This window comes from Marmota monax, unplaced genomic scaffold (assembly GCF_021218885.2).
Source record: "Marmota monax isolate L192 unplaced genomic scaffold, Marmota_monax_Labrador192_F-V1.1 WCK01_AAM20220418_F8-fsc00068, whole genome shotgun sequence".
NCBI classification, from domain to species: Eukaryota; Metazoa; Chordata; class Mammalia; order Rodentia; family Sciuridae; genus Marmota; species Marmota monax.
The window spans coordinates 329,373-443,957 of NW_026692352.1; the positions used below are offsets into that span (position 1 = coordinate 329,373).

Below are 114,585 nucleotides of genomic sequence, written 5' to 3' on the forward strand. Positions count from 1 at the left end.
TTCCTATGAGAAAAAAATTTTTCAATGTTGTTATCTCTGAATATTAAACATTATTTTTATCTCTCTGCGTATAGATTGGGGCTATAATAAAATGACTGTTGTTGTCTATCTCTTATAGTAATTTAAGATGAATTACAAGAAAGTTCCAGGATTTTAGCAGCAGAAGGTAATTTTAAAATTCACAATGGTTGAACTGGGGGTACAGATCAGTGGGACAGAACACTTGCCTAGCATGCATGAGGCACTGAGTCCGATCCTTAACACTATCAAAAAATTTTTAAAAAGTTAATTATAGTATTGAATATCCATGGAAATTTCAACATAAATCTTAAATCTCTATTTGTATTATTCTCAATTCCAATTATCTCAGGGTGAACCACCATATAAATATGAACTTAGTTTTTCTCTTTTTTCAAAAAAAATTTTGGAATACAGTGGATGTTCTTGTTTCCTTTTTATTTCTCCCAATTTTGCTTGACTCAGATGTTTTAACTAATAATAATTAGATTTTTTAGTGTGCAATTATGACCAACTGATCTTTTTAGCTATTCCATTTCAATTTGATATAGATATCTATTGATATTTTATATAGTCTGACAAGAATTTGTTATAGCGAACTTCAAAAGATTTATAATAAGTAAACTATGTTGTAGATTGTGGATAAAAATATTTCCTTTTGTACTTTTTTGCATGCACATCTGAGAAGGTAGAAAAATAATACCTTTACAGGAAAATAAATAATAAATGGCCAGATATTTCAGATATAGACCTTAGCACTTTTCTTTTCCTGATTGAGTCTTAGACAATTTTACAAACAGAATTTAGTACAAGTAATATGATTTTGAAAAGTCATGCTGGTAAGACACTGAATACAATTTGTACCCTCTTAAAAATTTAAATGCATGATACAGTATTGTTAATAATATGTACAGTGTTGTACAGAAGATATCTAGAACTCAATTTGTTATAACTGAAACTTCACAACCACTAAGTATGAATTCTATCCTATCTAGTAAGCAAGAATGACTTATCCATCATATTTAAAGAACTCTAAGGAGATGCTCAGAATTTTGTTTAAAATTGGACTTATTATCTTTCCTTAAAAGATAATATCTTATAATATTATAAATTATAATAATAATTGGTTTTCAGGTTCTTCTTATCTTGTATGATCACCAAACCAGTCAAGCCTGAAAACTGCAAAACAGCCTGCTCTTTCCATATTCAATTGCTCCCTTATCCTGTGCATTTCTTTACTTTGATTCACTCATTTGTACCCTTATTCTTCAGGACTACTGCTTCTGTAACCTGCCTCATTGCAATTGCTTCTCATTTCTTCACAGTTCTCCCAACAATATGCTCTAAAATTGATATTCCCTTGGTTAAAATCATTTAGGCCTATACTCTTTCATTCAAATGATCCCCCAAACACTTTCATTGTGCAGAGGGCACTCTGAGCTGTGATGCAAACACAACTGAGCATCATATCTTGGTTTGCAATTCCTTGTATCCTGACTTCAGAGGTACATAATACTTGAATAGATCCAGCATATGTTCTCTTTACAACAACTATTGATTCTACAAGGCATTTCATTGTCAGTTTTTTTTTTTTTTTGCCATAATGAATGCTATTGTATGTTTGTGAGCAAGAAAAAAAAAAGAAATATTAGGTCTTCTTAGTAATGAAATTTTAAGATGATATCTTTAAATAGGATGTAGGCAATTACATTAGTTATAGGTCTATTTTTGACATAATTACTATTAAGTGCAGAGAAAACGGAAAGAAAACACAATTCTCTTGTAGTATCAAAAGAAGAGATTATTCCTCACAACTAGGTGTATTTCCTTTCAGATATTTCTCACAGATTTCATGTTTAAAAAATACATTCTCTAATGAGATAAAAATCATTATGTTTCTGATGAATGTAATTTGATGAAGAATAAAATCATCTAAACCTATCTGTAACACAATTTAATGAATCAAAGGCACAGTCAGGTGTAAAGATAATACTACCTTTTTCTCTGAGCTTTCATATAATGGCTCCAAAAGACAACTGGCATGGGAGCCATTTGATTGTATAAAACCTTGTACTTTGTGAAACCCTCATATATTATTCACACTCTTATATCATATAGCCTTTTATCTTTCATATACTCCATTTCCTTCTTTGTAAAGTGCATGTTTTATTTATTTACTTATTTTATTACACACATTGATAAATCATGGTTGTATATATTGGTAGGACACAATGTGTTATTCTAATGTTAATATAATACTAAATGTTTAAATTAATTAATGTACCGATCACCTGAAATATTAAATATTTTCATTAGAATATTACAAATTTATTTTGAGTGATATTGAAATGTACAGACTCAATCATTACCTATATTCCAGATTCTGTGCAATTGACCTAAAAATTAGACTTATTCCTCTTAACTGAGGCTTTGTCCCCTCTGAGGACCAGCTGCCCATTTCCCCACCCTGCAGACTCTGGTAGCAACAATTCTATTCTCTGATTTTAGGAGTTCAATTGTTTTAGATTCCACATGTAAGTGAGAGCATGCAATATTGTCTCTGTGTTTGGATTATTTCACTAAGCACAATGTTATCTAATTCCCTTAATGTTTAAAAAGAGATTTTCTTTAGGGTTGAGTACTATTTATTCATATGTATCATCTCTTCTTTATCCATCCATCTCTTGAGGGGCACTTAGGTTGATTCCATAACTTGGCAATTGTGAATCATGTTGCAATGTTTCAGGCATCTCTTTGTCATAATGATTTAAAATCTTTTGTGAACATATACTGAATCATATAGTAATTCTATGTTTGGTTTTCCTTATTTTCTTCTTTATGCTTCTCCCTAGTTGACATTTGTTGGAAACAATTAACAAAGGATTTGAGCTCACAGAAGAAGAGTTGCCTTTGCCATTTTTTTTAACAATTAGATTCTAATGTGAAATAAAACATGATTCTGTTACAAAAACAGTTAATATACTATTAATACTGAAGACAATATGGAAGTTCTTTACAGACAAGTATCTTCTCTTGTACCATATTGTCCTCATATTTTCTCATACTATCTATAACTCCTTTTGCAAACACTTTACAAGCCTGTGTATCCTACTAGGGTATAAGGCAAGGTCAATTTCTTTTGCCAGGTGTTACCAAAACACAATTCTGTTTAGAATGATGCAACAAATGATCTGAGGTTCAGCCAGTGTGCCCTTAATATGGTTTTAGAACTTACTGTGGTTATGAGCAGAGACTCACAGTCTGATATCTTCACAGTGGAAGGAGTTTCCTACTGGACAAACATAGAGCATTTTGAGAAAGAAGCTTTGTCAAGAGATGAAGATGTATTCTCGTCTGAGATATGACACACAAATTATGAAAGTCAAGAATTTATGGGAAATAGTAAACAGCTAAATGATCTAAGGGTAATAGGCCTCCTTTGGAGGCATGAGGAGAGAAAGGCCCACAGAGAAAGTGAATTCCTAAGATGTTAAATCCCAAAAGTGCAACAAGGTATTTAATGCAGGGATAAGGTTTTTTTTAAAAAAATTAGTATTAATACAACTTCAGAACCTGCATAAATAGAAAAATAGTTGCACTCATGAAACCAAGGTGTTTCTATGATAGATGGGAAGACTTGATTTGTTCTTAGGCACAAAAATACAGAGAAATTTAAATTCTGTGGTTAGGCAGTTTCTTTAAATATATCAAAAGAAGAAAACATTTATTTATTCAAAAACAGAGTTTCTACTGTCTTTGGAAAATATGATAGACTTTATTAAAATGATCGATGAGGTCATTTTCTCTATTCTCATGGAAACTCTGGTCTACAAGGGGTGAAGGAATAGAATACTAAATAAGAAAGCAAGCAAATATAGAATTGTAGACTGAGATAAATGTTTTAAACAAAAGCACTCTGTAATATAAAAGCATGTATTGAAGGGAATAATCTCCTTGTCAGGATTTCCTGAAGTAATACCATCTTGATCTAAGGTCAAAGGATTGAGAAGCATTTCAATATGGTATAGGTGTGAGGGTGGGAAATGAAAGAATTCTGGGAACTTAAAAATGTTTAATTAGAGGTACCATGGCACATTTAATGTAACACAAAATAATAAATGTTACTGGAATACTCGAGATGTGTGTGGTGGGTTGTTTATGATGTGAGATGTTGTTCTTGAGGTAATAGGATAAGTTGGATTAGCAGCTCCAAGGTCCTGGAACAGGCAGTGGGAAAGGAGATGTTATTCATATGCCTAGGTATGGTTAGAGTGGGACTAGGTGTAGAAGACTAAATTCAGATTAGGTTACAATGAACATGAAGTGTGTGACTTAAGTCATCCAAGTGAACAATGGGAACAAGCAGAAAGATAGTTTTAGAGAGTCAGGAGCAAGCTGACAAAAAAATGAAGTGATCAGGATATTAATTCAAAATTATGGAGTTGATGCTATTTTTTTCTATTTTTTTTTTAATTTGTTCTAATTAGTTAAACATGACAGTAGAATGCATTTTGACACAGATGGAGCACGAATTCTCATTCCTCTGGCTGTGCATGGTGTAGAGTCACACTAGTCACGTAATCATACATTTATATAGGGTAATAATGTCTGTCTCATTCTATCATTCTTCCCATCCCCACAGCCCCACTCCTCTGCTCACTGCCCTCTACACAATCCAAAGTTCCTGCATACTTCCCTACCCTCCCCCTACTCCACTATGGATCAGTATCTGCTTATCAGAGAAAACATTCAGCCTTTAGTTTGGGGGATTGGCTTATTTCACTTAGCATGGTGTTCTCTAGTTTTAGCCATTTACCTGCAAATGCCATAATTTCATTTGATATAGTAATATTCCTTTGTGCATAGGTACCACATTTTCTTCATCCATTCATCTGTTGAAGAGCATCTGGGTTGGTTCCAAAGTTTAGTTAATGTGAATTGAGCTGCTAAACATTGATGTGGCTGTGTCACTGTAGTGTGCTGACTTTGGGTATATACTAGGAGTGGGATAGCTGGGTCAAATGGTGATTCCATTTCAGGTTTTTTTAAGGAATCTCCATACTTCTTTCCAGACTAATTGCACCAATTTGCAGTCCTACCAGCAATGTTTGAGTGTACCTTCCCCCCACATCCTCACCAACACTTATGATTGCTTGTATTCTTGATAATTGCCATTCTGACTGGAGTGAGAAGAAATCTTAAAAGTAGTTTTGATTTGTATTTCTCCAATTGCTACAGATGATGAACATTTTCCCCTGTTTGTTGATCGATTGAATTTCTTCTTCTAAGAAGTGTCTGTTCAATTCCTTAGCCTATTTATTGATTGGGTTATTTGTGGGGTTTTTTTGGTGTTAAGTTTTTTGAATTCTTTATGTATCCTGTAGATTAGTACTCTATCTGAGGTGCATGTGGTAAAGTTTGGTTTCCAACTCTATAGGCTTTCTCTTCATGTTATTGATTGTTTCTTTTGCTGAGAAAATACGTTTTAGTTTGAATCCATCCCATTTATTGATTCTGAATTTTACTTCTTGTGCTTTAGGAGTCTTTTTAAGGAAGTTGAGTCCTAATCTGACATGATGAAGATTTGGACTACTTTTTCTTTTTTGTCTTTTTTTTTAATTTGGATTATTTTTTTCTTCTATTAGGTGTAAGGTCTCTGTTCTAATGCCTAAGCCTTTAATCCACTTTGAGTTGATTTTTTTTTTTGCATTGTGAGAGAAAGAGGTTTAATTTCATTTCATGACATAAGGATTTCCAGTTTTCCCAGTAACATTTGTTGAAGAGGCTATTTTTTCTTCAATGTATGTTTTTGTGCCCTTTTCTAGTATACAATAACTGAATTTATATTGGTTTGTCTCTGTGTCTTCTATTTTGTACCATTGGTCTACATGTCTATTTAGGTGCCAGTACCATGCCAATTTTGTTGCTATTGCTCTGAAGTATAATTTAAGATCTTGTATTTTGATGCCTCCTGCCTCACTTTTCTCACTAAGGATTACTTTGGCTACTCTGGATCTCTTGTTTTTCCAAATAAATTTCATGACTGCTTTTTCTATTTTTATGAAGAACATCATTGGAATTTTAATAGGATTTGCATTAAATTGGTATAACACTTTTGGTAGTGTGGCCATTTTGACAATATTAATTCTGCCTATTCAAAAACATTGGAGGTCTTTCCATCTTCTGAGGTCTTCTTTAACTTCTTTCTTAAGTGTTCTATAGTGATGTCTTTCACCTCTTTTGTTAGATTGATTCCCAAGTTCCTTCCTTTCTTTATTTCCTTTTTTTTTTTTTTTTGACTATTGTGAATGAGGTAGTTTTTCTAATTTCTCTTTCAGCTGATTCATCACTGGTGTATAGGAATATAATTGATTTATGTGTGTTAATTTTGTATCCTGGTACTTTGAATTAATTTATGAGTTCTGTATGTTTTCTGGTGGAGTAGTTTAGGTCTTCTAAATATAGGATCATGTTGTTAGAAAACAGTTTGAACTCTTCTTTTTCTATTCATATTCCTTTAATTTTTTATTTTCCTAATTGCTCTGGCTAGAGTTTTCAGGCCCTTTTTGAATAGAAATGATAAAAGAGGGCATTCCTGTCTTGTTCCAGTTTTTAAAGGAAATGCTTTCAGTTTTTCTTCATGTAGAATGATGTTGGCTTTGGGTTTAGCATAGATAGCTTTTACAATGTTGAGATAAAGTTCCTATTAACCCTAGTGTTTCTGGTGTTTTGAACATGAATGGATACTGTATTTTGTCAAATGCTTTTTATACATCTATTGAGATAATCAAACTACAGAACTTTAGGAACAAAAACTGCATGGTATTGACACCAAAACCATAATGAAGATCAAAGAAGTAGAAAAGAAGACACAGAGACAAACCCACATAGAGTTATCTTATACTAGACAAAGGCACCAAAAATATACCTTGGAGAAAAGATAGCTTCTTCAAAAAATGGTGCTTGGAAATCTGAAAATCCATACATAGTAGTATGAAATTTAACCCCTAACTCTCACCCTCCACAAAAATCAACTCAAAGTGGATCAAAGACTTAGGCACTAAAACAAAGACCTTATGCCTAGAAGAAAAAGTAGGCCCAAATCATCATGGACCTGACTTCCTTAACAAGACTCTTAAAGTACAAAAAATAAAATCAAAAATCCATAAATGGGATGGTATCAAACAATTTTTCACAGCAAAATAAACAACCAAGAGCTTGAAGAAAGAGCCTACAGAATGGGATAAAATTTTTGTTACCCACCCCTCAGATAAAGCATTAATTTCCAGGATATACAAAGAAGTCAAAACTTTACACTCAAGCAAACAAATTCTAACTCCAGTCAGAACAACAATTATATAAAATACAAGAAACAGGCCAAGTGCTGTGGCATATGCTTGTAATCCCAGCAGCTCAGAAGGCTGAGGCAGCAGATGGTGAGTTCAAAGCCAGCCTCAGCAAAAGTGAGGTGCTAAGCAATGCAGCGAGACCCTGTATCTAATAGAAATACCAAACAGGGCTCAGGATGTGGCTCAGTAGTTGAGTATCCATGAATCCTTCAATTACTGGTACAAAAAAAAAATACAAGAAATAATAAATGTTGGCAAGGATGTGGGGAAAATGGTACACTCATACATTGTTGGTAGTACTTCAAATTGGTACAACCAGTCTGGAAAACAGTATGGACATTACTCAAAAAACTAAGAATGGTACCACCATTTTACCCAGTTCTCTCATTCTTAGGTATATATTTAAAGAACTTAAAATCAGCGTACTACAGTGATGCAGCCAATCAAAGTTTATAGCAGCACAATTCATAATATATAAGCTATGGAGCCAATCTAAGTGCTCTTCAACAGATGAATGAATAAAGAAATATTAGCCATAAAGAAGAATAACTTTATGACATTTGCCAGTAAAAGACGGATCTGAAGACTATCATACCAGGTGAAATTAGCCAATTCCAAAAGACCAAAGGTTGAATGTTTCTCTGGGTGGATGATAACCCACAACAAGGTGGGTTATCAATAGTAGACATATTAGACAAAGGGAAATGAAGGGAAAGGAGAGGGGATAGGAATAGAAAAGACAGTGGAATGAATCTGACAATGCTTTCCTATGTATATATATGATGAACACACCAAAGTAATTCTCAACATCATGTATATTCACAAGACTGGGACCTTAATTAGAATAAGATATCTTCCATGCTTGTATAAATATATCAAAATAGATTCTACTGTCATGTGTAACTAAAAAGATAAAAAAACAATGACTATGAGGCTTACTTGTGGGAATATTGCAACCAACTCCTTTGTCTCAGAGTAGCCAGAGTAGTGGGAATATGTGTGAGAGGACTGTTGGTGGAAGTTGGGGATGAACCAGGATGGACATAACTTTGGTACTTTTGCAATGACTATTTAACATAGATTTTTATCAAGTCTCATACCCCTAAAAAAATAGATAAGCCACTAGGCTAGCACACCCATATTTCCTGCCATCAGATTCCCTCCCATATTGCAGGTGTTCTATCTCTTCTCTTCTCATTTATATAAATTCTACTTTGTTTACTCTTCCTTTCCACTATTGTCTGTGAATTTTATTCTTCAAATTTGTGAGACAAGAATCCAGAAAGGAATTAGTGAACCAGAGAACTGAATTTCATCTTTAAACTCGGGTTTCATTTTGATGGGATTAATTCAAGTTCAGTTCTCATCAAATTTGAAAAAGGAATAGTTCTTAACAGAGATAGGGGAGAGTAGGGGGCAGAAGTAGTGGATAAGTATTATCCACTTATAAGTATATTGAACTCATGGTACAATGTTACAGTTAGATATGAAGAATAAATTTTGGTCTTCTGTGGCACAGTAGAGTGACTATAGTTAACAATAATTCATTGCATATGTTAAGAAATGATGTAAGTTTAAGTTGATGGATATATTGATTACCTGATTTGCCCAGTATATACATGAATCAAAACATCATATCAAACCTCATAAATATGTAAAATTACAATGTATCAATCCAAAAATCAAAATAGTACAAATAAGCTCCTCAAGTTCCTTGCCCACAATTCTGGAAATGTTTCCCCATCTGTGAAAGGATAATAATAAATTGAAAATGCTTATTTAAAAGACAGCCTCAGAGGATTAAGTGGGTTAACAATTATCATCAATAAGATGATGGAAAAAAATGTTTCTTTATGATTCTAGAATTTTCTTTCTGTTTAGGTTAAGTTATAAATCCAGGGATATTTACATCATTGCAAAATAGGGATTTTATACATCAACTGAAACTAATTTGCATTAATACATTTATTTGGCAAGTTTTTTGAATGCCTGTTTGGTGCTAAGAACACTGTACACAACAGGAACCCAGCAGCAAAGAAGGCAGATGCTAACCTGGTCCTCAGTGAGTGAAGGAAATCATTGATCATTCAAAGAATGAATTTACAGGTGATTATCCTATTAAGGTTGCAATAAATCCTAAAATCAAAAATATGTGTCCCATTAGAAGTATACAACTAATCTAGTATATAGAATTATGGAATATCTAAGGAAGGTTTAATCGAAGCCTAAAAAGGAATTGCTAAGCAAAGGACAGTAAACAGAAATTTCTGTATTTGAAAAGCTGAAACTAAGCAAGTAATTATATGGTGGGATTTTGTTTTAACTCATAAACAGTTATATGGGTCTGGCCTGTGGCATCATTTTCCCAACTTCCCCAAACTATAGAGCTAATTTCACCAAGATCTCAGAAATTCTTTTTCAACCGAGTGTGTCGGAGAGACAATGAGTTTAGGACATAAACAAGACCACCACTGAAATAATGTACTCTGAAAACTAAGCTGGTTAATAAAGGAAGATAAAAAATCTTGGGGCTTAGAGAAGAGGTTTTAGATGAAGTTTGAATATGTATGAAACACATTTTGAGAAGCATGGTGTGTTAGGTATTTTCATTAGACAATGTAAAAATGTAAAGTGAGTTTCAGCCTTCACGGAGCATATATAATAGGTGTTAGAAAGATATATAAGCAAATAAATAATGATGGTGGTTACTATTGGCACAAATAAATGAGCCCTTGCATAAAGTTTTTCTGAGCTGACTTATGGGCATTTCAGAAAGAAAAAAAATAGTGAACACACAAACATGAATACACATACATAAGATTGCAGTTACAATATCAACTTTACAGTTAACTTCTTACTTCCAAGGAATTAAATGTGTTCATCACAATGAAATGCACTGAATTTTCTGTGGAGATTTAGGAAATAGGCAGGTATCCTAGGACAGTTTCCTAAGAGGAATAGCAATGGTTCACATCTGTCTACTTCTAATTACATGCTATACACCCACACCAAGATTTATTTAATATAAGATAGGTAGCAGAATACAACAGTCACTAGTATGGCAATATGTAAAAACGAGGATGTGCAACCGATGTGATTCTGCAATCTGTATACGGGGTAAAAATGGGAGTTCATAACCCACTTGAATCAAATGTATGAAATATGATATGTCAAGAGCTTTTTAATGTTTTGAACAACCAATAATAATAAAAAAAGAACATACAAAAAAAGATAGTAAATATGACACATAAAAGAAAAAACATCCTCACTGGAATTATTTGCTTGAAGATTCAGGGAGCCACAGACGAATTGTGAATAGACATCAATTAAATGTAAATAAATGGAGATTCATGGGAGGCAGCTCTGTGCATTTAAGTCTGCTATTCACTAAAATAACCCTAAAACAGGAAATTGTTTATGCATAACCTTGAAGACCTCGAATCACTTAAAAATGTCAATGAAAAAGTGACACAATAACATATTGTGAGAAACACGCTCACCAGTCTAAGCCCAAAGAATAGACTAAGATACACAAGGTTCAGGGAAAAGCAAGACTTGACTTTTGTGTGTGTGTGTGTGTGTGTGTGCTGCAGATTAAACCTAGGGCTATGTACATGCGAGACAAGCACTCTGAGCTATATCCCCAGTTCTAAGGCTTTACTTTAATAATGCTTTTGCAAGATTGGGTGCCTGGTGGTTAGGGACACACAGATTGGATCCAACTAGCATTTTATCCCCTCTCTATGCAAGATCCCTTCCTGGCTCCTCATTGTCTGAGTACTGGTGTGTGTGTGTGTGTGTGTGTGTGTGTACAATCTTTCTGGATGCTACATAGCTTTTATTGTCACCTTGATTATTTACAGAAACATACTTTTAGTTGTCCCCACTGCCCTTTGTATTTTGTGGCAGCACAGTCCCCTTGAGTTGAGTGTCCTTTGGCATAAACATAATATACCTCCATTAATCATGTCCTCTTTATTCTCACCTCCTGTCTGTGAAAGGGCTGTGAGTTTTTACACTCTGGTGTTAACTGTTTGTAACTTTTCATTCTGCTCTCCTCTCAAGCTGCCTTTCTTACATCCCAAGTCATGTTACATGTGAAGCTAAATATTGTATTCTCAAAAGGGACCACCAGACTTTATATTTCTCACTATATGACTTGTAAAATGCCCATTCTGGCTTCAATAGGGTGCGTTTGAAGGAACAAAGACTTTGAAATGCTCTGAGAGAGACAGAAGTTACATTAGAGCTCAGTCAAACCCAATGCCATGATAAAGGTCAGACAGTGATGTTTATATCCAGCTGGATGACTAATAAACACCTTAGACTTAAATGTTCAATTTAAGTGTTGAGTTAATTTTCTTGGAGGATGTTATCCTAGGAGAAATAAAGACAAGTCACGTGTCTTAGGTGTTAGCATTTCTATTTTTTTGATAGTACCATATAACACAAAGGAAGCCAGGAAAGAACCCTTTTTACAGAGGCAAGTAGTGAGTTTCCAGGTCAATTTTTGAGAGAAACTAATTTTGAGAAGTTTGAAAGATATTTGTGTGAGTATAATCCCAGGAAGTAATCAGACTAAGACTGTCTGTTTTGAGGATTGGGGTACCCTACAGCTTCATGACTATGGCATGCTTGGTGGCTAAGGAAGTTTCTGCACAAAGGCACAGAATGCCTGACTGCTAGAAAATACCTTTCTTCTAGGAAATGCCTGTCTGCTTTGGCAATGCCCTTCAGGAGAAGGCTCTGTATTAGAGTCTTATCAGCCTCCAACTTGATCTCAGGCACACAGCTCCTGAAAATAAGTAACCCTCTTGTTAGACAACTACAATATTTCACCAAGCTCTAGTGCTTCTGGACCTGCCTGTTAACAGTAACTTTAAACAATGGACTTTCTTGAGAACTACAAAGGGCTCCTAACATTGCACATTGCAACTATGGTATGTAACTAAGGAATAAGCTGCATAATGTTGATAACTCTGTAACCTGCCTAATGACAGGATGAACAATAATGTACTACTGATGTCAATGACCTAATATAACCTATTGATATAAATAAATCTGGCAGCTTGGCTACTCTGCCATTCTGCCATCTTTCCTGCCTCTACATCTTGTCTCTGTGACTCTTTTTATTTTCCCTATATAAGACTTCAGAGAATCAGACTTGTGTTTGGATCCTATATTCATTAATTATATTTATATTAACATTGAAAGTCTCAGTCTTCTCATCTGTAAACCAAATTAAGTGATATAATCATAATTTATTTAATTTAAAATGTTAATGTTTAAACAATATAATCAAATAGTTTTAAAATAAAGAAGAACTTTTCTTGGACCATGCAATTAAAGAAAGCAAGTATAAAAGATACACAATTCTATGCAAACTAAGATGCGCAAGGAAAAACTAAATCAAGTGAAGGAAATACCAAGACGTAATAATAACATATACTTCCTGGAACAATGAAGTTTGAGGCATCACATTGATAACTATGGTGGAAAGAATTCATAGCCACTTGATAAAGGAAGATTTTTGAGTTTAATTCAAAATCTGAGAAATGATAGGATGAGTTGTGTGTGGGGAAATATCTATCTTTCAAATATCTTCAAAGTCAGCAACAAGAATAATGTGAACCTTAGTTTTGGTGTTTTTCCACATCTATCATCAGCTTTTCCACAAAAATGAAATGTAATTAATTTTAAAAAGTACATGATTTTCCAGAAGTTTATGTGATTTTTTTTTCCTCCACTTTCTACTTCCCTGTGTTTTTCACACAGGTAGAATGCTTACATTTCAAACTAGTAAAAAATATATCTTCAGTTTGTATATTTCTAAGTTATGAAAAATTTTAAAAAACTAAAGTAACCTAAATTTCTCCTTTGGTGTCCACTCACTGTGGCCTCTTCCAAGTGAAGAGAAGAATAAATTTCTCCTGGATCTGCTTGGTCTTCACACCATAAACAACAGGATTTAGGGCAGGAGGGATGGCCACATAGAAGTTGGCAAATAGGATAAGGACATTCCGAGGGACACCGTGCCCAAAGCGATGAGCAAGGATGGAGAAGAAGGCAGGTGTGTAAAACATGAGGATAACACAGACATGGGAGCCACAGGTGCTCAGGGCCTTTTGGCGAGCACCCAGGGATGAGAGTTGAAAGACAGCACGGAGGATGAAGACATAGGACACAGCAATAAGGATGACATCTGAGATGACAGTCATGAGAGGTACAGAAAATCCATACCAAATGTTGACAGAGATGTCAGCAGAGGAAAGCCGAGCAACACCTATGTGCTCACAGTATGTATGTGGGATGATGCGGGTCCTGCAAAATGGTAACCGTTTTAAAAGAAACACATCTGGCAGGATGACGGAAAAGCTCCTCACAACAATGCTCATCATAAGCTTGATGATCACCTGTGGAGTCAAGACGGTGTTGTATCTCAAGGGCAAGCAGATGGCCACATAGCGATCAAATGCCATGGCCAATAGAATGGCTGAGTCCACTACAAAGCTGAAGTGCAGGAAAAACATCTGTGTGAGACAACCAGAGAAGGTTATTTCTTGGGAGCCAAGCCAGAGGTTACTGAGCAGTTTGGGCACTGTGGCAGTGGACAAGCTGAGATCCGTGCTGGCCAGCATGGACAGGAAGAAGAACATGGGCTCATGGAGGCTGCGCTCAACTGCAATGAGGTAGAGCAGGATGCAGTTGCCCACAATGGCCACAAGGTAGATGACACAGAAGGGAATCCCAATCCAGAGGTGGAAGTGCTCCAGGCCAGGTATTCCAAGAAGGATGAAGGAACTTGGGTTGTAGCAGCTTGAGTTATACATGGTCTCTTCAGTCTGGGATCCACTGGTTCTTGAGCCTAAGGACAAACCAGCTGTCAGTGTGAATTATGAAATCTGCCAATTCTACTGTGGAGCTGAAAATAGTTGGTTACTGCAATTGTCACATTCAGGGTTCCTACATTAAAAGAATGGCTATCCCTGGTGAGCTGGCACATGTGGAATTAAGTAGCCACAGCACTTTCCCCTTTCCATTAGCCCTGGTTCATTTCTTTATATACTTATGGAATATGGATTTTTATACACTTATGGAACCATATAAAATGATTATTTTTGTAAGTTAGAAATTTTAATTTATTCCACTTAATGATTTTCTTTCTCAATGCAGATTGTTTAGAATAAGCCTAGTTCAAATGGTGTGTGGGGGCGTGCATGAATGAAAGAGGGCTGAGGAGAGACAGGACTGGGTATTTGAGGGATAAAAATATTTAAAATATTATACTAAATAAATATGAACTGGCTGGAGTGGGGAGCATTCTATAGAGGTAATATGATATTTGTAAAATAAATACAAATTTTATAGAGGAAATATGATGTTTCAGGCAATGAATTTGGCAAAATAAACTGAAGAGTTTGAATAATGCAGGATAAAAATAATAAAAAGTGAAAGAAAATGAGTATTTTAGTGCCAGGGTGGTGTGGGAACATTTATTGCACAGTGATGGAAGTATGGTTTATATTAGGAATTATCCTTACTGAGATGTGAATATTATTGAATGCATCCAATAGAGAATGCACAAGGATAATTGAACATTCCCCTCCTTAGAGAGCAGTGAGTTCAGAAGATAATTTAGGACTTCAGAGGCACTATCCAAAACCTTAGAGGCTGCTCCCCCTTATCGATAGGGAAGACAGCTCAAGCTATCAGTGAGTCTGACAGTGCCTCCAAAACTGAAAACAGCCAGCGCAATCTGTCACAGGCAAAACTGAACACAGCAGACTTTCCCCTGCTGGAGATGAATTAAAGAATAAAAAAGAAGTTTTGCCCCAAAGTTCTCCTTTCTGGACTAACAGAGCTTGAGCATCATCTTTGGGTATCTACAACTTTGCATTAAATAGCGTCAAGCCTGCAGGAGTGGCTTTTGCATTGAAAATCCCCATCAACCTTTAACTCCATTTCTGTGATGTATTTGATAGAGTTCTTCATATGAACTATATACCAATCACTGTAAGGGAAGGAATGGAAATTGGGCACAGTGATACACCAGAACCAAACAGAACATGAGCCACACTTAGAATAAGTTTTGAAGAGGTTGGGCTTTTACCGTCCCTGACAAATTTGTAGTCATTAAAACAGCTTTTTAGGATAGGAAGTGGACCTTGCAAGCAAGTCACAACAGCTGCATTTTCATGTGTTTGGCAGGGATCTCTTGTCATCTCTTCTAGGTCCCAGTCAAAGCTTTACAGAAGGAGGACTCTCTCTTAGTTTTGATTTATTTGAGTCCTCAGTCAGCCCAAGCAAACATACTACATCTACCTAGGAGAAATGTTACTAGTTCCCATTGCCCAAGGCAGCCAGCACCCTATATGAATGCCTGCTCTAAGTTCCATTTTCAGGCTGATGCAGACTGAACTCCTATAGGGACTGAGCTTCTATAGAGACTGTATAGTAACAAGGTCCCCATGAAATTCTACTTAAAATGATGAAGACCACATGGTCTTCTGTGGCTCAAAAGCAGATTATCCAAGATAGTCTCCAAATGTCTCTGGAATTTTGTAGAGGACAGAGTTCATCTACATGTAGTAGATTTGTTCCCCTTCCCGAAACAGGAAGCATATTTCCTCAGTGTCACAAGGAAATCATTTCAGAAAGAGAAAACCCAACCATCATTACAACTAAAAAGTGAGGCAAAACAACACATCCAAACCAAGGTCTTCTGCTTCAATCAAAACCTATTCTGATCTCACTTATTTTGCCCAAAGAGCCCTTTCCTTCTGTATTCCTGGCTTCATCTCCAGCTATATTTGCCAGTCTGCACTTGAAGTCAATAGTCTCCTCAGGCTCTATCTGCTTTTCATAGAATCATTGGTGCCAAAAGAACCGCTTTCTCCCAGGGCCAGATCCTTCAGGGCTCAGCCCATACTTGGACTCTGAGTAAAGGGAGTCTGCATTGCCTAATGAAATGACAGAGCCATTGAAGGCCTTTCTCTTCACTAAGTAACTGAAGTTTTTAACTCACCAGACTCTGAATTCTGTCTCTGAATGAACAGGGTTAGTAGGAAGTATCTATTTAGAATAAACTGAGTATAATTTCAAACTGGGAAAGATTGTAGTAAGAGGTAAATGAAACATTTATACATTTTTGCTCATATTCCCAGAGGGTCTTCAGATTAGATGGGCCACTCCACTCCCATTTCCTCATAAGAGACAAAAGCCATCATATTAAGTAATTATTTTGAAATGGAGTGTCACGAGAGGTTATAATAGCCTCTGGATATTGACCCCCTAGGAGATTCAGCTCTAGATAAATCAGACAACATCAGTTGAGGCAAAATTCTCAGAAGTCTAGAATATTCTTGTTATTATTCAGTATTCTTTCAGTTGTCTTTTTCTGTAAATTTACATCAATACTATTCCAATACAACTAAGGCTTTCTAAATTATTGATATGATCTGCAATTTTGTCTTCAAAATTTTCTTACCCATTCTCAGTACTTTGCCTAATTGGAAACTAAATATTTTAAACCTATAAACCACAATAACCTTTTTTCTCTTTATAAGTTAATTATTTCAGACATTTTGTTATAGTGATATAAGTTAACTAAACCACATCTAATTACAAATAAAAGTACTGGAATTACAAATCTTAAAAAAAAGAAAAAGAAAAATATGTATTAGTCCACAACCCTGTAAATATTTTCTATGCACTGGGTGTGGTGGTTCATGTAATCCTAGCAACTCCAGAGGCTGAGGAAATGAGGATTGCAAGTTTAAGGCTGGCCTCAGCAATGTAGTGAGACCTTAAGCAACTTAATGAGATCCTGTCTCAAGTTAAAAATTTAAAAACTTAAAATAAAAAGGACTATTGATGTGGCTCAATGATTAAATGCCCCGAGTTCAATCTTTGGTACCAAAAACAGTCACACAAACAAACAAAAATCTAGGAATAGAACCACTGCATGATCTAGCCATCCGACTCCTCAGTATATATCCAAAATAACTAAAATAAGAATACTATAGGGATATAGCTACATCAATGTTTGTCTCTGCATAATTCTCAATAGCCAAGCTAAGGAATAAAACTAGGTACACTTTAAAAAATGAATGGATAAAGAAAATGTAATATATATATATAAATGTAATATATATATATATATATATATATATATATATATACACACACACACACACACACACACACACACAATGAGGTATTACTCAGCCATAAAGAAGAACGGCATTGTGTGATTTGCTGGTAAATGGATAGAACTGTATACTATCATGCTGGGTAAAATAAGCCAGAATCAAAAAGTCAAAGGTTGAATGTTTTCTCTGATATCAGAATCTAGTACAAAATAAGTGGGAGAGAGAGAGAAACAAGAGGGGGAAGGGAAACATCGTGTTCCATCAAAACAGAAGAAAGATTATTGGACAAGATGAAAGGGTTCACAGGGGAGGAAAGTGGACAGGATAAGGAAAGAACAGTGGAATGGATCTGACCTAACTTTCCTATGAATATATATAAATATACCACGGTGGGTCTGTTACCATCATGTATGTCTAAAACAAAACAAAAATTTAAATACCCCATTTGATTCAAATGTATGACATGTCAAGATCATTGTATTGTCATGTGCAACTAATAAAAAAATTTAAATAGCAGAAAGAACAGTAGAGTAGAGGAAAAGGACAAGGGACAGGGAGGAGGGGAAGGAAAGGAGAAGTACAGGGGGCTGAATTAGAGCAAATTATATTTCATGTTCTCATAATTCTGTCAAGATGAATCCTAATGGCACGAAAAAATAATAACACCCAATAAACAAAAATATAAGTATCAGGTCTTTAGACCAAAGTAACTCCATTTTGAAAATCAGCACCCGCCATCTTAAGAAGCCCACCCAGGCATGACCTTCTAGATAAGCCTGCCCCACAGAGTCCCTAACTACTAAAACCACCATAAAGATGTCATGCAGCCATCACAGGACCAGACGGGTTATTTTTTAACTACGTCATTGTATGTGACTGTAGTGTAAGAACTTCATTCAGCAGGCGGCTGCACCTTACAAAAGGGCAACCTGGCAGATATTCTCTGTCAATAAATCTTTGCTTGAGTCATGGATACTTGCGACAGCTACCATAACAAAAAGTTTTTAAAAAAATATAATAAAGGCTAAAGCGTAAGGAAATACCACTTCCCTATTTTGCTTTCCTCAGGAGAGGTGCACTAGTTGCTGGATGGATCAGCACTCACTGGGCTCCTGAACAAAGGCTCCTGCCAATTTATGGATCTGGAGAGGAAGAGGAAGGTCAAGGGAAAGAGCTAGAAAGCTGAGAAGCACTGAGTACTGAGACCTACTAGAGAAGTGTCTTCAAACTTTCCCAGAAGAGAGACCTTCAAACTCACATGGCTAGGAGGACCTCCTAGCATGAGAATGTGTCCTATCAAGGAGGGCAAGGCACAGGCAGGGGCAGAGGGAACAGCACCCAGGTGAGTCACGTGAGCTGCCTATTAGGACCTGGACACGTTTTCAGAGGTGAAGGGAGAGATTGAAAAGTTGGGCAGAGCAGTGTCCAAGGTTGTCCTCAGCCAGGACTTCTGGAGGCTGCGCAGGGCAAGCTGTTTGAGCTGAGCAGGGCCTTCCCAGGTGTTCCTCCCCATGTTTTCCTGGAAGTGCCCAGAGACATGTGGATGCTGCTGTTGCTACTGTTGCTTTTGATCCTGGCTTGGCTGCTGTGTTCTGTCTTCAGGGCAGTGGCCTAGTGGCAGGGCAATCCAGAGGTTTCTTGTAACAGACCCTACACTGTGACACTCATGCTTACTGGGGAGATTTCCTCTGCAGGGGATCTAAATAAAATTCTAGGGTCATTATTAGGCTTTATATTATAAACTGATCTCAAAAGGGATCCACATACTCCCCCGCCCCTGAAGTTTCAATAACTTATTGCTCTGAAAGTATTTATCAGGGTCAGAGACCTGAGCACAATCTTCAATCCATTCCCATTGGCAAATGGAACTAAGCTGTGGCTATGGAACTATTTTCTCATCTATCTCCAAATCCCTCTGTGTTGAAGTACCCCTCTTTCCCCAGGGATTCCTGCCTCCTGATGTTCATACCTTCATGCATTTCTCTTCACCCCCAAGGGTGGACAGAACTTCTGAATTCCTCATAACTAACAGTATGTGCCAAGGTGAAGAGATGCCAGCACTGTGACTGTGCCCTATGATCTAACACCGTCTTACTGGAGCAGTAGCTCCCTTTCTCCTGCTGGCCTTCAAGAAGCAGCAGCCATCCTGTGAACTACCCATGGAGAAGTGCATGGACCAGGAAATTTGGACAGTCTTCAGAAGCTGAGGGCCTCTGTTCTATAAGCACAAGGCACTGTATTCTACCACTAACCTGAGTTATCTTGGAACCAGACCCTTTTCTCCTTTAACCTCCAGATGAAAATACGACCCAGTGGACACCTTCACTACACACTGCTGAGGTTCTGAAAGAGAGAACCCTTCTAAACTGCTGCCAACACTTCTAAGGGACAGACTCTGTGAGCTAACCAAAGCCTCCTATGTCCTTCAATTTGGGGTAGTGTTTCATACAGCAATAGCAAACTAATATAGTTTTCATCTACCATATTGAGTGATATTGAGGATATTATTACAATTATAAAATCAGATTATATGGCTATGAATATGATAAGAAAAAAGATATTTTACAGTGATGTAGGATTTATTTTATAACTTGGTAACAAATGTTAAAAAGACTGTATCTCTTTACATGAATTACTCTATTTTGCCGCAGTCTGGCTGGGCACAAATCACAAGCCACTGAAGCAGGAACAAACTTTATTTCTGAACTCCACCAGCACACTCAACACACGCTCCCGGGAACTGCTCTGAATGCCACGCGGCTCCTCCCAGCAACCAGCAACCAGAAATATCCCTCCTCCGGCACTTCCCCAACCAATGGGAACTCTCCAGGAATCCCCACGAGAGCTCAAGTGGAACTCAACGGGAACTCTGCCAGAACTCAAAAGTCATCATCTTAATGGCTCTAGCACCACCTCTCAACCACTACTTCTGGCAAAAATGCCATGCGTCTTCCCGACTCGGCTGTGGCCCTCAACACTATTTCCTTAAACAAAGTTAGTGACTTTAAAGGTAAGTATGTGAAACAAACAAACAAATAAATAAATAAATTCATTTTTAAATATTTATTTCATATCAGAGAAACCAAGAAAAAAATAATAGGCACAACTCTGAATCAGTGTTATTTGCTAGGAAAATAGCAGAAATGATTACAAATGTTCTATTATTTAATTCCTACAATATCACTTCAGGTAAGTTGTGTTGTTTTTATTTATGTTACGCATAAGAAATTGAATCCCATAGAAATTGGTTCATTTGATAAGAGCCACTATGTGGTGATATTCTCATCATGCACAATTCTGTTTTCCAAGTGCAAGCATTCAACAATCTAATTACAATATTCACCCTCTACACTAAAAATATTTTCTTCATGTTCTCTGCAGTAGCATGCTGGGCATGAAGTGGTTCAGCGTATTATCCATCATCATGACCCTCTCCTGCCTCATTTTTGGATGCATGGATTCAGAATGTCAAATTATATTTCATGGTCTCCAGAGTTTAGCTTAAGATGCCTCAGGCTCCTGCTGCAGCTCAGCACTTCCTGGGCTGCCCCTTCTTCCCCCAGCACCTTCAGAATCAGGCTGCTGCCTCTTCCATGGTAGTTGGTGCAGAGAAATGAGCAGTGATGTTGGAGTAACATGGACCTAAAACTAATCTGCCTCTCTTGCTCCTTAGCATTAGGAGCATAAGGAGAAACTCTGTTTATAAATTCCTTTAACCTTTTTTATATAAATGTGTCTTTCTTCTGATGCTTTTAACAGAATATCTGGGGAACTGCATATTTACATTTAATTATATTCACTATTACATGTATATGTAATATGCATATAATATGTATATATACGTGTATGTGTGTGTGTCTATGTGACTATTGCCAAATGTAATCTGGAAATACAACCCCAAATGCCATAATTTCAAACATCATAATCCCCAAAGTGGAAATCCCAAAGATGAAAATCTCTGAAGTCTAAAATCCTTCAATCACAATCTCAAAAGATTAAAATCCTGAATACTGAATCCTGAAAGCTGAAATTCTGAAAACTGCAATTCCCACTGTACGCAGTTGGGGGAGGCTATACAAAAAGAATGGAAAAATCAAACTCTTAACTCTGGGGAAACGATTAGGATTTAGGTTCTATGCAGGATCCTTGCATCAATTTAGTTGGAATGAAAACCCAGAAACAAGATAAAGCATTATTTTTGAGTCTGTGAGGGTGTTTCTAGAGATGATAGCATATGAATCTGAGTGGCTTGGGTGAGGAAGTTGCACCACCATTAGAGAAGGCTTGATCCAGCACAGGTAGCACATTTCTTGCACCCAAGGTCTGCTTCTATGTGGGGTCCACAGTGGCTGAAGTTGGCTCAGAGCACCAATGGTCCCAGCTGCTAAACATAGGGATGAGTTTTTAGGTAAGATCCCTAGCAAGACACACCAAGAGTCATGTCAGGACCACTTTTAAATGCTAGGCATAATGATTTACAGGAGAAGGAGTCACCATCAACCTATACTAAAGCACTAATAGTTCCCAACCTTGAGATAAAAAAAAAAAATCTAACCAACTGTACCAGAATTTGGGGAAAAGCAACTCAGGAAAAAGGGAGGAGTCTTGGAATAAAGACAGAATTGAAGTAATGCAGCTCATGTCAGAATTTGCATTTTCTTTTTGTTGCCAAATCTAGTATCACATACTAGCTACTTTCAAGACCATGATCACTTGTCTAATTTGCATTTCTCTATGGGGAACTTGAACTTGATTCTTTATTTCCATTTCATGTGTTTGTATGTTTACTAGGGTAATTTCTTGTATTCTCTTCCTGATCAAATTATACAAGGTGATTAATACTTAATCAGAGTTCCTGCTACTTATGGCTCAATGTGAAGGTGCTGACTTTCCCCATAATTTGCAAAGGAAATGACATGGAGGCAATTGTTGAAGTACAAGAAGGAGCTCAGAGAAAATGTCCATGTGGGAATATAGGCTCTCAGATCATCAGCAGCAGAAGCATGGCAGTAATTTAAAGCCTTGAGGCCAAATGAGATGAAGAGATAGGGAATGAACATAAAGAGCACCGAGGATCAAACCCTAATGTTTATTTGACTCAAAACAAAGGAACAGTGAAGAAGACAAATAAAAGGTAGATATAAAGAAGTGGAGGGAAAAAACTCACTGGAGCTAAGGGAAGAACATAATTTTAAAAGGAAGAAATGTGCATATAATAATATAAAAAGCATATAAAACACTGCTAATAGTTCAAAAAATAAGAGGAATAGGACGCCTTGTAGCAACAATTTATTTAGCAACAAATTAAAACAGAATAATGCAGTGGTAATTAATATAAAATTTGGGTAGGAATGTGTTAAGGAGAAAGTTCAAGAGATGAATTGAAAGCAGTGGATATAGACAATTCTTTCAAGGAGCTGTACTGCAAAGGAAAATATAAAATTGAAGGCAATAGCTAGAAAGAATCTGGAGTCAAGAAACATATTAAGTCGGATACAAAAACACATCAAAAAAATTGTGCACCATGATCAAGTAGGATTCATCCCTGGGATGCAAGGATAGTTCAATATACGGAAATCAATAAATGTTATTCACCACATCAATAGACTTAAAGATAAGAACCATATGATCATCTCAATAGACGCAGAAAAAGCATTCGACAAAGTACAGCATCCCTTTATGTTCAAAACTCTAGAAAAACTAGGGATAACAGGAACTTACCTCAACATTGTAAAAGCTATCTATGCTAAGCCTCAGGCTAGCATCATTCTGAATGGAGAAAAATTGAAGGCATTCCCTCTAAAATCTGGAACAAGACAGGGATGCCCTCTATCACCACTTCTATTCAATATAGTTCTCGAAACAGTGGCCAAAGCAATTAGACAGACGAAAGAAATTAAAGGCATAAAAATAGGAAAAGAAGAACTTAAATTATCACTATTTGCAGGGAAATGGATGGCACTAGAGCAGATTATGTTAAGTGATGCTAGCCAATCCCTAAAAAAACAAATGCCAAATGCCTTCTTTGATATAATGAGAGCAACTAAGAACAGAGCAGGGAGGAAGAGCAGTAGGAAAAGATTAACATTAAACAGAGACATGAGGTGGGAGGGAAAGGGAGAGAAAAGGGATATTGCATGGACATGGAAGGAGACCCTCATTGTTATACAAAATTACATATAAGAGGTTGTGAGGGGAATGGGAGAATAAACAAGGAGAGAAATGAATTACAGTAGATGGGGTAGAGAGAGAAGATGGGAGGGGAGGGGGGATAGTTGAGGATAGGAAAGGTAGCAGAATACAACAGTCACTAATATGGCATTATGTAAAATTGTGGATGTGTAACCGATATGATTCTGCAATCTGTATTTGGGGTAAAAATGGGAGTTCATAACCTACTTGAATCTAATGTATGAAATATGATATGTCAAGAGCTTTGTAATGTTTTGTAAAAAAACTTTAAAAAAAGAAACATATTAAGGTGGAAGACATGTTATCAGGTATTTATCTTGATGGGGACAGATGCAACTGAGTGAAAATCAATAATTCATGAATGTGAAGGAAATTGCTGAACCCATTTCTGTGGCACAGCACATAGTAGCTGCAAAGTTAGGTTTAGGTATGGAGGCTGCATTGCTACAAGAAAGTGCTTATAAGTATGTGTGAGAGAGACAGGGAAGAAATGAGACAGGTGGACAGAGAGAGAGAGAGAATGCTTGTATTATAGATTAATTTTAAGAATGGATCATAATATTAATGCTGGCAAGTATGAGAATTAGGAAAAGAGAATAAAGCAAAAATGTATAACTGTAAAAGCCAGTAAGTTCAATGTATTATTAATGCTTGAAGTTCAAAGACTGGATTGTGATTCAAGAAAAAGTAAGTGGACAATAGTAGGTGATGTGCTCAAGACTAAATATGCTCAATTTATATTAATAATGATTTGAATGTATTTGAATCAATACAAATTGTGAGATTTTTTGAGATGTTTAAATAGCTGAGGTAGATAGTTCAAGATTTTTGGAAAAAGATCACAGTCCTAAGAATCCAATTTTCCCAGTTATCTCTTATTCATACAATTACCTCCAAATGTAGTGGTTTTAAAAGAATTTGTCATCATCCCCTTTGATTTTGTGAATTTTCTAGCATCCATTGGGTACTTCTCACTTGGTTTCTCTTTCTCAGCTGGCTAATCAGATTTTTGATAGAGTCCTAATCATCTCTAAGCTTGACCAGAATTGATGCTGGTTGTCAACTGGAAGCTCAGCCAGGACTGTCCACCACATGGCCTCTCCCTGTGATTTGAAATTCTCACCACACAGTGGTTGTGTTCTTGAAAGTGTCAAAAATGTAAATATTCAAAGATTCCAATGAAGATGTTATAAGTTTTCTTACAACACTGCCTCAAATATCTCAGTATATCATATTCATTTTCAAGGAAATCAGTTAAGTCAACCCAGAAGAAGGGATGGGAATTAGACTGTACCTCCTGGGAAGGCAGATACTATTACAGGAAAGTATATGGGATGCAAGATACTGTTTTGGACATGCTTGGAAGATGTAACCTGTGAAAGTGCATCCTCTGGCAATAATAATACATATCTCCTCCAATGTCCAATATCCATGGATATATCTCTTCCGTAAGACGTACACTCTCATTCCCATTATGAGATTAATTTAAGCACACATTTCATATGATTTGAGAAATGAACAGTTATCACTTGAAACTGGATGAGGAAGGGAAAGAAGGAGTGGGCAAACACAAGTCTCTGGTTACAATGTTCCAGACAAATAGAAGATATAAATTCTGGTATTCTAAGGCACAGCAGGGTGAATTTAGTAACAACAATGTCTTATTTTAGAATATCTAGAAGAAAAAATTTTGAATATCCTCATCATAAAGAAGTGAAAAAAGTTTACCTTGATGAATAAATTAATTACCCAGATTTGATCATTGCCCAGTATACACATGAATCAAAATATCACCTTGTATCTTGTAAATTTGTACAATTGATATATGTCAATCAAGAAATTTAAAAAGTAAGTTCTTGTTTTCAGTTCCCTGTACAGTTCTTTGAATGCAGTTCTTCTCAAACTGAAGTCCTGTAAGGTAAATAATTGAGTATTCTGACCTTTATATAGCCATATAGGATAGTGATACTGAGATAGGATGCCTGCAATAGATACTTATAGGTCAAAGAACAGGCGAGGTATTAAATCACTTGTCATTATAATTTTAAAATTCAGTCCAAAATGTAACAATATTCTATGAATAAATGTTACAGAGCAAGGCCACCTACAGAGACAAAGCAACCAAGGATGTCATCTGTCACTGGTTCTTGCTACTGTGCCAGAAAAATTTCAGACACATCACACATAGTAGCAAGAGTTTATTAGAAGGGATAGGTAAAGGGAAAAGGGGACACTCTCAAGGGAAAAAGTGGTTCCCCTGGGAAAGGAGAGGGACAGTGTATATTTCCTGCTCCCCAATTTTGTTGGGCATCTCAGAGAAGTTTCCAGAAAAGTTCTGCCTATGTCCACCAGTTGACCTTTGATAACAGGATTGCATCAGACTTCCACGTCCTCACTGCACATGGTCTTACCCCATGGAGGGGAGATTTTACTATTATAATGACATGTGAAAGATCCAGGCAACTCTGAGTCATTTGGGTGCATGTTGAGGGGCTCTAATTGGGAACACGTTCTTACAAATTTTATGGTTAAGAGTGTTGCCTCTTATCATCTTATCTCCCTGAGTTCTGCAATGTGGTCGGTCTGTGGAAAGATCATAAAATCCTCCACTTCAGGGTAGCTTGTGTTCTTCTTAACAGCAAGGAGGATCATTTAGGGCCTGCATCTCTCCTGCAGATGACATGTTGTTTACTAAATAATGTGACATATCCAATTGACCTCATTCTGGCAGGGGTGAAGTAAATTGCTTATCTGAAAGAAACCATGTGGGGTCAGCACAGTAGGTCAAGTTTGTGGCATTATCTCCTTAACCTCACTGTATCCACTTCTCTCTCATGTCTGTCTCTTACCTACCAATAAGGACCCAAGCCCCCTTCCTGGAAAGGATTATGGACAATTGCCTCAGTAGACTATGTCTTTTTTTTTTTTTTTCAATGAGAAATGACCTGAGTAACTTTCTCAGCATGTTGTCTACCTGAAGAAGTTGAAGATTCAAAAACTTCTTTTCAAAAGACTATGCCCCTTTAAGTAGAAACTGATGGTGGTTTCATCTGTGGATTTCTCTTTTTAAAAATCTATGAATATTTTATAGTTTTAATCCTTAGACAAAAGCCACACCCACAAATATCTCCCTAATTGTCCACTGCCTAATTGTGGCTGAGAGTTATCATGTCAGGGGAGAATAATGCTAAGATTCATAGAAGTTCTTTGTCTAGTAGAAAATATTTATAAGGCACACCCTTAAATATTTCTGTATTCCTAGTAAACAATATTCTTACAAACTTGATCTATAGATGATACAACTCCCTAAAGCATTTTTTACTTGGAGAATTTTTCCTCCTGTGAAGATGCTGTGGGTGGAAAAAGCCACATTTATTACAACATAGCTAAGCTTGACTCTTTAGTATCTACCCTAAATTCTGCTTCAACACTGAACAATTTGATTATTATCTCATATCCCTTTATTTGTACCTTATCATATGTGGCATAAAATCAGTGTTAGCACTTTCAAAACTCTACTTCCAAATCTCCTTAGCCAAATACAACAGAGCATTAGGCATATTTTATACATTCCATATTTAGTTACAAGCAATCTGAAGGCTCAATTAGACTGGATGTGCAAGATGACTTAATGATATGCTGGTAGTTGTTGTTGTCTGCTGTCTGGGATTTCAACTGGGGACATTTATTCGAATATTTATTAATGGCTCCTCCATGTGACCTGGGATGTGCACAGCCTAGTAACTAGGGCTAAGAAGGAGTCTACTAATATCAAGCCTTTGAATAAACCATGGTGGATTATGTGAAGACTTTTATTAAACTAACATATGAAGCCCCAAATATCACTTTTGTGGATATCATTTGTCAAAGATATACTAAGTTCAGCCCAGATTCAAGAAGAAAGATCAGAATCCATTGACATGGGATGGCAAGATGTACACCTTGCAGAAAAGCACAGAAGCTAGAAAATATCATTGTGGTCATTATACAAAACACAATCTGCCCTATCAAGTTACTATAGGGTTATCTATTATATACACTACATTCACCAGAAATATTGACAAGATTGTTTAGTTTTGTGAGAGGAAAAAAAAACATTCTGCCAAAGGAGAAAAATCTTCAAGAAAGAATGACCCAAGCTAAAAAGATAATGCAACAAATACAGAAAATAAATATTTTAATGATATAAGATTTTATGAAGTTTTATGATTTTATGAGATTATATGAAGTCTTAGGATGCATGAATAATGTTAGACAAGAAGCAATTATGGGGAATATACAGGAGTGCTGTCTTTCCTTTAAGCCCCCCACAAATTATTACAAGAATCAAGTTTATAGGTTTTTCGAAAGACTGACTTTTCTGACATGAAAGGAGCCAGGATCTTGGTATCAGAATCACCTGGAGGATTATTAAAGAATGCAAAAGTCCATGGCCGGAGAATAGAGCCTGGAGTTGGCATTTTCACCTAGATGTTCAGGTGATTCAGGTATCCAGTAACTGTTTGGAAACAGTTGCTTTAGCGGATTAATTTTCCCAGAGGATGGTTTAGAAAGTGTAATGATCCCATGTTATGTTTACCAACTTTCAGCTTCAATGTGCTCTACAAAGATAACCCAAATTATGAGGCTTTTCATTACTTTTAACTTGTTTATAAAAATCTTCTATTTTATATATAATCAATATGCTATCCTACATGTCTTGGATATTTTATCTGAATACGAGACAAAGATCTCCCTCTAATCTATCTGTGCATGAAAACATCTTCAATTTTTAGCTTCTCTTCACATACAAATCTTTTCTTACTGCTTTCTCTTACCCATAGTGGATTTCTAGGATTTTATATAAATTGAAGTCAATATTATGGAAATATCAGCTTTTTTAAAAAAATGGAAAAAACCCTCAAATCACTAGTATTACTTTTTGTCTTTGCCACGCCCTCAATCTCATGTCATTGATTCCCTTTAGGGGACAGGAGGAGGTTGATTCTGTCCCGAATCTGCTTGGTCTTCACCCCATAGATGATTGGATTGATGGCAGGAGGGAAAGTCACATAGAGGTTGGCAAAAAGTATGTGGAAGGAGTGAGGAATATTGTGACCAAAACGGTGGGCAAGGACGGAGAATATGGCTGGGGCGTAGAATGTAAGAATGACACCAATGTGGGAAGCACACGTACTGAGTGCTTTTTGGCGGGCATTCCAGGACGGAAGGTTAAAGACAGCATGAAGTATGAGAGTGTAGGAGATACCAATGAGGATCAGATCTGACATGACCGTCATCACAGGCACAGCAAATCCATACCATATATTGATGGAGATGTCTGCACAAGCGAGCTGGGCAACACCTATGTGCTCACAGTACGTGTGGGGAATGATGAGTGTTCGGCAGAAAGGTAGTCGCTTTAATAGGAAGATGCATGGGAAGATGATACAAAAGCTCCTGCTGATAATACCCATCACAATCTTAGTAATAAGCTGATGGGTAAGAATCGCAGAGTATCTTAGGGGGAAGCAAATAGCAACATAGCGATCAAATGCCATGGCCAGCAGGATAGCAGAATCCATGGCAAAGCTGAAGTGGAGGAAAAACATCTGAGTAAGACATCCATGGAAGGTGATCTCCTGAGGACCCAGCCAGAAGATGCTCAATGTTTTAGGTACACACGTATTAGACAGGATGAGATCTGTAGCAACCAGCATGGAGAGGAAAAAGAACATGGGCTCATGGAGGCTGCGATCCGTGAAAATAAGGTAGAGGAGGACGCTGTTTCCTGCCAGGGCCACAAGGTAGATAATAAAGAAGGGAATCCCGATGCAGTGGTGGAAGGGCTCCAGCCCTGGAATTCCAAGCAGAATGAACACGCCTGGATTGAAGCTGCTCATGTTGAATGCCACCATTATGATCGTAGGTTGGAGGAATCTCAGAAACTGAAAATAAAAATTTTATGATATTTGGTTATCATCTTCAATAGAAATTAACCTCTGAGGTTTCTCCAATAGTATCCATTCACTTTCATTTCTCGGAAATGATTAATTATCTTCTTCTCTTTGCTAGTAAATGTCTGCCACATTTTCAGACACAATTTTAAGTCATAAAGAAGTGATGTTTAAACATTGTCCCAGAGACATAAGTCACAAAACTAAATAGTCTTGCCTCTATATCAACAACTCAGAAAATTCTCTAAGAAAATGTGTGCATAGGATAATATTAGGCAGAGACCCACTTAATTGCTAGTTAGGAATTGGAGCAAAGTTCAAGGTGAATTCCCAGCCCTAGACAAATGCCATAACTAATATGTAGGATCACAAGGTGCTTAACAAAGGCAGGATCAATGTCTAAATCCTTAGGTAAAACAGGGGGTCTCTTTTCTTTCTTGCTTCTCCCTCACACTAAGCCATCTTCCCTGGTTCTCATTACTGTTAAAGAAAAGTTCACCAACATAAAGAGGAAAAAAACACTCTTCCCTAAAATTTAACTTTTCAATGACTTAATCTGCCCTTCAGACATTCCTAGTCCAGAATAATGTTCAAGAAAAGGCAGACTATGTTTAGCCAGGCTTAGTAATCCTAGCAACTCAGGAGGCATGTGGATTTTGAGTTCAAATGCAGCCTCAGCAACTTAGTGAGGCTCTAAACAACTTATGACATCCTATATCAAAATATCAAAATAATAATTTTTAAAAAGGTTAGAATGTGGTTCTGTGGTTTAATGCCCCTGGCTTCAATACTTGTTTTTAGAAGAAGAAGAAGAAGAAGGAGAAGGAGGAGGAGGAGGAGGAGGAGGAGGAGGAGGAGGAGGAGGGAGGGAGGGAAGGCAGATTAGCTGGGCAGGGTGGTGCATACCTGTAATCTTTGCAACTTGTAAAGCTGAGCAGGAGGATCACAAGTTCGAAGCAAGCATCAGCAATTTAAAGAGAGAACCTGTCTCAAAATAAAACGTAAACAGGATGTGTGGCACAGTGATTAAGCATTCCTCCATTTAATCCTTGGTACCAAAAGAAAAGATAAAAATAAAAGAGTATAGTCTGATGACTTATTATGTTAGATTTGCCTCATGAAAAGATGATCAAGTCCTTCTCCCAACCCTCCAAGAAGAAAAACAGGAGATGGGTAGCCTGGACTCCAGGCAAAGTTGCCCAGTGGCATTCTTCCCAGTCTAGTCCACTTAATGACTCATTCTGGAAAAACTTTCTTAAAACAGTTGAGTCTTTTTCCAAAACTCTTTTGTACCATGATAGAAACTCTTTTTCTCTAAACTTGGTGTCAATCTTTTTTTTTTTTCTCTCTCTCTCTCTCTGTGTCCCCTGAGTGTTGAAATTCTTCAGTGTTCTGTGTATATCTAACTGCTTTCTTGGTGAGAAACTTCATCTGGGAGATCTTCACAAATCCTGTGACTTATCACTGAGACCCCTATGTTGAACATTTTGAAGTCTATGGTCTTAAACGCAGTACTCTCTCCTCAGTCACACAATTGTTATCCTATGCCTGCCATCTTCACTTAAAAGTCCCACAGGTACACCCCACTCAGAATATTCCAAATTACCCCACTTGTCTGTCTCTTGCACCAACCCTGATTCTACTACATTGTTATATAATTCAACAAATGACAGCACATCACAGTGTTTTTGTCTAGAAACTTTGACTCTATCTTAATCACATCTTCTTCACAAACACCCTCCCCATCTTCTAAACAATTATCCTATCACAAGTATTCACCCTCTAAGTATCTCTGTGTTACATCCACTCATTGCTATCCCTTCAGTGACTGCTCTAGCCTATGTATCATTAGGTGGCACCAAGACCTCTGCATCGGGCTCCTAATTCAAATGCATTTTCCTTTAACAAGTTGGGGAGGGGTTGAAAAAAAAGCCAGAATATATAGAGAGAAAATTAAAAGAGTATTTAAAATATATCTCCTGGTGTACTCCTTTTGGCTTACCTGCCACTAAGAAAGAGTAGAATAAATCAGACATAACTTTCCTCTGTGCATATATGAATACATGACCAGTGTAACACACATCTTGTACAACTACAAGAATGGAAAGTTGTACTTTCCATTCAAGTGTCCCTGGCTTCAATCCTGGTGTCAAAAAAAAGAAAGAAAGAAAGAAAAAGAAGGAGGAGGAGGAGGAAAATAAGAAGGAAAAAAAGAAGGAAGGAAGGAAGGAAGGAAGGAAGGAAGGAAGGAAGGAAGGAAGGAAGGAAGGAAGGAAGGAAAGGCAGACTAGCTTGGCAGGGTGGTGCATACCTGTAATCTTAGCAACTTGGAAAGCCGAGCAGAAGGATCATAAGTTTTAAATACAGTGAACTTGAAAGTATATTCTTACTATTCCAAGAGAAATGGAAATGTGGTCTAAGGTCTATTGCAACTAGAGAGAAAAGGAAAATGGAAAACCTATCACTTCCAGATGGGAAGAAATGGCAAGGATGAAGTCAGCAGTGGATTTCACCTGTGTGTTACTCAAAGAAAGCTCCCCCTCATTAACAAAAGCTTTAGTTACAGGAGAGGCCAATATACCAATATACCGAGAAGCTTCATCAAGAGCCCATAACACAGGATCCAGGGTTCCCACTTAGTACCACAAAATTGTGTGGAATTTCCCTTTCTCACACCCTACCACACATGCACCCCATGCTATCTAAGGAGAGGAAAAGGGACAATATAGAAACTGAAAGGAAAAAATAAAAATTAACAGTTATGCTTATTGAATAACCAGAAACAAATACACTAATCTACATGAAATAAGTAGAAGTTGTCAGAAATTTAAACAAGACAATCGAAGCATATATCTTTGTGTATGTGGGTTTACAGGGCTGAGTGTTGAACTCAGGGCTTCCCACATACAAGAACAGTGGTAAGTTATATCACTAGCCCTATCTTCTTATTTATAAAAAGCAAATAATTTATTTAGAATATGGTTGATTTCCAAACATACAGAAAGCTTAAAAGTCCTCTATGCTTGCTTCTTTTTCTTTCTTTCTTCCTTTCTTCCTTCCTTCCCTTATTTCTTTCTTTTTCCCTTTCTTCTCTTTAGTTTTACATGACAATAGAATGTATTTTGACATATCAAACATACATGGAGTATAACTTTCCATTTTTGTAGTTGTACAAGATGTGTGGTTACACTGGTCAGGTATTCATATATGCACATAAGAAAATTATGTCTGATTCATTCTACTCTTTCTTATTTCCTTTCCCTTCCCTTCTATCATTTCCCTTTGTCTAATCAAGTGAATTTATATTCTTCCTGCTGCTTATTGTGAGTTAGCATCCGAATATCAGGGAGAACATTCTTTGGTTTTTTTGGGGATTGGCTTATTTCACTTACCATGATCGTCTCCAGTTCCATCCATTTACCAACAAATGTCATAATTTCTTCTACTTTAATGGTATATGCACCACGTTTTCTTATCCATTCATCTCTTGAAGGGCCCCTACTTTGTTTCCATAGCTTAGCTATTGTGAATTGAGCTGTTATAAATAATGATGTAGTCACATCACTGTAGTATGCTGATTTTTAAATCCTTAAAAACATGGAATGTTTCACAAATTTGTATGTCATCTTTGCATAGGGACCACGATAATCTTCTCTGTATTGTTCCAATTTTAGTATATGTGCTGCTAAAGTGAGCATTCTCTACTTATTTTTAAAATTTTATTGTAACTATTTTGTAAAAGCCTAAATACTTCATTCACTCAAATGATATATTTAACTCTTAATTTGTACTCATCACACAATTTATAAGCAGTTAATTATAGAATGTTGTAGAGAAGTAGATACTCGAAGTCTGAATTAAGGTAACAATAGAGATTGAACTTCTGACATATAAAAAGATGGAATTGGTAGATCTTGCCTATTGTTAGAAGGATGATAGAAATAACAAACAAAGGTGTTGAAAATTTGGAAAGCTCTTTCATCTCCATGAACTTCCTAATAAGTTTTTTTTTATTCGTTTATTTGCTCATTTGTTTATTTTTTCTTTGATTCTGCTTTGTCTCACAATTTTAGAAAATAATTTAAGAGTTATCAAAATACGCCCACCTGTCAGCTATCCACCAAGGGCAGCAAATTATGGAAACACATTAACTGGCTGGGTGAATAGCATCCACTTTTTTACATCTCCAATACTTAACTCATACCTGAAGAATTTGCATAAAACTCTTCTAGACCTAACCAGGACCTGTGGCATTATTGACATCATGGTAGGATAGAGTTCCTACATGACACTCTAAAGGACTTCAGTTATTTTCTTTGCTTGGTCTTAAGCATCATGTTAACACCCCACCTCAAGTAAGAGTATTAATTGGAAGAGCTCACAGAATCCTCTCCCACGTCAAAAGTGAGATAACTTTGGTCCATCAACTATGTCAGCCCCAATTTAACCTTCACATTTTGGAAATACTTCTGTCTGAAATCCTGCACTTGTGTTTGATCTTGATATTCAGCTAAATTAATTGTCTCTTTTTTACTGGCTAACTCCCACTCACCTACCATCCTCAACAAGCTTTACTGACAAATATTCAAACTAGAAATGTTCCTAAGAACTCATGAGGCCTTTTGCCTTCTTGAATCAGAATGCTTACTGCACTATTTTAGTTTTGCTTTATTAGCTTTCTCATGTAATAAACAGTAAACTTTAATAGGACAGAAGTAAGTTCTCTTAGAATAGTTTTCAATAAGTATAGGGCGAAGAAATTAGCATAGGAGTGTCCTTGGGACTCCACACTAATTCATTTCATCATTCAATTAATACAGTTCATTCAGGTTCACTACCCTGCCATTCACCTAGGTCTCTTTCCCAAATGTCCCTGCATAGCCTACCATAAAATAACACAGAGCAGTGTCCAGTGCTGTTAAACGTTTCTGGGAAACGAAAAGATCTCAAAGAGCATGGGAACTTGCTTCCCTTATTCATGTATCTTCAACTTGATGAAGACTTTCACCAAAGGAATCCATTGTCACTACACCCCACTGAAAGATGGTCTGGAAGTAAGGACACAGGAAGATGTGAGAAATTATTATCTTCCCCACCCACCTTCAAAGTTCTAAATAAAACAAAAGATCTGTAGCTTTGCATTTCCATGATTTACTCAATCTTCCTGGATATCACAAACTGTATATTTTCTTTAATGTATTAATAAGTCTTTGTCTTAGATCACAATCTCTTTGATCACACAATCCTGGTTTTTGTCGTTAGCAAATATTCTACTCATTATTACTTATTGATCGATCTCTGATTAATGAGTGTTGTTCTCTTCTCACCCAAGACTAAAAGTATGTCATGACACATTCTATATTCTAGCTCAGTCCCACTCAACACTAAACACAAGACACATTTTTCAGTAATATCTTTAACGTAAAGTACCATAACTTATGGCTGGTTTTTATTTTAGATGCACTGATACGATGATCTTACTTCTACCTCCTTAAAAATAATGGGCACCCGTGGTTGGTCTATAAATTGCAGAGAACTGCCTTTAAGACTCATCCCAGAAGACAAGTCCTCACCCCATTTTGTATGTTTGCTGCTCCATGGCGTGAATGGGGAAATAAGCTTGTTGGTGCTTGCCCTCATCTTCCCAAGAAACAACAGACACTCCCTCACATACGTGTTCACAAATATAAGCACATGCTTATACTTAGGAGTTAAATGAAAAGTCTCTGAGCTGGACTTTCAGATGTCAATCATCAGATGGCTAGTCCCAGTCTGGAATGGGCCATCCTAAATATATCATGACTACTTATTGTCTTAAACATTTCTCATATTATTAGCATTAGAACTTTTGACCTCCAGAAAAATCTAAAAATAGTTTAGGTAATTTAGTGTAAAGGACTCAGAATTAAGCTCCTCCTAGTTCCAGTGACACATGCCTGTAATCCATCTACTCAGAAGGCTGAACAGGAGGATCACAAGTTTTAACCAGCCTGGAGTCTTCACTTGACCCTGTCTCAAAATAAAAAGCCCAAATGGGCTGGAAGTATAGATTAAGGGTGGAGCACTTTCCTAGTAAATAGGAGGTCCTGAGTTCAATTCCTAGTACAAAATTTATTTTGAAAAGGAAGAAAGAATGAATATCTTACTAGGCATTCCTCTTTGATTCTACTCTCTTCAGTAAGCATAAGCTCTAGAACTATGTTCACGTTTTAACCTAGGCCTTTCTTACTTCTTGGAGTCTCCCCTTTCCCCACCTCCTTTGCTCTTCTTCCTCAGGCCCCCTCTGCACCAGCTTTTACTTCCTCCAAGTGTTCTCCCCTACTCCCCACAAAGTCATACCTCGGAAGTCCTGGTCCTGGAATTGTTTTTGCAAAGGCAGGATTAGGAACAGAGGGTATAAAATAAAGTAGGTCAAAGGCAGTCCACAGACAGAAGTGGCAAGGTCAGGAAGGACAGACAGAGGGACAAAAGGAACAGATGTGGGATCCACGTCACAGTGGGGACGAACAAAAACAGAGCCTAGAGGGTTTAGCACAAAAATACCTCCCTTGTCTTCTCCTGGGATGAAAGACAAATTAGAAGAGAGGGCTTCTGAGCCAGAGAGACCTATGAGCCCCAGTGATTCAAACAAATTAACACTCCCTATACTAGAAACTTATTCCTCTGCTAATATTAGTGAAAGCTTGTATCTTAGAATCCAAAATCATAGTGTAAAGATGTAAATGTGTAGGTTCTTTCTCTTATCCATTCCAATGTTGATGGCCAACACCGATAAAACAAAAGGCAGATTGTTAAGAGAAAACATATCATATTCATTCAATCTGATTTTTAGTTGTCACGGGAGATTTCAGAAATAAAGATCCAAAGACTCAGTGAAAACTGCATTTTTAAATTCAGGTTCAATGAAGAAGGGACAGCTGGGCAGAAATGTGATTGGACAAAAAAGGTAGGATCTCATGGTAACTAGCTGGGGAATCTTAATGACACCTGTTGATTTGGATTCTTCTTAGTCTGTGTAACATTCCTTTCCCTCCAAGTAAGTCCTCAGAAATTAAGGTCTTAGATCCTCCTTTCAGGTGAGGTAGATGAGCAACCTCTCCAGGTTTTATGTCTTTCCTCCAGGGAGAGTTTTAGTTTCTACGCTTTCCTTGAGAAAGAAGAATTTTAGTTTCTATGACATTTTTTCTGGGGATAAACAGGAAATAAAGAGAGATGGACAAGAGCAGAGGAGACTTCTTTCTGAGGCCCTTCTGATTTCTGGTATTTCAAAGTATTCAAAATGCCACAGACCACACTTTAGGGTAACATGTTGTAATACCGCTGGTAGCATAATAGAATCAAAATCTTAGTGAGTTGAAATACATCCCCTTGTATCCTTAGATGACAATGCCCTGGAAACATTTTTCAGTGCCTGGCATTTCTGCAGTTGTGAAGAGGCCTCTCTTTCTGATGGTTTCTTCACTGGCCAATCTTGGTTGGCATTCTTCATCTTGCCTCTGTGGTGAATCAGCCTGATGCTGTGGAATTTTATTTTTCTTTATGTTGAATTATAAATCCAGGCTAAAACTCATTTGTTTTAATCCATTTATTGAGCAGCTATTATGTGCTATCACAATTGCATTCAATAGGAATACATTAGTGAACAAGGCAGGTGCTAACTTGGTCCTCAGGACTAATGGAGATCAGACATTAAAAACTAAATACAACAGTAATCATCTCATCAGGACTTTGATAGTCCTAAAATTAAAAATGCATGTGCGATGGGAATGTATATAAGAGATCGTATTATAGTATACAGTATTCAAGGAAAGATTTTTCTCTCTCTTTTTTTTTTTTTTTTTGTACAGGATATTGAACTCAGGGGCACTCAACCGCTGAGCCACATGCCCTGCCCTATATTGGATTGTATTTAGAGACAGGGTCTCACTGAGTTGCTTAGCACCTCACTTTTGCTGAGGCTGGCTTTGAACTCGCAATCCTCCTGCCTCAGCCTCCCAAGCCACTGGGATTACAGACGTGAGCCACCATGCCCGGCGAGGAAGGACTTTTAATTGAAGCCTAAATAAGAGGCACCAAGCCAATAACAGTGACTAGAAATTGTACATATTTGTGAAGCTGAAACTAGGCAAGTAATGGTGGGTATGTGGTCTTAATTCAATTATCAACAGTTGTATCATTCTAGCCTTTTGGGACATTTTCAGCAACTTCTTCAAAATACAGAGCTAACTCCACCAAGATACCCTGAATATATTTTTCAGCTGAGTATATAAGAGAGATGGTGAGTTTAGGATATAAAACAATGGCTAAAATAATGTACTGTGAAATCTATGCTAGCTATCAACAGTTATTTAAAAGGCCATGAACAATAGTTGAGAGAAAAGAGTTTTGTTGATGTTTGAATATACTTGAAAAAACATTAAAAACATGAGGGGCATTAGGTATTTTCATTGGGCAGAGTGTAAAAAAATACAAAAGACTATGTTTCAGCCTTCAAGAAATATATGAAACAGATATTGGATAGAAAAACACATAAGAAAATAAGTGATAGTTTTCAATAATGCCAAAATTAAAGTTCCTATATGAGCCTCTTCTGAGCCACTTCACCAACATTTCAGATAGAAAAAATATATCTGAATACACACATACAAATAGGATCTTTATGTCAGAATGCCAATTTTACTCATTATTTCCTTCAATTTTTAAATATATATTTATTATGATTTAAAACATGCCTTTATTTTGAGTGGAGATTTGGGATCTAGATGGTCTTATCCTAAGGCAGTTTCCCAAGAGGACTATTGGTGGCTTCCACCCAACCCCATTGGAAATTTATACCAATTTTATATTAAGTACAATCACAAGACACTGGGTATGGCAATATAAAAAGATTATTTCTGGAATTACTTTCTCAAAGATGCAAGGAACTGCTATAAATTGTAAATAAACATAAATTAAGTATAAGTAAATATAACTAAAATGTAACACTTGGAGTTTTATGAGAGCTTGCTCTTTTCATTTAAGTTTTCCTTGTCCTGCAATCATCTTAAAGGAGGACAATATTCAAGCATAGTCCTGAGGACCTGGAATCACTGAAAAATTTCAAGGTAATGGTGACCCAATCACACGTAACTTATAAAATGCTCATTATGGCTTTCATAGAGTGCATTAGAAGGAACAGGTTGGAAATCCTTCAAAAAGACTATGAAATACTCTCAGAGAGATAGGTAATACACTAAAGCTCTGTCAAATTCCATGTCATAATAAAGGTCAGAAAGTGATGTTTATATTCACCAGAATGAATAATAGAAACTTCAGACTCAATTGTTCAATTTATTATTCTTATTATTTTGCATTACAATTCTTAATACACTTTTATACCACAACTTATCATGTCTCTGATTGTATATCAGGTATGTTGAGTTAATTTTGTCAGATGGCATCATAAGAGAAATAAAGGCAAATCGCAGTTCTAAGGCAGTAGCATTCCTATTTTTAATAGTGCAATTTATCATTGAAGGAAGATGGGAAAGAACACTTGGTACAGAGACATGTAGTGAGTTTGCAGATCATTTTTGGAGAAAATAATCTGGGAGTGTTGAGGACCGCAAATCAAGTCAAGATGGCGGCCTGGCAGTTTGCCAGGAGGAGTGGTTTGTGAGGCAAGCCACCAAGCCATTAAGATGGTAGAGATTCCTTATTGACTGATTGCTGTAACTGGATGATGCTAATTGAGTCAAGCTGTGTGTAATGAGTTAGGTATATATACCTCTGCTGTTTTGAAATAAGGCGGCTCCCGCTACCTTGGGTGCCTGCTACCTTGAGTTCCTGCTCAGTTCCTGCTGAGTTTCCCCGCAATAAAGCAGTTCCTGCTTCAACCTTCAAGTTGCTTGTCACCTCCCGGTTATTTTGCCCAGCCGGACTCTTCATGGGAGAGTTTGTAAGGCATTAGTGTGAGTAGAATCCCAAGAAGTAATTAGATGAAGAGTTCAGAATACAGAATCATATAAATCTGTATTCTGTGCTTGGATCCTCCTTTAAGCATCTTTCTACAATTTTGGTAAGTCTGTGACTCCTTATTCAAAAACAAATTAAATAATATTACTCTCTCAAACATATTTTTAATTATTAATCTTAAACCATAAAATAAAATCTAAGGGATATTTTTTAAAAGTGTTGGATTTCTTTGTGTATTTAATTAAGAAAAATGGGTACAAAAATATGTACCGCTAAGCTTTCCCAGATGGGGAGGAAAAAATAAAGCAAGTAGAGAATTTAAGAAAAAGTAATAATAATGTATGTTATCAGGACCAAAGTTTGAAACATAGTGTTTGATTATAGCAGAGAATGTTGATAACTACCTGACAAAGGAAGGCAGAAGACTTTTGCTTTTATTTCAAAACCACAGGATGAGTTGCATCTGGGGAAATATCTATTCTTCAAATATCTTCAAAATTAGCAACAAGAATAATATGAACCTTAGTTTGGCTCTGCTGCATCCAGCATCAGCTTTTACACACACACACACACACACACACACACACAGAGGCAAGGTATTAAAGAAAAGAGTTCATGTTTCAGAAATTTAAATGGCTTGTCTTTCTCTACTTTTCCACTTCCTTATATTCTTTACAAGGGTAGAATGCTTAAATTTTAAATTATTAAGAGGTATACCCTCATTTTGTGTCTTTCTATGTTACGTAAAATTTCAAAAAATCAATTAATCTAAATTTCACCTTTGGTGTCCACTCACTGTGGCCTCTTCCAAGTGATGAGAAGAATAAATTTCTCCTGGATCTGCTTGGTCTTCACACCATAAACAACAGGATTTAGGGCAGGAGGGATGGCCACATAGAAGTTGGCAAATAGGATAAGGACATTCCAAGGGACACCGTGCCCAAAGCGATGAGCAAGGATAGAGAAGAAGGCAGGTGTGTAAAACATGAGGATAACACAGACATGGGAGCCACAGGTGCTCAGGGCCTTTTGGCGGGCACCCAGGGATGAGAGTTGAAAGACAGCACGGAGGATGAAGACATAGGACACAGCAATAAGGATGACATCTGAGATGACAGTCATGAGAGGTACAGAAAATCCATACCAAATGTTGACGGAGATGTCAGCAGAGGAAAGCTGAGCAACACCTATGTGCTCACAGTATGTATGTGGGATGATGCGGGTCCTGCAAAATGGTAAGCGTTTTAGAAGAAACACATCTGGCAGGACAATAGAGAAGCTCCTCACAACAATGCTCACCATAAGCTTGATGATCACCTGTGGGGTCAAGACGGTGTTGTATCTCAAGGGCAAGCAGACGGCCACATAGCGATCAAATGCCATGGCCAATAGGACAGCTGAGTCCACTGCAAAGCTGAAGTGCAGGAAAAACATCTGTGTGAGACAACCAGAGAAGGTTATTTCTTGGGAGCCAAGCCAGAGGTTACTGAGCAGTTTGGGCACTGTGGCAGTGGACAAGATGAGATCCTTGCTGGCCAGCATGGACAGGAAGAAGAACATGGGCTCATGGAGGCTGCGCTCAACTGCAATGAGGTAGAGCAGGATGCAGTTGCCCACAATGGCCACAAGGTAGATGACACAGAAGGGAATCCCAATCCAGAGGTGGAAGTGCTCCAGGCCAGGTATTCCAAGAAGGATGAAGGAACTTGGGTTGTAACAACTTGAGTTATACATGGTCTCTTCAGTCTGGGATCCACTGGTTCTTGAGCCCTAAGGACAAACCAGCTGTCAGTGTGAATTATGAAATCTGCCAATTCTACTGTGGAGCTGAAAATAGTTGGTTACTGCAACTATCACATTCAGGGTTCCTACATTAGAAGCATGTACTCTCCCAGGGATGATGAGCTGGCACCTGTGGGATTGACTAGTCTTATACATTGACATACATATATATATATATATATATATATATATACATACATATACATATACATATATATATATATATTCTAATAAACCCTATGATATAGCTATTTTGGGGGTCAATAATTTTTTATGATTATACATCAATAACTTTCTTTTCCATTGTGGATTATTTAAATTGCACCCTCATTCATAGGGCAAAAAAAATCAATTTTGAAGCAAAAGGCAAAAAATATTAGAAGAGGGAGGACATGGAAAGAGAATAATAATAATAATAATAATAATAATAATAATAATAATAATAATAAAAGTAGTAAAACTGTTATATATGATGAAGTTTGTTATATGAAAGCAGGAGGAAAAAAATAACAAAAAGAGAAGAAAAAGGGGCACATTTCAGGGCTGGGGTGATGTGGGAACTTTTACTTCAATGATTGAAATATGGTTCAAATTTGGAGGTATATTTATTGAGATGCCATCTACCAGGGAACATTCAGGGACAAGGGAACAACATTCCCCCTTCTCAACAAGCAGTAAGCTCAGTATGATTTAAGACTTCACAGGCAATATTGGAAACTTTAGAGGATCTCTGTTCCGTTTGCTAGTTGGGGAGATAGCTTTATAGATCAGTGATGATCAGTGAGTCTCACAATGCCTCCAAAATAGAAAACAACTAGTGCAATTTGTCATAGGCAAAATCAAACACAGCTGACTCTCCTCCACTGGAATTAAAACAAAGAGATACTAAGAAGTTTTGCAAAAAAAAAAAAAAAAGTTTTCTTTTCCTCAAAGTTCTCCTTTCTTTTCGGTATGCCAGTGTTTGGACTCTATGTGTGAAAAGCTCCATCTGTGTAGAAAATAGCACATTTGGGGTGGTCTTTACATTGAAAATGCCCTTCACACTTTAACTCCACTTCTGTGATCTGTTTTATAGAGTACTTTGAAATGAGAAGGGAAGGGAAATGGGCACACTGACACCAGTAGGTATGGCACTGGAGAGGCCCTGCAGCATATATGCCATCCTTACATGAGTTTTGAAGAAGTTTTGCTTTTACCTTACACACACACACACAAAATTTTTGTAAAATCATTCTAAAGCTTTTAAGTATAGGAAGTGGACTTTGCAAGCCCGTCACAAGTCACAACTTGCATGAGTGTGTTTGGCAGGACTCCGTTGTCCTATATACAAGAAGAGATGGGAGAAACCACATAGGATTTTGTGACATCTCTCAACTCTTCTAGGTCCCCCCACCCCACCCATCCAGTCAAAGCTTTACAGAAGGAGGCTTCTCGCTTAGTTTTGAATTTCAGAGTCCTCAATCAGCCCAAGCAAAACCACTATATCTACCTAGGAGAAAAGTAACTAGTTCCCATTGTCCAAGACAGCTCCCTGTATGAATGCCTGCTATAAGTTCCATCTTCAGAACTGATGCAAACTAAACTCCTATAAGGACTGAGCTTCTATGGAGAATGTACAGCAACAGAGTCCCCATGAAATCCTATCTAAAATGATGGTCATGTGGTCTCCTGTGGCCTTAAAAGCAGGTGGACAGAGAAAGCTCCCAGCATCTCGGGAATTTTGGAGAGAATGCCACTTATAGCACAGAATTGCTGCACACATACACCCCACCTCAGGACAACACTGAAGGAGAAGAAAACTCAATAATCATTACAACTACAAAGGGAGGCTAAAATAAAACATCCAAACTCAGATCTGCTGCTTTAGTGAAAACTTCATTCCTTTTGCCCAGAGAGCCCTTTTCTCCTGAATTCCTGGATCCATCTATTCCTGGCTCTAAGTACAGACCAGCTATATTTGCTGGTCTGCACTTGAAGCCAATAGTCTCCTCAGGCTCTAATTCCTTGTCATAGAATCATTGGTGCCAGAAGAATCCCTTTCTGTCAGGGCCAGGTCCTTCAGGGCTCAGCCCATACTTGGACCCAGAGTAAAGGGAGTCTGCATTGTTTGATGAAATGACAGAGCCAGTGAAGGCCTTTCTCTTCACTAAGTGACTGCACTTTTTAACTCACCAGACTCTGAGTTCTGTCGCTTGGTGAACAGGGTTAGTAGGAACTATCTATTTAGAAGAAACTGAGTACGATTTTAAACTAGGAAATATTGTCGTAAGAAGTAAATGAAAACATTTATGCATTTGCTCATATTCCCAGGTCATTTAGGTTAGATGGGCCCCTCCACTCCCCTTCCCTCAAAGGGGATAAAAGACATCATAATAAGTAATTTCTCTTGAGATGGAATGTCACTGGGGTTTTAATAGCTTGTGGATATTGGACCCACAGGATATTCAGCTCTAGACAAATCCGACAACATCAGTTGAGACAGCATTCTCAGAAGCCTAAGAATAGTTTTGTTTTCCCAATATTCTTTAGTTAGTCTTTATGTATACTTTCACCAATACTATTCCAATACAACTAAGACTTTCTAGATTATTGACATTGGAGTTTAAGCCCTGCAATTTTTTTTAATTTTTTTTTTTAATATTTATTTTTCAGTTTTCGGCAGACACAACATCTTTGTTTGTATGTGGTGCTGAGGATCTGAACCCGGGCCGCACACATGGCAGGCGAGCGCTCTACCGCTTGAGCCACATCCCCAGCCCTAAGCCCTGCAATTTTGTCTTTAAAATTTTCTTACCCATTTTCAGTACTTTGCACTGACATAAAAGTTTTAGAAGTTATGTCTTATAACTAACACATACACACACACACACACACACACACCACACACACAAGTTGGATTATTTGATTGCATTGAGTCTATGTGTTAAAATGGAAATATTTGACACTTTTGTAAAATTGAATATTTATTCTAAAAATATAAATGTAATACATCTCCTTATTAATGTAGTTTTATAAAATTTTCCCAATAATAGATTAAAATTCTTATATGTACTTAAAAATACAAATATACATTTTTTTGGATGCTGAGTATATTTGCATCATGCAGCCACTCTAAAAAAGTTCCCCTAAATTCCTGACTTTAAACAGTAGAAACAGATGATCTATTGCAGTTCACAAGCCCACTATTCATCTTACAGTGTTGAAAACAATGTATTGAGATGGTTGCATGTCTTTTGAGAAACTCTAAAAGAAAACATTTCCTTGTGTTTTTTTTTCTGGCCACAAGAAGCCCACTGGTCTTCAAAATCAGCAATGATACTTCTGCCTTTTTACCATAGTCACCTTTTCCTGTGATTCTCCAATTCTCTCTTCCTCTTCCATTTTTAAGAATCCTGTTATTGCATTTGAGTTATTTCGATAAACCAAGATATGTCCCTATATTAATGTTGATTACTTTTATTTGAACTGTAACTGAAATTTATGTGAATCTGAATTCCCTTTTGCCATGGAACTTAACATTATTACAGGCTCTTAGGTTTAGGATAAGGCTATTTTATTTATTTATTTATTTATTTTTGTAGAACCATTATTCTGTCTGTAGTTTTATAGTTGGTAAATTATATTCATTGAATTCACTATTTTTTTTTCTTTAATACTGAGGGGGCACTAAGAATAGAGAGTTAAAAAGTGCAGTCACTAAAGGGGCACTTTATCACTGAGCTACATCCCTAGACCTTTTAACTTTTCTTTAACTTTCTGCATCAGCCTCTCAAGTAGCTGAAATTACAGGCATCAGCCTTTGTGCCCAGCTTCAATTCACTACTCTTGATTAGTGTTACTATGCTAGATATATCAGTAATACTAGATGCAGTTACATGGCATATATTGTTGTTCATTTGTATTTGCTTCTAAATTTTTCCTTATTCAAGCTAATTTGTCATATGGATACGCGGAATTATTTTCAGGTATCCTGGTTGTTTGAAGGATGTTTTGTGAGAAGGTGGCTCACACTGACTTCTCTTTCTTTACCTCCTCCTTCTGCTCACCTTTCCAGATATCCCGACCTATTCTTCTAGACATTCCAACCTAAATTAAGCTTAGTATAGTGATTTGAGATCCTGATCCAGTGATGAATTTATGGATATCAAATATCTAGTGAGACAAAATTAGAAAACTGTAAAAATAATAAATAAAACTTTAAAAATCACTGAACAGATTTAATAGAAGATTAAAGATGGCAGAAGAAAGAGTAAGTAAACTTAAAGGTAAATCAATACATACTCTCTGGCCTAAAAACTATTTACTTAGATTATGAAAGAAAAAAATACAAAGGGGACAATATCAAAGGAATAACACACATTATTCAAGGAAGAAGAGGAAAAGTAAATATTTCAAAATATATTTAAAGAGATATTAGCTGTCCCCCCTGCCCTCAAATAAAACGGTCCTAGGTTAGTGAAAGACAACTTTAAGAAGAATAAATACAAAGAAAGCTGCCATCAAGAACATCCTAGTAAAGGTTCTGAGAAAAATTTGACTGTAGCCATAGGAAACAACACAAAAAATCAATAGATTATCCCCCAAAAGGCCCATGAATGAAAGACTTCGTCTCCAGGGTAGTGCTATTGGGAGATTACTGAACCTTTAGAAGGTGGACATCCACCAGTCACTAGGGTCCTGCCTTCAAAGGGCACTGAGGGCCCTGGCCCCTTCCTCTTCCTCTTTTTTGGCTTTCTGGCCATGAGGTAAGCACCTTTGCTCTGTTCTTTCATGCCACTTTCCACCATTGCCATCCTAATTCTCACCAGAAGCCTAAAAGCAATGGGCTAATCATGAACTGAAACTTTAACTCTATGAATCACAATAACCTTTTTCTCTTTATGAGTTAATTATTTCAGTCATTTTGTTATAGTGATATAAAGGTAACTAACACAACCTCTAATTAGAAATAATGAAATGACATGTCTTAAAAAAATAAAAGGAAAAGTCAAATAATGATTAGTTCACAATTCTGTATACTGTGAAAATATTTTCTATGCATTGAGTGTGATGGTACTCTCCTGTAATCCCAGCAACTCAGGAGGCTGAAGCAGGAGGATTGCAAGTTCAAGGCTGGTCTCTGCAATGTAGTGAGACCCTAAGCAACTTAAAGAGATCCTGTCTCAAAATAAAAATTAAAAAAAATAAAATAAAAAGGCCTGGGGATGTGTCTCGATCTAATTACCCCTGAGTTCAATCCCTGGTACTGAAAACAAACAAACAAAAATCTAAGAATGGAACCACCAAATATGTTCCAGCCATCCCACTCTTCAGTTATTGGTCCAAAAGAATTAAAATAGGCATACTATAGGGATATAGCCACATCGGTGCTTATAGCTGCACAATTCACAATTGCCAGGCTATGGAATAAACCTAGGTACCTTTCAACAGATAAATGGATAAAGAAAATGTTATATATACACAATGGAGTATTAACCATCCATAAGAAGAATGGCATTATGTTGTTTACTGATAAGTGGATAGAATGGGTAGCTATCATACTATGTGAAATAGGCCAGACTCAAAAAGTCAAAGGTTGAATGTTTTTTCTGATAGTGCAAAATTAGTGGGAAAGAAAGAGAGAGACAGAGACAGAGAGAGAAAATGTTCCATCAAAACAGAAGATATCAGTGGACAAGAGGAAGAGGATTGACAGGGAGGGAAAAGGATCAGGGTAAGGAAGGAAGAGTGGAATAAATCTGACCCAACCTTCCTACGGACATATATGAATATGCCACAGTGAATCTCACCATCATGTATAAGACATTAAAATATAACAAAAAAGTAATAGATCAGTAGAGGAAAGGGAAGAGACAGAGGGCAGTGGGGAAGGAAAGGAGAAGTACTGGGGACTAAATTAGAGCAAATTACACTCCATACTTTCATAATTATATCAAAATGAATCCTAAAGTTACAAAAAAAAACAAAAAACCTAAAAGAACCAATAAATATATAAGCACATGAATAAATAAGAAGTTAAACCATGAGGAAATGCCTCCTCCCCATTCCGCTTTCCTCAGGAGAGGTGCACTAGTTGCTGGATGGATCAGCACTCACTGGGGCCCTGAACAAAGGCTTCTGAAACTTTATGAATCTGGAGAGGCAGGGGAAGCCCAAAGGGGAAAGAGCTAGAAAGCGAAAAGCACTGAGTACTGAGACCTACCAGAGAAATGTCTTCAAGCTTTCCTAACAATAAGACCTCCTGGCAGTCATATGGCTAGGAGGACCTCTTAGCGAGAACATGGCCTATCAAGGAGGGAAAGGCACAGGCAGGGGTAGAAGGAACAGCACCCAGGTGAGTCAACACAAGCTGCCTATCAGGATCTGGACATGTTTTCTGTGTTGGAGGGAGACATTGGAAAGCAGGGTGGAGTAGTGTCCCAGGTGTTTCACAGCCAGGACTTCTGGGGGCTATGCAGGGCAACCTGTTGGAGTTGAGCAGGGCTTCCCCAGGTGTTCCTCCCCAGGTGTTCCTCCCCAGGTGTTCCTCCCCAGGCGATCCTGGAAGTGCCCCAAGACATGTGGATGCTGCTGTTGCTGCTGTTGCTTTTGCTTCTGTCTTGGCTGCTGTGTTCTGTCTTCAGGGCAGTGGGTTGCTGGCAGGGTACTCCAGAGTTTTGCAGTAACAGACCCTGCACTGTGACACTCTTGCTTACAGGGAGATTACCTCTGCAGGGGATCTAAATAAAATTCTAGGGTCATTTTCAGGCTTCTGGGCAAAGTGATCTTAAAGGGGTTCCACATGCTTTCTGCCCCACTCTGAAGTTTCGATAACTATTGCTCTGGGACCTGAGCAGAATCTTCTGGCCATTCCCATTAGCAGATGGATCCAAGATGTGGTGGGGGCACCATTTCCCCATCTGTCTCCAAATCCCTCTGTGTTGAAGCTCCCCTCTTTCCCCAGTGACTCCTGCCTCCTGATGTTCCTGCCTCTGTGCATTCCCTCCCCACCCCAAGGGTGGACAGAACTACTGAATTCCTCATAACTAACAATATGTGGCCAAGATGAAGAGATGCCAGCACTGTGACTGTGCCCTATGATCTAACACCGTCTTACTGGAGCAGTAGCTCCCTTTCTCCTACTGTCCTTCAAGAAGCAGTCGCCATCCTGTGAACTATCCATGGAGAAGTGCATGGACCAGGAAATTTGGACAGTCTTCAGAAGCTGAGGGCCTCTGTTCTACAAGTGCAAGGCACTGTATTCTACCACTAACCTGAGTTATCTTGGAACCAGACCCTTTTCTCCTTTAACCTCCCAGTGGACACCTTCACTACACACTGCTGAGGTTCTGAAAGACAGAACCCTTCTAAACTGCTGCCAACACTTATGAGAGACAGACTCTGTGAGCTAACCGAAGCCTTCTATGTCCTTCAGTTTGGGGTAGCCTTTTATACAGCAATAGAAAACTAATATAGCCTTTCTCTACCATATTGAGTGATATTGAAGATATTATTACAATTATAAAATCAGATTATATGGCTATGAATATGATAAGAAAAAAGATATTTTACAGTGATGTAATATTTATAATTTGGTAACACATATTAAGGGCTGTGACTATTTACACAAATTATTCTATTTCATTAAACAAAGTTAATAACCTTAAATCATGAAAAAAACTAAAAGTAAATACTCATTTTTAAAAATATTTATTTCAAATCAGAGAAACCAAGAAAAAATAATAGGTACAACTCTGTGTCAATGCTTATTTGCCAAGAAATATCAGAAGTTATTACAAATATTCTATTATTTAATTCTCACAATATCATTTCAAGTAAGTTTTGTTGTGTTTATTTATGTTTATACTTATATATGTTCATACTTATATTTATGTATATATTTCAAAAGAAATTGAACCTCATAGAAATTAGTTAATTTGATAAGGGCCACTATGTGGTGATATCCTCATGCACAATTTTGTTTTCCAAGTGCAAGCATTCAACAATCCAATTACAATGTTTAACCTCTACACTAAAAATATTTTCTTATTTTCAGCAGTAGCATGCTGGGCATGAAGTGGTTCGGCAAATTATCCATCATCGTGACCCTCTCCTGCCTCATTTATGGCTGCACGGATTCAGAATGTCAAATTATATTTCTTGGTCTCCAGGGTTTATCTTAAGATGCCTCAGGCTCCTGCTGCAGCTCAGCACTTCCTGGGCTGCCCCTTCTGCCCCCAGCACCTTCAGAATCAGGCTGCTGCCTCTTCCATGGTAGTTGGTGCAGAGAAATGAGCAGTGATGTTGGAGTAACATGGACCTAAAACTAATCTGCCTCTCCTGCTCCTTAGCATTAGGAGCATAAGGAGGAACTCTGTTTACAAATTCCTTTAACTTTTTTTTATATAAATGTGTCCTTCTTCTGGTGCTTTTAACAGAGTAACTGGCAAAGTGTTTATGTATTTACATTTAATTATATTCACTATTATATGTATATATAAGTATGTGTGCACAAATGAATTTGTGTGACTATTGCCAAACATAATCTGGAAAGACACAATCCCAAATGTCATAATCTCAAACAGCATAATCCTCAAAGGGGAAATCCTAAATGATGAAAATCTCTGAAGTCTAAAATCCTGCAATCACAATCTCAAAAGATTAAAACCCTGAAAGTGGAATCCTGGAAGCTGAAATTCTGAAAGCTGCAATTCCCTCTGTGAGCAGTGGGGGGAGGCTATACAAGAGGAAGGGAAAAATCAAACTGTGGGGAAAGACTTAGTGTTTGGGTTGTAGGCAGGATTCTTGCATCATTTTAGTTGAATGAAGGTTAGTGTATGTTAGGTTCTTTGGGGGGGGGGGGTTGCTCAAATGCAGGCGGATATTAACAAGAAAATAGACAGGAGTACCTGGGGGTAGTTAAGGGCTTAGGGGGTAGTAAAGTAGTATTCATCTATTTGCATTTAAAACCCAGAAACCTGATAAAGCATTATTTTTGAGTCTGTGAGGGTTTCTAGAGACATGAGTGTATAACTATGAGTGGCCTAGATGGTTGAGGTCCATTGTGGCTGGCACCATCCAATCTGCGTTGGCAGGAAAAAATAACTATAGAAGGTCGACCAGGACCTGTCTATATTTCATCTTCCCATCACTGTTAAACTTGTCCAACTGCTGTACATATGCCTGAATGTTCATGCTTACAAAAATATGTATGAGATCCTTGCATATCTTAATATGTGAAGAGGTTATGAAGTGTTCTGTTTCTCAAATAATCTCCTTTTAAAAATGTACACAGATGACTTATAAAGAATTTTTAAATATTTTCCAGAATATGTTTTTGGGATTTTGATTTTTCAGGATATTAGACTTTGGGGATTTGATCTTTTGAGAGTTTAATATTTGGAATTGTGTCTTTAGGGACTTTGCCCAAAACTATGCACAAGTGTATATGAATTCATCAATCCTGAGCCAGGCAGTATTCATCCAGCATGGCTGTTTTATTCCCCCTTATTTCTATACCTCTTTATGTGAATTCCAGCAGTGACACAAATGGCCCTGATTTACATTATATACACAATGGTTATTTTTATTTATTAATTTAACTGCTCTGGGAGTACCCAGATTAAATATCCTTTTTGGGTATGTCTCTAATTGTTTCTCATTCACATTTGAACCACAGAACTAGAAATTACTCTTATAATTATATATCTGAATATCTATTTAACTGTCACTCTTATATGCATGACTTTGTAGTCAATATGAGAAAATGGGGGAAATAGAGAAATTCTCTTCCTGACTTTATGAATTTTAGAGTTGAGGGGTACAGTGTGGAGAGGGGGATGGATTTACTAATGATGGTCTTGAGTAATAGCAGCTGCTCACAGCAGTTCTTATCATTACCCTCTCCTCACATATTTTCATTTCCTAATTCAGAGGATACTGACTGAATCTTCACCTCTGCTTCCAGTGAGGAGCCCTAGAAAGCTATGAATGGTTTATGGGCCACAGCCCAGCCTTCTGGACCAGTTCCATAGAGACTAGCAGTGGAGAATTAGGCCTGGCCCTTCTCAAGCATGAAATACATAATTTGGAGAAGACAACAGGGGCACATGTGCAGTTCTTTGAGGCTTCATAGTTTATCTGTTGTAAGTGTAAAAGATTGTAATATTTCTGCATGGCTTTCCAGATCAATTTCTAGCATCAAACCCTCTGAGTTTGGAACTCTTAATGGTGTGGCAGCTGCAATGATCTGTGGCTTCATGGTTTACTGGTCTTGTAAAACCCCCAAGCCCAGACTCAAGGAATTATGTTGGTATTCTAAATATCCTTAACTATGTATACCCTTCTCTATGAGCCACATCAGCTGGCTGAAAGCACAACCCAGCTAAGGTATCAGGAACAAGAGGAGCACATGGGAAGAATTTCCATTAGGAGCACCTTTTCTAACTTTCAGTACTATGTTGGGTTAACATGAATTATGTTGGAAGTGACAAGATAACAAGATCCTGTAAAGGGGAAAGGGACCAGAGAAGGGGGAAGAGACAAGAGGGTAAAAGAAGACAGTAGGGTGAGTGGACATGAATAAATCAATATATGCACATCTGGAAATGTCACAATCAAACCCATAATTTATATAATTGACATGCACTCATAATTTCGAAAAATCTGGGAAATAAAATACTCAACAGTAGAGCAAAAGATACTCAGAGGGCAACATACTAGGTAACAGCCAACATATTTCAGAGCTACAGTAATTCGAACTGTGGCCAGGCAATAGATAGCAAGTTGAACGGGTAAGGGGTGGGGGGCGTGCCCCTTCGTTTTACCACCCCTCCTCCTGGGGAAGGCAGGGCTGCACAGGGGCCCACTAATTGGGGTGTGGAGGGGGACCAAGAGGCTTACGTGAAGGCAGCACATTGGCCCAATTTCTCTTCCCCGCCCTCAAGAACTTAACTTTCGTTTCTCTGGTGGTGCACTAAGCCCAGGGGGAACGCCCTGGTGGAGGCAGGTTTGGAGAAGGAATCTTGCCCACATCTGCCCGGTCCCGCGGACTCCACTTCGCTTGAGTTTCTGAGGAGTTACTGAGCCAATTTGCGGAGAGCAGAGTTCACAAGACTTTAGAAGAAAACCCGGATTCTCTTGGGTGAGTTTGACTTCTTGCCAGGAAGATTTTCTGAAGGCCCGCTGGCCCAGCTCGGGGATTCCCTGCTGAGAGCAGCCTGGGGGAGGGGTGCTGTGAAAGAAGATGGGAGTAAAGGGATGAAAGGCATTCGCTTCCTGGAGGGACCTTAATTGTCCACGCTGAACCTAACCCTGTCTCCTTCCTGGTCCGGAATTTTGAATTGCACCTTGGTGAAGGGTGCCAGAGGCCTTTTTTCCTTGGATAGATGTTCCCTCCCCAACAACTGTGGCAGAGCTGGAGAGATCTTTAAAACTGAAAGCATAATGCCCGTCAGGGTAATAATGTGATCTGCAGCTACAGATCCATTCCCATCACCTTGGCCTGCGTTCAGAAGCCCTGATGCTTTGTGGCCTCTTATCTACTCGCCGGGCCTATTTCACAGCCCCCACCCAGACACGGAATTACTGCAGTTCCTTAAAAACAAAGAAAGTCCAGGGTTGTATATTTTCTCACATGTTGACTCTAAGGAGAACGAAAAGGATCTCCTGAAAAGAGAAGAGAGAACTGTAGGGTAAAAGTAGGGGAGAGTGGGAGGAGGGAGAGAGAAGGGGCTACTTGGGATGGACTGTAATGAAGTTTGTTACATGCATGCATAAATATGTCACATGAAACTCATTGTTCTCTATGTAATTAAACAATAAAAAGAAGTCACCACCCTTGCTCTTCCTTCCCCTTGAGCCATATCTGCCAAAAGCAGAACTCAACTAAGAACTGGTGAAGGACATGGGAAATTACAAAAATGTCATCTTTTTTTTTTTAATACCAGGGATTGAATCCAGGAGTGCTTAACCACTGACTGAGCCACACATTGCCATTCCCTTTCTTTAAAAAAAAAAAATTTATATACATATATATACATATATATGTATATATATAATTTTTTTTTTGAGACAGAGTCTCATTAATTTGCTTAGGTTTACTTTGAACATGTGATCTTCCTTTCTTTGCCTCCATAGTCAATGGAATTAATGCCACCTATATACGAGACGAGTTCTCCATTGCATGTTGAAGTTTGAACACTAGAGAAGCATGCAGAAGCAAGCATATAAGGCAGGGTTTTATTTAAAAAGGGGTAACATAGACTTCCCACAGGAAGAAGAAGGGAGCCATAGCTTGTATCCTGGTATCCCCAGAAACAAGGTGTTCTGCCTTTTTATATGTCCTAGGCTTCCTTTGTTCTGCTCTCTTCCCCTTATCTCTCTCCTTCCTGCTTACTTGACTAGGCCCAGGAATGCTCAGTGGGATGGCCAAAAGGTGGGAAATAGGTGGGTTGAAGGGGGAAGGGCAGGATTGAGCAGCCCACAGCACATTAATTAACAAGCTTATAGCTATCTGTGGGGTGGGACAATTCCTGGGACAGGTTACCTTAGCAACTGGTTGGAGCAAGGGCAGGTTCTTGATGAGAGTACCAGAAGGGCTCTGAAGGAATTAACATTTCAATCCCTCAGGGGACAGACTCCAACTTCCAGGACTCAAAATTGGCCTCCTTAATGGATGGCATTAGAGCAGATTATGCTAAGTGAAGCTAGCCAATCCCTAAAAAACAAATGCCAAATGTCTTCTTTGATATAAGGAGAGCAACTAAGAACAGAGCAGGGAGGAAGAACATGAGGAAAAGATTAAAATTAAACAGAGACATGAGGTGGGAGGGAAAGGGAGAGAGAAGCGAAATTGCATGGAAATGGAAGGAGACCCTCATTGTTATACAAAATTACATATAAGAGGTTGTGAGGGGAAAGGGGAAAAAAAAAACAAGGGAGAGAATTGAATTACAGCAGATGGGGTAGAGAGAGAAGATGGGAGGGGAGGGGAGGGGGGATAGTAGGGGATAGGAAAGGTAGCAGAATACAACAGTCACTAATATGGCAGTATGTAAAAATGTGGATGTGTAACCGATGTGATTCTGCAATCTGTATTTGGGGTAAAAATGGGAGTTCATAACCCACTTGAATCAAATGTATGAAAGATGATATGTCAAGAGCTTTGTAATGTTTTGAACAACCAATTAAAAAAAAAATGGCCTCCTTTATGGGACCTGACTCGATTTACCTATCTATACTGACTGCCTGTCTAATTCTGGCTTCAGAATTACAGGCATGTGTCAGAAGTGAGTGGAACGCACTAGTCTTCTGAACCTACATGTTGCACATCTGTCGTGCCATATCACAGTATTTTGGAATTGACTTATTATTTTTCAGTTTAAGGCCTCAACTGATACTAGATGACAGTGTTTAGCAAATGAAGTATATTTCAATTTTATTTTTTAGCCTTTTTAGAGAAAGTAATCCTTTCTACATAACATCAGTACTTCCATCATGCCAAGAGAAACAGTTTACCTCAATCACAAAAGAAGAAAGTTCTGTTTATGTTGCTTAGCTTTTTACAAACCTAGTTTGTCCTCTGGGTTCATTCAGGTTGTGCCAAATGACAGGACTCCTCTTCTGAGGCTGAATTATGTATCATTAATAGATGATGGATGGATGGACAAACAGACATAAAAATTTCTTTATCCATTCGTCAACCAGTGGACAATTTAATTGTTTCCAAGTCTTGACTATGGTGAATAATGCTACAGTGAACATGGGAGTACAGATATCTTTATAAGAACATGATTTCATCCCTTTTGGACATGTACCCAGGAAGAAGACTTACCAGGCCACTTGGTAGTTCTGTTTTTCATTTTGTTGGGGTCTCCATATTGTCACATGACTACATTCTCACAAATAGTATGCAGTGGTTCCCTTTTCTTCATGGCCTTGCCAATACTTTTTATTTGTCATCTTGTTTATAAAAGCCATCTTACCTGGTATAAGGTAATGTCTAGTATAGTTTTGAATTGCATGTCCCTGATTAGTGATGTCTGGTACCTTTTAAGATATGCCTCTTAGCCAATTTTTATGTCTTCTTTGCAGAAATATCCATCAGTTTCTTTATCCATATTTAAAATCAGGTTTTTCTGTTCCTGACTTGTCTGAGTTCTTCGTGTATTTTTATATCAACCAGTTATTTGATCTGTGCCTTACAGATATTTTTTCCCAATCAGAAGACATTTTTATTTTGTTGATTGTTTCCTTTGCTGTACAGAACCTTTTCTGTATGATTATTTTTTGATTTTGTAATCTGAGCTCCATGCCTCCCTCTGGTGCTGGGAATCCAACCCAGAACATCACCCTGTAGCCTAGATTTAAAAAAAAAAAATCGTATAATATATAATTATAATTTTATAATTATAATTATAATTCATAGTGGTGTTCATTTGACATAATCATATGTGCATGGAATACATTTTGTTCCATTTCCGTCCCCACTACTTCCCCTTTCACTCTCCTCCCTTCTGTTCCTCTTCCTCTTCTCTACTGTTCTTCTTTCTGCAGGTGAAAGTCACTGTAGTATATTCCTTCATGTATATAGAACCATTTGTCAATTTCGTTCCATGATTCCTCCCATTTCCTGTGCTCTTCCCTCCCCCTATCTTCTCTTCCTTTACTCCACTGATGTCTCTTCTCTTTTCCTGGAATGCTCCCCACCTTTTCCCCTTTATTTTGGTCTAGCTTCTGCATGTGAGAGAAAATGTTCAATCCTTGACTTTGTGAGTTCAGGTGCCTATCAACAGATGAATGGATGAAGAAAATGTGGCATATATACACAAGGGTGTTTTATTCAGCCATATAGGAAAATGAAATTATGGCATTTATTGGTAAATGGATAGAACTAGAGTACATTATGCTAAGTATAGCCTGGATTTTTATTGAGATCCAAACTATTATTGCCAAGGCCAATGTCAGAGACCTTTTCCTCTGTTTTCTTTTTAATAGTTTCATTCCTTACATTTAGATCTTTTATTGGCTTTAAGTTGATTTTTTTCTAGAGTTTAAGATAAGCGTCAACTTTCCTTCTTTTGCATTTGGAAATTCTTTTTCCCAGTACCGTTTATTAAAGAAACTGTCTTTTCCTTATTGTTTTTTTCTTGGTTCCACTGTCAAAAAATTATTTGACTATATACGTTTGGATTTATTTCTGGGCTCTCTACTTTGTCTCATTCATCTGTGTGTACATTTTTATGTCAGTTGTACTGTTTTCAGTAATTTTGCTTTGTAACATACTTTGAAATTTCTCAGGATTGACCTTTTGAAGTTTTATTTGTCATTTCCAATGAATGTTAGGCTTGTTGTTCCTATTTCTGTGACTGATACCATAGAGATTTTTATAAGGGTTACCTTGAATTTGTGTATTGCTTTAGACAGTATGGACTTTTTTAAGAATGTTAATTCTTGCAATCATTGAATACATTTTTATGTTGATTTGTGCCCTTTTCAATTACTTTCAATAGGTTAGCTTTTATTGTGCAAATATTCCATGTCTTTAGTTATATTTATTCCTATTTTTATTTTTTATGCTTTTGAATGAGGATAGAATAAAATAGACCAGTAAAATGGCCAGGCAGTTAAGAAAATGGGCCCCCTTCAACCACACCTGGAGGCTAAGGGGTACAACAGTGTACATATGAATGCACATGTTAAGGCCTATTTCAAATGTAAAAGACCTGAAGGCTCACCTGTGAGTACACCTACAACCAACCTCTTTGTCCCAGAGGTAGAAAATGGAAGGTGGAGGTGAACCAAATGGAAGTTACAGGAAGGAGGATGGATTACAGTAAGAAGGATTGAAGTGAACCTTGGATGGTAGCCAGCATGCCTTTTTCCATACCCAGTTTACATAGATTTGCTCCATGCTCTGCCCTAGAACCATATATAAACTCCGAAGATAGCACAAAGTGGGATTGTATTTCTTCTCGCTTAAATAAATCCTGTTCCATTTACTTCCCTTCTGTGATTATCTGTGGATTTTATTCTGCAAAACTTGGGAATTTGGTAAAGTGGAAAATCTAGTCTCATCCTCCAACTCTGGTTTCACTTTCATAAATGGAATGATTTCTTAATTAATTTTCAATACTAGGAATGGAAACCAGGCCCTTGCACATCCCAAGCTGCATTCCCAGCCTGGTTAATTTCTTTTTTGGGTATGTAGGTGGGTAATCATTATTTGTGCAAAGAAATGCAGCCTGATTTTTCTATGATGACATTGTACCTTGTGACTTTGCTGAATTAATTTACTGGCTCTAAGAGGTTTTGTATAGTGTTTGGAGTTTTCTGTCATCTGTAAATACATATAATTTTACCATTTTCTTTCCCATTTGTATAGTTTTCTTTCTTTCTTTTATCTGGTTGTTCTTCTTAGTACTTTTATAACAGTGATCCATTTTATGCTTTGAATGTAGTAGCCCTTGCTGCTCTGGCACTGCAACTTATTTTTAAAATGTGCATGCTTCTTTCTCTTCTTCTCTCCCTGCTCCTCCCTAATCTTTCCTTTTCCTTAATCTCATGGGAAATAGGATTACCTTTCTTCCCCCATGGTAGCCAAATTTATCAGTCCTTGGGTACACACCCACCATAGGAACAAGTAACTCAGACTTTGGGGGTGGTACCAGAAGATGTCAGAAGTGACTATCTCCCAAATTAACGAGTAAATTACAACTCTCACAGAGCACACAGGGAATGTAGCCTCTGAATCACCTCTTTAAAAGCCCCCTTTCTGCTGACAGGCAGAATCACAGCCTTTGGTGCAAGAATCCCCCATGTTTCTCCTTTGCAAATAAAGCAATAAACCTTCTTGTTCTTTTTTTTCAAAACTACATCCTCGTTATTGGATTGTCATCAGGGACAAGGACCGAGTTTTCAGCAGCACTTTCAGTACTATGGTGAACATAAATGACAAATATGAATATGTTCTGTATCAGATCTTCAAAGAAAAGCTTTTATCCTCTATTAATTATGTTATGTTATGGCATTTTTATATATGGTCTTTACTCTCCTGAGGAAATTTTTCTTTTATTCCTTTTTTTTTTTTTTTTTGGTACTAGGGATTGAATCCAGGGCTGCTTAACCATTGAGCAACATCCCCAGCTCTCTTTTCTATTTTATTTTGAGGCAGGGTTTCACTGAGTTGCTTAGGGCCTTGCTAAATTGCTGAAGCTGGTTTTGAATTTGTGATTCTTCTGTCTCAGCCTCCTTAGCTGCTGAGATTACAGGTCTGCACTACCATGCCCAGCTTGATTCCTACATTTTTATACTTTTAATGATGAAAGGATGTTGTACTTTGTCAGATGCTTTCCTGCACCAGTTGTGGTCATCATTTTTGTTTGTTTGTTTGTTTGTTGGGAAGCTACCAGGTGTAAGTAAAAATAACCAACATGGTTCCGCAACGTAATGAAAATACAAATAACCAGGATCGAAGCCGACCTCAAACAGATCAGCAAGCTCTCCTTTATTCTACAGGGCAGTCAATCAATTTGGCATGAGAGGGCTCATTTTCTGGTTACAGAAATGGCCTGCAGATTACAGAAGGAGTCTGAGTTTTATAATTTACAATGAGGGTGAATTAATCATTGGAGACTGTAGAGGTGCTATTGGAACAATCAGGGACCTAGTTGTGCAGGTTAAAATTTTAGCTCATGAAGGCAGTTGCCAAAAGTTTGAAACTCATTGTCACTGGGAAAAGCTCAGAACTTTTTTTTGTTTTGTTTTGTTTTTCATGTTCACTGCTTATCTTCCTTCCTTTGGGACCCATTGTTGCCTAGAGTTTCACTATTGGCTTTTCACCTTCCAGAACTCATCTGCAATGGGAAAAGGTAAAAGTCCAGGGCCTAGCTTTTCAATACCTGCCTCCTCCTTTCAGGATTGATTGTGGTTGGGAAGGGATGAATGTTTGCTTTTGGTGGAGATGCTGGGGATGAACCCAGGAAGGGATGAAAGTTTGCTTTTTTACCTTGGGGCCCCTTGTTTCTAGGAGAGGTTTAATATTTGGCTAGTTTCCTTTCCTTCTCCTGAGTCACACTGTCCCTCTGTTGTTTGGGGGTGGGGGATTCTTGTAGGAATATTATTTTCCATAGCCCTTCACCAGGGATTGAACTCAGGGGCACTCTACTGCTGAGCCACATCCCCAACCCTTTTTTAGAGACCAGGGTCTCACTGAGTTGCTCAGCGCCTCAATTTTGCTGAGACTGACTTTGAACTCAAGATCCTCCGGCCTCAGCCTCCCCAACCACTGGGATTACAGACTTGCACGACCACACCTGGCCACCATGTGGTTTTAATCTTTTGTTCTGTAATATTATGTGTCTTATTGATTGATTTGTATGTGCTAGTTTTTTATGCCACAGATAAATCCCACTTGTGTTTTGTTTTTATTGTCATTGTTTCTTTGTTTGCTTTACTAGAGATCAAAACCAAGGCCTTGTGCATGCTAGGCAAGCACTCTACAAGTAAGCTACATCCCCAGCCTTTAGATTTTTGTTCAGGGTCTTACTAAGTCGCACAGGCTAATTTTGAAGTTTCGTCCACCTGCTTCAGCCTCCTGAGTAGCTGGGATTACAGGCATGCACACCGTACCTAGGTTCCCAAATTCGTTGATTTTTTTTTTTTTTCTTCTGCCTGAGCTAATCTGTTGAAATTGTCTCCTGCAATTTTCATTTCCTTTGTTGAATTTCTCAGTTCCAATATTTCTCTGTGGCTCTTTTGTTAAGTTTGCTGATTTTCTCCTTTGCTTGTTGTTATTTTGAATTGCTTTGGGTGCAGTTTGTAGATTTTCATTTCCTTGGGTCAGTTACTGGAGGTTCCTTTGATAGATTCCTCTTTCTTTGCTTCTTCACACTTCTTGAGTATACATGTGTCTGTCTGCATGTTAACTTTGCAGATTATCTTTTCTGGGGAAAGACTTTCACTTCAGGTGACTACAAGAGTGCCACTTGAACAGGGTGGGGTGGCTCTGGTTTTAGGTAGGCATAATGGTGGAGTCTTCATGTAGCTCTGTCAGCTGTAATCAATGTGCAAAGTCTGAATGTGACTCAGTGGCCTGCACTGCAAGAACTTGTGGCAACAGCCATGGCAACACAGCTGGTGTCCTGTCTGTAGCTTTTAGATGCCACTTGGGTTCCAGGGTACATATGTTCAGAGTGGCTGCAGAGCAAGGATCCTGGACTTAGAGACTTGTGGAACCAACTTCTGTGGCACTTAGGAACTTCTGGTTCATAAGATCATTAACCAGGGTATATGAGGTCACCCTTACAGCCCTACCCTCAGACTCTGAGGTGTACCCTAGCAGCTGAGGCCCAGGGAGAGAACATATAGCTATGGCTCTGACATGGGGTGGAATGGGGCAAACCCTCGAATCTATGCTAAAATGTACATGTTGTAAACTTAATCCCCAATGCTGTTGACAGGTGGGCCCTCTAAGTGATGAGGTCATGAGGCTTCTGTCCTCATTAATGGATGAATGCTGTTATTACAGGAGAGAGTTAGCATGGGAGTGAGGTGCTGATGAGTTTGGCCTCCTTCCCACTTGTCTCATATTCTGCCTCTTTCATGTATGCGCTTTACTTCTTTTTGCCCCAAGATGATGCCCAAGAAAGCTTCAGCAGACATAGATCTCTAATCTTGGACCTTCTAGCCCTTAGAACCTAAGAAATGAATGTTTTTGTTGTTGTTGTTGTTTTTAAAGAATTACATAGTCTCAGGTATTTTTTTGTAGCAGCACAAATATGGACCAAGACAGTAGGATTCTGAGGAAGCCCAGGCTCTGGGGGCCATGGTGCAGCAGCAGCAAAGACCTAGGAATGGTGGGCCACAGCTGTGGCTCAGGCCTTGCAGTTCCCAACTCAGGAACAGTGCAGTGATAACACCTTGTCCTGAGAAGTTGAGGCACCACAGCAGCTCAGGCCTCAAAGATGGTATGGCACAGAGATGACTCCACTCCCGGGAGGCTGGGTGCCACAGCAGCTCAGATTCCAGAGTGCAAGTTTGGTTCTGAGGAAGAAGGGCACCTCTGCTCTTTGGCCTGAAGAGCAGGATGGACTAGCTCAATGAGGGCTCTGCTTCCCTGAGAGGTAGGCATGCTGTCAGATTGGCCCCAGTACACACAGTTGGATGATTCAGGCAAAGTTCTGTTTGGGGTGACACAGGAAATTTTTTAGACTGATATTTTCTCTCTATTATTAGAAAATAGTCCTTAGTGTTATATAATTGAGAAGTGTCACATTTTCTGTTTCCTGCAGACTTATATGATACCAAAGCCCTACAACTCACTGTACATCAGGCATTCTGGCAATTTTCTTCATTTGTTTATTTACTTAGGTACTGGTAATTGGACCATGGTGTGCTTAACTACTAAGCCACATCCGTAGCCCTTTTATTAATTTTTTTATTATGAGAAAGGGTCTCAACAAGTTGCTTAAGTCTGCACCAAGTTGCTGAGACTGTCCTCAAACTTGCAATCTTCCTTCCTTGAATTCCCAAGGTTCTGGGATTATAGGCACATGCCACCACACCCAGCCTATGCTAGCAATTTCAAAAACATTGAAGAGCTTGTGTCATACATGAGTAGACTCTTCATAAGGGTGATTTATTTTACCTAACACGTTTGTCCCCTTTTTCATCCCATATTCCCCTTCATGCTTTTTTGGTTTGTTAAACCTTTGTTTTCACCTTGGAATTCTTGGAAAATCTTCTATTTGCCCCTTTTGTTTAGTCTTGCAGCAACTTGCCCATCTCTCTAGTAGTGTTTATCATGTCTGCTCCTTCTGGCTATTTAATTTACTATGCCTGTCCAGTTGATTAATCCCTAGTTGTTTATACTGTGCTTGGGCTCATTTTACGTTTTTGATATTTAATCTATTTGCTAACACATCGTCAGTGACATTTTGTAGAATGATTACAAGACTAACAGGTAACTATGCAGTTAGCTCTTTTGTCTTGGATTAACTGTAATGTAGAGAGGAGACTTCTAAATGGACCCTAAATGGAATAAGTTCATCTCACCTCAATGTATTGAAGATAAATCACATTGAAAATAGTAAGTCACTTAGTATCTCTATTCACACATCTAGTGAAAGGATTATAACTTATGAGGTTCAGACACACTTCCAGGAGCACACACTCATTTTTATTTATTATGTACTTTTGATAAGAAAAAATAGCATTGCATAAGTATCAGAGATGATGGTGTTTGAACTCTTGGTAAGGTAGTCAGAGCAGCTCTTTGTGATAAGATAACAGGTAAGGAGTCATACTAATATCAGGGAGCTTTCTATACTGGGAAAGAGCAAGGGTGAAATGCCTGAAGCATAAGTGGTTTGGTGCTTTTAACATTGAGGATGTGTTTTTGGCCTGGGGAAAAACAGGCAAGGATAGATGGTAGGTTACACAAAATTCTTGCTAGAACAGGCCTCTATTTCTCTGCCTTTCCAGTAATAGTAAAGGGAAATAACAGTCGTTACATATATGAAATTTATCATGTGACGTGACCTACTTGATATTTATTATGAAAAGATCTTACCAAAACATGTTACCAAACTCTGTTCTTTGTTTCTCCTCTTTTTTAAAAATTTTGGTCTGGGTCTATTATCATTTCTACATAGTCAGTATCCATTCTATTTCAACCTTTCTTACTCTGCCCACTTTTAATCTTCCAATCATGTAGGAATCTGAGCAGGAGGAATCTCAGAAGTCAGGACAGACAGGAGCAGGAAAACAGATGCTATGGCTTCAGCAATCCTGGGGAATGTAAAGGAGGAGGTGACCTGCCCCATCTGCCTGGATCTCCTGACAAAACCTCTGAGCATCGACTGTGGCCACAGCTTCTGCCAGGCCTGCATCACATCAAACTATGAGTCCATGATGAGTCAAAAAGGGGAGAGCAGCTGCCCTGTGTGCAGAATCAGTTACGAGTTTGAGAACCTGCGGCCTAATCGGCATGTGGCCAACATAGTGGAGAGGCTCAGGGGTGTCAAGCTGAACCCAGAGGAGGAGCAGAAGATGTATCACTGTGCACGCCATGGAGAGAAACTCCTACTCTTCTGTAAGGAGGACAAGCAGGTCATTTGCTGGCTTTGTGAGCGTTCTCAGGAGCACCGTGGACACTCCACATTCCTCTTGAAGGAGGTTGCCCAGGAGTACCAGGTAAGAGATCAGGTGGGGGGAGGACAGAGACGATATCTCTTTACACTCTAGTCTAATTACATTGTGTCATGGAACCGATGTCTGTGATTTGTTTCTATGCTATGCTATGCTTACCTTCTGAGGCCTAAAGGTTGAATTTTTACCTTCACTTAATTGCTAAGCCTGGAGTAGAAACTCTTGGACAGGGAGCATAAAAATACAGTGCCTTGTGCTAGATCTGTAGAGATTTCGAGTAGAAGAAAAGCTCTTTCAGCAGAAGAGTGAATGAGAAGGGTTGGTATATGAGTTCTTTCCTTGCTGCAACATCAGGTTCCTCTTCTAGTGCAAAAATATTTAGACTACTGTTGGTGAGAGGTTGGTAACATTATTACCAGAGACTTAGAGAAGACACCTTCCACCACAGGATTTCTTCCAGTTCATAGATTACCATTGTCTGTTCACACAGTTTCGGAAAGCTCTAGTTTCTTCTGAGATCAACCTGATTTCTTCCAGGTTTATCCTCTCTCTAGGTGCTAAGAAAGTTCTTCCCTTGACTCTGGTGTGATTCTTTTCTCACAGGAGAAGTTTGAGGAAATGTTGCAAAACCTGAAGAGATCCAGGGAAGAAGCTGAGGAGTGGAAAGTTGACATCCAAACTGAGAGAACTTTCTGGAAGGTAGGGGGAAATACTTTCTGAGGGAATTAGCTAGAACTCTGGGCAGGATCTTCTTCTTTATTTCATGTCAGTCTATAAGGTGGAAAGCATTTGAATAATCCTCTTTGCCCTTTTCCTTTTGGAGTGGAGGCTGGAGAGTGGGTACAACACAAAGGAGTACAGCTGTTTGGAGAGAGCTGTTCACAGGGAGGCACTCCAGTGAGGTTGGCTGGCATCCTGTTGCTGTGGTGCTTTTTGAGACTCTGATTCTACTGAAGGAATACTTAGGCAATGGGTCATGGTTCTGTCTTCAGTGTTCAGCTTTTGGCAGAGGTTCAAGAGTGGAATGAGGAAGTTGTAGCTGGAGGGTGGGCATCCCCAAGAGTTAAGTGGTTCTTCTCCACTGTGCCAATACAGTCGCCACCTTTTTTTCTTTTTAATTCCTTCCAAACCACTTGCTCTGAGACTAAGATGCCCAAATAGCGCCGGTTGGACCTAGGGGAGGATAACTCCTCTAACCAGAAGCCTGCAGGGAACATGAGAAAGAAGGACTGAGAATGTGATAGAGGGCTTAGAGAGCAAGAGAGGGAGAAAGAAAGGCAGAAGGAATTGTGAGCTTCAACCAATTGCTATGCTTATCAGCGCTGTATTACGACCTTTGAAACCTTCTCATTTATCTCATTCAACACATTCTGCTCATTCAGAGCACACACTGGACATGCAGGACTCAAATCACTTCTGCAGTGTATTAATCCACTTGCCAGTTTACCCCATACACCTTGATGACTATGATATTCTAAAGAAATGACTTCAGCTCTTTGTTTGAATAGGTTTACAGATATGCCGGTTATTTGTTATTTGTTCTGGTTGGTGAGACTGGGTCTGGTAAGACAACACAGTTCCACAGTTGTGTGTGGAGTATGTGCGATCTTCACCAGGACCCCAGAGAGGAGTTGCCTGTACCCAGCCCAGGAGAGTGGCTGCAATGAGCGTGGCTCAGAGAGTTGCTGATGAAATAGATGTGACATTGGGCCAGGAAGTTGGTTATTCCATTTGATTTGAAGACTGCAGTAGTGCAAAAACTGTACTTAATTATATGACTGATGAGATGTTACTTCATTAAGCCATGAACGATCCCCTCCTGGAGCACTATGGTGTAATAATCGTTGATAAGGCTCATGAAAGAACACTGGCTACATATATTCTCATGGGTGTTTTAATTCAAGTTGTGAGACATCGATTCGATTTAAAGGTAATAGTTACGAATACTACTCTACATGAGGGAAAATTCAGATTTACTTTGATCACTGTCCACTATTAATTATGCCTAGCCTCATACATCCTGTTGAGATCTTTTATACTCCAGAACCAGAGAGAAACTATCTTGAAGCAGCAATTCAAACAGTGATCCAGATACATATGTGGGAAGAGGAGGAGGGAGATCTTCCACTTTTCTTTACCAATCAAGAAGAAATTGGTGAAGCCTATAAAAGAATAAAGCGTGAGGTTGATGTTATGGGTTCTGAAGTTGGTGACATTAAAATTATTCCACAGGGCTGGGGTTATGGCTCACTGGTAGAGCTCTCGTCTAGCACCTGTGAGGCACTGGGTTCGATCCTCAACAACATGTAAAAATGAAATAAAGATATTGTGTGTCCACCTACAACTAAAAAATAAATACTTAAAAAAAAGTTATTCCAAACCCACTTGAATCAAATTGTGAAATATGATATATCAAGAACTATGTAATGTTTTGAACAGCCAACAATAAAAAATTAAAAAAAAAAAAAAGTTTTTCCAAAAAATATGAATTGTAATGCATCCTGCTATCATATATAACAAATTAGAATAAAAAACCAAAAGTTTTTAAAAATCAAGATAAGGTATTTCTAAAACAGTGTACAGAATTGAGAAAACCATAGACTTGTCTAAATTTTCTTCTCAGTTTATCTAAGTGTTATCCTCAAGAATATTAAAAGAAAAAATCATTCCACTCTTCTCTGCACTCCACCCCAGCAGTAGCACCCTCCACCTCCCAATAAATAAAATGGAGTAATTGGAAGAATGGTGGTCATGTCAACTAACATTGCAGGACATCACTGACATCACTGTCACTCTTTTGGTGACAGCAATTAGAGCAGCTTCAGATCAGCTTCAGAGCTGGTTGAGCTAGACATACCAGACCTAGGAAATGCTTCAGGATTTACACAGAGAAACATTATAAAACAGGAATGCAGGATAACACCTATCCTGAGATTGTGCATTTTAATTTAGCATCAGTGGTGTTACAGTTGAAGAAACTTGGTTTTGATGATTTGATGCATTTTGATTTTATGGATCCACCAGCTCCTGAAACTCTGATGAGAACCCTAGAAATTTTGCATTATCTGGGTGCTTTAAGTGATGATGGAGCTCTGACTGAATTGGGATCCATGATGGCAGAGTTTCCTCTAGATCCACAGCTTGCTAAAATGGTTATTGCAAGTTGCAACTACAATTGTTCTAATGAGGTCCTATCTATTACTGCTATGTTGTCAGTCCCACAGTGTTTTGTTTGCCCCATGGAGGCCAAGATGAGATTTGCCCACATAGATGGAGATCATCTGACCCTGCTGAATGTCTATTATGCTTTTAAACAAAATCATGGGTCAGTTCAGTGGTGTTATGGCAACTTCATCAACTACCAGTCCCTGATATCCACAGACAATGTACACCAGTAGCTATCTCGAATTATGGACAGATTATGGACTTATAAAGTACTTCTATGCCTCATAGAAGTACTGACTTTATAAGCAGGGACTATTATATTAACATAATAAAAGCTTTGGTTACTGGGTATTTTATGCAGGTGGCACATTTAGAAGGAACAGGCCATTACTTAACTGTGAAAGGTAATCAGGTCATTCAGTTGCATCCCTCTAGAGTTCTTGACCACAAGGCTGAATAGGTGCTTTATAATGAGTTAGTTCTAACAACAAAGAATTACATCTGGACATGTACAGATATCAAGCCAGAATGGCTGGTGAAAATTGCCCCTCAATATTATGACATGAGCAGTTTCTCACAGTGTGAAGTAAGGAGGCAGTTGGACTACATCATTGCCAAACTTCAATCCAAGGAATAATCGCAGTACTGAATTCCATGGTTAGAACTGAAGTTATTCAGAGGAGAGCTTTAAAAGATGAATGAATTCAAAAGTTCAAGTTGTGCTCTTCATGTAGGTTCAATAATGGCCTTTAGGCCGGCTGTGGTGATGCACGCGTGTAATCCTAGGAACTCAGGAGGCTGAGACAGTTGGCAAGTTCAAAGTGAGCTTCATTAAGGCGAGGCACTAAGCAATTCAATTAGATCCTGTGTCTAAATAAAATATAATATAGAGCTGGGGTTATGGCTCAGTGTCAAGTGCTTCTGAGTTCATTCCCTAGTACCAAAAAAATAATAATAATAATAATAATAATGGCCTTTATTCGAAAGCTTTTTAATTTTTCTTTACAGTAAGTATTCCAGTTTGATTTCATAGATTTAAACATTTATGCCTCCCCTTTGTGTTGACATGCAAGGTCATTGTAATTGTTGAGATTGATTTTAGAAGTTGTAAAATGTTACATCTTCTGCTTATGTAAATACCATCTTCTGTCTCAGTGCATAGGCAGTGACTTAAAAAAAGTCTATTATACTAATAAAAAAAAAGAAAGAAAATGAAATGAGGAGCAGATATGGAGTGTCCTGGATAGCTGAAGCTGAGGCACACCCAAGTATTCCATTGCAGCTCAGGTTGAGTCTGGACAATGCTGACTTAAGGTCATTGTTTTGGAATGTCATGAAGGAAGGGAAAGGGAAAGATCGGCCTCCCTCAGAATCTCTCCCTTGGTTCCAAGACTACCCTGTGAGAACTCCCCATGTAAAATAGTTCTTTTTATGGTTCCTATTCCCAGTCTCTCTCTCTCTCTCTCTCTCTCTCTCTCTCTCTCTCTCTCTCTCTCTCTCTCTCTCATCCCAAAGAACAAAATACAGAGTGAGGTGGAAAATGTCCAGATAGAGTTTGGAAAACTGAGAGACATCCTCCAATCTGAGGAGAAGCAGGAGATTCAAAAGCTGAAGAACGAGGAGGAAGTTATTATGAACAGCCTGACAGAGTCTGAAAGTGAGCTGATCCAGCAGAGCCAGGTGGTGAAAGATTTCATCTCAGATCTGGAACATCGGTTGGAAGGGTCAATAGTTGAGATGCTGCAGGTAAGACTTTCAGCTTCTCTGGGCCCTGAAGTGCCTCATTCCCAAATCAATTATGAAGCTTATGGAATAAGTAAATGTGTAAGTAGCAAGGAAAATAATCCAATTTTTATTATTTTATCGAGTGCAGTTCAAAAGTTAAACCTTGGAGGGAAGATCCACTGTAACCAGTGATATTTGGTAGGCCTTGTTTTCTGCTTTTTTAAGCATCTTTGTGTTTTTTGTTTTTTTAAAGAGAGAGAGAGAGAGAGAGAGAGGATTTTTTTAATATTTATCTTTTAGTTCTCGGCGGACACAACATCTTTGTTTGTATGTGGTGCTGAGGATCGAACCCGGGCCACACGCATGCCAGGCGAGCACGCTACCGCTTGAGCCACATCCCCAGCCCTAAGCATCTTTTCCTCAGCTTCATTGCTGACAAACAAATGGCTTCCGGTTACAAGAGATGTATCTATCATTTCCCTCATAGAATGAGTTGAGACTTTCCCCTTTCTGTATTTCCTACGGGGGGGGGGGGGATTGGAAGGATTGGTATTATTTCTTCATTAAATATTCAGTGAAATTCACCCGTGAAGCCATCCCAGTCCATTCTGCCCTTTTGGGTGCGGTACAAATTTTTAAACTTTTTTATTGGTGTCTGGCTGTTTTAGATTTATACTTCTTGAGTCTGTTTTTGGTCATTGATATCCTATAGGAATTTGTTAATTTCATCTGATTTTCAAATATGTAATCCTAATTAATCATAAGAATTCTTTGTAATCCTTTTAATGTCTATGTGTCTATGTATTGACTCTATTTTAATTTACAGAAAATGTATGTATTTATCACATATGTGCCCAATTCTCCCTGCCCTTTAGCCCCTGACTAGCCCCATTTTAACTCTCTACTTGTATGAGATCATTTTCTGCCCATTCCTCATACTTAAATGAAATCACGCAGCATTTGTTTCTTTGTGCTTGACTTGTTTCATTTAGTGTAATCTCCTGCAGGTTCATTTCATGTTGCTGCAAATGACAGATTTCTGTCTTTTTTAAAGCTGAATAGTATTCCATTGTGTGTGTGTGTGTGTGTGTGTGTGTGTGAGAGAGAGAGAGAGAGAGAGAGAGAGAGAGAGAGATTTTCTTTATCCATTCATCCTTTGATGGGTGCTTAGGTTGATTCCAAAGCTTGGCTATTGTGAATAGTGTTTTAGTAAATCTGAGAGATATCTCATGGACATACTTATTCATATACTTTGGATATAGTCCAAGTTGCTGGGTGGCTGGATCATTTTTAAATTTTCAAGGAGCCTCTATATTATCTGTCATCATAGCTGTGCTCATTTACATTCCCCCCAACATTTTTGCCAAGGTTTCCTTTTCTCCATGTCCTTGCCAATGCTTGCCTTTCCTTTGTGATAATAGTCTTCTTACCAAGTGTGAAGTGGGATCTCTCAGTGTAGTTTTAAATTGTGTTTCCTTGATGATTAGTGATTTTGAGCATTTTTTCATATACCTGCAGTTTGTTTGTCTTCTTTTGAGAAGTGTCTGTTCAAGTCCTTTGCCAGTGTTTAAATTGGACGTTTGTTTTTCTGCTATTCAATTATACATGTATATGTGTTCTTTATATATTGTGGATATTAACCCCTTAAAAACATATACTTTGCAGATGTTTTCTCCATTCTGTAGCCTGTCTTTTCATTTGGTTGCTTATTTCCTTTTCTGTGCACAAGCTTTTCAGTTTGGTGTAGTACCATTTTTCTAATTTTGTTTTTGTTGCCAGGGTTTGGGGTTCAGTCAAAACATCATTGCTCAGACCATTGACATGGAGTTTTGCACTAGGTTTTCTTCAAGTAGTTTTTCAGTTCCATGTGTTATGTTGAAGTTTTTTATCTACTGTGAAATGATTTTTGTATGTGGTATGATATGTTCTTAATTATCATTCTTCTGCATATAGTTATCCAGTTGTCCCAATGCAATTTATTCAAGAGACAGTCCTTTCTTCTCCGTACTTAACCCCCAGCACTATGGGTTGACCCAAGGGGAACTCTAGCACTTAGGTACATCCCTAGCCCTTTTTATTTATTTATTTATTTTTTATTTGGAGACAGGATCTTGCTGAGTTGTCTAGGCTGGCTTGAACATATGATCAAGTCACTGGTTTAGTGGGCATTGCTGCTATGCCTGAACCTTCTGTGTACTCTTGGTACACAGTGTATTAAAAATCAACTGACCATAAATACACCCAATCCCACCAACCTCCAGACTCCCTATTGTTTTCCATTGACAAGTGAATCTGTTTTCATTGCCATTGTTTTGTGTCTTTATTAGCATAGTTTTATTGGGGCTGGCACACTCGCCTGGCATGTATGCGGCCGGGGTTCGATCCTCAGCACCACATACAAACAAAGATGTTGTGTCTGCCGAAAACTAAAAAATAAATAAAAAATTTAAAAAAAAAGATTACAGGTCAGGGCTGAGAATATAGCTTTGTCAGTAGAGTGCCTATTAAAAAAAAAACATAGTTTTGTTATAGATTTTAAACTCATTGTGATGCCTCCAGCTTTGCTTCTTTAGCTGAATTTGAAATATTTTAGTGTTTCTCTATATCAGTTTTTTCAACCCATTAACACAAGATATCTTTCCACTTTTTTGTGTCTGTTTCAATTTTTGTATCAATTTTTTTATATGTTTCAGTATATAGATTTCTCACTTCCTTGTTAACTTTAAGTATTTTATTTTATTATAGCTATTATAAGTGGGGGTTTCTTCATTTCTTTTGGATAGTTGTTAGTATAGAAAATCAATTAACTTTTGTATATTGATTTTACATCCTAGAACTTTACTGAATTAGTTTTTTATTCTAAGATTTCTGTGTGTGTGTGTTTGTGAAATCCGTAGAGTTTTCAGTAAGATCATGTTGTCTGCAAAGAGGAAAAATTTAACTTCCATGTTGGATATCTGTTTCTTCTTTTACTTGCCTAATTGCTTGGGCTAAGACTTTCTGTACTAGGTTGACAAAAGTGGTGAAAATGGGCTTTTTCCTGATCTTGGAAGAAGGGTTTTCACCATCTCACTGTTGATTATGGTATTACCTCTGAGTTTGTCATGTATGGACTTTATTTTATTGTATATTCCTTCTGTAATTAATTTGTTGAGAGTTTTTATCATGAAAGGATATAGAACTTCATGATATGCTTTTTCTGTATCTTTTGAAATCATCATATGGTTTTAGTATTACATTCTGTTAATGTGGTGCATCACATTTAAAATTTGTATGTTGAAGCATCCTTGCATTATGAGTCAGGGTCTCACTAAGTTGCTTATGACCTCACTGAATTGCTGAGGCTGGCTTTGAACTTGTGATCCCCTGTGCCACTGCACTTCGCCTTTCTTTTTCTTTCTTTAGTCAGTTTAGTTACATTTGATCGCCTTTATTAACTCTTAAAGAACATTTTTTTTCATCTATTGTTAGCCTTTTTATGTCATTTATTTTTGCTTGATGGTTATTTGACAATCTCTATTGTGATAAGGATATGGAGACCATAGAATTCAGTGCAGTCACTGATATAATTGTGTTTATATTTAGTACTTTGTTATTTGTGTTCTATATTTCTTCTGAAGTTTCTTGGTATTTTTCTTCTCTTAAGTGCCTTTTGTTGTTGTTGTTGTTGTTGTTGTTGAATAAATATATTCCAGGATAGAAATTTAGTCTTCCTGGTTTTCTAGCTGTATTTTTGTTGTCTTAGTGCTTGATCTGGTGATTACAAAATGCACCCTATTCTGTCTCAATCTGCTTCACATCAATACTAACTTAATTCCTGCAAAATATAGAAACTTGGAACAAATACTTCATTTCCTTCCTCCTTCTTTGTGATCTTATTGTTATATATACACACACAATATATATACATATATAAATTATCAAAGTAGTACTTAATTATTGTGTTAATATATTTCCAAATTATTAAGAAGTAATTTGGAAAATGAACTATAGAGTTTTTTATAGTTTATTTCTTTCTATGAATTTGACCCACTTGTTGAAGGAATTTTGGTTGCAGCTGAACATCTTTAAATATTGTGCCACGCACCATGGCACATGCCATAACCCCAATATTTTGGGAGGCTGAGGCAGGAGAATCGTAAGTTCCATCAAGGTCAGTCTCACTAACTGAGGAAGTGTCTGGGTTCAATCCCCAGTGGGCCCCCCGCGCCGCCCCCAAAAAAAAATCCAAAATAAGAAAAAAAATCATCAAGCTCCTGTGCCAGCAATACACTCTAAATTCTCTTCTGATATTACATCTATTTCCCTTCATTTTTGAAGAATTTTTTTTGCCTTATGTGGAATTCTGGCATTTTCCTTTTTCTTTCAGTCTTTTACTCAACTTTGGTTATCCAGAGTCTGCTTATACTTGGCAAATAATAGTATATCAGTTTATGTAAATGTTGAATAAGTGAACGAATTGTGTATTATTTAAATTATCTCATGGGGAGCCATGGAATGACTGGCTTGAACTTATCTTTTTATTTGTGTGTGTATGTGGTGCTGAGGATTGAACCCAAGGCCTCGTGCATGTGAGGCAAGCACTCTACCAACTGAGCTATATCCCCAGCCCTTGAATTTATCTTTGCTATTTTGTTCATCACACTGTGACCATCTCTGTTCTCAGCAGAGCAGGGGCTGGTGACAATGTGATGAAGCTTGGTCAGTGAGGACAGTCTGTGATTTAGTAACTTGTGTTTTTTTCCCCCTTCTTTCTAGGATACAAATGATGTCATGAGAAGGTACGTGTGTGATACCAGGGATGATCCTTTTGTGTAGTAAGAAGAGATTTGTACTTAGTAGAATTATCTGGCATTCAGTTAGAATACAACATCTCCCAGATCAGGTAAATTTAGATATAGTATTATCTTAAATTTATAGTCACAAATCACGATTTGAGTATTGTATGGACTAGACAGATTCTATGATGGGGACTTGGGTTGTGGAGGTCAGAGTTTGAAACAGTAGTTGTCCTGGGGATAAGATGTTCTAACATCAGACCCCCTGTGGCACCAGCATTTCTTGCCCTCATGTGCCTACTTCTAGCTCTGGTTGCAGTTGTAATGGCTGCTTTATTTACTGTAGGCAAGATTTTTCTTCTTTGTCTGATAAGTACTAAGAATTACTCTTTGGGACAATTCCTGCATGTTTGTATGTTTCTTCTGGGAATAAAGGAGACCAAGGGCTTCTTTGTGATTTCTATTTAGATTTTCACAAACAAACTAGAATCTCTGGATAATTAAAAATCTTGACTGAAGTTGAAGTTGGTCTGTCAGGGATAAAGTGTATGAAAGAGTTTCTGTATGTACAAGCATCTTCCAGTTGCATAATAAGGAGTCTGAACCATCAGGAACTAAGTTGAAGGTGCCAGAAGGCACTGCCTTGGTGTGCAAGGATAGCATCACACCAGAATCAGTTGATCCATGTACATCTCATACTTTAGGAAAGGTGCATATTTCCAGAAACATAAAATTCAGACTACTATGACTTTTGTGTTCATAGTATTGCCCTTGCCAAATGTTTGACATTTTTCCCCAGAGAATATGAAACCTCAGATGTCACCTGAGGGCTTCCCTATTAGCCATAAGCTTTGAATATTTCCAGATATGATTCTTACATATCTTATTTCTCAAATACCCAGGAGCCAGGACCTGCAGTCTTAGTTTCTGAACATTTTCTCCAGAACACACATTCATAGCACTGATATTCCTCATATTCTTTTTTCTTAGACACCACAGTTTTGTAAAATCCAATATTTCACCATTGACCATGCATTCTAGGAGGTAGAGAGAGGGGCAACTTGATTCATTTTAGAAACTATGCTTCTGAGATGTTAAGACCCTCACAAGATTACAAAGAAAGTAAATAGGGAGGTGACCATGAAACATTTCTTAGGAGTTCAGGGTTAGGAATCTTCCCTCCCCTTCTCAGGATCCTTGGTGAAGAAAATTCAAGTGCATCAATGGGGTGAAATGATGGGAAGAAATTGTTGTTGTCGGGGTGGGGACCACAAGGTCTGAAGTGTGGGTCAACTTTTTCCATCCCTAGGTGTAAGGACTTAATGCTGAGGAAGCCAAAAACTTTCCCCAAGGAACAAAGAAGAATATTCCGAGCTCCTGATCTGAAGGGGATGCTGCAGGTGTCTAAAAGTGAGAAGAGCTAGATTTAATGTGTGATTCTAGTGGTGGCAGGTGATAGATGGGGAAGATGTTGGTTTCTACGGGTAGAGGAGACAAGGGAGAGTGGACTCTGTGTGTTCACCATGTGATCATATTTAATGGGGAGTGGCCATTCATCCTCACTCGTCAGTTTACTGCCCTATGATATCCCTCCTCCTTTTCCTAATCTGGAAAGGGAATGGATTTCAGTGCTGACACCTTTGTATTTCACACCATGAATTTTTATCATTTCAGAGCTGACAGACGTTCAACGCTACTGGGGTAAGCAGAAATTACTGTATCATAAGCCACAGTCTCCTCAACGTCTTTCAGAATTGATTTCTCTGGTAGTTCTCATGTTTTAAGGTCCATGTTGCTCCTTCCAACAGTTACTCACATACCTTGTTTCTGCAGTGTTCTATCTCTATGACTTTTTTTTTTTTTTTTTGGTAGTTGTAGATAGGTAGAATGCCTTTATTTAACTTTCGGCAGACACAACATCTTTGTTTGTATGTGGTGCTGAGGATCGAACCCGGGTCGCACGCATGCCAGGCGAGCACGCTACCGCTTAAGCCACATCCCCAGCCCCAGGATTCCTTTAATAACATCACAAATAAAGCTAAATCGTATCTGTCATGTAACTCTAATTTTTCTACAGTTCACCTGACACTGTCTCCAAGCAACAATCCAAATATTGTCATTTCTGAGGACCAGAGACAATTAAGATATGTACCCCAATACTGGCGCAAGCGTGGGAATTATCATGAAGGTGTTCTGGGCTACCCACCTATCACATCAGGAAAACATTACTGGATGGTAGATGTGTCCAGGAAGGAGGCCTGGTATCTGGGATTGTGTGATAGAAGTTATTTTCAATCCTCAAATTTCCAAGGACGGAGTAAAAATTATCAACCTAGATGTGGCTATTGGGTTATAGGGCTTCACACATTTGAATATAATGTTGAATATAATGCTTTTGGGGAGGATGCTGCCCGTGATCCTTTGACCTTGGTCCTCTCTGTGACTGTTCCTCCACAACGTATCGGGGTTTTCTTAGATTATGAGGCTCGTGAACTTTCATTTTACAATGTTACAAACCATGGGTTTCTTATCTATAAATTCTCCAGATGTTCCTTTCCTAAGGAAGTTTTTCCTTATTTCAATCCTGGGACATGTCCAGAGCCCATGACACTACACTGGCCAAGCTCTTGAAACTTCTTATACCTTCACCCCATTTGTGCAGTGCCTCTGGCCCTTTTGTGTATCCCATGCACCTGAGCTCACTTGCACCATTTTATCCACCTTTCCTTGCTGTCTTCAGCCTTTCTGTTAGGAAATCGTTCACTCATAGATGTATATATAAGGATTTATGAATCCTCATATGAGTATTTATCCCAATATCACGTTTATCCCTCCATCATCTTCCATGCTTCCAAGGCAAAATGACCAATTCCTCATTAAATAATCCCATTATTGAGGTAACACCTCTGCCAAATCTTTAAAACTCTATTCTTTTTTGCTACTGACAGAAGATGAAGGAGAGTTTTCTACCACCTTTCTATATTACTGAGGGCTATGCATAGGAGTACCTCTCTATAGAATGATCCCTTAACCCTACGTCAGTTTACCCATGATGCTTCTTATTCATCAAGGAATCAAGGAGTTAAGAAGACGTGTCCTAAATGGTATATACTAACAGTAGTTGTTTTGTGTATGGTGTATCTATGTTCAGATTCTGTCCCTTTACAGATTAGCCATATAACCTTGAATAACAACAACAAAAATGGATGTGCTTTTTTTTTTATAAACTGATTTTGGCTTAAAAAATTGTAACTGATACTTTGGATCAGTGTGAGAAAATAAATGAAGTACAAAATATCTTTTGAAGTGTCCCAGTGAGTATTTGTTCTGTTAAATACTAGAAAGTATCAGTGCTATCAGTATCCCATGAAACAGGTTGTGTGAAAGGGAGCTAGGATTGACTGTTTACTGGAGTCTCATTTTTATGTCCTGGATACTAATTCCAAGACCACCTATGTGCCAAGTATATATTATGTATTTTACTTTTTCAATTTGTTTGTTTTGTTTTTCTAATTCTGGTGATGCCATATGTTGGTCCCTATCAAGTAAACGAAACTAAATTGTATGGGATTCAGATCACCATTTAAAAGAAATAGATAAGGGCTGGGGATGTGGCTCAAGCGGTAGCACGCTCGCCTGGCATGTGTGCGGCCCGGGTTCGATCCTCAGCACCACATACAAACAAAGATGTTGTGTCCACTGAAAACTAAAAAAAAATAATAATAAATAAATAAATAAATATTTTAAAAAAAATAAAAGAAATAGATAAATAATCCTTATGAAACTCACTCCATGTACTATTGTGAAAATTAACCAACAGGATATTTTTAATAACCTACCTTGATTTGATAAGAAGTAATCCATTGGTAGGGAGTAGTTCAGTGATAGATTCTTTCTTAGCATATGCAAAGCCCTAGAATTCAGTCCTCAGCACCCCCTCAAAAAAGTAAGAAAATGTAATACTGTAGCCTGATGTCCATTCTTTTTTATCCTCCTCACAATGATTAAATAAATGATTTTTTTAATAACTAGATTAAAAGATCACAGATTTTTAAATTTTAAATAAATTGTAAATAAGTGTTTCTGTATAATTAAAAATGTTAACTTCACGCCTGTTTAGTCTTTTTTTCTTCATACTTCTGTAGTAATTCTGTTTCATTGAAAGTCCTTTTCTCTGTTTTAAAATAAATTTTCATGTATATTAATTACAATGATACAGGGAGTTAGAAGCATATTTGAGGATTTCTGAACAGTAGTATGGTAAGTATTTTTGTTTTTGTTTTTGTTTTTTTCCTTATTGTGATGAAGAAAAAAGCCTGTTATTCAGTGAGCTCCTAGGAGAATTGTTTCTGTGGTGAATGTTTGTGCAGGGTACCGTGGGAGCCCTATGTATTCCATTTCTTCCCCAGTTGAACTCTAGGCTAAGAAGAAGAAAAAGAAAAGAAAAAGAAAAAAAAAAAAAAAGAGGGAGGCTGTTTGGTCAAGCAGTATCTGTTCTCAGCAGTTCTTTGACATAGGAATTCCTAAGTTCTTCATCTTTGGGTGAATTTTAATGAGAGTCCAAGATAGACAATGCACAACTGCTGTGTGTCTGTGTGTGTGTGTGTGTGTGTGTGTACACGTGCGCACACGCGCACCTCAGTACTCATCCTTGGCAACTGGAGAAAATCAAACCTATGAATTTTCCCTTAAATCTTGCCTTCCTGTCACCCCATTGCTCTGATGACTGAGGTGTTCAGTCACTAGAAACAATTAGTACTATCTTAAGTTCTTGACAAGTGACGTTCATGTCTTTCCATGGACTGAAATACCCAGTACCCCGGTTCAGAATGAAATTTGCAGTTACAAGGAAATAAAACCCAGAAATTGTGTAAACAACAGAAGAGAGGGATGTACTGCAGGGTATCTATCCACTTTTTGACAGAGGCTCCTGGTCTCAGAAATGAAGACCTCTGCAGAAAAGAATAGGAAGCCTCTAAATGAACTCAGCTTCAGTCTTTCTTAGTAAGAGGCTGGAGAGGCATCCTGGCCTCACATAGTCCAGTGAAAACCAACTGGACTGCTGTCCATCTGTGTATCAGTTCTAAGGTTTTCTCATTACCTCTGAATCTCTGAGTAGCATTCATGCTCTCTTGCATTACTGATGCCTTAGGACTGTATTGTGCCAAGAATTAGGTCCCATGAGAGGACTGAATGAGCTCTTCAATTAGTAGAATTATCCATGGACAATGTGCAGTCTGTGTACCTTGAGCCATCAACAAATAGTGATCAGAAGTTTGTCGACCTGGGGTTCTGAGGTCCTCATTGCAATAGACATTGCAGTCACCTGCACAGGATGCCAGTGACTTTCCAGTTTTCCCAAACACAGTGTTGCACAGTCTCTGCATCCTGATTTTAAATATCCCCGTGTATTCCAATGCCAGGTACATTTTTATTTTCAGTGCCTGCAGTCACTACACCCCTCTGTCATGCCTCTACTAAATTATATGTCCTCCCAGCCCAGGGTCTCGTGTCTTATTGGCAAAAGAAGTGGAACATTCCTTTTCTTCTCAGTATTGCTTTATTTCTGAGACTCTCTAGGTACATTCTTGATATCTCTGACTCTACTATTCTTCTATAGTAGAGTCAGAGATACTTGTTGTAAATAACTGTCTCACATATATACACAATCAGATAAGTCAAAAATCTGCAGAGTAGACTGGGAAGGATGGATGTTTCCACTCTAATAAAAGGCAGTCTGGAGACAAAACTGCCACTTTTTGTGAAGAACCTCTATTTGCATGAGCCTACCACCCTATAGAGAGTAATCTGCTTTACTCAAAGACTACTGTTTGAACTGTCAATTTCATTTAAAAAACAAAAACAAACAAAAATCTTTCAAAGCAACATTTAGAGCATTTGATCCAATATTGGCACATCTCATGGCCCAGCCAGGATGACAAATAAAATAAAAATAGTCAATATAGATTCACTCATTATCAAGTTGAAAATTTAGGGTCAACACTCCAGCACATAGGCACAGGCAACTACTTTTTCAATAGGACCCCCAAAGCTCGGGATATATGGCAAATGTTAGTAAATGGGATGGCATCAAATTAAAAGTTTCTGAGCCTCAAAAAAAAAAAAAAAAAAATCAGGAATATGTGAAAAAAGAACCCACTGAAAGAAAACATTGCTTTCTACTCTTCTGAGAGAGCATGAATACCTAGAATACATAAAGAACTCTCAGAAGGTGGCCCTCCCTGCTGGGCGCACTGTGATGGCAATCCTGTTTTAGAGACACCCTGGAGAAGTGGGCTTACTCCTCCAGCCCTGAGCAGTGGCCTAGTCTCTGAGGCCTTGAGCTGCACCCTCATGTCTGAGATTTGTTCCATGTCAGGTGTGTCCAGTGAAACAGAGGAGACAACCTCATTCCCACAGGCCTATGATCTCTGGGCCCACCATGAGAAAAGCAGCTCTGCTGATCTCTGAAGTCAATACATGTTTGGAACTGAACAGCTCTCTCCTATCATCCTGTGAAGCCCTGACTTCCAATACTCCATTTTTGTTCTATTTCTGTCCTCTTCAATCCCAGCTGGCAGTGTTTCTGCTAGCATACCACCCTATCTTCTCCTGGCTTTAGGTAAGATGACGGATTAGTTCTGTGGTTCACATCCATAGTATCTTATCAAATTATTTTCCAGCCACATACATCCTTGGTGTTCTCATTAAAATATGCTTTTTCATTTTTTGAAATACAGATTGGCTGAGAATTTTTCCAAATCTTTAAGTTCTGTTTTTATTTTTTTCTTAACAATCCTTCAATTTATCTCTCTCCACTTATATTTTACTGTAAGTAGTAAGGAGAAATCTGGCTGCACTCTCAAAGCCATGCTTCAAAATTTCTTCAGCTAACTATCCAAGTTTATGACTTGCAGTAGCTACTTTCCAAAAAACACTAGAACACAATTAGAAAGCTTTTATCACTTTATAACAAAGATTATCTTCCAGTTTCCAACATCATGTTCCTCCTTTATGTCTGAGTCTCACCAGAATCAGCTGTAACATCAATATCCCTGCCAACAAAATTGTGAAGGAAATCTAAGCTTTTGCTAGCATGCACCTTAAAAATTTCCCAGCCTCCATCAATCATCCAGTGCCATTGCTACTTCCACATATTTAGGTATTTGTTACAGCAGAATCTTAAATCTATCTTAGTCTTCTAGGGATACTATAACAAAATATCATGAATTATATGATTTTTTAATAAAAAGAATTTATTTTCTTACTGTCCTGGGGGCTGGTAGTTCAAGATCAAGGTGTCAACAGGTTTGTCCTGAGGCCTCTCCTTGTAGTTTACAGATGTCCTCTTTTTCCCTGGGTCCTCGCATGTCCTCCTCTGTGTGCACCCATCCTGGGTGTTTTTCCATCTTCTTAAAAGTTCACCAGTTATATTGGATTAGTGCCCCATCCCCATGGCTGCATGTAAGCTTAATTACATCTTTAAACACTGTTTATACCAAATGCAATCATATTTGGAATTAGGGCCATGACATTTGAATTTGAAAAGACACAATGTATTCTATAAAAGCTACCATACTTCACAACACTTTCATGTAATTGTTAATGTACTAATGGAGGTATACTTTGGGGGGGGGGGGCGCTAGGGATTAAACCCTGGAGGTATACATTTTAAAAACGGCACATCTCACATAAAGATCACAATTAGAAATTTTGAACAAAATGGCTGAGCATGGTGGCACATGCCTGAAAATCCCAGCAGCTCAGGAGGCTGAGACAGGAGGATCATGAGTTCAAAGTCAGTCTCAGCAATTTAGTGAGCTCCTAAGCAGCTTAGTGAGGCCCCATCTCTAAAGAAGGGATGGGAATATGGCTCGGTGATTGAGCTCCTCCACGTTAAATCCCTAGTACCAAAAAATAAAAATAAATAAAACCAGAAAGAAAGAAACTTTGGAAAAATGTAAAAAAACGAGTAAACCTAAAGGAACTATAAAGCAACATCAACAATAAAAATTACTGAATCAATATTTGGAAGAAGGGAACAAACATCAATTGGGGGCAAACATCAGTATCAACTGACATTGGGTGGGATATTTAAAACTCAGCAACATATACTTACTCATTCAAAGAACATAAAGAATGATTTGGTACTACCAGACAAGTTGGAAAGTGATGGGAGAATCAGAGAGAATTAAGTCCCAAATTGTATATATAAACTCTGACCAAATTTCTGAAGTGCATAATTTGAGACAGATGTCAAGCAGTCCAGAATAGCCTACCAGAACTGAACAGAAATTTCAGCTGGTGCATGCTGCAATAGAGAATTTAGAATTGAGTGAAACCCAGTTAACTTCCTGAAAAAATATTCTTCAGAGTATCCCAGATCATTAGATCTCATTCATATTTCCCAAGATACACTGTAAAATCATTGAAAATACAAAGAAACAAGACAGCATGACCCATACACAAGAGAAAAGGTAGTTAATGGAGACCAACACCAAAATCAACTAGATGTTGGACTTAATAGACAAGGACTCACTATAACTAATATAGCCAGGATAAAAGATGAATAAACATTATAAAATTACAATGATGAATAAATAAGAAATGTTAGAAAAAATTACTATTATTTAACTGAAATAGTGAAACTTAAAAAAAAAAAAAAAGAACCAGGATCAAACTAAGAAAATTTTGAAGTCATAAAGAAATACTATCAGAACTTAAAGTTTGATCATTAAAAGCTGTGTAATCTGATAATAATGAACAGAGTCTCCAGTGACATACAGACAATTACCAAGAGGGACTAGAGTTATGGCTCAAGGGTAGAGTGCTTGCCTGGCATGTCTGAGGCCCTGGGTTTGATCCTCAGCACCATATAAATATATTTATATTAAAAAAAGAAGAAGAAAATAAAAAATAACTTACGGAAAGTCATAAAACACAGCAGAAATAAACCATAAACTAGCTGAGTTGAATGAGGAAAAAGGGGGACTCATATCCCTCATGAGCATTTTTGCAGCAAAATCTTCAATAAAATACTAGCAAACCAAATTCAGCAGCCCATTAAATGGATCATACACCAGGATCAACTGGAAATGATTCTTAAGGATGGTTCAACATATATAAACCAATAAATGTGATAAACCAGATTTACAATACAAAGAAGAAAAGAACAGGGTCATCTCAATAGACTCAGAAAAAGCATTTTACAAGTTCAATGTCCGTTCAGGATTAAAAACTCAACAAGTTAGGTAAACAAAGAACTTCTCTCAACATAGGAAAGACCTATAACTAACATCAAAACCAATGGGGAAAACCTGAAAGCTTTACCTAAAAGTGGAAAGGTTATCCACTCTTACCACTTCTATTTAGCATAGTAGAATTCCTTGCCACAGGAATTAAATAAGAAAAAGAAACAAAGGTCTCTAAATTGGTAAAGAAGGACTAAAAAAAAAGTATATCTGTTTGCAGGAAATGTGATTATATATTTATGAACATTAAATTTCAAAAAAGTTAGAATAAACCAATTCAATAAAATTGAAAGACACAAAATCAACATGTAAAAAATGGGGCACATTTATCCAGGCATGGTGGCATGTGCCTATAATCCTAGATACTGAGGAGGCTGAGATAGGAGAAATTGCAAATTCATTGCCAGTCTGGCTAATGTAGTAACTTAAATTTAAGACTAAGAACTGATAATGTAGCTCAATGATTAAGCACCCCAATAATGAGACACTCTATGGACCTTGAAGAAGTGGGGCCTAGTGGAAGCCCTTAGGTCATTGAGCAGGGTATTAAGCAGTTTTTGTAGTATTGTAGCTGGGTGTGGTGGTTCACACCCATAATCCTAGTGTCTCAAGAGTTGAGGCAGAACTATCACAAGATCAAGGCCATCCTCAGCAACTTAGTAAGGTCCTGTGCAATTTAGCAAAACTTTGTCTTAAAATAAATTATAAAAGCCGGGTGTGGTTGCACATACCTGTAATCCCAGTGGCTCCAGAGGCTGAGACGGGAGGATCATGAGTTCAAAGCCAGCCTCAGCAAAAAGTGAGGCCCTAAGCAACTCAGTGAGACCCTGTCTCTAAATAAAATACAAAATACGGCTGGGGATGTGGCTCAGTGGTGGAGTGTCACATCTCACGACTAAACATCAAGGTCACTCCAGGTGAACTGGGCTACACGAAATAACCACACAGAGACATGGAAATACCTTTTTCTTTGGTTCCTGTGGTGGCTCCTCTGACCTTAGGGGTCCGTGTAAAGAGACAGAGCGAGGAGCATGTGCTGTACCCTTTTATGGGGAAGAAGCCACTCAAATGAGGCAAGGATTAAGATTACAAGGGAACAGATAAATTTAACTCAACCCCTCTGGGTGTGGCCTACTCATCTTATTTATCTGAGTCTTTCAGATCCCTGTGGTGCATCAGGACTTAAAGGTGCATGCATTTGGAGTGGCTCCCCACAGTTGAGTGCCCCTGAGTTCAATCCCCAGTATCAATCAATAAATAAATAATAAAAAGGGTTTTGATGTGGCTCAGTGGTTAAGAATCCCTGGGTTCAATATCCAGTACAAAAACAAACAACAACAACAACAAAAAACAGTTATTGTGGTATCCCTTCATTAGTTCTTATGAGTGCAAGTTGTTACAAAAGCAAACCTGAACTCTGAATTGCTCTTTGCCTTCTCATCTGACAATGTGATCTCTTGTTCCTGAACATGCCCCTGCCATTGTGATGTCCACTGCCATGATGGGATGTACCAACAGGCCCTTCTCAGAGCTGTCACAATGCTGTTGGAACTTTCAGAATCCAAAACTGCAAACTAAATAAATCTATTTCTTTTAAACATTCATTCTCATGTATTTTATTATGGTAACAACAAACTCACTAATACACATGCACACACCATAGACAAAATTCAACTCAAAGGAGATCAAACAATTAAGCATGCGACTTGAAACTCTGAAAATGCTAAAAGAAAACCTAGGGGGAAAGCTTCATGCTGTGTTTAGGCAGTAATTTTTTTGGATATCTCCCAAACATGAGCTCTTTGTCTAACCCAAAGAAAATAGACAAATGAGATTATATGAAATAAAAAGCTTTAGCACAGCAAAGGAAACAATCAACAAGGGGTAGATATCACCTATGGAATGAGGGAAAATAGCTGCAAACCATACATGTAACTCGATAGGAAGAAAATAAGTTGATATAAAAATGGACTGAAAACTTGAATAGACATTCCTCAAAAGAAGACATAAAAATAGTTCAATATTACTAATCATTAGGGAAACACAAATCAAAATCATAATGAGAAGTCACCCACACCTATTAGACTGGCAATTACCAAAAAAATGAAAGGTGAAAAGAATTGGTGGGGATGTGAAGGAAACAGAAAGGTGTCACCAAGTTGTTTACTAGGGCCTAGCTAGGGCTGGCCTTTAACTTATCATCCTGCTGTCTCAGCCTTCTGAGTCGCTGGTATTACAAGATGTACCACCACACCCAGCTCATGTAATTTACTGAATATTATACTGAAAGTTAAAAAAAAAACAAAAAACAGAATTGTTGTATGGCTATACTTCTGCAGAATTATGAAATCAAAAATTATTAAGTTGAACCATCATAATTGGTGGACCATCTGGACTTTGGACTTCTCCTCTATCACTATAAGCTGTAAGGTGAACTGGCAACTTAAAAAAACAGGAATGAGGGGCTGGGATTGTGGCTCAGTGGTAGAGCACTGGCCAAGCACGGGCAGGACCTGGGTTGGATCCTCAGCACCACATAAAAATATAGGCATTGTGTTGTGTCCATCTACATCAAAAAATAAATGTTAAAAAAAAAAGGGATGAGGCAGAGTATATAGAGATTTCCAATGAAAGAGAATCACTGTGGAAATAGAAAAGGATGTCAAATCAGATTTTTATACTATGTTCACTTACAGAGATTGTTACTATTACTTTTAAAATCTACATATGATACCGAAGCTGGTCCAAAATAAAGTGGGGAAAAAGAAGAGAAATAGGGAAGAAGGGTGAATTCTATCAAAATAGAAAATTATTGGAGTAGTGGAAAGGGATTGATGGGGAGAGAGGAGGAACAGGATAAGGGAAAATGGTGGAATGAACCTGACCTAAGTTTCCTATGTACATATATAAATATACCACAGTGAATCTCACCATCATGTACATCCACAAGACACTAATTTTAAAAAAAATACTGCAAGTAAATAGCAGAAAGCTCAAAGTAGAGAAAAGGGAACAGGGGAGGGAAGAGGAAGCATAATGCAAAGTACTGGGGACTGAATTAAATTACATTCCATACTTTTATAATTGTGTCAAAATGAATTCTAATGTTATGTATAACTAATATGAGCCAATAAGAATGAAATAATCCCCATATGAAGACAAGAGCAGTTTGTATAATGAAAACATTTATGATGCAATGAAGAAATTTAAAATATTGGTGATTCTTAAGTTTTTCTGTTTCTTGAAACAAATCAACAACAGTAATACTTAAAGTATATTAATATTTATTTTCAACATTATTTCATCTCACATAGGAAATGGACATCTAGATCGAGGCATGTGTTAGGAAACGTAGAAGTTATTGCAAACATATCATTTAATTACTACAATATCACAATGGGGTAAATCTCGGCAAATTTATTTCCAAAGAGAAACTGAGTCCAATTAATTTAGTTAACTTAGTTAAGGGAAAGTACCAACACCACTATGATAATGAAATTCTGACTGAATTCAAAGCTCAGGTCTTAAGGATCCACAGCATACACATCTGTCACCTGCAAGAGCACCCTGGCCTGAAGCAGTTCACCCTGATCTGCTCTTGCTTCATTAATGGCTACAGGGATTGAGCATTTCAACTTTTCTTGTACCTAAGGTTTTCCTATAATGCTGTAGGCTCCTTTGATCAGCATCTCCCCAGCTCTCCTTTCTACTCCACAGAAAGAAAACAAAAGATGCATAGAGTGGCAACTAACAATAGAACACTCAAGTCTTCTACCACAAGGAAAAGCCCTAAATACCAGATGGTTGTCCCACATTACAGTTATATCTAGACATGGCTAATTGTATTGCACAGACTATGGAAGATCACAGGTTTGTTTTGCAGTCTTTAAATGTATTTCTTTTAATAAAAATAATCCCAGCCTCAATAATAAAAAGTTTTATAAAACAAAACTAGAACTGAAGGTCTTAACAGCAGACTCTGGGTATTTGCAAAATGAAAATTCAGAAGAAACAATTATTACTATTCTGAAGAGTGCAAACTGGTGGGGAGATTAACAGACTAAATTTTCTGTAATCACAAATGCATGTATTTAGTTACTGTTATGTATAAGACACTTAATTAGGCATTTTATATTTATTGACATTTAGTTTCACATAATGATCTTAACTAAGGTACAGTTTGAAATCGCAATTTGTATTTGAGAAAAAAGAACCGTAACATTTATTTACCATTACACAGTTTATTACAGAGGAAACAGGATTTGAATTAAATCCTCTGAAGATGACTCTTCACTCTGGGTAAATCTATAGTGGATGTTTTTCTCTCAACTCCCCAATAAACCTTGGGTATCCTGGGCAAACTGACATTTGCTCAAAGACTCCTCAGTTTTTGATCATCCTGGTCACAGGAGTGATTTGTGTGGATTGTTCTAAATAACACAAATGGGTGGCCAAGAGGCTTTGCTACTCTCTTCAGATCAGTGGCAGGGAAATATGAAGAAATGAGAGGGCACGGATATTTTAAACAATGATCCATCTTTATTTTGGTGCCAGAGATTGAATCCAGGAGTATTTAATCACTAAGCCACATCCCCAACTCCCTGTTTTCGTTTTTTAAATTTTGAGACAGGATCTTGCTAAATTGCTGAGGCTGGCTTTGAATTTGTGATCCTCCTATCTCCTATCTCAGCCAGAGCTCCTGGGATTACAGGTGTGCCACCACGCTCAGCATAACAATTCTCCATCTTTACAAGGGATTCGATATCTATCTTTGAGAATATGAGGAAGAATAAATGGGTACAAAAGCATCTCTCCTAACTTAAACCAGATACACCATAGTGTATCTCATCTCAAGGATGAGTAGAAATTCTCAAGTAGAGAAGGGAGACCACAGGGATGAAAGACCACAGGATGAAAGGTGCAGATGTGTTCAGAAGCAGGAGAGGAGCCTCTAGACAAGGAATCCAAAAGTAGGAGATGAGGGAATAAGAAAATTCAGCAGTTTGGTAGGCACAGTGTCATGGGGGCTGGACATTTATAAAGATTGAAATATGCATAAGCAGGCTGAGAAAAATAACATTTAGAGAATTTGTAGATGAGTGACCCATGGTTTGTGACGTTGAGAAATGAGACTATGCCTGCTTCATAGTCGAGAAAAACCCCAACACGACGGGGAGGAATAGCCATAAAGAGGGCCAACACCTTAGGATCAGAGCTGGAAGAATCCTCAAAGACGATATATTCAAAGTTATTCTGTAAACCTATAACCCAGTAGCCGTACTTAGGTCTGTATGTGGAGGACACATTTGTATGATTCTCATCTTTTCTCTCAGCATACTTTGCAGAACGTTTTCTACAGTGTACTCCCAGGATCCAGCTGGTCTTTTTGGATACATCAACTTCCCAGTAATGTTTCCCTGAAGAGAAATGTTGGGAGCTTAAGATGCCACAATCGTAACGCTTAAGTGGCCAAATACACACGCTTGTCACTTGTCTCTCATCTTCTGAAAGTGCAAGATTCAAATTTAAGTTGCCTGGATTCAATGTTAAGTCCACTGCAAGGGAAAACGAAAAAAGATCAGTGACAGACATGGAACAGGTTTATCTGGTCTCACTGTGAAGAGGGCACATGGGAAATGCACTTGGAGCAAAGTTGGGTTGATGGATTGTGGGGGGGGGGGGTGTGGAATGCTAGAGAAATGTCTATGTGAGACCACATGAGGCTCAGATGATAAGATCTCATTAAACACAAGCTTCTGAGATGATCCAAATACAGTGATCTGAAGACCCTGCAACTTCTTACCCCAGTAGCATTGGGCATCTGTTAGCTCTGAAATGAGAAAAGATGCAATGATTTTGATTAGAAGCAAAGAAAACTAGAAGCACCAATATCTATCTCTTATCCAAAGTAGAGGCAAGGTCTGGCATATGGTGAAGCTGTGAACTGCAAATGAGAGGATGAGCCAGACGCCTGGCCATTCTCCTTCACTCCTGATCATATCCTCTATGTCACAGAAGACCCTTTCTCTGACCTCCCTCCTCTCTTCCATCCTCATTCTTAGACTAGACCTGCTACCCTTGATGCCACAAAAATTCCTTATCCATACTCTTCCCCTGCTCTGCTGACCTCTGAAGCTCTGCAGCATCCCCCTCAGATCTGGAGCACGGAATACAGTCTTCAGCTTCTTGGAGACAGTTTTTGGCTTCTTCAGAGTCCAGATCTCACTCCTAGGAATGACAGAATATCTTTACCCCCACATTTTTCATCTTGTGTCCCGCCAACACCACTGCCTTCTTATCCTTCCACATCATGGATACCTCTTCCCTAAAGAACCCAAGGGAAAAAGCTTCAAAAGTGGAGTCAGAAGAAATACACTGTGTGAAATATGCTCCCACGTACCCGCTGTGTGACCTTGGGAGGATCTGCACCTCTTGAAAGCAATAGTTCCCTGTTCTAAAAATGGAATACTTGATACTTCATGGAAATAATTCAAAATTAGATGAAATAATGCATAGAAAAAGTCTCTGCTACTTCTGAAAAAGTTACATGATATGGAAAAGTCCTTACACTTCAATGGGTCTCTCTGGGAGGGCCAGGTACGTGGATGCCTGAGCAATCAACAGTGAAGCTGCAGGTCCTGGTTGTGACATGGGTACTCTGTGTGTACCAGTCCAGAGCCTGAATCCCAGAATCCACATTAGAGATTTCAGATTCTATGGGGAAGTTACAAACACTTGGCAAAGAAGCTATGATTACCGAAGTGAATATGGTCAGAATTTCTTGTGTTTGTGTAGAATTTGATGCCACCAGGTGGGTTGGCAACCACAGACACAAGGACTAAGTTTTTTTCATATGAGTTTCTAAAGCAAATAAACAAAAAGAGATTAATTATTGGCAACATGGGTCAAAGCCACTAACTCCAAGGCTTGGTTCTGTCTTAAGAAATATAGTGAGAACTGTATAGAATGACCCGATTCCTTCTATTCCCATGTAAGAAAAGAAAATATAAGAAACTGTCCCTTCCAAGTGTGGTGGTGCATGCCCATAATCCCAGAGTCTTGGGGATCTCAAGTTTGAGGACAGCCTTGGCAATATAATGAGACCCTGTCTCAAAAGGGCTGGGGTAGAGCTCAGTGGTAAAGCACCGTTGAGTACCTGAGTACCTTGAGTACCTGAGTACCACCCTAGTACCAGAAGAAAAAGGAAGAGGAGGAGGAGTGGGGGAGGAGAAGAAGGAGGAAGAGGAGGAGGAGAAGAAAAAAAGATATTCCCTATGGTCTATTTTAGGACTTGACAAAGCCCTTTATGTGGTAAGACAGCACTTGAGAAATAAGGGACCCAGAACTGTGTGCAGGGACCAAGGGTAAGTGAAATGAGGGAAGTCTCAGGAGTCCTAGTGTGGAACTCCTTACCCCTAATAAACTTTCTGACCATAACTCTGAACTCCAACCACCAAATTCACCAACATAGAATCTGTTCAGTTCTCAGTAGATATGGAACACTCAGAGCCTCACCTATAGCCAACAAGTGAAGATAATACAGCATCCAAATTTCCCTGACATGGGACATTTTTTCATTCTGACTGAAATGTTTCTAATGGCTACAAACCTTCCTTTATAGTATAAAAGCACTATTCATTGTCACCCATATGTACCATTTCATGATTCCACTTGTGTCCTAGGAAGAAGAGAAAATATAGAAATCAGATCATTATTATCCAAAGTACATGTATGAAGACACGAATTGGTGTGAATATACTATGTATGCAACCAGAGATATGAAAAGTTGTGCTCTATATATGTAATAAGAATTGTAATGCATTCTGCTGTTATATATAAATAAAAAAGAGAAAGAAAAAAAGTATTAGGATTAAACTGGGGATAGTGGTTCAAGCCTGTAAACTGAATGATTTAGGAGGCTGAGGCAGGAGGATCTCAAGTTCGAGGACAGCCTCAGTAATTTGGCAAGGCCCTTAGCAACTTGGCCAGGCACTGTCTCAAACAGAAAATCAAAAGGGTTGGGGATAAAACATCCCTGAGTCCAATCCCCAGAACCAAAAGAAAAAGCTTTAGGCTTACAGCAGGATTAATGAAAGAAAGAATAGACAAATATGAAAGAAAATCAGACAAATCAAAACAGAGTTCTTTAAAAATATCAACAAAATGAACATGCCTTCAGCTAGACATATGAAGAAAAACAGAGAGGAGATGAATTGGTAAAATTAAGAATGAAAGATGAGGCATCACTATTGACCTTACACAAATTAAAAAGTGTAAGGGGTTTGGGGTGTAGCTCAGTGGTAGAGATCTTGCCTAGCATGTGTGAGGCCCTGGGTTTAATCCACAGCACCAGGGACAAAAAAAGAATTGTAGATTATAAACAGTTCTACACCAATAAATTAGATAACCTAGATGAAATGAACAAATCTTAGAAATACAGAAACTACCAATACTAATTGAAGAAGACAGAAAATATAGATAGATACAAAACATGTAAAGAAATTACATTGGAAGTCAAAGACTTTCTACCAAAAAATCACCAGATGATTTCATTGGTGAATTCTGCTGGAGACTTTAATATATATGTCAATATTTTGTGATAGTAAAAGCAAATGTGACTCCATTTTATTTTGTGACTCCATTCTGTAAAACAACCATGCCAAGTAGAAGGGTCATGACTGGGGCAAGATGTTCTTTTCCTTTTGCTATAGAAACCTTTAAGAACATGGAACTACCTAATGGGGCATTATTTCTGTAACTAGGGTAATGGGGTTCTGTTTCTGTAACTGGGGTGACTGGGCTAACTGTGATTGGTTAGGCTTCCTGCCGCTTGACTGCACTCTTCTGCTTCTGTAACCTGGCTTGCTTGCATTGGCTAGACCCCCGAACATCCCTTTTGAGGTTTTCAGGCTTATAAGGAGTGCCCTTGTAATTGTTCGGGGCTGATCAGGGGAACAGCTTTATGTTCTGGTCAGTCACCACCAGTGTACTTCAATAAAGTCTTGATTCGATTATATGTGAGTGGTCTGGAAGTCAGTTTATGAAACCCCAGGATGAAGCTTTAACTATAACAATTTCACGAATTCTTCCAAAAAACAGAAGAGGAGGAAACACTTCCCAACATAGTATCTGAGGCCAGCCCTACCCTGATACTAAAATCACACAAAGATATCACAAGTTAAAACAAAACAAAAAACAATCCCCCAGCCAATATTCCTTATGAAGATAGACATAAAATTTTTTTTGTTTGTTTGATTTTTTTTTTAATTTTTTATTGTTGGTTATTCAAAACATTACATAGTTCTTGATATATCATATTTCACCCTTTGATTCAAGTGGGTTATGAGCTCCCATTTTTACCCCATATACAGATTGCAGAATCACATCAGTTACACATCCATTTATTTACATATTGCCATACTAGTGTCTGTTGTGTTCTGCTGCCTTTCCTATCCTCTACTATACATAAAATTTTTCAAAAAATACTGAAAAAAATCAAATCTAGGAAAAAAATCATGACTACTCTAAGCATGATGGGATTTAATTCAGAAATGCAAGTATGGTCAGCCAAGAAAATGAATCAATGTAATACTTCACATTAATAGAATAAAGAATAAAAACTGCATAATGATCCCCAAGGAGGCAAAAAAAAATACTTGATAAAATTTCACATGCTTTCAAGATAAAAGCAAAAGAGGAAGGGTCAACAAATTAAGAGCAAAAAGGAGCTGCTTTTTCCTGATCAAGGGCATCTACAAAACCCTAGCGCTAGCACATACTAAATCGTCAAAACCTGAATGCCTTTCCCCCAAGATCAGGAAAAAGGTGAGAATGAATGCCTTCATCACTCCTATTCAACATAGACTATTATTAGCTATAAAAATAAAGCAACAGGTTTGTTTCCAGAACCTCAGATGAGGTGATTCCTCTACCTGCAGTAGCTCCAGTGTTGACCATTGACTCCGACGCTCTAGATCTGAGAGGAGCTCTTTCACCAACTGCTTCTGATAGACCAGCTCATCCTCTGCTTCTGCCAAGCTATCCAGTGTCGTCTTCTCCTCCCGATCCAATCTTTGTAGCTCTCGCTCTTCCTCGCTGTCCAGGATTCTTCTAAGATGATTAAATTCCATTTGTATCCTTTTTCTCTCAGTCTCTACCTGACACTGCAAAGATAGGCAGAGAGAGAGAGAGAGAGAGAGAGAGAGAGAGAGAGAGAGAGAGAGAGAGAGAGAGAGATGCAATGAGTCTGTTGAGGGTCTACGGTGTAATATATTAGGAGCCAGGAGGAAAACATTTTTCAGGAACTTCGAGCCAGGAGTATAGAAGCAGGAGAGCAATTCTGGGGGAATTGGTTTTTATTTCTCCCTACTATTTTCCTTTCAGTACCTACTAAAGCAATGACCTCAGACAATATTTTCTAGGCCCACACTCATTGGGGCTTGACTTGTAAACTGTTACCCCAGATACTCATGACTACCCATTATCATGCTCCTCATTTTTGAACCTTGAAGAAATCTTTGGTCTTTTGCCCAGTGCCCTCCTACAAAGTGTAGGAGCTTCAGAGGAAAAGAAAAAGGGAAGACAGTATTCTCTAGGCTTCTGCAGTCCATCACAGTGCTCAATTTCAAATATTTTGTGTACCATGACATATCCGCTCTCCAGCCCTCCCCCACAACAAGAAACTAATCAAATGGCTGCTGGATTTATTCTGAGTCGGGGGACAAAGATGAAGGTGCTCCTTGGATTAGAACCAAAGGTCCTGCCCAAGTTTCCTGTGTAAGAATCTCTCAGGGAGAGTTTTTTCCTGCCTTCCAAGAAGTGATCTCTTCTTGGATATCAGCTTCCAACTTCTCAGCTTCTTCTTGTTCCTTCCTCAGCCTCTTGAGAACTGCTTGGAGCTTGTCCTGTGGGAAAGGAATCACACCAGAATCAAGCGTGGAGGTTTCTCCACCCTTGGACAGAGGATGAACCTGGATAAAACCAGGTTGACCTCAGAAGACAATAGAGTTTACAAAAGCTGTGAGATTGATGATTAAAATCTATGACATGGGAGGAAATTGGAAGTGAATGTATTCATTATTCCTGGGGGACGAAAATGATGATCTCACCAACAGCAGCCTGCTTCTCTTTTCTTAGGGTGAGTACAGACTCTACAGCACATTCAACCACATTCAACCCACAATGTTCCCCCCATGATCATCCTGCTGAAAGGAGCAGTTACAGCTAAATTTGAGAAAGAATTCTCTACTTACAATGAAAGAAGACTCACCACCACCACCACCACTACCAAATCTACTCTGGCTAAGACCCTAGGATCACCCCTTATGTAAATGAAGGGAATATACAGACTCCAGGTATTAGAAACTGAATGTAGGGTCAACATGAGTAAAGAAAAATGGAAAAGTGAGATTTCTTACTCAGGACCACCTTCTGCCCTTTCTCTCTCCATCAAGGGACCTACCTGACATTCCTTGGTCACTTCATCCATGAGTAATGTTCGGTGCCCACGGTGCTCTCGAGAAAGCTCACAAAGCCAGCAAATTACCTTCCTATCCTCCACACAGAAGAGTAGGAGTTTCTCTCCATGGCGTGCACATAAGTCTGCATTTTGCACAGTGCTAGGGCTCAACTTGACTTCCCTGAGTCCTTCTGCTACGTCAGCTGGAGGCTGATTAGCTTTGGTATTTCCAAATAAGTTCCTGATACTACATATGAAACACCTGTTTTCCCCTCCTGGGCTGGTCACAGATTTCTTGTTCCTAGAGATGCATGTTTGGCAATAGCTGTGACCACAGCCTAGAGTCAGTAGCTCTGTTAAATGCTTTAGGCAGATGGGACATTTTGCCTTTTCTTGTGTGTTCACCAGGGTTTTTGAAGCCATCGCATTTCTTCCCTGGCTTCCTCCGGTCATAACTCCTGATGCTTTTCTTGTGTAATCCTTCTGGATGACTAGGCAAATTAAAAAAGGATGGTGTTAGAATGGCAAGAATAAGGATTCTAACTGTGTGCACATTAAAGACTGATCAAGACCACACTCTGGAGGAACCAAAAGAAGGAGAGGGAGAAATCAGAAATGAAATTCAATGGCCCAGTTGAGCCACTGATTCCCCAGGGTTTTTGTTCTTGCTCTTTGCTGATCTTCCTATTGATATTTGCATGGCTTTTATACTTCCTTCAACTCTCTCCTTACATGGTTCCTCATTAGACAGGACTGCTCTAACTCATCTATTGAACAACAAATGCATCACTGAATGAATGCACATTAGCCATCACAAAATCTTATATGTGTGAATGCTTGGCACCCAGTGCAGCAATATTCAGAGTTGGCACTTTAAGGAAATGATTGGATCATGAAAGCTTTGATCTCAATACTGGATTAATCCACTGATAGCTGAATGAACCACTGGAAGGTGGTGGAAACTATATGCAGGTAGGGCTTGGTTGGGGAAGTATGTCCTTGGGACTTAACTTGTCCCTAGATTTTCCCTCATAATCTTTGTCATCTTTCTGGATACCATGAGCTGAGTAGTTTTCCTCTGCAATGCCCTTCCACCTGCCTCACCTGGGGCCCAAAGCAATGGAGCTGGCCAACCGTGGACTGAAACCTCTGAAATCATAAGTGAAAACAAGCCTTTTCTCCTTTATCTTGTTATGCCTGGTATTTTGGTCATAGCAACCAAACATGACTAATATAATACCCAGTTCTAAGTTAGAGTAGAAGTGGAGGAATCCAGACCAGTTGTCGTGTTGAGTCTTGTGTTTGTAGGCGATGGGATTTTTATCTTGGTCTAAAAATATGTCAGGGATGTTGACAGGAACCTAAAGATGTATATTTGTAGGTTTGGGGAGATGGTATAAATAAATCATATTCATCTCTGATACCTAAGAAAATAAATTCCAGTGGGATAACTGTTGGTCAGAAGAGAGATGTCTCAATATCATAAAGGGAGACCATAGCATGGAGAGATATTTTAATCCATATTTATATATTTGATGTGAGTTATTTATATATTCATTCACCAAAACAAATTATCACTGAAGATAAATTGCCTTCAATGATTAAAATCTAGAAAATGGATTAAAATCAAAAGTCCAAGATTGAACATAAACAGATAACACTGGCCATAATAAACTTAGTGGTCAACTAAACAAGACAGAAGCTAGTTAAATAATCTTTTTGTTTTTAACACTTATTTTTTAGTTGTAACTGGACATAATATCTTTATTTTATTTATTTATTTTTATGTGGTGCTGAGGATCGAACCTAGGGCCTTGCACATGCTAGGTTAGCACTCTACCGCTGAGCTACCATCCCAGCCCCTTAAATAATCTTTAACAAAGGTGTAAAAGTATAAGCACTACTATACAGAGGTATATGCTTTGAGGAAATCCAATAATGTGCCAAAGGGAATATCCAAGATATTCTCCTTAAATGGTTAAAAGGTGAATTGAAAGCTGAATGATGAGAAGGGAATATGGAATGAGGAAGAGGAGAAATATTTTTAGGTAAATGGAATCACATTGGTAAATGCCCTGTGGAAAGAAGACAGCATCTCAAATTTCAAGTTGCAATTTTGGCTGGTGGGCAAAAAGTGGTAATTTGCTTTGCTGAATGAATATATAAATAACTCACATCTAACAAGGTAATAAGCTAGGCCTTTAGCAATCCTGCAGGACCCGGCTATCTGACACTTCCCAAGTGAAGTGAAAGTGATGGTCTATTTCCAAAAGCAACACCCTCTTTCCATCATTGGATGGGAGGAAGGAGGACAAGTTGATGGAGGAAACAGAAGCAGAAAAAAAAAAAAACTGAAGAAATATGATGAGGTAAAAGAAAGAAGATTGGGAATTAAATTGGACATGTGAGGGAAGAAAAGGATTATCACTAGGCATAAGGTCTTACTTCCAATACAAAGGACACTGGGATTACCTGCTCCTAGTATTTTCTTTTTTAAATTATGTTTTTTTGGCAAGCACAGACCTTGTTTTCACAAAAGAGTTGTGATATATATATATATGGACCCTTTAGGTCCTTAGAAACTGTGTTCTGACTCTAATAAGGTACTCAGTATGTTGGAATGAGGTTATGTAAGCTACATTAGTTTACATATACTTGTAAACTTTCCAACACATATAGTTGTTCTCTTTAAAAATGAGCTTTCGTGGGACTTGGTGGCGCATACCTGTAATCCCAGCAGCTCAGGAAGTTGAGGCAGGAGGATCGAGAATTCAAAGCTAGCCTTCCGCAACTTAGCAAGACACTTAGCAATTCAGTGAGACCTTGTTTCTAAACAAAATATAAAAAAGGGCTGGGGATGTGGCTCAGTGGTTGAGCACCCCTGGGTTCAATCCTCAATACCAAAAAAGAAAAAAAGATCTTTCAACAGAGGGATGGAATCCTTTTCATCATTGTGAGGATCCTCTCTGTGCTGGATGCTGTATGTCCCTGCCTGTATCCCCTTGTTAAGCAAATGAACTTGGATGTATGTGATGTTAACATGTGTGAGTTTCCTCTTCCACAACTTTCCACCAAGATGTTCTGCCTCATCTGGGACCCAGAGCAATGAAGTTGGCAGTCTATGGAATAAGACTTCTGAAACCATGAATGCTAAATAAACTTTTCCTACTCTAAAATTGTTCTTGTCAGGTTTTTTGGTTAAATCAATGAAAAACCAGACTAAAACAGTCCCCCACAAAGATATGTTCAGCTATGTGAATGTGACTTTATTTGGAAATAAGATTTTTGTAGATGTACTCAAGTTGAGGTCTTACAAGATAGGATGGGTCCTAAATCCAATGGCTTGCATCCTTGTAGAGAAGGGGACACACAGTCACATAAGGAAGCAGAGGCAGGATTTGGAGTGATAAAGCTGCAAGCCAAAGAATGCTTAGATTGCTAGAAACTACTGGAGGTTAGAGGAGGTATAAAACAGATTCTCATTTATAGCCTCCTGAAGGAACCAAGTCTACTATGAACTTGATTTTTAACTACTGGCCTCCTGAACTTTTGAGAGAATGAATTCCTGTTGTTTAAGGTAATCTAAAATATGGTAATTTTTACAATATACCTAGGAAACTAATACAGTTAAAAAGGTTTGAGCTGGGTGCCATCTATAATCCCAGTGACTCAAGTAGCTGAGGTAGGAGGGTCGCCAATTTGAGGCCAGCCTGGGCAAATTGGTCTGTCTGAAGATGTAGTTCAGTGATGGAACACCCTTGGGTTTAAAACCCAGTACTACCAAAAAAAGAAAAAAAGAAAAGAAAAGAAAAATAAAAAGTTTCATAGTGTAAGACCTGCAATATGTGATAACCAATAAATACCATCTCCCAGCTCTTCAAAAGAATCATGGAGCATGATGAAAGATGTACAGAGATATTTCAGGCATAGGGATCAACTTGCTCCCTCAACCTCATCCATAAAATGAACCTAATAAGATTAAAATTGGGCTGGTGGGTTTAATCTAGACAATAGTCCAATACTAAAAGTCATCTAAAGGACAAATGCTGTTAGGTCCTGGCTACAGTGACTACCTATAGGTCATACCAGGCTCTCATGACTAGCAAGATTTACATGATATATACTCACTTGTTATGACTAAAGCTATGATCATATATGTGGAATTCTCTGTTATCTTTGCTTCCTCTTAGTATCTTACGGAAACTGAGAAACCCCAAGGACCTACAGAGGAGGAAGTAGTGGAAAATGCCTTCTGCCATGGAGCTGTGACCACATCTCCACAGCTGGGCGACAAGTTGCTGACAAAGCAGCTGCCACCTTTACGGCCAAAGAATGAGGAAGGTACAGAGGAGTCAGATTCCCGAATGTGGGCAATGATTTCACTGCTGCCCAGGAGAAACCCAAGCCCAGCAGCATGCAGGGAAGTAGAGAAGAAAACATGAGTGGCATCTTTCTGATAGAATTCCCAGGTCACCAGGCTACTGTGAAGTAGGAACTCCTGAAACAGAGATCTCTGAAATAAAAAGGTTTATTGAGCCTTTACAGATGCTGGTCAACAAGAATCAGTCCCAGGACAAGTTCCCTCGGCTAGGTGGCAGTTGGAAAAATGTCTGCCAGATCTAAGCCAGAGAATTTTATAATGAAAACAGAAGGAAGGAAGGCAGAGAGGGGTTATTTACACTGAATCTACATGGGTTATTAAAAAGAAGGGCAGGCTTACACCACCTTTTGGGATAGATGGGCAGTATGGAACCTTGAAGGGTTGAGAGGATTTAAGGTTTTAATTGTCATGAATGTAAAATGGTGCTTTGGTGTTTGTGGCCTGTAGCTTGTAACTAATTAACCTCCTTGCCACCTTCTCTCTCTTCCCACCTCCACTCCACTTTGTAATTAAATTTAGGGCACCTCAGAAGTCTTTCCTTATCACTACATGGGTGTCAAGTGATTGCACCCAACACTTGAGTCTTTCCCTACCATCTGCACTAGTGTAAATGCAAACTATGTCTCTCTGCAGGTTAAGTAGTAAAATTGGAGTGTGTTTTAAGAAGTGAACTTTAGGGAAGACTGTCCTTTGAAGTTTTTAGACAGTCAATGAATTCCCAAGTCACTTTTTACTATGGTACCATTTTCAATTAGGATAAGTTGAGAGTGTTTCCTTCAAGTTATCTTCAACCACGTCCACTGCCACCACACTGTTACAAGCCACCTGTTTATTCTGCCTGCCTGGGTTCCAGAAAATTGTCTACTGCTGGTGTTCCTAATACTTTCATTGTCTTTCTTACTGGGCTCTCTTCACTGTTTTCTTAGGATACTGACTGCAGGAAGCCTCTTAAAAGCAGATGACAATCAAGTCACTCCTCTGCTCAAACCCAGCTTTAATGATGGTCCAGTTAGGGATAGATCATACCTCTCCTTTCCCAGCAGCATCCCTCTGAGCCCACCTGCTATTCTCACTGCAAACTCTTGCCCAACCAACCCTGTCCTACTTTCAATGTCTGAGAAAATCCTAGCCTGTATTAAAAGAGTTTAAATTCCTCACATTCTTCAGATTCTATTCAAAGTTCTCCTTACAAGGAGGGATAGATGAAAAATTACTTAAATTTGAAAGGCCTTTTTCAGGTCTCTTTTGAACCCATAACAGCACAATTCACAGTAGCCAAGCTGCAGAACAAATCTATGTGCCCTTCAACAGATGAATGAATGTATCTATACATATAGATACATACATAGCACATGTTTATGTATATCATGCTAAGGGAAACAAGCCAGTCTCCAAAAAAATCAAAAGTCAAATGGTTTATCTGATATTGTAACAGTGGTCCCTTCACCTTCTGAATGTAGCCGTCATTGCTCTAAGGCTGTTTTTGTTGTTGTTTTTGTTTTGATGTTTTTTTCTCTCTGCTCTTCTCTCCCCCTCCCTAACAAGATTAGGGAGAAAGTGTTCTTTTCTTCCCCTAGTTAACTGCCCTTGAACACACCCACTATAGGAAGGAGATGACTGCTGAGGATCTGAGAAGTGAATATCTCCCAAATTAACAAGTGAATCCTAACAGGCCACCAGGGTACCCTGGGACCCTCTAGCAGAGCACACCTGGAACATAACCCTTGAAGGATTCCTTTAAAACCCCACAGCCCCTCCTGAGCAATAGAGTCACAGCCTTTGGGATAGAAGTCCCCTGTGTTTCTCCTTTGCTAGCAAAGCAATAAAACTTCTTTTTCCTTTTTCTCAAAACCATGTCCTCATTATTAAATTGGCATTGATAGGCTTTGGGCACAGGGACTGAGCTTTCAGTTACAATATGTGGAAGTTAATCCAACCTAGTGGGAGATAAGATCAATGGAGTAGACAAAGTGGACTGAAGAAGAGGGAGGAGGTATGGGATAAGGAAAGAACAGTGGAGTGAATCTAATCTAATTTTCCTATGTTCATATATGAGTATCCCACAGTGAATCTCACTATCATGTACATTTTGAAGACGCTAATTAAAAAAAAAAAACAAAACTAAGTAAATAGCAGAAAGATCAGTAGAGTATAGGGAAGGGAACAGGCAGAGGGAAGAAGGGAACAGGCAAAGGGAGAAATAGAGGGAAAGGAGAAGTACTGAGGACTGAATCACAACAAATTATAATCCATGCTTTTGTAAATTTGTCAAAATGAATCCTAATGTTATGTAAAACTAAAAAGAACCAATAAAGAAAAAAAAATAAAACAACCCTGTAATATCGGTAATTTTGTATCTTCTATCTTCTTATGTGTGTATACACACACACACACACATATATGTATATACGTATATATATATGTATATATGAATAATATATTTTGTATATTCTTATATATCTTCTTGTATATTCTATTAATTACTTATTGTTTGTTTTCATTCCCTAACTAGGATGTAAGCTCCTATATGTATTTCATATTTATTAAAAGTTGAATGAATGGGGCTGGGGATGTGGCTCAAGCGGTAGCACGATCGCCTGGCATGCATGCGGCCCGGGTTCGATCCTCAGCACCACATACAAACAAGGATATTGTGTCCACCGAAAACTAAAAAATAAATATTAAAATTCTCTCTCTCTCTCTCTCTCTCTCTCTAAAAAAAAAAAAAGTTGAATGGATGGTCACTGAAGCTTTTCACATCAGCAACCTGCTTTAGTTCCTTCAAATTGAGCTTTTTATAACTAAGTCAGTCCATTTTGGCCTGTATCTTGCTAGATCAGCATCTGGGCAGAAGCAAACCCTCCCCAGGAGTCAGGCAGACTCATAGCAAGGCAGGTACAGTCAACTCTGAGAAATGGGAGTGAGGGACAGCATGGTGGGTATCAGAATGCACCTAACACCCATCAAGGCCAATTGCTCACAAGTGAGCCTCAAATGGGAAATACTCAGGGTCAACAGACAGCAAGTTGATTAGCAAGACCATTGCAACTTTAGGTTCTCCCTGAAAATAACCTACTCTTGATAATTAGCTCTGAGCAAAGAAAATAGTAATAAATGGAGGTAACAATCAATGCAAAGGTGCGGGGTAGGATTAAAAAAAAAAAAAGAGGACATAAAGGAAATGAAAGTTTAATACAGAAGTTCCACATAGCTTTCCAGGCTGTCACTCTCTAAACCACCTTTTGTCTCACAAGCTTGTCACTCCCAAATTCCTAGGAAATCTCTACATCTTAAAGTTTTTTTTTCTTTTTTTTTATTGGTTGTTCAAAACATTACAAAGCTCTTGACATATCATATTTCATACATTAGATTCAAGTTGGTTATGAACTCCCAATTTTACCCCTAATACAGATTGTAGCATCACATCGGTTACACATCCACATTTTTACATAATGCCCTATTAGTAACTGTTGTATTCTGCTACCTTTCCTATCCTCTACTATCTCCCCTCCCCTCCCCTCCCACCTTCTCTCTCTACCCCATCTACTGTAATTCATTTCTCTCCTTGTTTATTTTCCCATTCCCCTCACAACCTCTTATATGTAATTTTGTATAACCATGCGGGTCTCCCTCCATTACCATGCAATTTCCTTTTTCTCTCCCTTTCCCTCCCACCTCATGTATCTGTTTAATGTTAATCTTTTCTTCCTGCTCTTCCTCCCTGCTCTGTTCTTAGTTGCTCTCATTATATCAAAGAAGACATTTGGTATTTGTTTTTTAGGGATTGGCTAGCTTCACTAAGCCTAATCTGCTCTAGTGCCATCCATTTCCCTGCAAATTCCATGATTTTGTCATTTTTTAGCGCTGCGTAATACTCCATGGTGTATAAATGCCACATTTTTTTAATCCATTCATCTATTGAAGGGCATCTGGGTTGGTTCCACAGTCTAGCAATTGTGAATTGTGCTGCTATGAACATCGATGTAGCAGTATCCCTGTAGTGCGCTCTTTTAAGGTCCTCAGGGAATAGTCCGAGAAGGGCAATAGCTGGGTCAAATGGTGGTTCCATTCCCAGCTTTCCCAGGAATCTCCACACTGCTTTCCAAATTGGCCGCACCAGTTTGCAGTCCCACCAGCAATGTACAAGAGTACCCTTTTCCCCACATCCTCTCCAGCACTTGTTGTTGTTTGACTTCATAATGGCTGCCAATCTTACTGGAGTGAGGTGGTATCTTAGGGTGGTTTTGATTTGCATTTCTCTGACTGCTAGAGATGGTGAGCATTTTTTCATGTACTTGTTGATTGATTGTATGTCCTCCTCTGAGAAGTGTCTATTCAGGTCTTTGGCCCATTTGTTGATTGGGTTATTTGTTTTCTTATTGTTTAATTTTTTGAGTTCTTTGTATACTCTGGATATTAGGGCTCTATCTGAAGTGTGAGGAGTAAAAATTTGTTCCCATGATCTACATCTTAAAGTTAAACCTAAGTCCATTTACTTGTGATGACTATCTTGAGCGCTGTTAATTACTTCCTCCACCAATAAATGGATTAGGTAAAGAGAGAGGGTATTTTGAGAAACCTGTAATTTTTTAGGGGGACTTTCCTGCACTATCATTGATCAGATAATAAAGACTAGTTCAATATGAGGATCCTAAGACTGACCAGACTGCTATAATCTCCTTGAGATCACCCTACTGATATCATTCCTACATACCTTCCCTTTTCCACTTCTCACAAAGTTTCCTTTAAAAAGTGCTGGGAGTCCCAAAAACCATCTCTCACTGTAGAAGTGACCCACATTTCCCCTTGAATACCTACCCCTTCCTAGCCTAAATAAATATCTGTGCCTCTACTGACACCTGCTGAAATTCTTTTCTATCAATTATACCAAAGACCCCACTGGTCCTGAGCAGTTTCCTTCTCTCTCTGAGAACCCCTTGGGACTCTCTTCTGATTATAACTCTTTTCCCAGAATAGGTGTGCACATGAGAAAGAATGATGAACAATTTCCAAGGCAGGGGAGGATAGAGGATTACATGCACTTCTGAAGTAAGAGTAAGCAAGTCAGGTGAAGAGGCACACACCTGCAGACCCAGCTACTGAGGCAGGAGGGTCCCAAGTTGAAGGCCAGCCTGGGCAACCTTGCAAGACCCTGTCTCAAGAGGAAAAATAGAAAGGGCTAGGAATGCAGCTCAGGGGCGGAGCACTTGCCAGAAGCCCTGGGTTCTTTCCCCAGCACTGAAACAAAACATCAAAGTAATCAAGTGTATACAGAGAAAAACAAGCGACTGGAGCTCCAGGACACAAACTAAAAGGGGACAAAGAAGCAGACAGCAGTCAGGTCATCTAACCAGCTGTCCTGGGGTAGGCCAAGGGCTAGGGACAGGACAGGAAGCCAAAGCCTCTCCGTGGTTGCCAGGAGGCAGGTGAAAAGCGACATTCCATCTGCCATGGGCTGTGTTCTATCTGCTGCTAACAAGTTCACCTCAGGAGCTTGGGCTTTCACAAATCCAGGGTCCCTGAAATACAGGGACCCCTCTCCTCTGAGGAGGTAGAGTGGAACACAAATGAAGAAGCCTTCTGTTTCTCTCTTTGAAAAACAGAGGCCAAGGAGATTCCATTTTCCCTCATGAGGTAGAAAAATCAAACCTACAGAACAGGAAGGCTGTTTAACAGGGATGGACTTGGCCTGGAGAAACAAGCACTCCTCTAGGAAATAAACAAGACCTCGGCCTCCTCATCACTCTCTTTCAAGGCAGTTAAGACTGTCTGCACTCCCTTCAGAGCAGACCAGTCTCTGAGCAGGAATTAAACTCCCCCGACTGACTTCACTTGTTACTTTCCTCCCAGGGTCTCCCACCCTCTGCCCCCTCAAGCCTCCCCACACACCTTCAGGCCCCAGCAGGGAAATCTCAACTCCTGGTTAAAGTGGTGGAGAAAAGCCAGGGCAGGATTCACTCACCACAAGCTGCTCAGCTGCAAGTAGTCCCTCCCTCCCAAAAGCTGGCTGAGAAACGAAAGTGAAATTCTTGGGGCATACAGGAAGAGGAACAGGGAAGAAGTTTCTGGGCCAAAGAACCTGTGGATCTTCAGGCCACTGGGGAGAGGGTGATGGATTAACAGTGTTTCTCCACGGGAGAAAGAGAAATGTTCACTGCAGGGAAATTCTCAAACTCCAAAGAGATTTCTGGTTGTCATAACAGAGGCTGCTACTGGTGAAGCCAGAATTAGACAGGCAGTCAGCCTAGGTAGGTCAGGCTGGATCAAGGAGGCCAATTTTGAGTGAGTCCTGGAAGTTGGAGACAGTCCCTGAGGGATTGAAATGTTAATTCCTTCAGAGCCCTTCTTTCACCCTAATCAAAAACCTAACCCCGCCTTAATCTGTTGCTAAGGTAACCTGTCCCAGCAATTGCCCCTCCCTACAGGAAGCTATAAGCTGTTAATTAGTGAGTCCTGAGTTGCTCCATCCAGCCCTTCCCCCTTCAACCCACCCGTTTCCCACCTTTTGGCCATCCCACCAAGCATTCCTGGGCCTAGTCTGGTAAACTGAAAATAAAGAGATGAAGGGAAGAGGGCAGGAGAACAAAGGATACCTAGAACATATAAAAAGGGCAGAACACCTTGTTTCTGGGGATACCAAGATACCAGCTGCGGCCCCCTCCTCCCTCCCAGGAGAAATCTATGTTACCCCTTTTTAAATAAAACCCAGCTTTGTATGCTTGCCTTGACGTGGGCGTGCTTCTCTAAGGTTCAAAGTTCAACGTGTGAGGAAGCAGAACTCACCAAGGGCAGTATCCCTTACCCTGAGGGTAAGGCAAATCTCCTGGTTGTAAGGTAGCGCTTTCTGAGAGACTACTGGAAGAATTGATTCTAAAAATGCCTCCCTTTAGCAGCTTAAAGAGAACAGCACATTTTAAACATCAGAGTGGTAAAACAGACTAGTGAAAGTTACCTATGCACCTTAGGGAACCTGGGCAGCTTTTACTAATTATCCCATGCCTTTCTCTCAGTCCTACAACCTGAATTGCTAACAATTCTGACCCACGGAGGAAGGAGAGCATCCAGGAAGGAATGGATGCAAGGTTGGGAGTGTTGTGTAGCCCACACAGAGGCAAATGTGATTGGGGCTTTCCCTCAGTGCCATTCATCTACCGATCACCCTAGATACCCCTTAGGGCTGTCAGGAGGGGACTCAAAGAGAAAGGAACCTTAGGAATACATCTGAGTGTAGCCCAGACCGGAATTCCGCAGTTGTTCCAAACTCCTTCCTCCACCTCCACGCATCCGAGGCAGATTGGGATTAGGGACAGTGTATACCCACACCAATTGCTCTCTGGGCCCAGACAGAAAAGTTGGAAGCGGCTTTGGTAAAACCCAACATGCCTGCTCTGTATTGAAAAGGTGATTGAGAGCTGCCTAGACCAGGAAACCTCTCACCCAAGTCTTGAAGTCTTGAAGCGGCTGCACTAATTGTGTTTAAGTAGCCATCGAGTGCCCACCTTACCCTCCAGAAAGAAAGATGCACCTCAGACAGACATGGGGTGCGTGGAGAGGCGCTTACTTTGGTGTAGAATCTTGGTTGGGAACCTCCAATATGTTACCTCTGTTGACCGGTGACGAGTCCTTGCTTCCCCAATGTTGAAGAATAACACCAGAGAAGCACGCCGAGGCAAGGTCAGAGTGGAAAACAGAAGTTTATTAAAGGACAGCAGAAAAGACTTCTCCCGGAGGAAGAAGGGGACCCAAGAGGTGGAATCCATTGAAGGTCGAATGTGTTCCCCTTTTTATAGTTCTTTCAGTGATGGAATGTAGGTGGGAAGGCCCGAAGGGTGGGGCATAGGTGGGCCTAAGAAGTAATCTGGGCAGGAAGGACTTTTGAGTCGGCATCTTCAAGTTTGCTGGAAGCTGTTTCATTAACACTTCTTTGGGATAGGCTCTGGGCCTTGGGGACATTAACATTCCTTGAGTTGTCCTGCGTTTCCTGGACTTCATTAATATCCCAAGAGTTATTCAGCTTTTCCCAGAATTCATTCTCAACATGGCCTTCATTTTGAATCTTACTCGATATTAGACCCGATTTACCTAACTACACTGACTACCTAATTTTAAATCTGGCTTCAACATGTGCCTGGATAACCTTGACTATGAAAGAAAATTAAGTTTTCTACGTGATCCTTATGTGAATCAGGCTGAGAGTTACTGGCCTCTCATACTGACACTGGTCTTTTGGGCCCTAGACAAAGAGGAGTGCTTTGAAAATGAGGTAAGCTTGAAACTTCTGATGGGGAGGAATCCTGAACTGGAAAAGTCACCCCTCTTCTTGTATACAGGATTATGCAAGCACATTGTGATTTCATGAAGAGAATTTAAGTTGATGGATTCATTTTCTATGTTTTATTTGAGAAAATCCTTGCTTACTTCCTCCTGAAGATCTTGATGCAGAATGAACAGTGCTACCTTTGGAAACTGCTTGACGAGGTATAGTTGTCCTTTTGGCCTCTTTCATAATCTTACTCATGCTTTAGGACCCAAAGAAAGTCCCAGGGAGAAGGACGATAACAAATTTGTTGGAAATTTAGCAACTGTCCCATTAAAAAAAAAAAAAAACTGCATCCAAAAAAGTTGGACATATGTTTTGGCTCACATTAATGGAGTCAAATATTATTCTCCCATTCCAGTTTCTACTCCTTAGTTCAATATTGGTAACTCATATCATTTAGATAGTTAATCATTAGGCAGATTTGTTAAATCATTAGTTGAGATGTGTTTACTAACTAAGCCCATGAGTTCTCTTAAAGCAGGCCAGACACTCCCACCCAGAAACACTTACCGTAATTAAGCAGAAACCCCCACCATATTTGTGGCATATAAGTTAGTTCCTCTTCTTATCAGAGAGCTTTTTGGACAGAACATCAGCTATCAGCAAAAATCTACAGAAGGCATTGTGGTTTGTGGCTTCCTCTTTGTTTATACATGTCAGGTTTGCAGAAAAAAAAGTGTGTGAAACTTCTGTCTAGAGTATAGAAGGAAAAGTGCTTGTCATATGAACCTCCCCCTCACCCGCTCCCCACCCCTGCCAAAACGGGGGTATAAAATTCAAAGGATTTTTATCCTCATTGTCCAGGGGAGAATTTTTAGGCAACAGCCTGTCTGGACCCTACAATTAATAAGCCTGCTTCCTGAAAATTCCTCAGGTGTCCAGTGTCTTCTGTCCCACTTCACTGTGACATCCTATTTTTCATTCCTAGTTTGTTCATGCTGGGTGTGGTGGGTGGCACATTCCTGAAATCCTAGAAACTTGAAGCCTGTGGTAGGAGGATTGTAAGTTTGAGGGCAGCCTCAGCAATTCAGTGAGGTCCTAAGCAAATTAGAATGACCCATTTTCAAAACAAAAAGTAAAAAACGCTGGGAATGTAGCACAGTGATAAAGTGCTCCTGGGTTAAATCCCCAGTACCAAAAACAAAAATTATTTTGTTCAGTATTTTTTTTCCTCTATTTTTCTTTTAATTCATTTCTCTATGAATTCAACAGACATATAACCATGTCCTGTCTTTAGCTTCTGTTATCTTCTTAATTATTATCCACTCACAAATGTTAAAGGAAAAAAAAATATCACTTTTGGGGTATCAACAGTTCCTCTGCTGCTTCACTCTCAACTGAATCATGATACTGGGAGAAACAAATGATCCAGAAATAAAAATAAGCAAGTTTGGTCCATTCAAGAATCTGCAAGTATTCCATAGGTTATATTTGGAGCTATGGTTAAATAGAGAAGAGATTGAAAGAGGGGAAAAGAGATGTATCCTCAAGGCACAGAGAAATATCTGGGATTTATCTACTTCCACCAGTGCAGAAGAAAAGCCTGGGCTTTCCCAGGTCCCTCTAGCTTGTTTTGCTCAATCCCCAAATTCTCCCAGAGCAGAATGGTACAGGGCTCTTTTCTCAGCTGGCTTCTGTTTGCAAAACTGCTTCAGAAGTCTGGAACTTACATATGTGGAAAATAATTTTATACATCTTTTAATTATTTTTCCTCCGGAAACATTTCTGATTTTTTTGGTTGGACATTTTAATTTTCATATAACTATTTTCCAAGAAGTTTCTGAAGCTTATTAGCACAGAACTGTACAGTACTTTTTTTAACAGTTTAATTATCTGTAATGAACCATTTTTTTTTCATTTGCAATGTTATTGATTTGCTACTCTCTGTCTTCTTTAAAAATGTTTAAAATGTTTGCTTACTTAAACTAAAAATTATTTTAGTATATATTCTATCAAAAAAAAAATGAAATCTCCCCTGTATGGGGGGGGGGGAGACACACACAGCAATTTAGAGACAGAAGGAGCTGGGATTATTTTTTTAAACTTCAAATTGTGCAGTTGTTTCTACCTGTAATACCAGCTAGTGATAATTTGAATGACTCAGGGGAAACAGCTGGGGGTGGGGTGGGGTGGGGTGGGGGGTGGAATGCGATGGTCTTAGCAGCTAAATGAGGGGCACTAAGCAAGATGGTCACCATGAGAAGCAAACTCCCACACTTGAAGAGAAAGCTGTCTTTCCTTTAAAAGAGACACTGGTTCAAAATAAAATTTATCTTCAAAGTAGTTACTTGTTTCTTGTTTGTTTCAGTTAAAACTCTTTGGAGAAACTTACAAAGAACCAAGGCAAGGTTACAGGTTACGGAACCACTCTGACTCTGTTAGATGACCTAGAGTAAACTTGGCCCAGTGCAACATGGGCATGCCCAGAAGCATTTTTCAATATCCCCAAGAATAATTTCCAACACTTAGGATCTAGGAACACAAGTGTATGGTGTCAGTGGCAAAGCAAGCCTAAGGAGAAAAACCATTCCCCTCTTCCCACCACAGGGAGAACAGATGATTCACTGGAATAGGGAGGATGAAGACCTCAAAGAGAGGTACTGTGGAAGGGAATGGATGAGGGGACCTATCTTAAAAATAAAACAAACAAACAAAAAAATATGGGGCTGGGGTTAGAATCAAGAATTACCCAGCATTATTCTCACAAAAATGGAAGATCTCTAGAATTTCATATAAATGATGTCTGTATACCAACTCAAAATCCAAGGGCTGAGAAACTTCTGTTCGCCCCCTGGTGATGGCTCTGGGTACTGCTGCCTTCACATTGCCCATAACCATCCTTCAAGTTAAAGACTGCTCATGCTTGGAGATTCTCCTAAACCTACCCAAACTTAACCCCATGTTATGCTCAAATTTGGGACCCCCAAAAGACCACCAGAGACCCAGATCGATGTAAGCAGCAAAGAGGTGTTTATTGCGAGCTAGCTCAGTCCTCCACACGAGCCCAGAGTTTGCAGCAGTTTTATACACTCTTTGGGGAAGGCAGGGACTTCACATACATCATAGCATCTCTTAGCAAATCATCACACACCGTGGGAAAATCATAAAACAACTCTAAAACATGATTAGCACATTCACTGGCAGGAACAAGTTGGGTAAGGGTGATTGCTTAGTATAAGAGGGGGATTCCTTTGAACTGATTGGTTTAAGCCATGAGGGGAGTATGCTGAACTACATGGTTTCCCAACATGTTGTCAACCACCATAAACTACTGGGAGGGTCATCTGGCATCCCAGGTATTTCCCTGTCTCATGCTGATTGGTGGCTGCTAGGGGGTTGCTATGGGTCCCCACCTAGCTTGACTGAGTCAGGGACACCTGGCCCAGCAAATCTCTCCTGTTATTTGTAGATAAACAACTCAGCAGGGTGGGTATGTGCCCAGGAGTGTTCTGTGGGTCTTTCCAAGGACAAGGGTCACGCCCCCTTCCTTGGACAGGCTTTGCTCTGAGGTAGAGGCTCGTTTTTCACCCACACAGTCCTAAAACCCTGCAATACAGGATGGCATGATTGCCACAGAGACCTTCAGAGTTGATGATTGAGGGAAAGAGAAGGGAGAGAGAGGGTGAGAGGAGGAGAGAGAGAGGGTGAGAGGAGGAGAGAGAGAGTAAGAGCCCAGGGTTTTGCAGCAGTTTTATACACAAAAATATCCCTGTTGATATTTATGGGCTTAACACAGGATGAGGAGGAGTAAGGTGAATGAGCTGTTACTTCTTCATTGGCTGAGAGTTCGCGCCACTTCAGGGACTGGAGGTGACGGTTCACGCGCCATGCATCATGGACCTGAGCTCCCGGAAGAGAAGCACTCCAGGTGCCATCTTTACCAACACTTTTTTTTTTTTTTTGAGCATTGTAATTATACATAGTATCTGGGTTCCTTTTGACAAAATTATATATACAAGGAATTTGATTTCAATCTCCATTCCCCTACCCTTTTCCTTCCTTCTGCCTTTTCTCCCTCCTCTATTCTACTGATCTTCTTTTTACTCCTTATTGAAAGAAAAGTGACCACAACACTCAGAGCAACCAAGAGATCTTTATTGCAGCAGTGCAACAGAGGAGAAAAGAGAGAAAGAGAAGAGAGAGAGAGAGAGAGAGAGAGAGAGCATAAGAGAGACAGAGAAAGCAAGAGAGATAGCAAGAGAGAGAGGGGCCCTGCAGGAGGGAGTTTTTATAGCCCAAATTTAATGAGGTCTCTGGATCTGCAAGCTGCCTTGTTGGCACACAAGGGGGTTAAGTGTTTGGCCTTGAGGGGGGGCGTTGAGTGCTCAGCCTTGAGCAGGGGGGCAAAGCGCCCAGCCTTGAGCGGGGGCTTGGGTGTTTGGGCTTGAAGCAAACAGGTGATAAAGAACCAGACAGGGTTTGAGTGGCCAGGTCACCCTGCAGCTAACTTTGTTTGGCATGCCCTGCAGACAACTTACTCAGCCTGTCCTGCACCTAACATTTATTTATTTATTTATTTGTTTATTTATGTACTACGAATTGAACTCAGGTGCACTTTACCACTGAGCCACATCCCCAGCCTTTTTTATTTTTATTTTTTATTTTGAGACTGGGTCCCGCTAAGTTGCTTTGGGCCTCTCTAAATTGCTAAGGCTGGTCTCAAACTTGCAATCCTCCTGCCTTAGCCTCCCAAGTTTCTGGGATTACAGGTTTGTGCCACCATACCCAGCTATTTTTTTTATTCTTCATTAGTACTTTCTACATGTACATAAAGGTGAAATTCCCGATGGTACATTTATATGTGTATTGGCTATGATTCTGTTAGATTCAATCCATATTTCTTTTCCTTCCTTTATCTCTCTTTTATTTCTTTTACTCCACTGATTTTCCCTGTGTCTTTATGATATCTCATCCCCTCCCCCACTTCCATCTTTCCTTATTTTGCGTTAGCTTCCACGTGGAAATGGAGAAAATCAGGCTAAGTGAAATAACCCATTGGACTTTTTATGTTAAGTCCAGATCCTTTTCTTCTCTGGTCTTTTTGCTTAAAACAGAAAAACAGGAAGCAATTTACCTGCTTCATCATCCTGTCAGTAGAGGGTACCATTTCTGAGGTTCATGTGTTCTGTTTAAATTATAGGCTGTTGCATACACACAATTCCAGTTACTGAGAAGATTGAGGTAGATTCAAGATCAGCCAGAGTAATTTAGTGAGACCCTGTCTGAAAATAAAATAAAAGGGCTGGGAATGTAGCTCCTGTGTTCCAGGCATTGGATTCAGTCCCTACTACCACAGTAACAAACAGCAAGGATAAGAAAGGAACCGGAAGTCTTTAGCACCCCTACAGCTATAAGCAACATTAAATGCAGGTCCATTCCTAGTCACATAACATATAATCTCACACACAAAGGCCTTTTCTTAAATTCCTCTTATTTGATGCATTATATCAGGTTTATAACAAAAATAGGAGGCTTGCCAAAAGCAAGAAAAAAACAATGAAGAGACAAACTAAGCATCAATAGGATTCGGGATCTCACATGGATTTTGGAATAATCAGACAGGGAACGTAAATATATAATTAAGTAGTACTTCAAGGAATATAATGTAAAAAGCCCATGAAGAAAACAGACAGGTAATGCAATCAGAGAGATGGAAACTGAGATAGGAAAGTGCTGAAGTGTAACAGAAGTGAAAAATACCTTTGGTGTCTATCACTATTCTAAAAAACAGGATTGCATATTTTGGGATTGTGGCCCAAACCCCATCAAAAGGCTAGACATCAAGCCAGGCACAGTGGTGCATGCCTATAATCCCAGAGACCAGGGAGGCTAAGGTTGGAGGGTCATGAATTGCAAGTTTGAGGTCTGTCTGGGCAACACAGTGAGACCCTGTCTCAAAAAAATAAGAAAGAAAATAAGAGAGAGAAAGAAAGAAAATAAGAGAGGGAGGGAAAGGACGGCCTGGAGGGTGGGTGGGAGGAAGGAAAGAAAGACTGGACCTGATCAAAGAAAAATCAGTGAACTTGAAGAGATGTCCATTAGAATTCTCTACACTGAAATATAAAGAGAAAAATGAAATGGAGAATATAAGAAGAGACAATTTCATAAGATATAATATGCATAATGGAATACTTTGAAGAGAAGAGACATACTTTGAAGAGAATAGACAAAAACTCCCTTGTGTGCACGATAATCAGTTGTTGTTTTGTTTGGTGGTGCTGGGGATTGGACCCAAGGATTCATAAGTGCTAAGCACCTGCTCTACCACTGGTTTACAACCCCCACCTGGTAATAATTTTTAAAGTATCAGGATTTGCATTCTGAAAAGAAAGATCAGAAGAAATATCTAAAGTAATAACGGCAAATAATTTTCAAAAAACATTGTCAGGCACTAAATCAAACATCAGAAAGGACACCAATCAGAGTAAGTTTTTTATTTTAATTTTTACTTATTTATTTAGATTGGTACTGGGGATTTAACCCAAGGGTGCTTTACCACTGAGCTACACTCCTAACCCTTTACATACATACATACACACACACACACACACACATATTTTAATCTTGAGACAGAGTCTCAGTAAGTTGCTTGGGGCCTCACATATTTGCTGAGGCTGGCCTCAAACTTGTACCTCCTACCTCAGCCTCCTGAAAATACAACTCACTGGAATTATAGGTATGCACCACTGCATCAGGGAGAATAAGTTGTTTTAAAACAAATAAAAACTACATCTGGAAAAAGAATATCCAATCATTTTTTTTGTGTGTGTGTGTTTTAGTGCTGTTATTGAATCCAGGGACTTGCACATACTAATCATGTGCACCTCAAATCAGTTTTAAACTAGTATGTCAATGAGATTTTTTTTAAAAAGTTGGGAACAGGATCACAATAAAATTTTGTTTTACAATAGAATTGTTTAATGGAGTATTACTCTGCATTAAAAAATGACAAAATCATAGAATTTGCAGGGAAATGGATGGCATTAGAGCAGATTATGCTAAGTGAAGCTAGCCAATCCCTAAAAAACAAATGCCAAATGTCTTCTTTGATTTAAGGAGAGTAACTAAGAACAGAGTAGGGTCCAAGAGCATGAGAAGAAGATTAACATTAAACAGGGATGAGAGGTGGGAGGGAAAGGGAGAGAGAAGGAAAATTGCATGGAAATGGAAGGAGACCCTCAGGGTTATACAAAAGTACATACAAGAGGAAGTGAGGGGAAAGGGAAAAATAATACAAGGGGGACAAATGAATGACAGTAGAGGGGGCAGAGAGAGAAGAGGGGAGGGGAGGGGAGGGGAGGGGAGGGGAGGGGAGGGGGGATAGTAGAGGATAGGAAAGGCAGCAGAACACAACAGACACTAGTATGGCAATATGTAAATCAATGGATGTGTAACTGATGTGATTCTGCAATCTGTATATGGGGTAAAAATGGGAGTTCATAACCCACTTGAATCAAAGTGTGAAATATGATATATCAAGAACTAGGGAATGTTTTGAACAACCAACAATAAAAAATTAAAAAAAAAACAACAATAGAATTGTTTATAAAGTGATGATTTTCTTTTCTTTTTCTTCCTTTCCTGTTTCTTTTTCTTTTTTTTAAGTACTCAGGATTAAATCAAAGATATATCTCAGCTCTTTTAAATTTAATTTTGAGATAGTATCTCCCTAAATTGTTGAGGCTGGCCTCAAACTTGCATGACATGGAATAAAAAAAAGAAAAAAACTTCTTGAGGCTTGACAGACACTAATAAAAAATACAACTCAATCTCCTTGTCTTCTTGGAATCTATCAAGATTATATTAAATAATTAGTTGTAGAGAACCTAGCATATATATTTACTAGAATAAAGGCAACTTAGATTCTCACTATTAAAATACTTCTTGAGATAAAACATAATGGGGAATTTTTCCAATCATAAAAGAAAAAATGCTGAAGGTACACATGTTCTTTCATAAAATAGAAGAGAAAGGAATTCTGTATAATTCATTCTACA

The 114,585-nt window shown here is 38.6% G+C and overlaps 5 protein-coding genes, 1 non-coding gene and 1 pseudogene across 14 annotated transcripts; 2 read left to right on the plus strand and 5 right to left on the minus strand.

Annotated features, from left to right (window-relative positions):
* Positions 1-13,255: 13,255 nt before the first annotated feature.
* On the minus strand, positions 13,256-14,197 carry LOC124090965 (olfactory receptor 52H1-like). The gene has a single exon (XM_046441784.1). The coding sequence runs from the start codon at positions 14,195-14,197 to the stop codon at positions 13,256-13,258; it is 942 nt and encodes a 313-aa protein (XP_046297740.1).
* A 14,462-nt stretch (positions 14,198-28,659) lies between these two features.
* LOC124090963 (olfactory receptor 52H1-like) lies at positions 28,660-29,607 on the minus strand. The gene has a single exon (XM_046441782.1). The coding sequence runs from the start codon at positions 29,605-29,607 to the stop codon at positions 28,660-28,662; it is 948 nt and encodes a 315-aa protein (XP_046297738.1).
* Positions 29,608-33,237: 3,630 nt separating this feature from the next.
* On the minus strand, positions 33,238-33,344 carry LOC124091266 (U6 spliceosomal RNA). The gene has a single exon (XR_006851312.1). It is a non-coding gene; the product is annotated as a U6 spliceosomal RNA (small nuclear RNA).
* A 7,048-nt stretch (positions 33,345-40,392) lies between these two features.
* LOC124090964 (olfactory receptor 52H1-like) lies at positions 40,393-41,334 on the minus strand. Its single transcript, XM_046441783.1, has one exon. It carries the CDS (start codon positions 41,332-41,334, stop codon positions 40,393-40,395), a length of 942 nt encoding a protein of 313 aa, XP_046297739.1.
* A 10,980-nt stretch (positions 41,335-52,314) lies between these two features.
* Positions 52,315-76,475, plus strand: LOC124090961 (tripartite motif-containing protein 5). 3 transcript variants are annotated; one of them, XM_046441777.2, is made up of 8 exons: positions 52,315-52,504; positions 63,077-63,555; positions 64,114-64,209; positions 68,191-68,421; positions 73,159-73,181; positions 74,488-74,588; positions 74,853-74,879; positions 75,256-76,475. In XM_046441777.2, the coding sequence occupies exons 2-8, from the start codon at positions 63,136-63,138 to the stop codon at positions 75,807-75,809; spliced, it is 1,452 nt and encodes a 483-aa protein (XP_046297733.1). In that variant the 5' UTR covers positions 52,315-52,504; positions 63,077-63,135; the 3' UTR covers positions 75,810-76,475. The 3 variants fall into 3 exon arrangements, 2 of the variants coding, with proteins under 2 accessions (XP_046297733.1, XP_046297736.1); XM_046441780.2 differs by lacking the exon at positions 74,488-74,588 and having other exon boundaries at positions 52,316-52,504; positions 75,256-75,448; XR_009226581.1 differs by lacking the exons at positions 74,853-74,879; positions 75,256-76,475 and having other exon boundaries at positions 52,316-52,504; positions 73,159-73,285; positions 74,488-74,590.
* On the plus strand, positions 64,660-68,183 carry LOC124090968 (ATP-dependent RNA helicase DHX15-like; annotated as a pseudogene).
* A 10,471-nt stretch (positions 76,476-86,946) lies between the features above and the next one.
* On the minus strand, positions 86,947-104,384 carry Trim34 (tripartite motif containing 34). Of its 7 annotated transcripts, none has more exons than XM_058578499.1 (10): positions 104,231-104,245; positions 103,353-103,420; positions 93,891-94,378; positions 93,238-93,333; positions 92,362-92,592; positions 90,085-90,107; positions 88,998-89,108; positions 88,557-88,657; positions 88,233-88,259; positions 86,947-87,984 (listed from the first exon to the last, which is right to left on the minus strand). In XM_058578499.1, the coding sequence occupies exons 3-10, from the start codon at positions 94,338-94,340 to the stop codon at positions 87,425-87,427; spliced, it is 1,599 nt and encodes a 532-aa protein (XP_058434482.1). In that variant the 5' UTR covers positions 94,341-94,378; positions 103,353-103,420; positions 104,231-104,245; the 3' UTR covers positions 86,947-87,424. The 7 variants fall into 7 exon arrangements, 5 of the variants coding, with proteins under 5 accessions (XP_058434482.1, XP_058434483.1, XP_046297727.1 ...); XM_058578500.1 differs by lacking the exon at positions 104,231-104,245 and adding an exon at positions 104,158-104,173; XM_046441771.2 differs by lacking the exon at positions 103,353-103,420 and having other exon boundaries at positions 104,231-104,384.
* Positions 104,385-114,585: the final 10,201 nt, after the last annotated feature.

What these genes read in the sequence shown, in the direction of transcription:
- LOC124090965 (XM_046441784.1), bottom strand. Translation starts at nt 14,197, where the DNA reads ATGTATAACTCAAGCTGCTACAACCCAAGTTCCTTCATCCTTCTTGGA.
- LOC124090963 (XM_046441782.1), bottom strand. Translation starts at nt 29,607, where the DNA reads ATGGTGGCATTCAACATGAGCAGCTTCAATCCAGGCGTGTTCATTCTG.
- LOC124090964 (XM_046441783.1), bottom strand. Translation starts at nt 41,334, where the DNA reads ATGTATAACTCAAGTTGTTACAACCCAAGTTCCTTCATCCTTCTTGGA.
- LOC124090961 (XM_046441777.2), top strand. Translation starts at nt 63,136, where the DNA reads ATGGCTTCAGCAATCCTGGGGAATGTAAAGGAGGAGGTGACCTGCCCC. An exon ending in CTGAGAGAACTTTCTGGAAG is followed by an intron (nt 64,210 to 68,190) that starts GTAGGGGGAAAT and finishes CTCATCCCAAAG; the next exon opens with AACAAAATACAGAGTGAGGT. An exon ending in GATGCTGCAGGTGTCTAAAA is followed by an intron (nt 74,589 to 74,852) that starts GTGAGAAGAGCT and finishes TTATCATTTCAG; the next exon opens with AGCTGACAGACGTTCAACGC.
- Trim34 (XM_046441771.2), bottom strand. Translation starts at nt 94,340, where the DNA reads ATGACCGGAGGAAGCCAGGGAAGAAATGCGATGGCTTCAAAAACCCTG. An exon ending in AAGAGATCACTTCTTGGAAG is followed by an intron (nt 92,593 to 93,237) that starts GCAGGAAAAAAC and finishes CTATCTTTGCAG; the next exon opens with TGTCAGGTAGAGACTGAGAG. An exon ending in CCAGAGAGACCCATTGAAGT is followed by an intron (nt 88,658 to 88,997) that starts GTAAGGACTTTT and finishes TGTCATTCCTAG; the next exon opens with GAGTGAGATCTGGACTCTGA.